Below are 144,179 nucleotides of genomic sequence, written 5' to 3'. Positions count from 1 at the left end.
CCCTGAGTTTGCGTCGGTTTCCTCCTACACTCCAAAGACATACAGATAAGGAATTTAGATTGTTACCCTACTTGGGACAGTGATGACGCTGCAGAATATGGCACATGGATGGCCTACGGATCTGCAATGCATATCTACAGGGACTCTGCGTGCAGCCATAAAAATGTGGGGAGTTTTTTCACACAAAACCTAGTTATTTCACAGTGTGTTCCGGGAATAACAGAGAGGGCCGAGCCAACCTTGCTTTCTAACTTGTTAACAAATGTTTGATGAAAGCTTACCAGATTTCTTTACATAATCCTTGTACAGTTGGGCCAGCCAAGGTTCTTGCACGTCCAGGCTTCCTTTGAGAAATACATACCAAACTAATTCAAGGTTGTGTTATAGGACCATATGTTTGCATTCCTTGAAGAATGAACAAGCCGCACTATTTATCCATATATTAACTGTAATCACTTACCTAATGTGTTTTTGCATGCTCTTAATTTTTTGGGAAATTGTTAACATGCAGAGTTTAGGGTAAGCCGGCCTGTTATGGATCGCGGCCCACAACAAATGTGAATGTTCAGCGCTCACCGAAATTTGCAGCTAATGAAGAACAATAGTGTTTAACCCTTATGTGCTTGCAGGGACTTTTTGTCTATAAAGAAAGATGGTTAGGATTTTTGCCAAGGTTGTAAACCCATGTGAGGTCAGGGGCCAGTGACATATATATTGCTCTGTTTTGGCATTCCGCCATGTGAAGTCGTTTGGCGGGAAAATGACGAGGTCTCGAGGCGTAGGTCTGTCTCAAATTCCTCTTTTGGCTGTGTGAACATCCCTTTATCTACTCGGGTACACAGGCAATATGGCAATATGATTCTGTATCCATCTAGGCGGATCATAGATATGTACTGCAAGCAAATGTTTGGGTTTGTGTGTGTGCCCGTGTGTATACCCCCTTGACTCAAAGGTCACATTTGGAGATAGAGTTGTCAGTATACCAGAATTTAGAGTTCAATACCAATCGTATAGGATTGATAGTCTCAAAAACAAATTAATGCTTTGGTATGGAACTGTACTGAGGGTTCTAGGTGTGAAACTCTGAACAGAGGAAATGAAAGCGGGCACAATAAAAGTAAGATAAATGTGGAATGAGGCCTCTGCTCTGTAGAAGTCCCTGCTCAGGTGTCAGGGAGTCCTTGCTCCGCCGGCAGCTGGGTGACGGGTTGGGGTAAGTCTCTGGTCTGTAGAAGTCCCTGCTCAGGTGTCAGGGAGTCCTTACTCCGCCAGCAGCTGGGTGACGGGTTGGGGTATGTCTCTGGTCTGTAGAAGTCCCTGCTCAGGTGTCAGGGAGTCCTTACTCCGCCAGCAGCTGGGTGACGGGTTGGGGTATGTCTCTGGTCTGTAGAAGTCCCGGCTCAGGTGTCAGGGAGTCCTTGCTCCGCCAGCAGCTGGGTGACGGGTTGGGGTTAGTCTCTGGTCTGTAGAAGTCCCTGCTCAGGTGTCAGGGAGTCCTTACTCCGCCAGCAGCTGGGTGACGGGTTGGGGTATGTCTCTGGTCTGTAGAAGTCCCTGCTCAGGTGTCAGGGAGTCCTTACTCCGCCAGCCACTGGGAGACGGGTTGGGGTTAGTCTCTGGTCTGTAGAAGTCCCGGCTCAGGTGTCAGGGAGTCCTTGCTCCGCCAGCAGCTGGGTGACGGGTTGGGGTATGTCTCTGGTCTGTAGAAGTCCCTGCTCAGGTGTCAGGGAGTCCTTACTCCGCCAGCAGCTGGGTGACGGGTTGGGGTATGTCTCTGGTCTGTAGAAGTCCCTGCTCAGGTGTCAGGGAGTCCTTACTCCGCCAGCCGCTGGGAGACGGGTTGGGGTTAGTCTCTGGTCTGTAGAAGTCCCGGCTCAGGTGTCAGGGAGTCCTTGCTCCGCCAGCAGCTGGGTGACGGGTTGGGGTATGTCTCTGGTCTGTAGAACTCCCGGCAATGCTGTAAGGAGTCTTGGCAGCTGGATGGGGTTGGGGCCTGCAATATCTAACCTGAGCAATAAGTTTAACCAATTGCCTCTTAAAAAGTATCAAAATAGAATCTAAAATTTGCTGCATCATGCAACCCCCAATATGAGGCCCCATGATAGGTCAAATAGACCATCACAAACAAAAATTTCTCACTTCTCCATGTAATTTTAAGTAACTATTACCAGGAACTGATCTTAGATCAAGTCTTATTACATTCATGTATATGGTGATATCTTATGCTACGGTGCTATACAGAGATGGTCATCCTTTACACTAGTCCCTGTCTCCCAAGTGAAATAAAATCATCATTATGTTTTTGGAGCATGAGGAGAAAAGGGGGTACACAGAGAAAACCAACACAAAAACTACAGACTCTAATACCTCCAGGCCAATGTTGCCCTTGGTTGGATCTCCAGTATGGCAAAGTCACAGTGACATCCCTTACAATGATCCAAGATTATTCTGGGAGGCTATAATAGTTCACTATATGGAGAATGATCTATAGACAGATTGGTGACATCAACATTAGTATAATTTTGATTGAATGCAGCTCTGGATGCCAATGAAGATGATTCAAGATGAAGACAAGAAGAAGAGCAAAGTAGTTTTAAAGACAGATGATGTTCAGAAGGTTAGATTTGCTTGAAAGTGATCTTCGATGCCCACTGGTTTCTATTTCAAGGGAGATGGGTGGAGGAGGAAACATACAGTTCCTACAAGTTTTCCTACTATTTCTTGGTCAAGGGTCCCGAAAAATGCTCCTAGAGCCTGTCGCACTCGATGGCCCTACAACTCCATATATGAAACTTCTCTGCGGCTTATACAACATGTCAGTTTTTCACACACGCGAAGTGTTAGTTAATGCAATAATACTCGGTAACATTCTCCCAGGCATTAGATAGAATACATCAACCACATGTCAAGCCAAATCCAGAGCTACTGGCAAACACAAAGAGCTTTACGAACTCTGCAAAAGGTAAAAATCTCAGTCGTAGGGTTTGACGATGTGTTAAGAGTGAATTATGACCCATCTTCAATCCAAAAACCATATCCCTGTGGCCTGGCCATAAACATCTTGAAAAGAAAACCACCTGTGTGCGCTCGACTCGGCTCCGCTGGAAACAGGTGGAACAGATTGTAAATGATTTCACCCCAGCGGGCCTATCAGCGTTTGTATGAATCATGCCTTAATAGTTTTCTGTATTATAGAATTTCCTCTTTGCATTAACAAGAGGAGATCCGAGTGTGTGATCCCTTAAGCACAGGATAGCAGTTACACAACATTTATTTGCCGAGACTGAGGAAGAATTGCTTACGGCTTAACTCCTTCACCGCCGCCGGACAGTAAAATAAAAGGCTAGAAAAACGTATAAGGCAAATGTGTTGTCACGTCAAACTATTTGTAACTGATGTTAATAATAGTATTAACTATTTGAAAAATAAAAACTTAGTCTAAAGTAGTATTTTTTTATATGTTCATAATCATCTTCAGAATCATGGATGTACTGAAGAGATGGTAGATAAACAGAATAGAGAGACGTTCGGCCACAGACTCAGAGGAAAAGAACAAGGGTATGGCACTTCTGCGATCTCTAATGTCCAGAAGATATGTGGCAACAAGTGCTCAATTTCCCTGCAATGCCCCCAGAGGTTAAATAAAGAATTGCATGGCACCTATTTAAACAAAAAGTTTTGTAGCTGTTCTCCATCCTCACGCCCCTCTACAAGGTCAGAATGCACCAATATGGTTTCTAAAAATGAGTTTCTGAAAACTTGACAAGCCTTTGAAAAAAAAAAAAAAACATGGGGGCAGACTTATCAAGACTGGTGCGAGGAGTTATTAAAGGGATCCTATCATTCAGAAGTAATTTTTTGTCCCTAACATGTCGGAATAGCCTTAAGAAAGGCTATTCGTCTCCCACCTTTCATTGTCTTCTCCACACCGCTGTTCGCCGGTATGCAAATGAGTTCTCTCGCAGCACTGGGGGCGTCCCCAATGCTGCCAGAGAACTCTCCAGCGCCACCTCCATCTTCTTCAGGAATATCCTCTTCCTGTGTCGGCTTTGAAACTTGTAGGCCTCAGGCCATCGGGCAGAGGTGACTGCGCATGCCCACGGCCACAAAAAAAATGGCTGCTTACATAGTAAGTAAGCGGCCATTTTCTTGTGGCCTGTGGGCATGCACAGTCGGCTCTGCCCCAGGCCTACAAATTTCAAACCCTGTGCCGGAAGAAGACACAGGAAGAGGATATTCCTGAAGAAGATGGAGGCGGCGCTGGAGAGTTCTCTGGCAGCATTGGGGATGTTGTTTGAGCGCTGGGGCCTGCCCCCAGTGATGTGAGAGCTCATTTGCATACCGGCAAAAACCAGGATTTCGGGCGAATGGCAATGCGGAAAAGACAACGAAAGGTAGAAGACGAATAGCCTTTCTTAAGGCTATTCCGACATGTTAGTGACAAAAAATGACTTCTGAATGAAAGGATCCCTTTAAGAGGCCCTGGTGCATTTTGGAAGGGGGCTTGTGAGCCTGAATTGAAATCTATACCAGTCAGGAGAGGATATAATTTTTTGGTATTAGTCACGCCACTTTTTTGGTACGAGATACAGTAAATGTGATGGGCCGAGGTATCTCTACCCCAGCCCGCCTAGATTTCCATCCATCTTAAAAAGTGTTGGGGCAAAAAAATAAATAAATAAAAATTTAAGGCACAAATCATAGGTACTTCACTGCTATCCATTTTTTAGGCTTGAGGCTTTTTGAATATTACACTAAAAACCATACAAGCTCTTCACTGTCAGAAAACTGAAGATGGACTTCTCTTGGGAATGGTTGGCAGACCCACAGTTTGTTAAGGGAGCTGTAGAAAGCCAAAAAGTTCTGATCAATCAAAAAGTGACACAGCCTTTACAATCAGTTGATGGTTGGGGGTGTTGAGTGTCAGGCCCCACCATTCTGACCTTGATGACCTCTAAGGACAGGCTACTCATTTTGGACTTACCTTTACATTTTTATAGTATGACTCCATAGCTTTATTTAAATGACTGGTATTTTATTTCTTACCCAATCTCATGTATTAAGCTTGCGGTGGTCTACACATAGATGTGAAATGCAGCAACCGTTATAAATGTTTAGCCAGACACTGACATGACTAGTAAATGCTGATTCATGACGACCGCTGCCAGGACTAAGCAGAGAAACAAACTTTTGTCTGATGGGGTCTGAATATATTGACGCAGAGCTGAAAAATATAAAAGGTTTTTATATAACCAAATGACTCTGAGTCATGAAAGGTTTTACAGTGCTCTGTGAGTATGGCAGGACGACAAAAGCTAAATAAAGGAAAGTAATTTACACATTGTCCCGTCTACAGACACTATATACACTGTAAGGGTCATTACAAAATGCCTTTCTTCGGAGGTTACGGGTCATTTTAATACGACACGACAAACACTAATTGGAATCTAAAAGACGTAATTTTAACCACAAAGCTGTAAAAACTGGACAAGCTAAATGAAAGGTATTAACAACTACGGCACGTCACTGCGCAGAGCAGAACATGGACGTGTGTGATTAGTAAGGGCCTACAGATAATATCTACCTGTTACATATCCCCATTATGTAGATGCTACACTGCAAACAAGTATCCAAGGGATGTTAGTAACCTGTTGTATTTGGTGAAGGTCTAGAATTTTTGGCAGATTTTTCTTGATCCTATCATTAAAATTGATTTTTTTCTTCCTACCACGTCGGAATAGCCTTAAGAAAGTCTATTCTTCTCCTACCTTTAGATGTCTTCTCCGTGCCGCCGTTCAGTATACAAACCGGTATTCGTCGGTTTGCAAATGAGTTCTCTCGCAGCACTGGGGGTAGGCCCCAGCGCTCAAACAGCACTGGGGGCAGGCCCCAGCGCTCAAACAGCACTGGGGGCGTCCCCAATGCTGCGAGAGAACTCTACAGCGCCGCCTCCATCTTCTTCAGGAACAAGTCTTCTTCGCATCTTCTTCCGGCAGTGGCTCCAAACGTCTAGGCCTCGGGCAGCCGACTGCGCATGCCTGCCGGCCACAAGTAAATGACCACTTGCATTACTGTGTAAGCGGCCATTTTCTTGTAGCCGACAGACATGCGCAGTCGGCTTTGCCCTAGGCCCAGAAGTTTGAAGCCACCGCCGGAAGAAGACCCGTTCCTGAAGAAGATGGAGGCGGCGCTGGAGAGTTCTCTCGCAGCATTGGGGATTCCCCCAGTGCTGTTTGAGTGCTGGGGACCGCCACCAGTGCTGCGAGAGAACTCATTTGCATACCAGCAAAAAATGGGATTTCTACAGAACGGCGGTGCAGAGAAGACAACGAAAGGTAGGAGAAGAATAGCCTTTCTTAAGGCTATTCCTACGTCATAGGCAGAAAAAATTGAGTTTAATTGATAGGATCCCTTTAAATCAAAATACGCGATGTTATGGTTACACGGGTTCATAAACTTTTATAGACTATGAGCCCTACTTATAAATAGGACATTTCCAGGACCTGACCCCATACAATCTAATCCACTAACATCAAACAGATCTACAAATTACATTTGCACATTCAACACCATTATGACAAATTCCTAATATTTCACAAGTTCACTACAAAATCAGCTGGAAACAAAACACACAATGATGATTCGTGGTCAACAGGAACTTACAGAGCCTTGATGTACAAGACCGTAGAGTGTGTGACAGGACAGTCTATTCCTTCCAGACATGAGTAAAGCCCTATCCTCAGATAACTTGAGTGATGCACACACATGCTCTGCGTTATTCTGAGCAGTCATGGCCACACTGATAATTACGCAGGATTCTGCCTGTCGGAACACATGCATTGCAACGCGATGTCTCCTCAGCTGTAGTGTGCAATTACTGAGGTATGTAAGGTCGCGCTTACCTACAATAGGGCCGTGTCATACCCTCACATTCACCTAGTAAGCCGGAATATTTGTTTCCTGCCACCAGCGCAATATGCTGCTGTACGTTAATAAAAATGCCAAAAATTTCATTTATATGCATTTTGCAATCCCTGTTGACAACTCTGTACATTGCTGTTTTTGCATTTTTCTCCTTTGGTTACATTTTTGATCAGTCTTCCATTGGCTTTAAAAAGGTTATCTGTATGCATAACCCCTTATCTATATGGATAACCCCTTTAAGGCCAATGGAAGACTGATCAAAAATACCCTATATTCAGCCAGGCTGAATTCCAAGTGGGGGAAAAAAAACCCTCAGTCCTCAAGCTCAGGGGAGGGACAGACAGACAACCAAAACACCCCCTCCCTTTCACTAGCACCCAGCAACTACTGCACCCAAAAATTCCGACCATTTTAATTTTTGAAATTTTCCAGTAGATGCTGCATTTCCCCCCCTCGGCTTATACTCGAGTCAATAAGTTTTCCCAGTTTTTTGTGGTAAAATTAGGGGCCTCGGCTTATATTCGGGTCGGCTTATACTCGAGTATATACACAAATTCATTTCAATGAGCTGAAGATAGCCCGAAGTACAATGCTTGGCTATCTCCAGAACTTTCTTAGAAATGAATGGAGCCATGTGCATCCACACTGAAGGAGGGACCGTGCTCTCCCCCATTCTCTTAATCTGACTGCGGAGACCCACACCAATGTGCAAATTCACTTCTTAAAATGGGAACACACTTTTTGCATATTCTTTCAATTCCGCCAGCCTACTGTGACCCCTATGGATCACCAAACCAATGAGGTCCCCTACTAAACCCATTGTGAAACCCAATGGTAATCAGTCATTGGCGAGTACAGGCCTTTAGATTATCTAACACATGTCATAGTGACGTGGCGACTCTCATATGAAGAATATAAGGTACTCACAGGCCTACCATGTAAATTACTGGTTTAGGCTAGAAAAATCTCATGCCAAGCTGAAAAATATGAACCTAGTGAAACCCTGCAATTACATAGAAATCCACATTCTAATTAATAGTCCGAAATGTTTCGTAATTACCCAGAAAATCACCATTATCAGCAAATTTCAAAGGGCAAAAAAAAAAAAACTAACATGTACCTCCAATTATATCTAAAGAGTACATGATGTAGGATTTACTGAAGGAAGGGACTGGTCATGTCTGTGCTGTATGCCGCTCATAACATGACACATGGGTTTTTCTTCTCGGCTCCAGCAGGCAGTACCGAGGTAAACATTACAGGGAGCTAAAGAGTGGGGGTCCATGCTGTCGGACCCTCACAGATTTAATATTGATGGCCTATCCTAAAGATAGAAAGTGGATGACACATTCAATAAGATAATCCTTTAATAGTCCCACCATGAGGAAATTCAGTCCATACACAATGTCACCTGCGCCTTTCAAACAGAGTTTATAAAATATTACAATAATAATAATAATAATAATAATAATAATAATAACAGAATTATAGTTCAACATCGACCACAGTCTAGTCAGTCTTAGTAAATCTGACCTGTTGTCTCTAGCAATATTTTCAAGAAATTACATTCCCAAAAGTCATTGCAATATGATGGTTTTACAATGACTGAGCAAAGTTCTCACAACACAATGGTGTCAGCCATCAATCTCACACTATAACTAGTTATCCATTTATATGATGAAGTGAATGCATTAGCAGAAGATGACTTAGGGCAGGTTCACACCTGCGCCCGGTCTCCGCTTTCAGCTTTCCGTCTTCTGCCCGAGAAATTGGACAGGAGACGGAAACCGGCAGCCAGTTTTCAAACTCTTTCATTTGATTGGGTTTGCAAAGTGTCCGCTCTTGAGCGCCTTCTGCCTCTCTGCGGCGAAACTGGATTTTTTAACCGGACACAGTCGGACATGCAGGACTTTGTGTCCAGTTAAAAAAAAAAAAAAGTTTCGCCGCGGAGACCAGAAGACGCTCACGGGCGGACGCTGACCGCCGGGTTTCTGTCTCCTGTCGGGAGAAGACGGAAACCCACAAAGCGGAGACCGGGCGCAGATGTGAACCCGCCCTTATTGGTTAAAGGTAACTTGAGTTCTCATGAAAAGTTGAAATAGGTGCATAAACCTTCTTACATGATGTCCTATAAGTTTTTTTGCTGCTAATAATCAGATTATGGCTGCATTTCTGTCCCAGGCTGTGGGGTGTACAATAAGGGGCAGTCTGTCTCCCCTCTGTTATACATTACTGATACGTTTCTGCCATGAATAACTGTAAAATAGTTATACAACTACCTGAGGAAAGTCCAAGTGACCATAATACCCAGGAAGGCCAAGTGACCGAAGGTCCAGGAACTCTAGACTGCAAATATAGGGCCACCAAGCACATAAAATACATAAAAAATAAATCTATGAGCAGAGTCTATGAAGATGCTTGCTGTCTGTAAAGAATACCTCACAAGCAGCCAGAAGTAGATACAAGTACATAGAAGACTTCTCTATATTGTAAACTGTGAGATGTGCAGAATCCTCAGCAATAGTTGGCAGACATGTCTGTGCAGGCTATGAGGAGAATCGGCCCCTCCCCTCTCCCTGCACTGTGTGACCAGAGAAAAGGACGACCCCTACACTCACTGAGATTATCAAAATGGCATGAATGTGTCTAGGGAAAGACTTGCTTAGAAACAAAGGAGTGAACAGCAGATTAGCTAGAAGTAGGACACCTAGTGGCAGGGACTTTATAGAGGTTTTCCAGGCAGAAAGCAGCCATAGATTTAATTAAACTTCATACTTTGGTCCAGAATCACATGCTCTAGGAAAACAGTAAGTTAGTTGAAAATTAGTGGTCATTTAAACCAATCTTTTTATGTTAAACATATTTAAGATTTTTTTTTCCATGTCACTATATATAAATAAATAAATAAATCCTACACTACAGTTTTCACACTGACCACTAAGCCTAAAAACAACATTTTTCCTATTGTGTAGGGGTTTTCTTTGCAGAAGCCGGGATTACAGCAGAAGATAACACCACTGATGCATCAAACAATAGATGTTACATCTTCTCCCCCTCACTGCACAGAATATGTCTAGAAACTTTCCCATAGACTGCAATAAGCCTAGACCATTGCTGCTTTTGGCCATGCCTATGATGTAAAGCATATCAGTAAATGCTGTTAAACAGAGTGGAGGAAAGCACAAGAAAGATGGCGCCCCCATAAACATGTACAGAAAATAGCATTAAAAAAAATAATAAAAATGACTATCTGGTTTTGCTAATAATGAAAAAATATATATATTGGCACATAGATCCAGAATCTGGTTGGGGTAAATGTCAGAAAGTAAATCCCATCTTAATTCTTTCTTCTGCTGCCTCATTTTATCAAATTTTATTAAATTCCACAAATGCAGCGGAGACATTTCTTCGGCATCAGAAAATAATAATAATAGGAAACAATAGTGACACGACCAGAACTTCAACCCAACTGTTAATCAGAAAATAATAAGAACGTAGACAATTATTAATGATTTCCCGGGGCCTTTCCTTTTTTACTCATTTCAAGTTTTTATTTTAAGAAGAACGGGAGAAGCAGCTGCCAAATAGACACTTAAATATACAATTTTTTCCCCTCTTTTTTAATGATCCGAACAAGAACATTTGTGCTGGCAGGGTCTGCCACGGCTCGGTTACAAGTTCACTATTTTATACTTCTTAAAACGAAAAGGAAACGTCTGAACAGTTTGAAGATTTCCAATGTTCCTAACAATCATTCCTACCCTTAGATGAGGATTAGTGACCCTGAAGCTTCATCTAGCAACCAAACTTTGAGGAAGTAAAGTCTGCCCTGACTCTCACTAGGGGCTGAAGACCCTCCAGTCATGTTCTTTACGTCAGCGAGTAGAGCACGAGAACTCCTAAGGGACACAGTCGTCTATGGAAGATCTGTGATATTTATCCGCTCTAAAAAAAAAAACTTGTATAGTCAGGAAATACCAAAGAATAAATGACTTTTGGAAACTTCCAGGTTTTTCATGGCAATAAGTATAGACCCTGGGATAGTATGCGGTCAGATTACAGAGGACAGTGAATGGAAGACTTACTATAGCTGCAGTAAGCCTTGTCACATCCATCTTACATTAGAGAAATGGGTTGATTTTCCTACATACTGACTGTATCACTACTAGATGATTTGCGGGCTTACATGTTCATGATAGCTTGTGTTGGATTTAGGTCAGACAATGGTAACTGCATACATATAGTTTAATACTTTTAAGTATTACCTACCTTTAGTGGAAATTTGGCACCTAGCAACCGAACTATACCACTAGTCTCATGGTTGCTTTACAACCCCCTCACCCCTTGTCCAGATGAGTACTATTTGAGTACATGTAGCAGAAAGCAAATTGACCAAGTGCGGCATCCAATGTGGGGCTGAGTTTTGCATTCATGTCCATGGCGGTTTTGGATACACTCCATTCCACTGCCACAGAGTAGGATAGGACCATATTACTGGAACAAAATGGACCCATTGAGTGAATGCACTTGGATGTCACCCCAAGGTCATCCAAGTGTATTCAACCCCACATCAGAAGCATACAGTACTTTGTTGTGTGCATGGGGTCTCAGTAACATTGAGGCAGTAACCAAAATACTCTTAGGTTATGGAAAAACTCCTTTGAGATTCCAATCATTAAAGGGGTTGCACCAAGTTATCACCTATTAACAGAATAGAGGAGAACTCCATGATCAGTGAGGGCTCGACTTGACTATTTCTGACACTCCCATAGATAATGAATGGAGTAGTAGGGCCTATGTTCAGCTAGCTACTCAATCAGGATGCCATCAGTCTGTTGGGCTCTCAGCAGTTGATCATGAAGATAAACCCTTTCCGATCAATATAGGATAACGTCATAACTTGTTACAACCCAACATCAGCAGTGTCTGTAGTTATTGACTGTTACAAGACTTTGGTAACGGACACTGGCTGTACCATCAGAAATCTTTAAAATTTCCATTCATTTCAATGGGATTTTATATTGCGTCTGTTTACACCCAATCCGTCACAAGTCCGTTCTTTTCCAAAGGACAAAAAAATCCTACATGCAGGACTTTTCTGTCTGTTAGAAAAAAAAACTGACGGCAAGTGTCTGTTATTTTTTAACATTGAAATCTACTTATAACGGACAGTAAGGGCGGGTTCACACCTGCGCCCGGTCTTCGCTTTGTGGGTTTCCGTCTTCTGCTCGAGAAAGTGGACAGGAGACGGAACCCGCCCTCACTGATAGCCATCAGTTACTGGCCATTACTTTGCGTCTGTTTTTTTTTCTGCACATGCTCAGAAAGCAGAAACAAAGACAGTATAAAAAAGCGGATACTAACTGATGCTAGTGTGTCCATTTTAATTGATCCGTTCATTGATCCATCATTCACCCTTACTTGCCTTGGCAGCAGCTGCCTGACACTTGTTGCTCAGTTAAGATAGCTGGACATTAATATCATAAGTCAATAAGTCATTTTTCTAGCCCCTACAGTAGTGAATATTTGTTTTACAATATACAGCCACTCCAAGTTACAGAGGCTTGTTTGGCCCTCTGTCACTTAGGCCACCTACACACATGTATATGTGCAGTGTACGGGACAGTACAAACACCATGTATGATGGATGAATTGATATCACTGTGTCATCTATGATTTTCACTAACCCATGCATTGAAATGAATGGACTGAGACGCAAATACGGACAGGTACAGGACCTGCTCCATTTTCTGCAGTTCTTTAGTACGGCCTAGATACACAGCTGCAAAAACTATAGCTATGTGTATGGGCCCATAGAAATGAATGTGTCCCTACTGTGCTACACAGCTGCGGATAAAAAGTATGAGGCCTTAAGTATGACACAATAACCATAGAAATCATACTTCTTTGGATATATAAATAAGAGCGACAAGGAGGAAATGAACAGCAAGGATAAATACAACACTAAACACAACAGGATCCATGAACGAATGATCAAGAGAGTATTCTGAGGCCATGACACCAATGACTTATCCTGGCTTGCCCCATGACCAGCTGTTTGCTGAAGCTGTAGGGTTCAGATGAAGGCTGAGGCCTCTTCACTGCAAAATGAGAACAGCGCTACACACTGTATAGTGGCTGTGCTTGGCATTGCAGCTCCATCCCATTTGTGTAAGCACTGTGGCCTCTTCAAATAGCAGGTCGGTGTGTGCACAGGTCGATGTCTCCCAATGACATGATGATATTCATTAGAAAGTCATAAATATCAAAGTTCAAAAAAAAAATCTATCACACCTCCTGACATGTCTTTTTGACAAATGCTTTCCATTTCCCATGAAATAACAATCCCGGAGCATCTTTTCTCATGACTTTGTGGTGTACCACTGCTCTACTATTCCTCCTTATTACATATGATTACCATACCCCCACACACACAGATGGTTGTGTCCCTAAACAATGACAAATGATTGGATAGTATCAGAGTGTGTAGGACACATTAATCAATTGTAATGAGGCACCCCTTTTCACACCGAGCTAACCCAATCAGTAAAGTGAGTGCCCCATTTACCCAAAGTACTTCCTACAAATTTTCGTCAGAATTAACACTCAAAATTGAGGTGTTGGGATCACCGGGTACTTTACTTGAGGTAGCTCAAGTTATTTTCAGTTCACCGGATGTTCACAGCAAAGTTACAATCGTAGTTGAGGGACCTCAACAACAGTCTCAGATTTGCAGAGTCCACAGATGCATTTTTACTATTGCCACGTGTCCCACTGCTAGCTTCCAACTGGGTTTTATAGCTCTGAAACCAACACAGCTCCAGCTTTCAATGGATTAACACCTAGACTCCCATATAGATGTGGGAATAGTGCTATCAATAGTGAGTGTTCTTGCCACAGTGTACTTAAGATGTGCCATGGTCAGTGGATAGAACACAGCCAGTAGCAAAGACTATAGGAGCAAAAACATTCCATCACTGCACCCCGTCCCTTCCAAAATATGCAAGAGTAAGAAGAGGCATGATGACTATATAGTGGCAATTAAAGTGATAGTAGCATAATACAATAATACAGTATGACTAGAGATGAGCGAACAGTGAAATATTCCATATTCGTTTCGAATTGCTCCTTAATAGTCGACTATTCGAACGAATATCAAACCCCATTATAGTCTATGGGGAAAAATGCTTTGTTTCAGGGGAAACCACTATTTGACTCAGGAGAGTCACCAAGTCCACTATGACACCTCAGCAAATGATGCCAACAACTCTGCAATGCAACTGGGACAGCAGGGGAAGCATGTCTGGGGGCATCTAACACGGCCAAGTCCCTGCATTACGCCACTAATAATGCGGGAGCTGACTTTTTCCCATAGGAATGCATTGACCAGCGTTGATTGGCCGAATGCCATATAGAGTGCAGCATTCGGCCAATCAACGCTGGTTCTGCCAGAGGCTCCTCTGTGAGGAGGCGGAGTCTAAGATTGTTCCACAGCAGTCTACACTGTGGTCCAATCTCAGGTATAGCAGAGTTGACACAGCTCTGATACACCTGAGATGTAGCAGAGCTGGCCGTGCGCTGGGCTCTGCTACACCTGAGATGCAGCAGTGCTGTGAGCTCAATGCAGCGCTGTGTCAACTCTGCTACATCTGAGATCAGACCACAATGGAGACTGCTGTGGACCGATCTTCACCTCCTCCGGCAGAACCAGCGTTGATTGGCCAAATGCTGTACATTGTATGGCATTCGGCCAATCAAAGCTGGTCAATGCATTCCTATGAGAAAAAGTCAGCTCGCACATAATGCAAGTTCACAGGGATCCTGACTAGCATATAATGGGCTGCCACGAGATAGAGCCCCAAGGAGCTGTTTGAGTAACATTCCCCCCTAAATAAAGGTAATCCCTAGCTATCCCTGCCAGTACATCTATCCCTGTCTAACAGTCACATAGTTCACAGTCTCATATGAACCAAATCTGAAATCGACCATTCGTATAAAGTGGAGGTCACCTGATTTAGCCAGCCAATTATTTTTTCCAATTTTTTTCTGATGCCTCCGTTGTCATAGTTTCTGTTCCACCTGCCCTGAACAGTTATTAGTGCAAAAAAAGCACCAAGGAAGGTGGGAGGGGAATCAAATTTTTAGTGAGTTTGCGGCGTGGTATTTGATTGGAATCGAATATCTCGAGCAGCCTGATATTCGATCGAATACCAATTCGCTTGAACGCCGTTCGCTCATCTCTGAGTATGACAATGCAAGTATAGTGAACTAATAATATGCACAACAGAACATCATTCTTACAATACAGAGAATAAACTATATGTCTGTCTAGCATGGCGACTCCTACTCTCCAACTACAAGTCCTCTACTTAATGCACACTTGTTGAAAGGGGACGTCTTCAACCACCTTACAAACTTATTCACAGATTTCCAGAAGGGGCACCAGAGTAACAGCGCAGCACAATGTTCTAGAATAGATGCTTCAAAATTGTTATTTCATGGTGAACGTAATTATAAAAAGAATGGTTATGTTATTAAACCAGAGAAAGCGATTGTTATAGCCGCATCTCATAGTCTCCTCCTGCTAAGGGTTTCAGTGTTAATGGATCCTTTTTAACCAACTCAATAAGGCGAAAAAGAACCAACAAATATTAATCATTGCAGCTATTACACATCCAACTATTGCTCTCCACAACATATTATAAGAATATACACAGAAAGCAAAAAACTCACATCATGCTCTGGAGTTCAGGGACAAAACTGGTCAGCTTTCCTGCTCCCTTCGCAGAAGATGTAGTGGACGACAAGGACATGGTGGTGGAAGATGCGGTGCTGAGGCTCATCTATAACAGATAAAAGAAATAGTGCCGCTGGATTATAAAACACCCTGCTATAAACATATATAAGACAAAGGGGCAACTTCACTGGCTCTGCCAGACACATGCCATAACTCTGCTGGCTCTAGAAGTTACCTGCTACAGTTCTGCTAGAACTTACCTAGTCCAACTCTCTTGGCTATACAAGTTACCTGGTGCAGCTCTCCAGCCTCACAAATGGCCAACCAAAAATAGTGTGAACCCTGCTGCAGAGTATTCCTCTGGACTCTCCCATACACATGAAAGCTCAGTTAGGTTAACCATGCATGTATGGAGAGACGAGCAGCGACTTATTTCCTATGGAATGAGACAATTTGGCATATTTAAACCCAACCAGCCTGATCCTTTACTCCCCCCCCCCCCAACATCCATTCAGGGAGAGCTGAGAAACCCAATCCTATACACATTAGATAGTCAATCAACCCAGCCAAAATCAGAGAGGTTGGTCAACTTTTCTGTAATGGCAATCGGAAAGTTTAATTTCCACAATTCCACTTTTATTTATGTTTTCACACAAGATAGAGGATAAGTATCTGATCACTGGGGGTCCAAGCGCTAAAACCCCCAGCAGTCAGGGGAAGAGGGTTATGCCCCTTACCAATGGAGAGCTGGGGAACATGCTTTCAGTTCTAAGGACCTTCCAGGATGGAAATCTTCTGCTGTCTGTACAAGTACATGGAGTGGTGGCCAAGGATATGCCCCAGTGCAACACCACTTCATTCCTGGAGATGAAGAGGTGGAACCTATTCTCATGGTCATTGGAGGTTTCAGTAGTAGGTTCCCCAAAATCTGATATGTTATTATAGGAAAATCTCTTAAAAAGATATTGAGATTTCCTGACTATGTTTCTTTCAGTTATATTTGTTCATCCCTATCCTGGGATTTGTTGTCATTTTTGTAAATGAATTTATATAAGGAAGACCTATTAGACCTATATAACTCCGCCATTGGGTGTTGATGCCGTACATTGAGGGTTCACACATGGGAAATTTGTTGCAGAAATTTCTTTACTTAAATGGAGGCTGATAACAATCCATGTCTGGTTGATGCTAGAATGGAGTAGTTTTTGTAGCTTTGTAGGTATTTGCTGTGCAGTCTGGCACCTGTCACAGCTAATAAATCCTCGCCTCAGGATTTGATGCTGAAGAGTGGTCCAAATCACAGTAACAAACTATGCCTCTCCTAAATATAACCCTATTACATGGTATGATGTAGACACTGGGGTTGGAGCCTACTACTAAGTTAAACATGGTAGGATTGACGCATACCAGAAACACAATGCTTGCTGTACAATGTATATCCGGCACTGACCACAGCTGTGTGCAGGGAACTTACTGCATCATAGGCCTGGTTCACACATCCATTCAGGATTCCATTCCACTTGGGGTACCCCCGAACGGAATACCGAACGCATTGACAACCGGTGAGCAATGAAAGCACATGGACCCCAGAGACTATAAGGGGGTCCGTGTGTGTTCCGCACGAGTCATTTGGAGAGGGAAGTAGTTCATGAAGTACTTTTCTCTCCGTATGTTCTGTGCAGACACAGCGAGGTAGACATACAGACCCCATTATAGTATATGGGGTCCGTGTTCTTTCATTGCTCACCACTTGTCAATGCGTTTGTTATTCCGTTCGGGGGTTCCCCATGCGGAATCACCGGACTAAATACCAAACGCAAATTTGAACCGGTCCTTAGTCAGTTATAAAGCAGTGAGGTCCAGAATGGCCCAATTTATAGCGTTATGTCAGTACACGAGGGGTCAGGTTGGTCGGGAACTCAATGCATTATAACTTCCATGCACACAGCCATGGTCAGTCCGAGAAATACAGCCTACACAAGGATCATGTATCCCAGATGGAATAGAGTTGAGTGACTGAAACCTTAAAGGTAGTCTGTCAGCAGAACTGAGCCCCAGAGACAGATAGGTTAGGGTCACTTGACTCAAACAGTGTTTTCTCTATGAGTCCGTGCCAAGATATGTTTTTGTCAATATGCAAATGAGCTCTATGGAGCATGAAGGGCTTTGCCAATCACCTGTTTGGATCAATGACAACGCCATCATTGCTCCAAAGATAATTTACATATTGCTAAAAACAGCGATAGCTCAGCAGTGGAGACTCCGGATACACAAGGAAATAGACTTCCTTGAGGGAAGTTTTCATGGATTTATTAACAGATAACTTATCAGTGTAGAGGTCATCAATTGAAGAGGAGTGGGAGGCCTAACTCCAGGAATCCCACAGATCAGCTGTCTAAAGTGGTAGCAAAGCAGTATAAGCACCGCCCCCTCTTCACAGGCCAAATTCATCAGTCACATGACCTGTTTGCAACATGACTTTAATTGGACTATTTGTGATACCAAGCGCTGACACTGTACCAATATATGGCTCTATGCTTGATATGTAGCGAAAAGACTGTAACGCTCATGCGAAGGATTAGTAGGGGTCCCAGCTGTTGGGCACTTGGCAATTTTCAATTGATGACCTATCCAAAGATCGATCATCAATTATTAAGAGGGGTCGTATGTTTCATGTTTTTCGAAAAAAATATTTAACACTACTGAAAGTAGGGCTATAAACATAAACCAGTAGTCACCCCTTCCCAGGAACCCACCACTAGCAGTGGCAGCTCAGAATGTGCGTGATAGGGGCAGCCAATCACAGGTCTCAAAAGTCACCCCTTTACAAATTAGGAAATTGCAGTAGTCACGCACCGTTTATGAAGAGGTCACTGCTGAGCCCTGCGACTGGCTGTAGCGGTCGCCTCACTAGTGACATCAGCCAAGGGACCTATATACAGATATACTAAACAGAGGTGTGGGGAGCAACCAGCCCCATTTATTATGTTTATGGCCCCACTGACTGCAGTAGTAAATAAGAAAAATAAAATTACACCAACAACCCACCTGCGGTTCTAGCATGATGTAGACATAACCCCACTGTACGATGAACAGTTTCAGTGGATGAAATTTCTGCAAAAATATGCCAAGTGTGAACTGATTTAAATAAAAGAACATCAATCCTAAACCTCTCATTCCAGGAGCTCTGGGAATATCTGCTCCATTACATTACTTCTGGCAATAGTATTATATCACTACCACCAAGTGCATGCACATAAACAGCTGCAGCTGTAGTAAAGCTGAGTTTGCCATGTTTCACAGCTCACTGCATCCCAGAGGACTGCACGTAAACTTTCTTTATACACAAAGACTGAGCACTAGAGCTCTGCTACATCTAAAGTCAGTCCCTGCACAGATAATAAGGGGATAGTGGAGTTTATTAGACAGTATACAGATCACATGTGACCGGCAGCTGTGCTGACATGAGGATGCAGACGCTCTGCATTCACTTACCGCCTCTATTTAGTTCCCTTATTAGACAGTGAGCCGGTTGTGCAGCAGCTCTACTGTATGGATGTGCTGCTCTCTGCCCATATGGACAGCCAGGTGCCCTCAACAAACATGGCCGGAAGTTTTTGTCCCCTAGCTAAGCATGGCCCCCGGGAACCTATCAGAATCGCCAAGAGTTCTAGCTTCCTCCGTTCAGTTACGGTGGGCGAGAAGGGTCAAACTTCTTGAGCGCAAATTAGTTATTTGTTGTGAGGACGCTGCGACTTGTATTGAGCGACCGGGAGAGAATGGAGCTTGTTCACATTGGTCTGCTGACACATATATTACTGACAACAATCACTACATACAGTGACACTAACCTGCTATGCTATATACAGCTGCAAAGGGGTCACACTTTCACGTTTTTTTCCTACTGTATTGGGGTGCTCGTATATATGAGAGGAATGTATTGTTGGGGGGTGCCTGTATATATGAGGGGGTCTGCATTGATGGGGGTGCCTGTATATATGAGGGGGGTCTGTATTGTTGGGGGGGTGCCTGTATATATGAGGGGGGTCTGTATATATGAGGGGGTCTGCATTGATGGGGGTGCCTGTATATATGAGTCGGTCTGTATTGTTGGGGGGTACCTGTATATATGAGGAGGGTCTGTATTGATGGGAGTGCCTGTATATAAGAGGGGACTGTATTAATGGGGAATGCCTGTATACATAAGTCGGTCTGTATTGTTGGGGGGTGCCCGTATATATGAGGGGGTCTGTATATAAGAGGCTGGTGCCCGTATATATGAGGGGGGTGCCCATATATATGAAGGGGCTTGCATTGATGTGGGGTGCCTGTATATATGAGTCGGTCTGTATTGTTGGGGGGTGCCCATATATATGAGGGGGCTTGTATTGATGTGGGGTGCCTGTATATATGAGGGGGGCTGTATTGATGTGGTGGTGCCTGTATATATGAGTCGGTCTGTATTGATGGGGGGGGTGCCTGTATATATGAGGGGGGCTGTATTGATGTGGTGGTGCCTGTATATATGAGTCGGTCTGTATTGTTGGGGGGTGCCCATATATATGAGAGGGCTTGTATTGATGTGGGGTGCCTGTATATATGAGGGGGTCTGTATTGATGGGGGTGCCTGTATATATGAGTCGGTCTGTATTGATGGGGGTGCCTGTATATATGAGGGGGGCTGTATTGATGGGGGGGGGGTGCCTGTATATATGAAGGGGCTTGTATTGATGTGGGGTGCCTGTATATATGAGTCGGTCTGTATTGTTGGGGGGTGCCCATATATATGAGAGGGCTTGTATTGATGTGGGGTGCCTGTATATATGAGTCGGTCTGTATTGTTGGGGGGTGCCCATATATATGAGAGGGCTTGTATTGATGTGGGGTGCCTGTATATATGAGGGGGTCTGTATTGATGGGGGTGCCTGTATATATGAGTCGGTCTGTATTGATGGGGGTGCCTGTATATATGAGGGGGGCTGTATTGATGGGGGGGGGGGTGCCTGTATATATGAAGGGGCTTGTATTGATGTGGTGGTGCCTGTATATATGAGTCGGTCTGTATTGTTGGGGGGTGCCCATATATATGAGAGGGCTTGTATTGATGTGGGGTGCCTGTATATATGAGGGGGTCTGTATTGATGGGGGTGCCTGTATATATGAGTCGGTCTGTATTGATGGGGGTGCCTGTATATATGAGGGGGGCTGTATTGATGGGGGGGGGGTGCCTGTATATATGAAGGGGCTTGTATTGATGTGGGGTGCCTGTATATATGAGTCGGTCTGTATTGATGGGGGGAGGGGGGTGCCTGTATATATGAAGGGGCTTGTATTGATGTGGGGTGCCTGTATATATGAGGGGGTCTGTATTGATGTGGGGTGCCTGTATATATGAGTCGGTCTGTATTGATGGGGGGGGGTGCCTGTATATATGAAGGGGCTTGTATTGATGTGGGGTGCCTGTATATATGAGGGGGTCTGTATTGATGGGGGTGCCTGTATATATGAGTCGGTCTGTATTGATGGGGGTGCCTGTATATATGAGGGGGGCTGTATTGATGGGGGTGTTTGTATATATGAGTCGGTCTGTATTGATGTGGGGTGCCTGTATATATGAGGGGGTCTGTATTGATGGGGGTGCCTGTATATATGAGTCGGTCTGTATTGATGTGGGGTGCCTGTATATATGAGGGGATCTGTAATAATGGTGGGATCTAGTCCTATAGGAGTCTGGTCTGCAGTGTGAGTATATAGTGAGGTCTCTTATGTGATCTGTATATAGGAGGTTCAGTGTGTGGACTCTCTTCATTCTGGTATGTGATGAAGGTGTTGCTATGTACAGTTTGTAATTCCAATGCCATACATTGAGGGCGTGTCCTGTATAACTGGGCCGGTTATAGGAAATTATAAATGTGTTCTGTTTTCAAAATATGTCTGCCGAAAAGTTGGCAAGCGTGGGAATTGTGATGACAACTGATGGCCGACTAAGGGCAAATCATCACTGGAAAACCCCTTTAGGCCAGGGCCCCACCTAGCGAGCTGTAGCCAAAAAACTCTTTGGACATGACCGTGGCGGAAATGCATTGTGTTTTTTTTTCCTCAGCGTTTTGCACACAGAGTTTTCCTCCTCGGACTTTCTGTAGAAAACACTAGCGTTTCCGCAGGTATAATTGACATGCTTTAATGTTTTATTTTTTTTTTATTTTTTTTTTTATAAAAGTGTTTTTGAAAACGCAGTTTTTCCGCTGCACATATTTCTCTGCAATGTGTGGATGGGATGAGCCAGAATCTCATACACTTTGCAGGTAATGTTTTTTGTCACAGCATTTCTGCAACGTGGGGCCCCAGTCAATAGGTAAAGGCTAGAGAGGAGCGAGTACTATTCAAAACTCCAGTTTCGAATAGCACGCACCCCTATGGATGAATGGACGTAGCCGGCACGCGGGGGGTTAAGCGGCCGGCCGCCAGCAAAGTCTGCGTGCCGGACGCTTCCATTCATTCCTATGGGTGCGTGCTATTCGAAACGGCCGTTTCCAATAGTTCTCGCTCATCTCTAATAAAGGCTAAAAGTTCTGTGATGAGTCTGACAAAAGAACAAAAGGGTGTTGTGCTCCAGACACAACGCGTTTCCAGAGGTATTCTATCCTGCTTTGTTTTTATTACGCTTAGTTTTATTTCTTGAAAATGAATAAATGTTCCTACAGAATTTACGATTTACTAGTGTATATATATATGAAATTAAAAAGTTTCACTGATGTAGGAATCAAAACAAAGGATTATTCCCATATAAAAAGTAAGAGGAATGTAAACGTATTTCCCAGCAATGAGTGTGCATGGAGCACGTATAACAGGGTGGCCTCATAATGACCAAGGACTGATTCAGCCCATTTTAGATTTGCATCCCGCAGCCCAACAAAAATGTTCCAGTAAAAGGATTGTGCTCTACAGCAAAGTGCGGGGAGTCAACGTAGTGAAAGAATTTTTCGTTTTCTTCCTACAGCCACAAGGGAAACCTCTAAACTATGTAATTAAAGTCTTAAGCCTGGCAGCACCAAACATATTTGTAGTGTAAATGGGCAGTCTAGGTGGGCCAGATGGCCCCTATCTAATGTCTGCCTCTGTGTCTCCAGTCGTGTACATTGAAAAAGACCTCTATTCCCTGCAAGATACATGATCCATTCATCAAACACGAGAACAATTTGCAGACAGTCTATCTTCATTTTATAAGAAAATGGAAAAAAAAAGTCACAATTCTATCCTTTGTTTGTTGACATTAAACTAGATTGGACAAAATTGGCCGGGAATTAAGATTGTGATGAACATTGTGAAGCTCTTTACATGTGTGATAATATACCTGCAGCTTGGATATTATAAAATAACCTATAACTGGAAGGATCACTGATGGGTCCTGTGCAAGAAATGTAATAAACTGGGTCCAGCATCAGCACAGGGTAAAGATGGCCGGAACATTTGGGGCACATTCTAGAAAAAACATGTTGAGCCCTGAACGATGAAGACAGAAGGTTGTCTGTGACTGTGTTGCCCAACGGCTCGCATACACATGGAGCCGGCCCTGACCACTAACTTATTGCCAAAGCTTTTACATGCCACAGTCTACAATAGTTTCATTGTAGGATCTCTGGGCTAAAGCGTGAAGTGTTTTCTTCAGTTGTTTCATCCAATATAATTTTATTATACCATCCATCAATATGTACTGTCATTGCACAGCTAAAACAATGTTTTGGTTTTTTTGGGGGGGTAATGTGTCAGATTGCCCTTTGGGCCTTCTTGTGACATTGGTCATTGTCAGTCATATTTTTGTTTACCAAATGTGGAGGACATGACATGACTATGAATTGGCTCCATGTAATAATACTACTATACATGTATCACTGTGGACATCATCTGAAGGGTTCCAGGTGAAGTTATATTAAAAAAGATTAAGTTAGGTTCCCATCTGTGCTGGGTTCGCCAAGGTTTGGGTCCTGGACGAAAACGCCGCGATTTGGCCGCAACATGCCGAAAAAAATTCGCTAGTGGTCTCCATAGACCACCATTGTATGGAGGCGGATTTTGAGGCAAATTCCGCCTCCTTGCCCCATGTGACCTAGCCCTTAATGTTGCAATTTAGGTTTGATTTGTTCATCTCAAAACTGTGAAAATTGCTCTGGCTACCGGAGGTGTAAAATTTCCAGAGACCCTTGGCAGTGAAAGGGTTACACCTAATCCCGATACCTTGGAGAGGGGATTCTACAATTTCCCCCATTGGACATGGAACCCCATAATTATGTATATAACCAATGAGGAGAAAAGTCCTTTACCTGGGAATCTCAAAATGAAGCCACAAAACCCAGACAAGCTAAAGGATGCAAACAAAGCAACATACAAGAGTGTGAAAAAGCTGCAACTCAGAATCTTGCACTTCTGGTCAATTTCTTCCTGCAATGGGGGCAATCGATCAGTGGTTAGCACTGCAGCCCTACAGCACTGGAGTCCTGGGTTCGAATCCCACCAGGAACAACATTTGCAAGAAGTTTGTATGTTCTCCCCGTGTTTGCATGGATTTCCTCCCATTCTACAAACACATATTGATAGGAAAGAAAAAAAAATTCTTGCTGCAATACAAAGGTTGACAGTGTCCTACTCACGTGGTTAAAACTCATTGCAAAAACCTGTAAAAACAATACATCTTAGGCTAAGGCCTAACGTAGAAGGCCGCAGCAAAAAAAGTGCCACAGAGTTTCTGCTTTCCTTATACCCATAGGGAAACTACCGGTGTTTCTGCAGGTATAAATGATATACTGCGGCAGTTTTGGAAATCGGAGCATGTCTGCTGCATGTGTTTTTCCACAAGGAGTGTATATAGGATTCACTAGAATCCCATCCACCTTGCACTAACTGTAAAACCGCGGCTTTTCACCACCTAGAGCCCCCGGCCTTACAGTCTCAGCAAAGTGAATGACATTTTATTTCATTTAAAAAATTTGCGGAAAACACATTTTTAAAAATGTACTGACATAAAATATGGACCAGCATAAGCAGGTGTGAATGTGGCCTAAATGAAGGCCTGTTTTCATTGCTAGTACAAAAACATGAACGCCTCCATTTACAGAAAGCAAGAGGATGAAAAAAGGATACAAAGAATATTAGAAAGTTGCCGTAAGTTTCATCGTGCACTGTTCATGCTGCTGGGGTTTTTGTTTTTTTTTGCATTTTTACTGTGGAAAATGCCATTAAGGCCTAGGCCCCATGTAGCACCCGCAGAAAAAAAAAAAGCATCGTGGTGACAACACATTGCGGTTTTTCCGCAGCACTTTGCACAGAAAGTTCATAGAGGTTTTCTCTGCGAATTTTCTGCTTCAATTATGTCTATCGGGAAAAAAACACACCACATCTGTAGGGCATCTCTTCTCACGGATACCTCATGGAGTCCATGAAGATTCTACGACGACAGACAAATATAAGACATATGCTATATTTTGACAGTCCGTTAAAACAGACCATTAAAAGAAACTGACATGTGAATAGCTCTATACCTGGGGTAGGCAACCTGCCAGCTGTTGTACAACTAGAACTCCCAGCATGCATGCTTGCTTTGCTGGTCTTGGAACAACCATGGAATTGAGTGGAGCATATTGGGAGTTGTAGTTTCACAGCAGCTGTAGTGCCAAAGGTTGTTGACCACTGCCCTATACACTCATAAGCCTCGTTCACATCAACGTTGGTATTCCGTTGGAATACCGAACGCAACTGGAAGCGTTGTGCAGTAAAGGCACACGGACCCCATAGACTATAATGGGGTCTGTGTGCTGGCAGTGCGCTGCCCTCACGAATCATGCGGATAGGAAAGTAGATTGCAAACTACTGTCCTGTCTGTATGATCCCTGTGGAGATCTGGCGGCAAGCACATGGACCCCATTAAAGTCTATGGGGTCCGTGTGCTTTTACTGCACACCGTTTCCATTTGTGTTCGGTATTCCGTTTCGGGGGGGGGGGGGGGTCCTCATGACAGAACTCAAACGCAGATGTGGACGAGGCCATATTGATATGAAAATGTAATGGCTGTTAAAAAAAAATAAAAGTCACCACATGGCCCTATAGAAAAAAAAAAGCAGTAAAATACTGCGTAAACGAAGCAAAAAGAAAAATGCCCCTACAGCATTCAATACTCGCAATTTTTTTTTAAGAAAAATAAGCAAATCTATGTGTGAAGGTAGCCCAAAACCTTATTTACAGAAAAACGAAACAGCCACTTAATATCAGATTTCAGATTCTTTCGTGCCTTGAATATTTTGGTACTGTAAGACCACCTGAGCCCTTTGCACATAGACCTGACATTATCCCCGTCCAGGAATCGAAGCTTTGTGAATATGCGCCCAGTCATTTGGAAACTTCTCCAAAACAACCGTATGTTTTCAAACAGGTTGAATTGCAAACAGGATTTTTTTTTTCTTTTTTAAATTGCGAACGTCATTTCAGAATAACATATTTGTAGAAATTCCTCGCCACTTGTTTTACACACACCTGGCAAAACTCAAATCGCTCCTAACCCAAAAGCAGGACAAGAGTATCCCCGACTATAGAAGACTTTAATTAACCAATATATATTTTCTCTCTAATCAAGGCCAAGTCAAAACATCTTTAAGTTATTTCATCCCAGACAAATTAAAGTAGCTGGGAGCAGACCGGCAGTCTGGTAAGAAGGAGGCGAAATATCCAATCCTATAACAGAGAACTTTCTGAAAACTGGAAGAAAACTGCACAACTATCTTATAAATGAGATCTTTCAGTGGCATTTTCAGCAGAATTAGAAACATGAAAATAAAAAGCACACAACTGTACTCACATCGCTTTGATCAACATTCGCGTCCAATCACATAATGTGCTCCGAGGAGGCTAAGGAGGTATTTTAGAGGGACACATGGATCTTAAAGGGTTTACACCGTGCCTTTTATAAGACAAAATTAAGAAGACCTCACACGTATTCTGAGACCACAGAGACAGTGCAGTGTAATACAGGGTCCGGCTGTCGGCAGAATCCGCACAGGGAAATTAATAAACAGGATGTTATTAGAATGATACCTCTGGCTGCTGTGGAAAGCTTAGGCATATGTATAGAACGTCTTGTATCTCCTGAGTTAGCTAAGACTACATTTAGGAATGCTCAGGTATAGTAGTTGTGGGTGGTCAAAATGGCTAGTCATCCCGAGCCCCCCAGTGTTGTGTAGGGCTGGGATACACTCGGCTAATCCATCAGCTATGCAGAAAGACTAAAGCTAGCTATGCTTATACATGTAGGTAAGATTTTGGCTGTGCCTGATGTCCGAATTCTCTCTCTCTTGATAGGAATAAAGGATTGGACATGTCAAATAACAACTGCTCGATCCTTTTGCTCTCAGGGAGATAAGCAGCCAACTGAGGTGTCAACAGGCAGCTTCCTCCATGTTCTCCATTTAAGATATATAAATATATATATAGATATATATCTAAAAGGGTGATAGACCCATCAGCAAGGGATTTACTTTTGGTATGTCTATGTTGAAGGGGTTGCAGTCAATAAAGCATGCTCAGCACAGCTTTTACATCTGCAATCCTACACCTGCAGTTTTAGGGGCACCCTAAGGTATTAGGGGGCGTTCACACTACTGTCAGTGTCCGACAGGTAGTGTCCGCTGCTAATGTCCGTTCAAAATCTTGCACAGACATTAGCATCGGACACTAGCTTTGGCCGTGATATTTTTCATTAATTTAAACGGAGATCGGGTGCGTTGTTTTGCACTCCGTGCCTGTCCTTAAGTGTCCGTTCCCAAAGATGTCCGACTTTTCAAGCGGACAGAAAAAACCTACATGTCGGGTTTTGCTGTCCGCTTGAAAAGTCGGACATCTTTAGGAACGGACACTTAAGGACAGGCACAGAGTGTAAAACAACGCACCCGATCTCCATTTAAATGAATGAAAAATGTCACAGACACAGCTAGTGTCCGATGCTAATGTCCGCACAAATTTTGAACGGATATTAGCAGCGGACACTACCTGTCAGACACTGACGGTAGTGTGAACGCTCCCTTAAAGAGAACCTTTCATGTCCTCAGACACATGCGGTTTTATATACCGCTAGAAAGCTGACAATGCGCTGAATTCAGTGCACTGTCGGATTTCCCGTTATGTGCCCCGGTGCAAGAGATATCAGTCAGTGGCCAGGGCCCCACGGGACGTAAGCGCCGCAATTTGCCCGCAGCAGACACACTGTGGGAAAAATTGCGGCGTTGTACAGTGCAAGGAAAGGGGATGGGATTCATGCGAATACCATGCCCACTTTGTGGAAAAAAACGCAGTGCGGACACTTAACCCATTGATTTCAACGTGTAGCGCGTGTGAAGTGAATGGGATCTGTTTTGAGCTCTCACACTCTGACATGTTGTATACGTGTCTGAATGCGCGGCACGTTACTCCATGGGAACGGAGCCTGACTGCATTGATTTTTGCAGGTGGAATCTGCCTGAAGGAAGCTTTTTTGGAAAAAAAAAAAAAGCTAGCAGAACCCATAGAACTCTATGGGGAGGCGTTTTTTTTCCATGTGGATTCTGACACGGATTCAGCACCAAAATCCTCGCCAAAAAACTCTGTGTGACTAGACCCTAAATATATTTTTTATATAATGATCCGTCACTCGGTGAATGCTAGGTGCTCAGAAAGGCATCTCACCGCCATAATCCAGAGAACAAGATATTTCTGGCACTCAAGATGGATGTTTTTTATGCGTTTATTGCAGGCATCCAAAGTTATACATATGACCCTCCATACTGGACCTTTTTCCACATATCTACCTCTGCTGCATCCATTATAACTGATGAAGGTCATTGGACCGAAACGTTTTATTATATATGTATAACTTTGGTTGCCTGCAATAAACGCATAAAAAACATCCATCTTGAGTGCCAGAAATATCTTGTTCTCTAGACCCTAAATATAGATAAAGCAGAAAATCTGCAGAGGAATCCTCTGTGTACTGTCTATGAAAATATTTTTTTCCCGCAACACTTTTGGCTCCGGCTCGCTACATGGGACCTTATCCTAAAACACAATGGTGACAATGAGTTCAGTACAATGTGTTTTCTTATAATATTAGATTACTTCATTTCTATAAATCTGAAGACTCTATAGGTTGCGAATCTAGAACACTATCTCTAGCCTTGGCGCCCTATATTATTCTGGGCAGTAGGTTTATGTACTAGTTTGGTATTTTTTTCTGATGAGATAGATAAATATACCTTAGATATTCCAGGTATGTTCACACAGAGCTTTTCACAGCAGATTTTAAGGCTTTTTCTTTTTGTTTTTTTTAATAAAAAATGCCTAAAATCTGACCCCTTTCGTGTCAGTGATATTTTTTTCAGCCAGAACATATGAGGGCTAGTTTACACATGTGCAAGGTGTCGAATTTAGACAGGAAAAAATCGTTTCCGGACATCGTCTGGTAGTTTTTGACGCGGTTTTTCCACCTGAAGAAACCGACGGGAGTCAATGTGAAGCAGAAAAACCGCCTCGCGATTTTGTTTGCGGATTTTGCCGATCCCGCCTCCAAAAACGGTGACACGGTTTTTCCGACTCCCATTGTTTTTTTTCAGGTGGAAGAAAGCTGATGTCGCTTCTTTTTTCCGCTAGCAGAAAGACACCGCTAGCGGAAATAAAGAACGCTGGCGGTTTACATAGGACTCTATTGTGAGGGGGCGGATATTGTGGTGGATTCTACGTCAAAATCTGCGCCATTTTGCTTCGTGTGAACGAGTCCTTAGTGTCCTGTCCATCTAAAACTTCCATTGAATTGAACTGAAGGCAGACCAAAACTCTGAAGCGTTTTTTTTTAGGCATTTTGGGGCAAAAAAAAAAATCAAACAAATGCTTTAGAAAACCTTAAAAAACACAGAGTTTGAGAGAAAAAAAAGCTTCAAAAACTTGAAGCAGCTTCTGTAGTTGAAAAAAAAAAATCTTCTACTGCCTCCCATTGACATGAATGGGATTGCAGATTTTGAGGCAGAAAACACCTCAAATTGTACTCCAAAAAGCTGTGTGAATATGCACCAAGCCCTGTCCTGAGCTATTGTATGCCAGGTCCTATAGAAAGAAAGGCAGGTAACATGGCAAATCCATGGCTATATATTCACCTATGTACATATGTTATAGAAGAGCTCTATCACTAGATGTCTAGAGATGACTATAACACACACATGTCCATGCTGTGTGTGATGTCATACCTTATCTCCCCTGTGACATCACTCCTAGTGACACCTCAGAGCTGTGCCCGCTCCTCTCCCTCACTAGCTGCACTGTCTCTCCTCTCCTCACGATGTTCCCGCCTTTTCCTCTACCCATTAGCACAGCAGTGACGTCACATGAGCAGGATTACCTCACAGCTTCTTCCCGCTGTTTCTGGGATTGGCTGCAGGTTCTCCTCATAGTAATGGCTGCTAATGTGAGGGAAGTGTAAAGGGAACGGCAGCACAAGCAGCAATGTGCCAAATGTGTATGTACTGTATGTCATCAGAAGCCAAGTCTATCTCTTTACCACTCTCTGTAGTTATCCTCAGTAGCTATCTATCTGTATCATATCTGTTTCATCTATCTGTAAGTCTGTCTGTGTATTTAATATCTATCATCTAGATGAGCTAAATATTTCTGTTTGTATCTATATCATATCTATCCATTTTTAGAATCTATTTCATTATCTATTTTCTATCTATCAAATACCCAATGTCTGTTATTGTATTATCATAGCTACTCATCCACTTCATTATCTATCTTCTCTGTTATCTATCTAGCTATCTATCTAGCTATCTGTCATATATCTATCTCCTATCTATCTCCTATCTATCTATCTATCTATCTATCTACAGTATCTCCTATCTATCTATCTATCTATCTATCTATCTATCTATCTATCTATCTCATGTCTATCTATCTCCTATCTATCTATCTATCTATCTATCTATCTATCTATCTATCTCCTATCTATCTAGCTATCTGTCATATATCTATCTCCTATCTATCTCCTATCTATCTATCTATCTATCTATCTATCTATCTATCTATCTATCTACAGTATCTCCTATCTATCTATCTATCTATCTATCTATCTATCTCCTATCTATCTATCTTCTATCTATCTATCTATCTATCTATCTATCTCCTATCTATCTATCTATCTATCTATCTATCTATCTATCTCCTATCTATCTATCTATCTCCTATCTATCTATCTATCATCTATCTATCTCCTATCTATCTATCTCCTATCTATCTATCTTCTCTGTTATCTATCTAGCTATCTGTCATATATCTATCTATCTATCTATCTATCTATCTCATGTCTATCTATCTCCTATCTATCTATCTATCTATCTATCTATCTATCTCATGTCTATCTATCTCCTATCTATCTATCTATCTATCTATCTATCTCCTATCTATCTATCTCCTATCTATCTATCTCCTATCTATCTATCTATCTATCTATCTATCTATCTATCTATCTCCTATCTATCTATCTATCTCCTATCTATCTATCTATCTATCTATCTATCTCCTATCTATCTATCTCCTATCTATCTATCTATCTATCTATCTCCTATCTATCTATCTCCTATCTATCTATCTTCTCTGTTATCTATCTAGCTATCTGTCATATATCTATCTATCTATCTATCTATCTATCTATCTATCTATCTATCTCCTATCTATCTTTCTATCTCCTATCTATCATCTATCTTCTCTGTTATCTATCTAGCTATCTGTCATATATCTATCTATCTCCTATCTATCTATCTATCTATCTATCTATCTATCTATCTCCTATCTATCTATCTCCTATCTATCTATCTTTCTATCTATCTCCTATCTATCTATCTCCTATCTATCTATCTATCTATCTATCTATCTATCTATCTATCTATCTATCTATCTCCTATCTATCTATCTATCTATCTATCTATCTATCTAACTAATATCTATCTATCTAGCTATCTGTCATATATCTATCTATCTCCTATCTATCTATCTATCTATCTATCTATCTATCTATCTATCACTCTATCTTTTCTATCTAGGTTCATGTTTATCTATCTCCTCTATCTATGGATCTGGTAAATGGATGATAATAATGTAATTACTATGCTATACAAAGTGGATGTGTCCATGTCCTGGACAGCTATAGGTTGGGCCCAGAAACCATCTTCTCTTGGTGCGGGCCAAAGGAGACCATAGATATATACTGTATATATATATATATATATATATATATATATATATATATATATATATATGTTTGCAGTGTGCTATAAATTTATAAATTCCTCTGTATACATGAATATAATTATCACTATATACCCGCAGTAAATGTATTTCTTTGCCTTCAGCCGCCGTCCCTGCAGTGTGTAATATTTGGGGGATATGTATGTATACAGGACTCACCTTCTAGAATTCAGTTTTTTATAACTTCAACTCTGAAATAGGTTTCTATGAAAAGATTATATGCGGAAAAAAAGCGAGCGTATAAATATATAAAAGCAGCATTGCCACCCAAAATGTATCAATATTTAAATACTCATTACAGATTTGGAAGTGGTTTGGAGTGGTATGTTTTCCTCCTCTAAAATAAACTCCTTACACTGTCTACTATATTCCCGCTATGCTATATTTATGTTTTTGCCAGATGAAAATATCAAGTCCTACTATTTATTTAAATAGCGCACTTTTTTCCCCTGTGGGTCTACAGTATACACCTTAAAGGGATAGGATGACAGTAAATAAATGTATATATTTATATGTATAGCTTCAGATTTCCTGCAGTCTTTATGGGATCCGTCCCTCAGGTTGCTGCATGGTCATTATAAGAATATATTTCCTAGAGCTCTGCGGTAAAGACGCTTCACATGTAAATTTTTAGTTTTTGTTACAGTCGTGCTCACTGCTTAGATCTGCAGGCATTCGATGTCCACGGATCATCTCCGTTTCGTATTGCATTTTTCATTGCATTTTTGCTGCGTTTATCTCTGCATTTTTATTTCCCTTGTTAAATCTATAGGGTAAATGCAAGTGATTCCACACATAATACTGACATGCTGCGTTTTTGAAAAATTATGCTTTTCCACAGTGTTTTTTTTCCCTCGAAATGTGTGGATGAGATTAGCCAGAATCTCATTCACTTTGCTGGTAATGTGAAAGGCAGCATTCTTATCTGCTGTGTTTTCGAACAGGGAACCTTAAGGGCTAGTTTACACGGGACTAGTGACCGTGTATTTTGGTCCTGATTTTGACGTGGGAAATGCGTCAGAATCAGGAATAAAATGCGCCTGCCGCGGCTAGCCGTGACTGTTGCGGCTTCCGACAGTGGCGGCTTACCGCTCTGGAGTAGGCCCAAATGAATGAATGAATGAATGGTCTTGACGCGGATGCGCAGTGGCGATTTACACAGCGGCATCTGCCTCAAAAAATGGTAGCTCGCTTCTTTTTTCACAAAGCGCTAGTGGAAAAAAGATCGCTATTGACTAGAGATGAGCGAACACTGTTCGGATCAGCCGATCCGAACAGCACGCACCCATAGAAATGAATGGAAACACCTGTGACGCTGACTTTACCGGCGGCTGGCCGGCATCACAGGTGCTTCCATTCATTTCTATGGGTGCGTGCTGTTCGGATCGGCTGATCCAAACAGTGTTCGCTCATCTCTACTATTGACCTCTATTGTGAGTGGGCGGATTTTGAGGTGGATTCCGTACCAAAATCCGTGAACTAGCGCTAAGAGGTTACAGTGAGGCTGGTTCAGCATCAACGGCTTGAATGTCACGTTGATCGGTTGCATGGCTAGTTTGCAGCTTAGTCCCTTTTTTAAGTGAATGGGTTTGACCTACAATACCGAGTACAACTGCTATAAAATGTACGGCACCGTGCCTGGTAGCCAATTTGTTTCTGGAACACCCCTTGAGGCTAAGACCCCACCTAGCGCGCTACAGCCATAAAGAGTTGTGGAAAAGCCCGCGACAGAAATGCATCTCGGTTTTTTCTGCAACAATTTTTACAAAAAGTCCACAGAGTTTTCCAGCAATGTGTGGATGGGATTAGCCAGAATGCCATCCACTTTGCAGGTGGTGTAAAATGCCGCAGCGAAATCCTGGCATTTATGCTGCTCGGGGCCCCGGCCTTAGGCTAAGACCACAAATTGTAAGTTCACAGTTATAATGTCCACAGTTTGCATCGTGCCCATGACAAAACCACTGAAAGCTAAAGCTCCACGTTATGGAAACACAGTTTTGTTTTGTTGCAGATTTTGCTACCGTTTTTTGAGCCAGGAGTGATTGAACAGAAGGGAGCAGTATAAGAACGTCCTATACATTTCTCATTCCTTTTGTAGCCGAAAAGTGGCATTTCGGCAACGTGGGACCTCAGCCAAAATCAGGTTTCACCAGCAGTTTCCCATACAGATGGCTTGGGTGAAATCCACAGCCGAACACACCGTGTTAATTGATAAATTGCGCAAGACACTTTGTACTATGGGATTTTTCCTTCAGTGTGTGGATGGGATTTGGTAAAAACCACTTAACTTGTACTGTACTTCACTTATCTTTAAAGGGGTATTCCATTTAGAATAGGCTACTCTCTATTTGCATCCCAATTCTGAACAGAGTGCCTGGTCGTACAGTGCGCACCACGCTATTAATTTGATTAGAAACTGCTGGAGATAGCCGAATACTTACTCCACTATCCAGTGGCGTAACTAGGAATGGCGGAGCCCCGTGGCGAACCTTTCACATGGCCCCCCCCCCCACGACCGACACTGACACCGAAGTCCTCGACCGACCCCCTCCTACGCATTCCTGCGCGCTCTATTATGCCCCATAGTGTCCCCTGCACACAGTATTATGTCCCACTGTGGACACCATTAAACAATTATTATACTCTGGGGTCTTTTCAGACCCCAGAGTATAATAATCGGAGACCCAGGGGGAGAAAACCATAAAAAAAACCTCTGTTACTCACCTATCTCCCATGTCCTACGCTGTCAGCCTCCGAAGTAGTCGATCTTCAATTACATCAGACGTCACATGACCCGGGACGCAGGCAAATCATACCATCATAACTCATGAGTAGTCACAATGTCACATGAGCCTTAGTCATCACAGTAGCAGCCACAATGGCTGGAAATTGTACCAAACAAGGAGAAAGTTGTGTGAGTTACAAAGTTACAAAGTTTGGTTGTAACTTGGGTTAGAAGGTACATAAGATCATGAAATATTTTCCATTTTGTGCATTTGCTACCTAGGAAAGTGGGGAGAATATAATCTGAGGATAAATAAGGCCCCACATATATAGGAGACATTTTAATATAGTTCGTTTCTGATCTTTGGCATTGTGGGGAATACATATGTACATACAGAAGATGAGTCATCTGAGACTCAGACAATGATGTGAAAGGTAGTGTCTAGTCTGACAATAAACCCATGCTGATGCTTCAAGGAGTCTTGGACAAGTTTTCTTTCTTAGCCAGACGTAAAGATAGAGGAACTTGTCTATTGCAAATGGACCACATTACTTTATACCATGGGAATAGGGGAAGAGGAAGCCACAGCTGGTCCCACTTCTTCACTTCTTCCTCACACAACAAAGAGATATCAGACAAAGCAACACAGTCCAGACCAATCTAGTCTAGCAGAAGTCATACATAAGAATGAATGAAGCAAAGGCCAATACATTTCCCTTTGCCTGTACCTAAGAAGGCCTTGAGAATCCCCTGTTTACCCTCACGTGGGCTTTAAACAATTTCTTGTGACCTAAAAAGGATGCAACTCCTATTCCTTGTCTCCTTTAGTCATTATAATGGAACATGTATTTTTGCAACTGGGATAGAGCCTTGTTTTCTATATGTGAAGAGGAGGTTGTTTGTCCATAGTTATACAAGCCAAGCAGTCCTCTAACCTGCTGCAAGCTCATGTTTAGTTAAATAGATCAGCAAATGTTAAAATTCTCATATTTTTGTACTGACTGGCGGTAAGGCTTCATGTACATGACTGCAGGTACACATTGTATGAAACCGTAATACAGCAACCTAATGCTTGGTTCACATCAGCGTGTGTATGCCGTCCAGGGGAGTCCACAAGGAGACCCCCCTGAATGGAATACTGAACGCAATTGAAAGCGGTGTGCCAGTGAGAGCGCATGGACCCCATAGACTATAATGGGGTCCGTGTGCTTGCCGCCAGATCTCTGTAGGGATCATGTGGACAGGAAAGTAGTTCACAATCTACTTTCCTAACCGCATGATCAGTGTGGGCAGCACACAGCAAGCACATGAGCCCCATTATAGTCTATAGGGACTCCCCCTGACGGAATACCGACGCAGATGTGAACCAAGCATTAGACATGTAAAGAATACCTAAACCATGGCTCCTTTGTGTGAAATCCTGTCCTGAAATCCACTTTCTGTCCTCTCTATATTCTTTCCTCTGTTTCCACTGCTTCTGGCTATGAGCACAGGGCAGTACAGGTGTAATATATAGAAGCTGAGGCGGGAGGGGTAGTCCCCTCAAACACCTTCAAATGGTCTCATGACTGTGATGTACTTCAACACTATGCATTGTAGTACAATGAACTGGGGATGCGAGATCCTAGGTTCAAGTAACCTTATAGAAAAGGCTAAACTATGTATGCTGTAAATCTTATGATGTTAGAAGTTTAAATGGTTTTTTTTTTTTTAAGGGGTTTTCTCATAAAAGACATTTATGGCATATCCACAGGATGTATCATAAATCTCTGCTAGATGTGGGTCGCAACTCTGGGACCTGCACCTACATTCACTTACATGGGAACAGCTTAGGCCCAGTTCACTTCTACATTCGAGTTTCCGTTTGGGGAGTCCACTTGAGAACGGAAAACTATCCACATAAAAAAGGGGGTTACCTAGGGGAACCCATGGACTCCATAGACTACAATGGGTTTCCGTATAAAAAAGCGGAGCGTAAAGTGCTGCTTGCAGGACTTTTCTCCCCACATATTTCATGCAGAAAGGGGAACGAAATGGCCCAAACGCAGATTTGAAATGTCTCAGAGCTACGTTGTTTCGGTACAGCCGAACCATAGCTGAACGTCTTCTCAGTGAGGTTATGGCCGGGTAAGTAGCAGGGTTACTAGATTATGGATTCATACAACGTAGGGCCACGTAGATCCATTACGTGGCTTTTTGTAGTAGCTACAGTATAGTTATGAGTATCAGACTTGACAATTGTTTTTATATGACATACGTTATTATGTAGCAGTTGTAGTTCTACATATGTATGGATTGAAACACAAGGCCCAAGTCCTTTCAAACTTAAGTTCTAAACCTCTTTCTGTAGAATTTCCTTGTGCTTTCTTGTTTACTTTTCATTTTCTGTGCTTCCTTTGAGTTTTCCATTGCTATAAACTACTCTAAGCTTTTGTTTTGTATGACTTCCTGAGCAGAGTTTATAAACACGTAGCAATTCCAGAACAGAATGTAGGACTCACAATTAGCCTGTTAATTAGGAACACGCAAACAATCATTAATTGTAATGAATTAGCATCAGGCACGTCTTCTACACAAGCTCTGCTTGGTAGGATTCCATGGTTGTATGATAAGATATTTAAAGGGGTTGTCCGATGGGTGAAAATTTTCTGTCAGAGACTCAGAATGGATTAAATAAGAAATGCAATACCTTACCAATCCCTCACTTCTCCCTTTGCAGCACTGTCTTGGTCGGTTTTCCACTGGTCTCTACCTCTTGTTCCTTCTCGACATATAGGAAATGCACAGTGTACTAAGTATGTGGATGCCTGGTCTCATTATTCACAGAAAAGTTTCTGTGTTTGCATTGTTGACCATATATATATTGATGGAGATAGGTCCACTTTCGGAGTGTGTATGGGTCAGTGATCCAGCAAATTAGAATAGCAACTTACAAGCAAGAATAACACATACCGTATATATACTTGTGTATAAGCCTAGTTTTTCAGCACAGCTTTTGTGTTGTAAAGGCCCCCCTTGGCTTGTACTCGAGTCAAGCAAAAAAAAATTATTATTATTTATTGTTTTGTTTTTTTTCTTGGGGGGGGGGGGGGGGATTATGACCAGGCGCAATATATAGAATCTCCCATAAAATAGTGAAAAAAAAAAAAAGCTTTAGAAAAATATGATGAAGAAATTAAATAAATAAAAAGTTCTAAATCCCTCCTTTCCCTAGAATACATATAAAAGTAGAAAATGACTGTGAAACACATACACATTAGGTATCCCTGTGTCTGACAGTGCCCGGTCTACTGAATATAGGGGATCTGCAGTGCTCCTGTTCCGGGAAGGGGTTAATAGGAGCACTGCAGATACCCTATATTCAGCCAGGCTGAATTTCAAGTCGGGGAAAAAAAACCCTCAGTCCTCAAGCTCAGGGAAGGGGCAGACAGACAACCAAAACACCCCCTCCCCTTCCCCAGCACCCAGCAACTACAGCCATTTTAATTTTTGAAATTTTCCAGTAGCTGCTGCATTCCCCCCCCCCCCCTCGGCTTATACTCGAGTGAATACGTTTTCACAGTTTTTTGTGGTAAAATTAGGGGCCTCGGCTTATATTCGGGTCGGCTTACACTCGAGTATATACGGTATATGTTTCAATCCTTAGGTATGTCTCTTAAGAGCGTCATTCAGTATCATTGGTGATACTGGAGTTTAGCAACATCCATTACAATAGAATACAGCCAGTAAATAGATCCAATAGATCCATTCCAGAAATAGATTGAAAAAAGAGGCGATGTTGAGGCTGTCTTTTATACTTTCTCTTCTTTTATGAGCTACAACTGATTCTGGCTTCAGATACTGAATGTGTAAATGGACAATAGGCTTACACAAAGAAATTTGGTGCAGAATTTGAGGCAAATTCCACCTACCTCAACATCAGCTCCACATTCTGAAACTGAAACCAACCTTCAATGATTTCAGTGGGAATAAAATGCTGAATTTTTCTCAGATTTTTTAAGCTCGTGGAAAAAATAAGCATCATGCTCAGTCTAAATGCGAACTCCTCCCAATAACTCCCATGAACGTAAATGGGAGGTAGAAAAATTCCTCCTGGCTGATGCAGAATTTGCAGATTTTGGTTAAGCAGAAAATTTCAGCTTCAAATTCCTAAGGGTCCATTCACAGGGAGATAAATGGTGAGGAATTGACTTCAATGGGTTCCTTTTTCTGCTAGCATTGAAGTGAATGAGAGGCTTTTTTTTCACACGAAATTCCTCACCATTTTCCTCCGAGTGAATGCACCCTCAAGCTGAAATTTTCAGCTAGGAAAAACTCCGCCATGTGAACATACCCTAGTCGCAGATCACCTTTGTAAAATGTTCTTCATGTTCTGTCCCACACTGAAGCTTTGATATTCCATCATTGCTTCCAAGGTGAATGGATGGGGAGTCTTCATGGTTGAATCGACCTCGGAATCCGTGGCAAGATCGAGCAGGATGCTTATTTTTTCAGCGTCCTGCTGTGATCTCTGCCTCCCATTGAAATCAATAGGAAGCAGGATCAGGATGAAATCTGCCACTTTCTGCCCCCAAATCAGTGGCAAATTCCGCCATATGAATGGAGCCTTACCTGACACCCATTCATATAAACACACAGCTATGCTATACATGGTTATGGCTCTTAGATCTGGCTCATTGAGGGATTTAGAATATAAAAAAAAACAAAAAACTTGATAGTCTTCAGTAGTTGATATCTTTTTAATGGCTAACTAATAATGATGACAGATTACAACATTTCGGAACTCTTGGCTCCTTTCTCAAGTAAATTTAAAAACCATTTCTGAAGGATGCATATTTATATACAAAAGGACACATAGGGATAGAATTCCAGGAGGAAGTGGGGGAGAGGGTTGTTAGTAATTGGTAGAAACAATGTAAACAATTCCAGGTTCTTATCAGTTCTCAGGTCAGTGATTTCTGTAAGATGCCATAAAACCATGTGACAGATTTAACCCCTTCTCCAGTGTTTGAAGCAGGGTCACAAGTTTATACTCATAAATCCGTCGCTCTTTCTTTGATTTAAAATTCCCTCTCAAAACCAAAATTCTCATGTGATCGGTGATATTATGATCCTCATTGCAGAAATGTTTTGATACGGGAAGGTCCAGTCTTCGTTCTCTAATTGTATGGCGATGTGAATTCATCCGCATTCTAAGCCGCTGTCCGGTCTCTCCAACATACAGATTTTCAGTGGAACATTTGGTGCACATTAGAGATGAGCGAACACTAAAATGTTCGAGGTTCGAAATTCGATTCGAACAGCCGCTCACTGTTCGAGTGTTCGAATGGGTTTCGAACCCCATTATAGTCTATGGGGAACATAAACTCGTTAAGGGGGAAACCCAAATTCGTGTCTGGAGGGTCACCAAGTCCACTATGACACCCCAGGAAATGATACCAACACCCTGGAATGACACTGGGACAGCAGGGGAAGCATGTCTGGGGGCATAAAAGTCACTTTATTTCATGGAAATCCCTGTCAGTTTGCGATTTTCGCAAGCTAACTTTTCCCCATAGAAATGCATTGGCCAGTGCTGATTGGCCAGAGTACGGAACTCGACCAATCAGCGCTGGCTCTGCTGGAGGAGGCGGAGTCTAAGATAGCTCCACACCAGTCTCCATTCAGGTCCGACCTTAGACTCCGCCTCCTCCGGCAGAGCCAGCGCTGATTGGCCGAAGGCTGGCCAATGCATTCCTATGCGAATGCAGACTTAGCAGTGCTGAGTCAGTTTTGCTCAACTACACATCTGATGCACACTCGGCACTGCTACATCAGATGTAGCAATCTGATGTAGCAGAGCCGAGGGTGCACTAGAACCCCTGTGCAAACTCAGTTCACGCTAATAGAATGCATTGGCCAGCGCTGATTGGCCAATGCATTCTATTAGCCCGATGAAGTAGAGCTGAATGTGTGTGCTAAGCACACACATTCAGCACTGCTTCATCAAGCCAATACAATGCATTAGCCAGTGCTGATTGGCCAGAGTACGGAATTCGGCCAATCAGCGCTGGCCAATGCATTCTATTAGCCCGATGAAGTAGAGCTGAATGTGTGTGCTAAGCACACACATTCAGCACTGCTTCATCAAGCCAATACAATGCATTAGCCAGTGCTGATTGGCCAGAGTACGGAATTCGGCCAATCAGCGCTGGCTCTGCTGGAGGAGGCGGAGTCTAAGGTCGCTCCACACCAGTCTCCATTCAGGTCCGACCTTAGACTCCGCCTCCTCCGGCAGAGCCAGCGCTGATTGGCCGAAGGCTGGCCAATGCATTCCTATGCGAATGCAGACTTAGCAGTGCTGAGTCAGTTTTGCTCAACTACACATCTGATGCACACTCGGCACTGCTACATCAGATGTAGCAATCTGATGTAGCAGAGCCGAGGGTGCACTAGAACCCCTGTGCAAACTCAGTTCACGCTAATAGAATGCATTGGCCAGCGCTGATTGGCCAATGCATTCTATTAGCCCGATGAAGTAGAGCTGAATGTGTGTGCTAAGCACACACATTCAGCACTGCTTCATCAAGCCAATACAATGCATTAGCCAGTGCTGATTGGCCAGAGTACGGAATTCGGCCAATCAGCGCTGGCCAATGCATTCTATTAGCCCGATGAAGTAGAGCTGAATGTGTGTGCTAAGCACACACATTCAGCACTGCTTCATCAAGCCAATACAATGCATTAGCCAGTGCTGATTGGCCAGAGTACGGAATTCGGCCAATCAGCGCTGGCTCTGCTGGAGGAGGCGGAGTCTAAGGTCGCTCCACACCAGTCTCCATTCAGGTCCGACCTTAGACTCCGCCTCCTCCGGCAGAGCCAGCGCTGATTGGCCGAAGGCTGGCCAATGCATTCCTATGCGAATGCAGACTTAGCAGTGCTGAGTCAGTTTTGCTCAACTACACATCTGATGCACACTCGGCACTGCTACATCAGATGTAGCAATCTGATGTAGCAGAGCCGAGGGTGCACTAGAACCCCTGTGCAAACTCAGTTCACGCTAATAGAATGCATTGGCCAGCGCTGATTGGCCAATGCATTCTATTAGCCCGATGAAGTAGAGCTGAATGTGTGTGCTAAGCACACACATTCAGCACTGCTTCATCAAGCCAATACAATGCATTAGCCAGTGCTGATTGGCCAGAGTACGGAATTCGGCCAATCAGCGCTGGCCAATGCATTCTATTAGCCCGATGAAGTAGAGCTGAATGTGTGTGCTAAGCACACACATTCAGCACTGCTTCATCAAGCCAATACAATGCATTAGCCAGTGCTGATTGGCCAGAGTACGGAATTCGGCCAATCAGCGCTGGCTCTGCTGGAGGAGGCGGAGTCTAAGGTCGCTCCACACCAGTCTCCATTCAGGTCCGACCTTAGACTCCGCCTCCTCCGGCAGAGCCAGCGCTGATTGGCCGAAGGCTGGCCAATGCATTCCTATGCGAATGCAGACTTAGCAGTGCTGAGTCAGTTTTGCTCAACTACACATCTGATGCACACTCGGCACTGCTACATCAGATGTAGCAATCTGATGTAGCAGAGCCGAGGGTGCACTAGAACCCCTGTGCAAACTCAGTTCACGCTAATAGAATGCATTGGCCAGCGCTGATTGGCCAATGCATTCTATTAGCCCGATGAAGTAGAGCTGAATGTGTGTGCTAAGCACACACATTCAGCACTGCTTCATCAAGCCAATACAATGCATTAGCCAGTGCTGATTGGCCAGAGTACGGAATTCGGCCAATCAGCGCTGGCCAATGCATTCTATTAGCCCGATGAAGTAGAGCTGAATGTGTGTGCTAAGCACACACATTCAGCTCTACTTCATCGGGCTAATAGAATGCATTGGCCAGCGCTGATTGGCCAGAGTACGGAACTCGACCAATCAGCGCTGGCTCTGCTGGAGGAGGCGGAGTCTAAGGTCGGACCTGAATGGAGACTGGTGTGGAGCGATCTTAGACTCCGCCTCCTCCAGCAGAGCCAGCGCTGATTGGCCGAATTCCGTACTCTGGCCAATCAGCACTGGCTAATGCATTGTATTGGCGTGATGAAGCAGTGCTGAATGTGTGTGCTTAGCACACACATTCAGCTCTACTTCATCGGGCTAATAGAATGCATTGGCCAGCGCTGATTGGCCGAATTCCGTACTCTGGCCAATCAGTGCTGGCCAATGCATTCTATTAGCTTGATGAAGCAGAGTGTGCACAAGGGTTCAAGCGCACCCTCGGCTCTGATGTAGGAGAGCCGAGGGTGCACTTGAACCCTTGTGCACCCTCAGCTCTGCTACATCAGAGCCGAGGGTGCGCTTGAACCCTTGTGCACACTCTGCTTCATCAAGCTAATAGAATGCATTGGCCAGCGCTGATTGGCCAATGTATTCTATTAGCCTGATGAAGTAGAGCTGAATGTGTGTGCTAAGCACACACATTCAGCTCTACTTCATCGGGCTAATAGAATGCATTGGCCAGCGCTGATTGGCCGAATTCCGTACTCTGGCCAATCAGTGCTGGCCAATGCATTCTATTAGCTTGATGAAGCAGAGTGTGCACAAGGGTTCAAGCGCACCCTCGGCTCTGATGTAGGAGAGCCGAGGGTGCACTTGAACCCTTGTGCACCCTCAGCTCTGCTACATCAGAGCCGAGGGTGCGCTTGAACCCTTGTGCACACTCTGCTTCATCAAGCTAATAGAATGCATTGGCCAGCGCTGATTGGCCAATGTATTCTATTAGCCTGATGAAGTAGAGCTGAATGTGTGTGCTAAGCACACACATTCAGCTCTACTTCATCGGGCTAATAGAATGCATTGGCCAGCGCTGATTGGCCAGAGTACGGAACTCGACCAATCAGCGCTGGCTCTGCTGGAGGAGGCGGAGTCTAAGATCGCTCCACACCAGTCTCCATTCAGGTCCGACCTTAGACTCCGCCTCCTCCGGCAGAGCCAGCGCTGATTGGCCGAATTCCGTACTCTGGCCAATCAGCACTGGCTAATGCATTGTATTGGCTTGATGAAGCAGTGCTGAATGTGTGTGCTTAGCACACACATTCAGCTCTACTTCATCGGGCTAATAGAATGCATTGGCCAATCAGCGCTGGCCAATGCATTCTATTAGCGTGAACTGAGTTTGCACAGGGGTTCTAGTGCACCCTCGGCTCTGCTACATCAGATTGCTACATCTGATGTAGCAGTGCCGAGTGTGCATCAGATGTGTAGTTGAGCAAAACTGACTCAGCACTGCTAAGTCTCTGCATTCGCATAGGAATGCATTGGCCAGCCTTCGGCCAATCAGCGCTGGCTCTGCCGGAGGAGGCGGAGTCTAAGGTCGGACCTGAATGGAGACTGGTGTGGAGCGATCTTAGACTCCGCCTCCTCCAGCAGAGCCAGCGCTGATTGGTCGAGTTCCGTACTCTGGCCAATCAGCGCTGGCCAATGCATTCTATTAGCCCGATGAAGTAGAGCTGAATGTGTGTGCTTAGCACACACATTCAGCTCTACTTCATCAGGCTAATAGAATACATTGGCCAATCAGCGCTGGCCAATGCATTCTATTAGCTTGATGAAGCAGAGTGTGCACAAGGGTTCAAGCGCACCCTCGGCTCTGATGTAGCAGAGCTGAGGGTGCACAAGGGTTCAAGTGCACCCTCGGCTCTCCTACATCAGAGCCGAGGGTGCGCTTGAACCCTTGTGCACACTCTGCTTCATCAAGCTAATAGAATGCATTGGCCAGCACTGATTGGCCAGAGTACGGAATTCGGCCAATCAGCGCTGGCCAATGCATCCCTATGGGAAAAAGTTTATCTCACAAAAATCACAATTACACACCCGATAGAGCCCCAAAAAGTTATTTTTAATAACATTCCCCCCTAAATAAAGGTTCTCCCTAGCTATCCCTGCCTGTACAGCTATCCCTGTCTCATAGTCACAAAGTTCACATTCTCATATGACCCGGATTTGAAATCCACTATTCGTCTAAAATGGAGGTCACCTGATTTCGGCAGCCAATGACTTTTTCCAATTTTTTTCAATGCCCCCAGTGTCGTAGTTCCTGTCCCACCTCCCCTGCGCTGTTATTGGTGCAAAAAAGGCGCCAGGGAAGGTGGGAGGGGAATCGAATTTTGGCGCACTTTACCACGTGGTGTTCGATTCGATTCGAACATGGCGAACACCCTGATATCCGATCGAACATGTGTTCGATAGAACACTGTTCGCTCATCTCTAGTGCACATTATTAAATCCACTACATTAGGTGTGTTACAGGTGAACGTACCTTGGATTTGATATTCTCTGTTAGAGTTTGGTATCTCTATCCTGTCAGTGGTTAATATGTGAGGGCAGGTTTTGCACCTGAGGGATTTAGAGCAGAGTCTGTGTACTATGACACCTATTATACCTAATAGATGGGGCTGGAGAGTGACCTCCTGTGGGGGAACAGTTCCTCTTTCAGATAATGGGACCCTCACCAATCAGACTAGTCAATAAACCTGATACAATATCCCCTTTAGAGTTGTAGTGGGGGGTCTGTCTGTACATCAGGGGTGCACAGCACACACCTTCCAGCAGAACTATCACTTTCATGTATCTGATCTTAAGTGGCTCCACCTGTCAGCAGATTATATAAATAATTACATACATCAATTTATGGGAGCGACGGCCTCCCACAGACATAATCTGCCTATTGTAAATCAGCTTACTTCATGTCTGCAGCAAGGACGTTTTGCTCTGTCTCACCGAGTATTGTCAAAGCAAGACGTAGTTTTCAAATATCACATGCACCGCAAATATATGTATCACCATGACGTATAGTACAGTGCAAGCACACAGAAGATTCCTGCAATGTCAAGCAAATATTGAAATAATTACAAGGTACTATTTGTTCTATAAAACTGCAGACATTACCTCTTCAGAACCAATTATGTTTTAGTTGGAAACCTGGGAGTAATACCATTTTTGAGAGCATAGCCCCTTCGCTATAGAAGTTTTGCATGTGGCTGTTTATTGGTTGGCAGCTCCTGTGCAACCATCACATTAGGATAGGTCATCAGTTAAAGATCATCAGGGGTCTGACTTGCGGGCACCCAGCCGATCAGCTGTTTGAAAAGGCTGCAGTGTGAGCTCTGTAGCCTCTTCATGACTTACCACACACAGCACCATACATTTGTTTTCTGGTTGTGCTTGGTACTGCATCTCATCCCATTCACCTGTTTGTGACTGAGCTGCGATCGAGCCACATAGCCAGTCCAATGAATGTGACGTCCTATGGTCGGAGAAATGGATGGGAAGGCCACTGCTGCTTTAAGCAGCTGATCTGTGGGGGACCCGAGTGTCAGCTCCCCACAGATCTTAAATTGATGACCTATCGTAAGTTAAACAGTCACAGAAAACCCCTTGAGACTGGGGTAACACAGTGGCTCAGTGGTTAGCACTGAAGCCTTACAGCGTTGGAGTCCTGGGCTCGAATCCTGCCAGGAACAACATCTGCAAGGCGTTTGTATGTTCTCCCTGTGTTTGCATGGATTTCCTCCCATTCTACAAAGACATACTTAAAAATTAGAGATGAGTGAACACTGTTCGAAATGGTGCTTTCCAATAGCATGGACCCATAGCAACGAATGGAGCCGGCTGGCAAGCAGACTGGGCCAGCGTCCTGCCGCTGTGCCGCCTGCGTCCATTCATCTCTATGGGTGCATGCCGTTTCGAATACTACTCACTCGTCTGTATTAAAAATGAAAAAAAAAGTATATTGTGATCTCTATATGGGGCTCACAATCTACAGTAAAAAAAGAAAAGAATACCCCTTGAGACTAAGCATAGCTTTTTCCTACGGCGCTTTTCACTGAAAATTCACAGAGGTTTCATCTGCCGACTTTCTACTTTCAATTTTATCTATAGAGAAACTGCCAGCATTTCCGTAGGTATAATTGACATGCTGTAATTTCCAAAAACACAATGGTTTTGGAAATCACAGCATTACAGCTGTGCATATTTTTCTGCAATGTGTGGATGGGATTCACTAGAAAACCTTGGTTTTTGCCACTGTGTATCTACCACGACCACACGGGGGTGTTCGCATCACTCGGGAGCCCAAGCCTTAAGTCAACTTGTGGTTGTTGAAATTGTGCAAGTTGTGAACCTGACAAGATGTCTAATCTGACATGCAACATTCCTCAGGAAAGATGCTTATGAGGTTCACATGTGAATTAGGTTTAGTTTTGCTTTGTTTACCTGTTTAGAAGCTCTCTTTATCCTCGGAAATAATGAAACGCGGAATGTACAGATAATAGGACTTTTCTGGGTTCAATTTGTTTAATTTGCTGGCAGGGAGATCAGACATGATAAAGGAATGTAGAATTTGTAGTCACAGCAATCCTTTTTCCTTTTTATCATTTTGAGGTGACTTGTTTCTTCAGGGAGAACACATCCAAGAGGGGATTAAGATCTTATGCAAAATACAAAAGCAGACATTAAGGAAGACAAGGGGTATGCAACATGGACAACATGTGCCGTAACCCTGGGCTATTTCTCTACACTCAGCTTGCTTATAGCACTAGAAGTTAAAGAGCAAGTGCAACATTTCGTGAAAATTCCCCAACCTGTTCAGATCCATATATTTGTCCAAGTGGGCAGTGGCGTAACTAGGAATGGCGGGGCCCCATGGCGAACTTTCGATATGGGCCCCCCACTTCCCGACCGACACCGACGACCTCAACTGACCCCCTCCTCCGCATTCCTGCGCGCTCTATTATGTCCCTTAGTGGCCCCTGTACACAGTATTATCCCCCATAGTGGCCCCTGCACACAGTATTATCCTCCATAGTGGCCCCTGCACACAGTATTATGCCCCATAGTGGCCCCTGCACACAGTATTATCCCCCATAGTGGCCCCTGCACACACTATGTCCTATAGTGGCCCCTGCACACAGTATTATGTCCCATAGTGGCCCCTGCACACAGTATTATCCTCCATAGTGGCCCCTGCACACAGTATTATGCCCCATAGTGGCCCCTGCACACAGTATTATGTCCTATAGTGGCCCATGCACACAGTATTATGTCCCATAGTGGCCCCTGCACACAGTATTATGTCCTATGGTGGCCCATGCACACAGTATTATGTCCTATAGTGGCCCCTGCACACAGTATTATGTCCCATAGTGGCCCCTGCACACAGTATTATGTCCTATAGTGGCCCATGCACACAGTATTATGTCCTATAGTGGCCCCTGCACACAGTATTATGTCCCATAGTGGCCCCTGCACACAGTATTATGTCCCATAGTAGCCCCTGCACACAGTATTAGCCCCCATAGTGGCCCCTGAACACAGTATTATGTCCCTTAGTGGCCCCTGCACACAATAACTATCTTTATATGGAGCAACCCCTATATTTAGAACAATTTACAGTTTTTTTTATGTTATATACATAAGAATAATACAAGCTACTGTATCCTTGTGTACATATCCTTTTTATAGACATTAGTTTTTATTGGTTGATCCCTTCTTGGAGGGGTTAAGGGGTTAAACATCTTTATTTTATCACAGTCCTCCTTATTTTTGGAATTGCAAATAGACATATATTCTTCAAACAAATATTCCAGGAGTTGCGGCATTGAAGCAGAGAGAGAAATAAGCCATCCCCCTCTTCCCTGGCCTATAGGAAGTTGTGATTTGTATATCGCCACGCTCTGTGCACAGCTCAGGAGAACAACTTTGCTTATATATCACTTTTTTCCTTGCAAAGCGAGCTAGAATTAATGAACGGAACTGTATCCGTAATATGTGCTGAAGGCAAATGTAACACTGAGCATCGCATGGATGCAATGCAAATGCTAAAAACAACAGAGACGGCCCCTTCCCTGTGCAATAAGGTGACTGCAGGCTGTTCTTAGCCCGTATACACCTGACAATTATGCTTAATACAATATCAACAAGGAGTGCCATAATAATAATTAGACGGGCCATTCCAATTACCTGCATTAAGCAATGGGAAAAATATTTGTGCAGTACAGCGATAGGTTAATAATGCCTGGAATGTTTTTGTACTACCCTACAGAAACACAAAACAGGGATTGTCATGTACAAAGAAAGGGTTATGTAGTCATGATCAGGTGATTGGGGAGGTAATAAGGATTTAAGATACTAAAGTATGGTCATATTCTGTTTGGATTATTTGTAACCCCTTCCCGCCGGTGACATTTTTCAATTTTCGTTTTTGACTCCCCGCCTTCCAAACCCCATAACCTTTTTTATTTTCATTCCATTCACAGAGCCATAGGATGGCTAAAAGTTTCTGGGACCAATTGTACTTCTTAATGGTACCATTTATTATTCTGCACAATGTATTGGGAAGCTGGAAAAAATTTCAGAATACGGTGGAATTGAAGAAAAAGTGCATTTGTGCGACTTTCTTACGGGCTTTGTTTTTATGGTGTGCATTCTACAGCCAAATTGACATGTCACCTGTATTCTGTGTTTCTGTACAATTCCAGGGATACCAAATTTACATGATTTCATTTACATTTTAACAACCAACAAATTTTTTATTTTTTTCTCAAAGTTGCCATATTCTGACACCCATTACTTTTTCATATTCCTATGTACAGAGTAGGGTTGAGCTGAGCTTGAGATTTCAGGATTGATTTTAAAATCCGATTTCCAATCATTTTCCAGCCGATCCCGATCGTGAAATTTGCTCAATCACTGATCGGGATCTGATCTTTCCCGATCACTCAACCCTATTAATGATATATACATGAATAGGGTTGAACCGATCTTGAGATAACCTCTGACCTCGATCCCGCTGGAAAAGATCGGGATCGGAACTTTGATCACAATAGTGAAATTTACTCGATCGCCGATCGGAATCCGATCTTTTCCGATCCCGATCCTCAATCCTAGTTCAGAGATGCGTAGGTCTTTATTTGTGGGGCCGGGTGTATTTTTTAGTTAGACTATTTTGGGGAATGCCTATTGCTTTGATCATTTTTTATTCAAATTTTTATCAGAGGCAAAACAGTAAAAGAAAAACGGCGGTTCCGCACTTTTGATTTTTTTCCCCGCTATGGCATTCATCGTAGGTTTGTAGACCAGGGCGTTTTCCGACACAGGGATACCTAATGTGTATGTGTTTCACAGTATTTAAGTACTTTTATATTTGTTCTAGGTAAAGGAGGGTGATTTGAATTTTTTTTTTTTTTACTTTTTAAAAAATTATTTTATTGCATTTATTCCCCCAGGGGGTCTGATCACTAATGCAATGCAAAATATTGGCATTTGTATGGCAGGCTGCATAACGCAGTTTTCCTTACTTATGTACGACAGACAAGCCTGGGAGCCTCCAATAGGCTAAATGGCGTAAAAATGGAGCCTCGGTCAGCTATGATCGAGGTGCCATAAGGCCGACGGTCAATGCCCATATACGGCCACTCAGCTCCTGAGCAGACGCCATATTTTAATACTCGACATCTGTTGTACTTTTATGGTGGATGTTGGGAAAGGGTTAAGGACGAGCAGCAATTTTCAAAATTCAACCTCTTTGTATATTTGTTCATTAAGGCTGAAGCCCCACATTGCGAAAATGCTGCATTTTACAGTATATGCAAAGTGGATTGTGGCTAATCCCATCCACACCTTACATACAAAACATTGCAGCAATTATCCCTGCAGAAACACTTGAGTTTTCCATATGGGTATAATCGGGGCAGAAAGTCCGCAGAGGAAAAATTTATGAAAATGCAATGAAAAACGCAATTCATTTCTGCCGTGGTCTTTTCCGCAGCATTTTTTCGCTGCTGCTTGCTACGTGGGCCCTTAGCCTAAGGATGAGGCCCCACGTTCTGGAAACTCAGTTTTTTTTGTTGCCTTTTTTTTTTGAGCCAAAGCCAAGAAAGGGTACAAAAGGAATAGGTAATATATAGGACATCCTTAGGGTGCATTGACACGGAGGAAGTTGGCGCTGATTCTGGCGCGGACCCCTGAAAAAAAAAGCCTCCCAATGACTTCAATGGGTTCCATTTACCGCACGGAACCCATTGAAATCAATGGGAAAAAAGCCTCCCAATAGAACTTTCACACAACACTATCCCTTCTAGGAAACATGGTAAGGTTGGTGCTGCGGGAAAAATTGCGGCGTTGTACAGTGCAGGCAAAGTGGATGGGATTCAAGCGAATCCCATCCCCACTTTGCGGAAAAGATTGCAGCGCGGACACGCGATTTGTAAAGCCGTGATGGCTTTGCAAATCATAGCATGTCAATTATATCTACGGAAACGCCGACGGCTTTCCCGTAGATATAATGTTAAGAGAAAGTCCGCAGAGGAAAACTCTGTGAACTTTCTCTTAAAAGCGCTGTGGAAAGAACCGCAATGCATTCACGCAGTGGTTCTTCCTGCAGCGCTTTAGTGCTGCAGATATGGACCATGGGGCCCTAGCCTAAGCCACATTTTTCATACCACAAATGTGTAAATGGAACTCACTGTATCATACAGCCGTGTCTTCTATAGGGGTGTTCTACGAAAGTTTGGGAGCTCACCGTATCATATCTCACTATGATACAGGGCGTGCCATTCACATGGCCGTAGTCAGCCTGGGAAATCACAGATTGTAGGTGCAAAAATTCTTGCCTATTTTCTAGTTAATCCATAGGACTACATCATTCTTACAATGGACAACTGATAAAAAGCTAATGTAAGCTTAAAAATATTATCATAATAGTGTACAAGAAATACGATTTATTATCATAACAAAAATGTAAGAAAGATTTTTAATATATACGTATTCCTTATCCTCATAATGTAACAAAAAGTCATTAAAACATAACGTAACATAGAAAGTACTGCTCATCCTGCAAAAAACAAGCTGAATGCAAGAATTAAAACGCAACGTATTGGAATGAGAGGAAATAGAAAGAAAACAAGATGGCTCATTCTTTAAGGAGTTAATAAACAACAATATATGAGTCTATATAGAACTGTCAATAGAATCCACTATGTAAACTGTAGAAGCCATATCTCACGGCTCATCTCATGGTGGTCTCCAGACACAGTATTGCTTTTTTTTCCTATTTTTTTAAGACCATGTTGGACTATGGTGAATCCCCTGCAGTGGCCGGCTTCCTGTGTCTCCATTATTCACACGCTCTGCTCTGATGTAAGCAGTGGGGGCAGACAGAGAAGGAATGGACGCGACATTGCTGTAAACAGGAGCCCCACCTGCACAGTCTGGGACCACATCACACAGTCTTATAGATTACCAGACATAGACTGACCTGACATGTCACCATTGCCTAAATAAGTGCCTAGTGAATAGAGATACATGAAGAAAAGGGCCATGAAAATTGGATGTTCGTAAAAGCCTTTTTCACCTTTGTTTGTGTTAGTCTATAGAGATGAGCGAGTACTATTTGAAACTCCCATTTCGAATAGCACGCACCCATAGGAATGAATGGACGCAGGCGGCACGCATGGGGTTAAACAGCCGGCAGCTGGCAAAGTCTGCGTGCTTGCCGCTTCCATTCATTTCTATGGGTGCGTGCTATTCGAAATGAATGGGAGGCGAAAACCGTGCGTTTTTTTGCAAAACAAGCGACCCTTTTTTTTTGCAAACAACCGCGTGGAAAAAAACGCGACGCGTTTTTTTCAGCCCATTCACTTTACAGGAGGGGAAAACAGCCTGGCTTTTTTTTTTTTTAAAGCTGTTTTTACAACAAAAAAAAGCTCCAAAAATAGCCTGGCAAGGTCCAAAAAAAGCGTCCTAATTAGGAAGCTTTTTTTTTCCGATGCCAAAATAAGCCACACCTTATTTATGTGTGAACTAACCCTTAAACTGGTCTAAGACTTTGATCACACATGTGTTACAACAGATACAATGCTTAGAACATAAATCACACTGCAGTGGCCAGTCTGTAGTATGGCGGATATCACCTTCACCCTTGTTAGGGTAAGTTCACACAGGGTTTTTTGGTCAGGATTTTGAGGCCGTATTCGCCTCAAAATCCTGACCAAAAAGACGGCTCCCATTGAAATCAGTGGGAGCCGCTCCAGTCTTTTAACCGGGAGCCGTTTGTTCCGGCTCCTGGAAAAAAGAACGGACATGCCCTTTCTTCAGGCCGATTCGCCTCGTAATTCCCTCCTCCCGACTAATCCCATTCATTGGGCCTAATCAGGAGCGGAGTGCGCAATTGGATGCCGGCGCATTGCAGCCACCCGTTTTTTGGTCCGGAGCCGCCTCAGGTTCCGGACCAAAAAACCCCATGTGAACCCGGTCTTAGTGTTCATCCTTTCTCTAAAGGTCCCATAGCTACAGCATTGTCGGCCTGTATGATACTATATGTATTCCCCCGTTCCTGCAGGAACTATGTGGCGGTATAAATCTTTGTAATTGCAATAATTACCATACTAGAAAATATTATTATTAATGTTAATAATAGTAAAATAAATACTAGCGCATGGATTAGAGCCCTGAAATCTAATAAGCCTTATTCTTGGCACCGGCGGCACATTATTAGCTCATTGTTTTATTACTATCAATATGTTTTCTTTACAAAAGATAGAATGCAATGAATAAACAGAGAGGTAATAGCCGTATGGGGACGCAGAATGGGAACATGACATGAGAAGCCGATGCTGATGAATGCGGATCCGTCACATTGTGTAACACTTCACCCTTCACGTCCCGGCTCGGGGACACTGTGTAGCATGAGCGGTGTGCAGACAGGAGAACACAGGCCGTCTCAGTGCTGGACTCATTCATTCCAGTTGCCTGAGTTGGGCGAGAGCTCTCCCCTGTGACGGAAAAGTTAATTTTTGTAAAACTTTATTCTAACAGCGGATGGAGATTAGGCCGGCGGGAAGATGACGGCTCTGATTCTGGATTAACCCCTTATTAACACAACATTGTGATCCAAAGCTCCAGAAACGTTTCTCTTACCACAAACAACCCTTAGCTACGTTATTCTCCATGGGCACAGAAACAAAGAGAGGAAAGAATCCAAAATCCACAATTTTTCATATCACTCTAAACATACTAAAGATGATGTATAGCTTATACCAGCTGTACATATATAACATATACCAGATGCAAGATACAGAAGATACCCAGATCTGTATATAACCATCTGCTAACTGGTATATTTTATATATATATATATATGTAGCTGATATAAGTTATACATCTTCTTGTATATAGCGGTATGGACCATGCTGGTATAACCTGGGGCTCTCCTGTATATAATTATATATATACACCTGGTATAAGTTATACATCTTCGTGTATATAGTGGTATGGCCCATGCTGGTATAACCTGGGTATCTCCTGTATATATATATATATATATATATATATATATATATATATATATATATATATATATATATATATATATATATATATATACAGCTGGTATAAGTCACACATTTTCCTGTATATAGCAACCATCCTGTTATAAACTCAGCATCTTCTATATATGACTGTATGTACAGCCGGTATAAGCTCAGTATATTATATATATATATATATATATATATATATATATATATATATATATATATATACTGTATATAACTATGTATACAGCTGGTGTCAGTTATACATCTAATATACAGGTGATCTTTTTGGCCTTTGTTTTAAGAGCAGATGGAGAAAAACCTAATGTTATGTATGGGATTGTAATAGGATATATGAATATAAATCTGAATACACAAGCAGGGGATGTAGAGCATTAGGTTCTCCCCCAATCTTCTGCAGTTCATCATCTGGATTGGGTTCTCCAGGATTACAATAACCTACCTACTGTGCTCTAGAAACAGCGCCACACTTGTTTATGGGTTGTGTCTAGTATTGCAGCTTAACTCTATTTTAATGTATAGGGTTGGAATACCACACATAACCTTTAGACAGGTGTGTTGCTGTGGAAGAAAGCAGCCATGTCGGACTAATCCTGGTCAACCCCTTTAAGTGAACTCTGCAGTGCAATCTGTCTTATCCTTCCAGCCTCAACTAGTCAATACTGCTAAAATATAGATAGAAAAGGGGGCCACACGTGGCTCAGTGGTTAGCCCTGCAGCACTCGAGTCCTGGTGTTCAAATCCTGCCATGGGCGAAAAAAAAACAAAACATCTGCAAGGAGTTTGTATGTTCTTCCCGTGTTTGCATGGATTTCCATCCCATATTTCAAAAAAGACATAGTGATAGGGAAAAATGTACATTGTGGGGCTCACAATCTACATTAAAAAAAAAAAAAAGTCAATTTATTTTCAGAAAGATGTAAATTGTATGAAAGCTACGACTGGAAATGACATGGCCTGTCTGCTAGCAGGAGGATTTGCACGTTATCGACTGTTAGCACTGGCCGCTATGCTGTCATGTCTGACATTAGGTGACTAGGGATACGTTTCCTATAACCACAGTATTATCATTGGCATGTTTGCCATGTTTGATTTCCATTTTGTCCAGGACATTTTGGATGCCACCCATTCTGTCCAGAAAATCCTGTCTCCTTGTGGACGGGTTCAAGGGACAGTCCAGCGAATATTAGGGCTCCTATTGGATGAAAATCTGCCAATGTCTATTGGTTCCCATTATAGACGATAACAACACGTGTGTGAACATAGACTTACCGAAAGTGTATATACTGAGCAAACAATTATATTGATAAAAGACAATCCAAAATCATAGGAGCCAATACCAATTTAATGGTAGGGGTTAGTGTTGAGCGAGTAGTGTTCGATCGAATATCTCGCTGGCATAGAAATGCGTGTAAACGGCTGAACACCAAGGGGTTAAACGCATCGAAGATTGATGCGTTTAACCTCTTGGTGTTCGGCGAATTATACGCATTCCTATGCCGGCAAGGTAGTCGATCAAATACCACTCGCTCAACACTAGTAGGGGTGCAATATGTACAAAACCCCTTTGGTCCCCATATATGAAGGACCCAATGGGTATCTGGCATTGGCATATGTTACATAGGGGCTCAGTAGCTTCTTCCATTGTATTGTCCATAGGTATATTAGGACTTACTAAGGTAAATGTGCCAAAATTTTGACTTAATAAGCACCAAATATGCCACCTGTGCACCGCATTTAGGCCAGGGCCCCATGTTGCAGGCTGTATCCAAAAAGTGATGCGGGAAAAACCGCAGAAACATCAAATCACAGTTTTTCCCACACAAAGTCCGCAGAGTTTTCCTTTGCAGACTTTCCATTATACTTATAGGAAAACCGCAGACGTTTCTGTAGGTAGAATTGACATTAGTAAATCTGCCTTATTATTACTGCTATTTGTATTTATTTTTTATTTGTACTTACTCGAAATTAATATTTATAACTTTAAAATTGCTCAATGAATTCTAACCTGCAAGCTCCAGCTACCTCCAGCATGCTGACGTGCTCCCCTAGTGGTGGTACCACAGCATAGCACCTGGATCACCTGAGAGCTCAAACTTGTCTCTATTAAAGTTCCTTAACAAAGGATCAATAACCTCTTCAGACATATCTGTTTTAGTAAATACTTGTATTCCCTATAAGAGAACAATTCTGGGACCTCTTCTCCTATAATTATGGGTTACAAAGCCTCCCATTGATTTCAATGTGTAGCGTGCGTATGCCGGCACCTATTGAAATCAATGGGATCTCTTTTGAAGCGCCGCGCTCTGACACGTGTATACGTGTCTAAATGAGCGGCGCGTTACTCCGTGAGAACGGAGCCTAAGACTATGTATAGTCTTGCTAGTTGAGACTGTCCAATCAGTACTGACAACATCTGTGTAGGGACACACCCCTTTGTCAAAGAGATTAGTAGTGCCCTGTGAATTTATTCCTAAATATTTTTTTAAGAGCACCTTTCACCACCTCTTTGCATAATGCCATAGGCTACGTGCCACTGATTTCAGAGCAGCTGGAATTTTTTTCTCTAGCCCCCACCATTCCTGAGCAATTGTTGCAGTTAGTTTCAGTACCCAATATACTAATTAGTCTACTGTCAGGTGGGAAGTTATGAGCTGGAGCAGATAGTCTGGGACCGCCCACCTGACAGTAGACATATTTGGCGCTGAAACTAACAAGATCCATGGCTCAGGAATGGTGAGGGCTAGAGAAAAACTTTCAACTGTGCTGGAATCAGTGGTGGGGCGTATGTTGGGGTTGGGATTGGTGAAAGGTCCTGTGTAAGAGGGCTCATTGTATAAACTTTTCTATGGGACTGATGGAGACAGCTACCGCTTTATTCAGATGACACCTCACTGCAGCCATACTAGTACTGAGTACCGGAGGTGGGGTCCAGTACTAGAACGTCACCTGACTGTGCCATACGCTATATGATCCTTTATAATGCAATTTATTAAACCCAAATCAAACCTATCCTGGTCCTAATGGTTGGTAAGGGGTCCATGACCTTGTCTGGCCACAGATCACTGTCACTACGGCCACTCCGTCCCTGGATACAGCACCTTACACACAGTCTATATAGGACCACTAATCACTTCTATCACACTGCAGCCTTCTTATTACATATCCAGTGTATCCATCATATATAACCCTTACATCACCACAACTACATATACAGAAATGGGTCACTTCCCAAACAGGCAGCAAAGGACCTCCAGGCACACAAAGGGTTACAGACAGTCTGTAATAACATGCAGGATTCCGTATACTCTTAGTATATCACATTACCTCTGTATACTGACTGCACTGTCCAATAGAGCACCGGGTGACGACACTATATACCTCCACAGAATAGCAATGTGTCTGTATATATATATTTGCATGAGTTTTGTTTTTTTATGATTACTGACAGCAGCCTGTGACCTCTGCTAGTTGTGGAACTACAACTCCCAGCATGCCAGCAAAGCTGCACACAGTCAGCCCTACGCTCGGGTTTGTAATTCCACAACCCGTGATCCCATTTTGTTATAAAACCTGACACCCTACTTGTATAATGACATCATCCTCCTCCTCTATACAAACTATGACATCATCATGTTTCGTTGACCCCTGCAGCGCTGGCCAACTCTTTCCTATTCCTCTGTATAACCTCAATATTTTTGGTTATACGAAATAACAGTGACCCCTGCTGTCGCCACAGACCGGGTATGTTGGGAGTTGTAGTTTTAGCGCGGGCTTCCATCACGGCGTCCCATCCAATTAACCCCTACAGTGCCAGCTAGTCAATGAAGTGCAAGAGGGGGTGGGAGTTTTAACAAGTTTCCATCATAGCATCCCATGGTAAGTAATGCAATAAGATTAGAGATGCTGGGAGTTGTAGTCTCCTCACAGCTAGGGGGAGATCCCAAACAATGACCCCGACTGTCATGGCGTCCCTTCCAATTAACCCCTGCCATGCCAGCTAGTCATTAAAAATCTAAGGTAATGTCGCAGGCACAAGGATGGGGGCCGCTGGGAGTTGTAGTCTTAGTTAACCCTAGCAGTGCCAGCTAGTCAATGAAGGATAATACGATTGGAGATGCTGGGTGTTATCTGGAGAGCCATGAAGGCATCTAGTCGTCATTAACCCCTGCAGCGCCTTGTAGTCAATGAAACGCAGTAGGTGCGGAGATGCTAGGCATTGTAGTTCCAGGACAGCTAGAGGATGACAAGTCTGTACAGTGACCTCATCGGCTTCGTGGCACCCCATCCAAGTAACCCCTGCAGTGCCAGCTCGCCAATGTTATAAGATTAGAGATGTTGGGAGTAGTGATGCCATCCGGACAACCCCATCAGATTAACCCCTGCAGTGGCAGCTACTTATTCAGTAATGTAATGCTGCCGGCACAGAGTTTGGAGATGATGGGAGTTGTAGTTGCACAGTAGCTAAAGGGTCACAGGTTATACGATGTACTATTAACTCCTTCAGCGCTGGTCAGATTATCACCTAACATTATATATTATAGACCATGCATACTATATATGAGGTATACCCCCCCCAAAAAAAAATAAACTGGAGCACGAGCCATAGCCCCCCTCCCTGCTCCAGACTTCAGCTAAGTACAGCACAGGGCACAGTAGATTTCCCCCAAATCTCCCAGCAGCTTTTCATAGGCCCTTTATCTTCAGTGGGAGGGCAGCCCCACTACTATTGGGTACAGAAAAGACTTCTTTTTATAAGATCTGCCCTTTTTTTTTGGTAACATAGAGACAAACAAGCAGAGGCGTCCTGTGAGCCCGGGCAGCTGCTTGTGTGTTTGCTTGTAGCTGGTGCTGAGCTCAGGGCATGGGGGCAGCAGTTTGGGCAGCCCTCCTGTGTCAGGACACCACGTGTCTGCTGTGTGGCTCCTACACTGCTGTGTCTGCACAGGGACTCACTATATAAACCGCAAACCCCTAATCATTTACAAAGCCAGCCTCCTGCAGAAAAAAGAGCAGCTACTCCGGCACCGCGGCGGCTTCTGCTGCTCCTCCTGCGCTTTTTTTTTTTTTTTTTTTACTCTCCTCTTGCTGCCTTCATGAAGAAATCCTGACAGATCTTCAGAAGACAAGAAGTTCTTATCATTATTATAGAGAAGATCGGAGGAGACTGCACTGACCCTGGAGACAGCAGATAAGACAGGGGGGCTGTGAGGACATTGCACTGGCTACTGACACATCCCTGTACATGGGGGGGCTCTAGACACAAGCTTCCTGTAGGGGGGGCTCATTCCTATTAATCACCAGACATAACCCATGTGCAGATAGGTGAAGGGGCTGCTGCTGCCATATGACACTTACTCTAGTACATAAGGACTATCGCAGCGGGGCTGTACACACCTACCGGACCTGGGCTCCTGACACGCGACTTCTCAAGCAGCAAAACCGATGAAGCAGAAGGGGATCCATTAATGCAAGAACTGATCTCCAGACAAGGGATCCATTAATGCAAGAACTGATCTCCAGACAAGGGATCCACCAATATAAGAACTGATCTGCAGCCAAGGAATCCATTAATGCAAGAACTGATCTCCAGACAAGGGATCCACCAATATAAGAACTGATCTCCAGACAAGGGATCACCCATACAAGAAGTGAGCCCCAAGCCAAGGGATCCACCAATGCAAGATATACTCTCCAGCCAAGGGATCCGCTAATACAAAAACTGATCTCCAGCCAAGGGATCCGCTAATACAAAAACTGATCTCCAGCCAAGGGATCCCCCTCCATCAGCTGATTCAAGAGGGATTTCCATCCATCGCCCGATCCTGTCATCCATAGACTGCTCTCCATCAGCAGTTAATAGTGACCCGACCTCCCCGACTACATCGCTTCATCCATCCCGACTCGGACTCCAGTAGCAGCCGCTCCTCCTCTGCAGCCAGTGCACACAGGGACCCCCCTCCATCCTGAGCCACCTTGTGTCCCTAGCCCCTGAGCTCACCACCAGCTATCATGTATTAGTAATGCAGTGACCTGTGACCTGTTAACCCCCTCACTGCTCTGACCTATTGGGGTACCACTGTGCCCCCCGCTTCTCTTCCTTCCCCCCTCATCACCCTGACAATAACCCCCGGCTGTTGTGATGCGTATTCCCGTAGATCCCAGCACCAGCCGGAGGTTCAGCCCGCCCTCCAGCAGCCTGCAGCCCGGCAAGATGAGCGACGTCAGCCCGGTGCCCGGCGGCCCGCAACAGCCCCAGCCACAGAGCCAGCAACAGCAGGAAGCCGCGCTCCCGGTGCCCAGGCTGCGGCCGCACGACAACCGAACCATGGTGGAGATCATCGCCGACCACCCGGCCGAGCTGGTGCGGACTGACAGCCCCAACTTCCTGTGCTCAGTGCTGCCCTCTCACTGGCGCTGCAACAAGACCCTGCCGGTCGCCTTCAAGGTGGGTGCTGCATGTGTGTGCATGGGAGTAGTAATGTGTGTGGTGCCGAAGAGCTAGCACTCCAAATCCAGAGAGTTATGGATGACTAATGTAGGCTAGTATTAGTATTACTAGTCAGCTGTCTGCTTCTACTACTGCTTACTGTCAGGCCAATGGGGTCAGAGTAACAGCTGGAGCCCACAGGATAGCATACAGCTCAATGCAGTCATACAGACCTCAAGGGAACTAGTAACAGTGTAACTACGGGATGTATACAGCCTAATAATAATATACACCAACACTCTGCTATCTGTATATGTGATACACACCTGTCTGATACATAGTAATACACAATTACATGGATTACGCACTAACAATATGCCTGCTATCTGTCTATATACACTATCTAACTGTTGCATATCTATCTGTAGTATTTACCTGTCTCCTATCTATCTATCTATCTATCTATCTATCCCATATCTATCTATCTATCTATCTATCTATCTATCTATCTATCCCATATCTATCTATCTATCTATCTATCGATCGATCGATCTCCTATCTATCTCCTATCTATCTATCTATCTATCTATCTATCTATCTATCTATCTATCTCCTATCTATTTATCTATCTATCTCCTATCTATCTATCTATCTATCTATCTCCTATCTATCTATCTATCTATCTATCTATCTATCTATCTCCTATCTATCTATCTATCTATCTATCTATCTATCCCATATCTATCTATCTATCTATCTATCTATCTATCTATCTATCTATCTATCTATCCCATATCTATCTATCTATCTATCGATCTCCTATCGATCTCCTATCTATCTATCTATCTATCTATCTATCTATCTATCTATCTATCCCATATCTATCTATCTATCTATCTAATATCTATCTATCTATCTATCTATCTATCTATCTATCTATCTATCTATCTATCTTTCATATCTATCTATTTATCCATCTATCTCATATCTATATAAAGTGTCTGTCTCATATTAATCTATCGCTCAGTAACAGCCTGATATATAATACACATTAACATCCCAATATGTACAGTATATATAACACACTGTATTACAATGTTATTATAGAACTTTCCACTTGTAGTATCAGTGCAGAGGAAAAGTGCTAACCCCAGAAGGGTCTGTTTGGTTATGTAGTATCAGAACTATGTTCACTATCTGTCTGTCCATTTCATGTTCCTCTTTTTTTTCTCTGTCATCTGTCAGATGTCTAGTCTATTTTTCATCTATCTTATATCATATATTTCTCTCTTTATCTGTCTTATCTATGTCTGCTACCTATCTATCTATCTATCTATCTATCTATCTATCTATCTATCTATCTATCTATCTATCTCCTATCTATCTATCTATCTATCTATCTATCTATCTATCTATCTATCTATCTATCTATCCTTTTTTCTATCATCTATCCTTTTGCTTTGGCAGTGGACTAGTTAATCCTGCTTGTCTATGTCTTCCTGCTTTATGATTGGAGCCAAGTATTTTAATTTACAGTAAATATCCCCAGAGGGGTTTCTGCATTGACTCAGTGATGCAGCAGAATGTTTCTCCAGGGGGCACATGTATAACACTACATTTATTTCTGCAGCATACTAGCAGGATGGAAATTTCTATGGGGGAAACCTATAGGCATTAGGTTCAGTTCTGTGCTTTCTATGTACATAGCGCAGGATTAATTCACCTTCATATCTGCCTTATCTTATATCTGCATAAGACATTTCACATTCAATTATTGGTGCCAGGGTGTTGGACAAATAGCCAGATAGAAAAGCTAGAAGCTTTATCAGTAATAGGGGTGACAGTATACCGGTAATTTCCTTAGCTCCAAAACCATAAGTTAGTATTTTTTTCATAGAAAAACTTTTTACTTTTTAAGGCAGTATTTCACTCAGTTCCTCATTTTATTTGTGTGTCCACAAAATTAAGAAAAATCAAGGGAAACCTGTATATTCCATATTATATTATTACCTATTATTTTTATTACTATTGATAATATTTCTTCTTTGTAATTGTGTTTACAATGTAAATTAAAGTATTCATTAAAGTGACTTTATATGTCATAAAAATCTAGGATAATTGTAGAGTCCTTACTAAACTATATAAAACTATAGTATTATATATATATATATATATATATATATATATATATATACAGTATATATATATATATATATATATATATATATATATATATATATACCTGTATATATATAGTATTTTGGAAAAAAAAACGTGCAAATTACCAATGTACATGTCATTTAGTTATAATTGTGCTTTGCAAAAATATTAGTAATTTCCATAATAATATAAATAGTAACTATAATACAAATTGTAATAGTAAATATGATAAAAATTATAATATTGTATAATATTATAGGCATTCTCTTGGCATTAAACCCATCTATCTAATCCATACCCTGTAGGTTCTATTACAATCCTTAACATAAACATTAAATTAATTAGAATAAAAAAACAAAAAAAAGCACAACCAATTTCAAAGCAGATTTTTTTGTTTATGCTAAATAATTGGGCAGAGCGGGTGTTTGTGGGCAGCGGTTACTGGAGAACTATTTATTAAGGCCTGGCTACTGTAGCAGTGGCAAAACTACTGGTCTGTAAAACAATGAATCCCTTCTACGCAGCCTCAGTGAGTTCTAAGAATTTATATGAGTCACACGTGAAAATTTACAGAACAGAAAAAGTCGACAAAAGTCGTTTTTGAAATTTTGTCCCTGACCTACTTTTTTTTTTTTTTTTTCCTTTTCAATTTTTTGAAAAATTTCACATCTTAATTTAAACCAGAATTTCCAGACTTTTGTAGATGCACCAAAGTCATTCAGGTCGATACTTGTTATTTCTAATGACCTTTAATACGTGAACGAATTTTGGAAAAACTGTGAATAAATACAGAAAAAATATACCTGGTCACATTTGTCATAACCATGTCCTTTTAGCTTTTGTCAGCATTTATAGAATTGCTTTTTAATATAATGACACAGATTTATTCTCCAAAAAAGACTCAAATGTCACTTTTTTTATTCTCTATTTTGTCTTATAATATTTCTAGAGTTTTCCCCTTACCTGCTCTGAAAATAAAATAAAAAATCACAGTTCCTATTTATTCATTTACTTATTGTTTTATTACAATTTATTTTAGCCTGTTTATATGTTTTTCCATATTTTAATGTGTATTTTTTTGCTCTGTTGACCTTAGCGCAGGTGCGATATTTTATTGCTTCCTTTTCGGTTTATTCTCCTCTTACCTTACGAACGCCCTATAAAGCTAAACCAATTCAGACACACATCCATCCAGTTTTTGATGTGTTTTTTTGTTTGTTTGTGTATATATCAGGACTGAATGATAAAGGATCATCCTGTTCTGCCTATGGCTAAAAATAAAACACAACAAAAACTGTAGGTGTGAATCCAGCCTAATAGTAGTAGTGTATGGGATTGTTTATTCTCTCTTTATGCTTATTAGACTTTATGACGTTTTTAGGCTGTTATACACATCTGTAAGCCAGAACTGGGTTCAGATCCGTCATCTCGCTATTGATGATGCTATGGCTAAGTGATAACCTGATCATGAAATGGTTAAAATACACGTCAAATTTTTTTCATGATCGGTTTTGTAGACCATTTTTAGTATTGTATTTTGATTGTTTATTGAGTCGCGGTGCACGCGGGGATATTGGCGTTTCATTTGCCTACCCTATTATAATATTCATGGAAAATTGACATTGTTATTATTATGAAACTTCATATTGACATTTTATATTATGACTTTTGTATATTTTTACATAATTTCATATTAAGTATTACATATAGAAACAGGCAATCTACTTAGATTAAAAAAAATATATAAAAAATAATAATATATTATTTTTTTTTTAATAATAATAATAATAATAATAAATAATCATAATAATAATATATTAAATAATATATACGGTATATATTTATTGGTCCATATCCTTTTCAGGGAATCCAAAAGTATGAGATTATTTATTGTACACCCATCTGTAGACTGACCCTATAGACACACATTATACATAGCCATGTTAAACATGGTGACCACCTTTCCAAATTTGAGGACCGTATATAAGATGATGGATCTTAAAAAATAAGACATATCCATGTTCCTTTGTGGAGCTGGAGGTGCTTGCAGGTTATTGCATTACAGTATATACTGCTTGCTTGTTCATGTTAGGGTGTGATTTATGGACATACATTATTTATTGTGGTTTTCATTCATTTTTATTACGTTTATACATCTTTGACCTGTCTGTGATTTTAGTCTAAATTGCCCAGAACAAAAAGTTGATAGCCCCGGGGCAATATATTGTATATAAAGAACCACACTCCTCTATATACAGCACAGTCCTTGAAATTCCAATTTGGGAATTGAATTGCATTAGAGAGTTTCAACCTTCTGCAAAAATTTACTACTTACCTTTGAACCCTACAAATTGTACAGCGCTGCGGAATATGTTGGCGCTATATAAATACAATTTATTATTAGTATTATTATGTAGATAATAGAGCTTAGTGTCCTGAGCTTCCTCTTAGAAAGCTTTGTACCATGTTGCATTCCATTATTCCACTCCAGGAGCCCCAGCAATGACACGTTACATATCAATAAAAAACAATACTCAAAAAGTTAGAGGCCGGCGGCAAGTTTTTAGAAGAATTGGCCTCCCTGGCTACTGGAATTTGGACCATTCTAATATGGATAAGGAAAAATCCTGATGCGACCTGGATTTTACTGTAGTTCTAGTAATAAGATTGTAGAGATTGTTTGAGAATCTCAGATCAGCTCCTTGTTAATCACAGTTTGCTTAGTATTGTGGGCAGGTGGGTACGTAGGTGTGCGGAGGGGAGGATGTAGGGTTAATCTGTAGATGTTCCCTGTGTGATATCTTATCTACTCTGCTTTTTACTGATCAGTGTTTGGTTGTGGCTGCGGTTGGGTGTTGGCATTCAGCTGGTTGGATGCCTACACCTTGACTAGAGCAAATCTGTATATATTTGATTTATGAAGGCCAAATTTCCCATTATGGAGCCATATTTCTAGCAAATGCAACAATGGCAGCTGAAAGATTCCTACTTCAGCATCCGTTGGGGGAAATACGCCTGCCAGAGAGACGCCAATGATGCAAATTTTTATTAAGCTTGATTTAAGGGCAATATAAATACATTATATATACAGAAAAATGGAGTATAATATTGTAGTATATAAATGGACCTCAGGCCTTGTCTTCGTTAGAGGTTTTGCGTTTATGAAACAGAAATAAAATCTACGGATCCCATTAATTTGTTTGCTATTTGTATAACCCAGATTTGTCAGACTTGACTTTTTACAAAATGAAATCCAAAATTTTAAATTTTAATTTTTTTTTGTTTATTGCCTTATTTATACAGGGAAATAGAATACAGGATCGATAAACACAGATCCACAATTGTCCATTTCATTTGAGGTTTTTTTTAAAAAAAAAGCATATGGAAATGACCACCCAAAAATCTTCTGGAGGGGTGGTCCTCTCAATGAGCCAATATACATAGGATATAAGGAAACGTAGGAAATATTTGGTCTTGATCAGGGGTGGTCAGCTCTAAGAGATAGGTTTGCATTTTTTTTTAGTTTAAAGGGACCCTGTCAGTTTTATATGTGGTGATCTTATGGCCCCATTTTTTGGGGGTAGCGTTACTCCTTGTAGAGATCTAGATGGTGAAGGGAATTACAGGCAATGCTCCTTGGGAAAATACATACAAATTATCCCTCCTCTTGAAGAAATAAGGAGGCATTTGATAAATATCTCCTTATAATATCTCCTTCACCACCTGATTTCTGTAAGTTGGTGTACAAGGCCTGATAATTCTGCCCCACTGTCTCTCAGATGCCTCCTACGGAGTCTTAGCCTATAGGTGGCAGCAGAGAGATGGTTTTCCATGCATTAATGCTTTGTAATATATAGTTACATAGTAGATGAGGTTGGATAAAGACATTAGTCCATCATATAGTGTAGTGTATGCCTGTGTTGCCCTCAATGTTAGGATGTTGGTTCTACTGTTGGTTATACTGAGGTGCCATGCATGTTAACACATTTAGTGCCAGTTTGTTTTTATAGAGTATCCTATTTAAAATGTACAAAGACCCTTTAAGACACATAGGAAGTAGGTGAGGATATACTATTAGGTGACAGCGATGGTAAACCAGTGATATTACCTTCTACCTGTCTCATTTAGACAGTGTGTGTATAAACATTCATGGCTCCCCTGTATATCCATAATCCCGTAGAGAGAGAGAGAGAGAGAGATAGATAGATAGATAGATAGATAGATAGATAGATAGATAGATATGAAATAGATAGATATGGGATAGACAGATAGTTAGATATTAGATAAATAGATAGATGATAGACGGATACATAATGGGTAGATAAATATGGGATGGATGGATGGATAGATAGATAGATAGATAGATAGATAGATAGATAGGAGATAGATAGATAGATAGATAGATAAGATAAATAGATAGATGAGATAGATAGATGATAGATAGGAGATAGATAGATAGATAGATAGATAGATAGATAGATAGATAGAGATGCTTCGTATACTAGCTGCTTGTAGCCACTGTTTACATTGGATGCTTCACCTAGCAGTCAGATCCAGGTCTGTGCCAGTACAGAAATCTTTGCAATGCCCAAACTTCAGCCTCCTCTGATGGAACAGCTGGCACTAAAACTTACTGATCTCACTGAACTTTCTGATAAATGACTGATTTAAAGGGGTATTCCCACTTCCTATAGGTATGATATATCCATAGGATAGCATGTGATCCTAAATGTCTGAAGTGGAGGTTATACTTCTGGGATCTGGATATTTTTGTTGCAGATTTTGTTGCAGTTTTTTCTGGATATAATAGAAGAGGAACGTTAAAGAACATCCTTTACGTTTCCCATTCCTTTTCAAGCCACTTCTGACTTTGTCTCAAATAAAAAACGCAGCAAAATTTTGCAACAAAGAAGTCTGAGTTTTCACAGTGTGGGGCTGGGAATAGCTATGTCTATACTGTTGAGGGATTCAGTGAGAGCTAGGGGTAAAGGTGGGCTGCAGTAAAACCTTCACATAGCCAATGTACAGGGGTAGCAGAGCAAACCCACCACTGCAATGGGTTAAACTGCTGCAGTTTCATATCTCTTCATAGGAGACAACAAAAAACAATGAAAAGTCGTTGGAAAAATGTTTTTCAGTGACTTTTCATGGTTTTTGTATTCTTCTGTGATAAGATATAGCGCTGCAGCAGTTTAACCCATTGCAGAAGTTTGGGTACTCACTGCTACATATGTCATATAAGTTCACATGTTATAATATAATAGGTTTGTGAGCGATGACTGTGTCTCTTTTCTACTTATCTGACAATGCAAAGAACATTTCTACAAATATCTGTATATATGGAACAACAATTCATTAAAAGAAAAAAAACTACCGCACTTCAAAAATGTATAAAAAATGGTGATTCTTCTTTATTGACTCATCAGGTGTGCGGCTATTAGTCACCAAAGAAGAATTTCATTTATCTATGAATTTTTGGAGTGCTGCATTTTAGTCTTTTATTGAATTAAATCTGGACCAAGTCCTTTGATAGATAGATAGTTAGATAGATATGAGATAGATAGATAGATAGGAGATAGATAGATAGATAGTTAAATAGATATGAGATAGATAGATAGATAGATAGATAGATAGATACTAGGATAGATAGATAGATAGTTAAATAGATATGAGATAGATAGATTGATAGATACTTGGATAGATAGATAGATAGATAGATAGATAGATAGATAGGAGATAGATAGATAGACAGACAGACAGACGGATAGATAGTTAAATAGATATCAGATAGATAGATAGATAGATAGATAGATAGTTAAATAGATATGAGATAGATAGATAGATAGATAGATAGATAGATAGATAGATACTAGGATAGATAGATAGATAGATAGATAGATAGATAGATAGTATAGATAGATAGTTAAATAGATATGAGATGGACAGATTATTCTATAGATAGATAGGAGATAGATAGATAGGAGATAGATAGGAAATAGATAGATAGATAGATAGATAGATAGATAGGAGATAGATAGATAGATAGATAGGAGATAGATAGATAGGAGATAGATAGATAGATAGATAGATAGATAGATAGATAGATAGATAGGAGATAGATAGATAGATAGGAGATAGATAGATAGATAGATAGATAGATAGATAGATAGATAGATAGATAGATAGTGCCTACTTGTTACAGCGCCACCTGCTGTTCTTTTGCTTCCCTCCCAGTATGTTCACCTTATGTGTTAGTACTGGTGGTCACACAAGGTCAGTAGCTCCGTCCCATCTGCTGGAACGTCTTGTACGTGGGCGATTGATTCCTATTATTTTACAGACAAACTAATAAGAAGCAGCTTCTTGTCACCAAAATATTGAGAGGAAGTCCGCAGAACCACAAGGGGATGCAATAACAAAGACGTGATAGCAATATCTAGACACAGAGACGAAATTAATATTACATCTAACTGAATATGGAATAAAATAGGTCATTTCTAAAAGGGGGGGGGGGGGGATCATCTCCTTGACTTTCAATTCTCTCTTAATAAAAACATATGGGAAGTATTTCAGGATTGCCCTCAGTGGTCAATAATTTTGTTATTTTTTTTTATTGTAAATGCTGCAAACAACTATGTTTTTTTTGTTGTTCCCGCATCCACATTGCCAATGTGTACGTCATATTTACTCCTCTCCAGATGACTGCCTTGCAAAAAACAGACATAAATAAACATGATGGATTCTGACTATTTTAATGGTGGTCCTCTTTAAAAATACAGATAATTTGTTGGAGTTCCCCTTTAAGGTTGAGGCCCCACATTGCGAGCTGCTCTTTTTGTTGTAGATTTGTTGCAATTTTTTGAGCCAAAGTCAGGAGTGACATGTAAAGGAATGGAAAATATAAAGAAAGCTCTTAGAAGTTTCCCTTCTGTTAAGCCCACTCCTGATTTGGGCTAAAAAAAAAACCGCAAAAAAATCTGCAATAATAAAAGGATGGGATGGGGATGTTTTTGAAAGTCACAACATGTCGATGATACCTACAGAAACGCTGGTGTTTTCCGTATAGATATACTAGAGGCAGAAACTCCCCAGTGGAAAACTCCGCCGTGGCCTTTTCCGCAACACTTATTGGCTACGACTCACTACGTAGGGTCTTAGACTTAGGGAGTTTTCCAGGACTTGCCTATCAATAGCACTCAACCTATTTTCCATTCAAGTAAATGGAGTTGAGCTGCAATACCAAGCATAGCCACTATGCAATGTACAGGACTGTGCTTTGTAATTGGCGAAGAGGCTGCAACGCTCTTTCCTCATACAGCTGGTTGGTGGGTGTCCCGGGTGTTGGACCACCACTAATGTCATACTGATGACCTTTCCTAAGGATAGGTCATTATTATATAAGCCAGGTAAAACTTTTTAAATTCATCCTTATGTGTTGATTGAGCAAATTCTAGTCATTGTTGTCTTGTATTAGCTTCTGTATCTGATCATTCAGTGCTCGAGCCTTCCTGGAAAATAACATGCACATTTTTATCATGATTCTCAGAATAGATGCCTTTTACTGCTGCTCATGCGATATTACACCAGGCTTGTTTTACTCATTCTAGATTTGTCAATCATTTTTTTTATATCGCATCTATATCAGGGTTGTTAAATGACTGACATTGAGGTCGCTACTGTGTTGGTCAGGGTCCAAATGGTGACGGTCTGATCACTATTTCACAGCTTTGGCACATGATCAGACTATGATAGTCATTGACCATTTTTTCCCCTTTAATAATTTTGCACTGAATTCATTTGTATGTGACCCTCTCATACTTGTATTAGCATAAAGGTCAAACATAGTAAATAATCTAAACATAACAATCCTGATCCTACAGTGTATATTTATGGTATATGTCCACATTGGGATACTATTTTAAAGATTAGAATCCATGTAAAATGAGAATCCCAGTAAATACTGTATATTACATTACTTATCCTGTACTGATCCTGAGTTACATCCTGTATTATACTCCAGAGCTGCGCTCACTATTCTGCTGGTACAGTCACTGTGTACATACATTACATTACTTATCCTGTACTAATCCTGAGTTACATCCTGTATTATACTCCAGAGCTGCACTCACTATTCTGCTGGTGCAGTCACTGTGTACATACATTACATTACTTATCCTGTACTGATCCTGAGTTACATCCTGTATTATACTCCAGAGCTGCGCTCACTATTCTGCTGGTACAGTCACTGTGTACATACATTACATTACTTATCCTGTACTGATCCTGAGTTACATCCTGTATTATACTCCAGAGCTGCGCTCACTATTCTGCTGGTACAGTCACTGTGTACATACATTACATTACTTATCCTGTACTAATCCTGAGTTACATCCTGTATTATACTCCAGAGCTGCACTCACTATTCTGCTGGTGCAGTCACTGTGTACATACATTACATTACTTATCCTGTACTGATCCTGAGTTACATCCTGTATTATACTCCAAAGCTGCATTTACAATTCTGCAGGGCTGCAAGAGTCTTTTAATGAAGAATAGCAGAATGAGGCTCTGAAGTATACAAATTGTAATTTAGGGGATTTATAAAAAAGAAATAATGCAACAACCCCCCACCCAAAAAAAAACAAACAAAAAAAACAAAACAAAAACGAAAAAACAAAACATACCCCAGTGGACTCTAACTAACTAACTAACTAACTAACTAAGTAAGTAACTAATGTTTAGTATAATAATATCCCCACCTGAATACAATATACCTATAGAACATGGCAAATTCTTCAGCATTGGCATTTGCATTCTACACAGATACAATTTGTAGTTCCAACATGATTCATGATTTGTACCTAAGTTCTCCCATCAAACCTTCATCTACACCATATTGTTAGGACATTTACTGCCAGGCCTTACAGATAGGCAAAGAAAGGTAAATAAGTGGAGGTTCTACATAGAAAGCAGGAGCTACACATTCCTCAGAGTAGTGGCTATGCTATCCTTGAAAGGCTGGGTGACTCTACAATAGAGTGATAGCTTCCTAACTATTAAAATGGCTGCTTTCACTTGGAGACGGACGTTGTTAGAAAATAGGACCTTGGAATTTTGGATATGTGAGCCTAGAATATGACGTTTGTTGTTGGCGTCACATTGTAGCTTTCGATACATTTTAAAGGGAGTTTGTCACCAGAACCCAACCTATTAATAGGTGAATCATGAGTCAAACAGTATTATCCTCTTGTGAATTTTAGTCTCCGTTGGCGTGATATCAAAATTTTGCCAATGTGCACATTCAAGCAACAAGGGTGTGGCCATTTATTTATTTGGAGCAATAACAACGCCCTTGTGGCCCCAAAGAATTCAGTTGACCAAAAACATTGGCAACACAACAACGCAGGCATCGAGTCACACGGGGGAAACTCTGTTTGATTCATCTTTCCCTAAGCTATCTATCTCCGAGGTTGGTTTGATATTGTGCAGTCTAGTGATAGACTCCCTTTAAGTAGTGGAAATGATATGCTTAGGCCTGTCCCATCTACAGCTCTGGGACTATAAGGGCCCGTGCACACGATGTAACGCGGCGTTGATTCTGACACGTAAACTCGTGTCAGAATCAGCGCTTCAAAACAGAATCCCATTGACTTCAACGGGTTCCGTTTAACGCGCGTAACACATTGAAATCAATGGGTTAAAAAGCATCCCATTGATTTCAATGTGTAGCGTGCGTAAGTCGGAACCCATTGAAGTCAATGGGATTCTGTTTTGAAGCGCTGATTTGGACACGAGTTTACGTGTCAGAATTAACGTCGCGTTACATCGTGTGCACGGGCCCTTACAGTATTTTTCCCCCCCATTTTATGAAAGAAAGTTATAAAAAGATCTCACAAAAAAGTTTCAAAAACATTTATCTAGCAGAAAAATAAGATTAATTCTCTATATTTTTCCACTCTTTGGCAGGTGTAATGTTTTCTATAGGTTACTATATTTTATTAGATGGCGATGGCAGTATAACTCCCATCCTTCATTTCCTACGTCCTCCATTACCGAATTTCATTAATTGTCCGCAATGGTATTTACACAGGTGGTTGCACTAGGAGAGGTGCCGGATGGCTCTGTGGTCACCGTCATGGCGGGAAACGATGAAAACTATTCTGCTGAACTCAGGAATGCTTCTGCCGTCATGAAAAATCAAGTGGCGAGGTTTAATGACCTGAGATTTGTGGGCAGGAGCGGAAGAGGTAGGTTCACGGCTTGGATCGCCTTGCGGCTAAACCCTTTTTCATCTTTTATTTTGTTGCTGTCCGTCTTTATAGATACTGATACGTTTTACCCGTTCCTCATTGATGAAAGCTTATTCCGCTTTTTGTATCTCTGATCTGGTTGTAGCCACGTCCTAGTAACAACATAACATATGGTAAATGCTTACGTCTGTCTTCATCATCTAAATATTACACTTCTAAGACAGACCCGCCAAACGTGAGTTAACACAAAGGTGCATCAGAGAACATCCAAAACGTGAAAACCGCTTTCTCATATCTTCCTTCTAAGCCAAGATATGATCACTTAAAGTTACAGGCCCAAAGCCTGACGAGAGATCTGATGACAACATGTCCCTTCCTGTCACATTCATTGTTGTCATGGAGATTTTTTGACAAAATGCAACACATCCTTCCTGAAGTGAATAGTGACGAGTTAAATGTGACATTTTATCATGCAGGGATATTTTTATACCAATTTTTGACTTTTTTTCAACTACTTCCGGACCGGCCATAGACTATAAACGTCCGGCAAGTGGTTGCCTTGTTCTGACAGGACGTACCGGTACGTCCAGTCAGAACACAGTAGTGGCACGGAGATCGTGCAGCTACTGAAGCTGGGAGCCAGCTGTAACTTCAGCCGGAGCTCCCAGAGAGATGGCAGGGAAGGTTTATTCCCTTCCCTGCCATCTCGATCACTGTGTATATGGTGCTCAATGAGCGCTGTATACACGGCTATGGGCGCCGCCATGACGCGGCCGCCCTCTGACCCGGTGGTCACGTGATCCGTCGGGAGCAGCGTCTTGCATGAGCTGCTGGGTCCTACAGGACCCCAGATCAGCTCTGTATACTGTGTATACTGCGTATATATATTCCTCCTGCAACTGAGGCTAAATGTAGCAGCCCCAGTTATAGGAGAAATCAGCCTCCAGTACAAAAAAAAAGTGATCAGATGTCCCCAAAGGTCTCTTATCACCTTATGGGGACACAATCTGAAAATAAAATAAAATAAAAATATAATAATAAAGTTAAAAAAAATGTAAATAAAATAATAATAAAAAATAAATAATATTGTAAATAAAATAATAATAAAAAATAAATAATAATACGCTAATAAAACGCCGTTATTAAAGGTTATAGCCCCACCCCCGACAACACCATACAAAATAAAAATTACCGTAACGGAGAGGAAAAACTATTTTATAAAGTTTTTTTAGTGACAAAAATAAATAAATAAATTGAAAACCGGACACAATTTCCCTCCTATTATGTTTATATTTTCCCCGATTTAAAAAAAATTAAAACACATTCGAAAATAAAAACAACATAAAAATAAAGCCCTATGTGTCCCCGAAAAAAGACGCAAAAATTAGTTGACTGAGACATACGGGAAAAATGTTACAGCCCTCAAAACCGCACATACAAAATAACCCGAAAATGTGTCTGGTCCTGGACCACAAATTGGCCCGGTATTGAAGTGGTTAATGTTTTGAGCAACAAATTTCAGACACTGGTTCATAAATTTGTTTTTAATTCTGTAGGGGAGGGGGCGCCAGAGGTCACTAAGCATTTTCGGTACATTTTAAAAGTCGAGTTGGAAGTGGAGTGTGTTTGCCCAAAAATTTGTATAGTATATAGTAGATAAACCAACGAGTCCAATTAAGCCTATACTGTGCCATGTAACGCATTCCCATAGGGCAAGACAATTTTGGGAGAAGGCGCCTTAGATGCAGAACCCTATCAAAATGCAAGACCGTAATTTGGCGCAGTGGACAGAAAGTTGCAAAAACCACGAAAACACACTACAATTCTGGTGCAAAAGGAATAATGAATCGGCTCCATTGTGTATTTAGATCCAGATTTGGTCTCCATGCTAATTCTGCAAGTGACAGAAATCTAAAGAGGATATGTTGTCATCAGAATCTCTCAGTAGTGCAGCCTCGGGCTTTAGGCCTGTAACTGTAAGTGATCATATCTCAGCCTAGAAGTAAGCTATTAAAAACAGTTTTTACCTTTTTATTCCTCCTTTAGGCTAAGTTCACCCTGAGTTTTTTGGTCAGGATTTTGAGGCCGTATCTGCCTCAAAATCCTGACCAAAAAGACAGCTCCCATTGAAATCAATGGGAGACGGTCAGTTCTTTTTTACGGGACCCGCTTTGTTCCGGCTCCTGGAAAAAGAAGCGACGTGCTCATTCTTCAGGCTGAGTCGCCTCGTGATTTGGCCTGAAGACTCTCCCTTCTAGGCCCATTCATTGGGCCTAATCCGGAGCAGAGTGCGCAACTGGATGCCGTTGCACTACATTGGCTTTCTGTCGGGGCTACCAGAAAGACCCCGTGTGAACTCAATTTAATCTCAAAGTAGGTGCTGTATTGGAATTTTACAAATTTGGTATGCCGGTCTAGATAATCCCTGTACTGCCTGTGCGCTTCATCATAAATCAGGAGCATGCTCTGTCTAGAAAGACTGTGCGGCTGCACCAAAATCCACACTAGCACACAACAGGTATTATATCTAATCATACATCTGAGGAGGGGTGGCCCAAGTAAAAAAAGAAATAGCGCTTTGTTTTCACAAAACCCTGATTTGCACAAAAAGTTGCAATTTTTTATGCCTTGTACACAAGCAAACTGGTGTACAACGCATGATAAATTTTCGCCAATGGCTCCAGTTGATGCACCGGGCATCTCGAGGCCTGGCACTCACCAAAGCATTGCTGCTCTGTCTTTAGTTGGCAGGATTAGCGCTGAGTGAACGCCAATCTCCTTATCCTGTCTGCTTGGACCGTGACTATATTTATTAATCTTCAGTAGTTGATACCTTTTTTAATGGCTAACTAATAGAGATGAGTGAGCAGTACTCGATCGAGTAGATATTCGATTGAATACTATGGTATTCGAAATACTCGTACACGATCGAGTACCACTCGGTATTCGAATGTAAAAGTTTGATGCAGAACCAGCATTGATTGGCCGAATGCTATACAGTCGGCCAATCAACGCTGGTTCTTCTCCTACCTTTAGAAGTCTTCTCCGTGCAGCTTCCCCGCGGCGTCTTCCGGCTCTTCATTCACTCTGCCAGGCATCGGGCCTGGGCAGAGCCGACTGCGCATGTCCGCTTGTAGTGCGGGCATGCGCAGTCGGCTCTGCCCAGGCCCGATGCCTAGCAGAGTGAATTCAGAGCCGGAAGACGCCGCGGGGACGCTGCACGGAGAAGACTTCTCGGAGGATCCAGCCCGACCCTCGCTCGTGGACTTGGTAAGTGTAATTTGATCGAATGTTGCCTACCCCTGAAACGAGCATTTTCCCCCCATAGACTATAATAGGGTTCAATATTCAATTTGAGTAGTCGAATATTGAGGGGCTACTCGAAACGAATATCGAACCTCGAACATTTTACTGTTCGCTCATCTCTACTAACTAATTATGATGACAGATTACAACAAGCTTTTGAAGCTCTTGGCTTCTTCCTCAGGTAAGCTTCGAAAGCTTGTAATCTGTCATCATTATTAGTTAGCCATTAAAAAAAGTATCAACTACGAAGACTCTCAAGTTTTTTGTTTTTTTATATTTCACACAGTGCAAAAACAAACATTTTCCTTATACATTTAATAATGTGAAGGGAACATTTGAAGATTGGTAAAACATTTGGAGAATGTAGTCTTGTAGGATTCTCACAGGGGGTATCGCTCATGGTAGACCTAGATACGTCATATCAGCACACATGATAGTATTACATACAGCAGTTCATCAAATAGTATCACAGATTACATATGATAAGTTTAGATACACTGGCTTTGCAGACAGTATCGCATATAGCGACAGCGACTGTATCATATATAGTAGACTTAGATATACAGCTCAATGGTTAGTTTAACACACGCAAGGCTTAGCTACATAGATAGACAAGCTTAGCAGATTTATATCTTATCTTATAGTCCTGGATACACCGGCTAGACAAACAGCGCTATCATGATAGGCTTAGATACACCAGCTCAGCATACAGTATCACACTTACTAGGCTTAGATATACCCCACTATACCCGGATTAGATACACCAGCTCAGCATACAGTATCACACTTACTAGGCTTAGATATACCCCACTATACCCGGATTAGATACACCAGCTCAGCATACAGTATCACACTTACTAGGCTTAGATATACCCCACTATACCCGGATTAGATACACCAGCTCAGCATACAGTATCACACTTACTAGGCTTAGATATACCCCACTATACCCGGATTAGATACACCAGCTCAGCATACAGTATCACACTTACTAGGCTTAGATATACCCCACTATACCCGGATTAGATACACCAGCTCAGCATACAGTATCACACTTACTAGGCTTAGATATACCCCACTATTCCCAGATTAGATACACCAGCTCAGCATACAATATCACACTTACTAGGCTTAGATATACCCCACTATACCCGGATTAGATACACCAGCTCAGCATACAGTATCACACTTACTAGGCTTAGATATACCCCGCTATACCCGGATTAGATACACCAGCTCAGCATACAGTATCACACTTACTAGGCTTAGATATACCCCACTATACCCGGATTAGATACACCAGCTCAGCATACAGTATCACACTTACTAGGCTTAGATATACCCCACTATACCCGGATTAGATACACCAGCTCAGCATACAGTATCACACTTACTAGGCTTAGATATACCCCGCTATACCCGGATTAGATACACCAGCTCAGCATACAGTATCACACTTAGATATACGCCACTATGTGACATAGTGTGTCATGTACTGTGCTGTTCTCTAGAAACGTATCGCACATTATAAACTTGGATACACCAGCTCAGCAGACAGTATAGACAGACAGGCAGACAGATAATATGCTTAGATACACCACACTAGATGGTTTTACAATGAAATGTATTAACATTACTCGATGTCCTATGTGACGCTGTTCGGTTCTCTAAGGGTGTATCGCACATGATGAGCTTAGATACATTATTTTAGCATCAGAAAACAATTGGATACAGATGCTTCAGCTGTTAGATCCGTGGCTAGAGCCGTCATACTGTGGATCTACTGAAGTAGCTCTTACAAGACTGACATTTCCTCATCCCATTATGACGCCGCTGTGACCTATGACCTATGGAAGTTATAACGCGCAGGAAAACTGCGTTCTCTGCCAGAACGTATGAGGCCAATTTATCCCGGTGACTTAAAAGAAAAACAAAGGATGTTCTCCTTGTTACCATATAGACCCAGGGCTTTGGCCCCGTCCCAAGTCGTCATTTTAATATTTAAGGAGGAGGGAAAAGGGGCAGACGTAGCTGCTAGCGGGGTTTTCACGCATGGGAGATGAAGAAAGACGCTTTTGATGGGGAGTAATTATGTCCAAACAGAAGTGACCCCCTCCCCTCCTCAACTCCTATGATCTTCATGGAGAGAAAACAGGGCTTTCTTAGCTGTGCCTTTGAAGCAGGCAGGAGTTTGCGGAAGATTGGAGATTCCTCTTGTGTCTGAGGATGGAGATATGGGCCCGTACTTGTCCTCTTATACTTCACTGCACTTCTTACATGACAAGGGGCCCCAGGAACTTATCTCAGATCCTCTTGTCTTCTGTCATTGATCATGTCATAGAAGACGTGGCTTGTTCGGGATTTACAGAATATACAAGAACTTCTGTGATGGCGACATGAGTTTTACTTTTTTAATGAGTACCAAATTAGCAGAGTTTTTGGATTATTGGATGGTTATAGAAAAGTCAGCATAATACAATATATATAAGTGTACAGAACTCACTGCCTTCAAAATCTATCTATCTATCTATCTATCTATCTATCTATCTATCTATCTATCTATCTATCTATCTCTCTATCTCTCTCTCCTATCTATCTATCTATCTATCTATCTATCTATCTATCTATCTATCTCCTATCTATCTATCTATCTATCTATCTATCTCCTATCTATCTATCTATCTATCTATCTATCTATCTATCATCTATCTATCTATTTATCTACCTATTTCCTATCTATCTATCTATCTATCTATCTATCTATCTATCTATCTATCATCTATCTATCTATCTATCTATCTATCTATCTATCTATCTATCTTTCCTTACTGATAGCGATACAGAATTCTTAGCCAAAGTCCTAAAGGTGCATGCTCATGTAATGGTATCCACAGGCAGTCGAAATCCAACCTGCGCGCGCCGCCAATGAACCAGACTGAGTATATACTGTATAATCATGCGTTCCTTAATAGATACATGCATGGTTCACATAGGTGCGTGTATATTGTACATGTCTGTCTGAGTCAAGCTATCGAAAAATAGAGGAGTAGGTGGTTCGGCCTATCGACTCCACATATCTGTTTTGTTTCTCAGTGTCCTCCAGATGTATACATGTGGTGGTTACCCCCATACAGTCATACAGTGGGAAAGAGGTGGAACTTGAAGCTCCGGGACCCCAATGCAAAATATGTAATAGGGACCCACTTACTATGTGCGATTGCTACCACTACATCCCCTATAGCTAAGCCTCTGCAGTGGCATCTGTTATACATAGGCTCCCATGTAAAAAAACAAAAAAAACTAACAAACAAACAAAAAAAAAATATATGTACTGTGCAATATATGTTTTTTTTTACTGCATGCCTCTGTATTCTATACAGCTTAAGACTCTACGCCCAATGTATGCCATCCTGATAGAGGCCAATAGGATACTCGGCAGGTGCATATGTCAACCAGACAGAAAGTAGTCTAAGCTACAGTGTATGTACAAGTGTAACATTTGATACTTTAGTTACAAATCGATAGGCTTGTAACTCTGTTACACTGTAGCATAAGGCTATCCGCACAGACTGTTGAAGCCCAAAATGCGTGGTTGTCATGTCTTAAAATAGCCCTTGTAGTATCTGGACACTGACAGTAGACGCAGCAGGAGCAGAAGCCTCTCCGTAGATGTGCGAGGAGCTCATGACGGTTTGTTGAGTCACTGCTTCCCGCCCACATCTTCCTCTCTTATAACAGTTTGCAGAAGTCTCTCTCACAGGAAAAACCGTCATCTATTTAACAGCTTACAACCGTCAGGCCTTCTGGCAGGCAGTCCCTTACTGACATGTAGCCAAATGCTTGCTATTATGAGGCTGAGGCATCCCAGCTTCATATCACACTGGATTTCCCATCAAGCCAGCAAATGGACAATGAATGAGTGCAGGGACAGCTACTCGGTGTCAGAAAATTTACTGACCGTAGAAATGTGTAATGATATTCTAAACCTTCAGGTGGAAAGAGAACGTCATTCATTCATTCATTCAATCATTCATTCATTCAATAATTCCTTTACTGTCTTAAAGCAAAGGCCCTGTAAGCACAGCAGAAAAAAAAATCTGGGGCGTTTTACAGTACTAGAAAAGGGAATGAGATTTTGTTTAATCCCATCTACACGCAGCGGGAAAAATGAGCTGCAGAAAATCTGCTTTTTGCAAAACGTAGCATGATCATTTTAGCTGTAGGGATGGAAACAAGCAGAGAAAAATGCAGCAAAAACTCAACGCACTGCATTTCTGTGACATGGGGCTTCAGCCTAAATCCTTCACTGAGACTGTAAAGCATTTCTGCAGCAGCCAAAATCTCTGCGTTTCCGCCTCAGCCTAATGGTGTTGAGAAAACTCACCCCTCATTCACATCTGCGTTGGTATTCTGTTCAGGGAAGTCCGCATGGAGACCCCTGAATGGAATACCAAACGCACTGGCAAGCGGTGTGCAGTACAAGCACACGGACCCCATAGACTATAATCGGGTCCGTGTGCTTGACGCCAGATCTCCGCAGGGAACATGCGCAGAGGAAAGTAGTTCACAATCTACTTTCCTCTCCGCATTTCAGTGCAGAGATCGCGCGGCAAGCACACGGACCCCATTATAGTCTATGGGGTCCTTGTGCTTTCACTGCATAGCACTTGCAATTGTGTTTGGTAGTCTGTTGGGGGGTCTCCATGCGGACTCCTCAAACCTGCACCTGTGTGGGCAGCTCGCCACTATATCTCTGTAGTATGATAGTGTAATATATACAGTTATATTGGAATATGTCATATTAAGATCAGAAGCCGTATAATAGCATCATCTCTATTCTCCATTCCAGGAAAGAGCTTCACATTGACCATTACAGTCTTTACCAATCCACCTCAAGTCGCCACCTACCACCGAGCCATAAAAGTGACAGTGGACGGGCCCAGGGAACCAAGACGTAAGTCGCATATTAAAATCCTGCTATCTCAATATACACTTTACCCATGTGATTGTAGTGAGTGCAACAGTGACTCACCATTTTCAATGTATCTGCTTGCTGTCAGTGAATGGAACCTTTCTCATTCAGTCCTAACCAAGATCTCTGCACACGGCTTAGGGTTTGTTACCATATCTGTAGGGCAGGCAATGTCTTGTGAGTGAAATATGGCAGTGCTGTAAATCATTGTCTTCCATTTCCTGACAGCAATCGCAGATCTTGGAACCGATGAGGAAATACAAAGTATATGCGACTCTGCATTACACAATGATTAAAGGAGCGGAACAGAAATAAGTCTGGCTGAAAACGTTAGATAGATATTGGCCACATAGGTCGTTCAGCGGACAGCAATGGCTCACCATACACATGCACACTCAGCTTATCCTCTGCCGATCACCTCTGTCCCTCCAGACACCTATGGCAGGGGATTACCTCCACAAGAATTGGCAGTGGAAACCCAAGCTACATCTTTATCTTCCCCAATGTCTGTTAGAAGGGTACCTTAATAATAAGCAGATCACAGACGATCATTTGTGATCTATGGAGAACCTGTTGAGTTTCCCTGCAGTGCCACCCCAGGCCAATTGAAGCATTACATGATACCCATTAAAAAATGTGATCTTTGGAAGGCCAAGCTGGTTTCTTGTAGTTAACAAATGACGGGGTATTAAATGGAGTCAGTCACAAGAACCCAGACTATCCACCAGCTCTGCAGAGGTTAGGGGTACTTGAATTAAGCAGTGTTTCCTCCTTATGATTTTGTGCCTCTGTTACCGAGATATTGCCAATGTGTCAATATGCAAGTGAGTATTTTAGAGCCATGAAGGTGATATCACCTATCCCGGTGATAAGTTGCAACCCCTTTAATAACCTTAACCCCTCTGGCGCTGCTAAGAATATATGATACTGAGACGGACTTTGGTATTAACCCTCATCACAATTGCATCTTTAATGTGATAAATTCCAATACTCCGCACTACTCAGTAGATTTGTAGACCACTGACATTGTACATTGTGTCAACACGCAGACTTCTTAAAAACGCCACATTCACAGTAATTGTCTGATAGCGGAAATAATTGTCTCCTATGCAACATTAGGAGCGATTAGCGCGGTTGGATGCAGCTAAGTGAACCTGGTTTCCTCACCGTCGTCTGGTGATGTCAAATATTTCACTGAAAACTCTGCTAATCCTGGACTGACACAATGCAGCCTCTGTGTGCACAGCAGATAACAGATTACAGGGTGTCAGAGTGACTCTTTAAGGTCGAATGCCCAGATTCAGGGAGAAATATTTATATTCTACAGATAAGACCGGAGAATGTTATGAAACAAAATGATTTATGCCAGACAGATAATTGGAAGAAGAAGGAATCGTTCTTAGTGTTTGCCAATAGCTAGAGTAATGGAGATGCGGATGTGAGACGTTCAGGACAGTGGATAGTACAAGAGATGTAAGACTTTATGTACAGTGGTTATCGCGGAAGATGTAAGACGTTCAGGCCAGTGGTTAGCACAGTAGACATAAGACGTTCAAGACAGTGGATAGCATGATAGATGTAAGACGTTCAAGACAGTAGTTAGTACAGTAGATGTAAGACTTTATGTACAGTGGTTATCACGGAAGATGTAAGACATTCAGGTCATGATTAGTACGGTAGATGTAAGACGTTCAATATTGTAGTTAGCACAGTTAATCTAAGACGTTCAGGCCAGTGGTTAGCACAGTAGAAGTAAGACGTTCTGGCCAGTGGTTAGTACAGTAGATATAAGACGTTCAGGTCATGATTAGCACAGTAGATGTAAGACGTTCAAGACAGTGGATAGCATGATAGATGTAAGACGTTCAATCTTGTAGTTAGCACAGTAAATCTAAGACGTTCAGGCTGTTACTTAGTACAGAAGATGTAAGATTTTATGTACAGTGGTTATCAAGGAAGATGTAAGACGGTCAGGCCAGTGGTTAGCACAGTAGATGTAGTATGTTCAAGACAGTGGTTAGCATAATAGATGTAAGACATTCAGGCCGTTGGTTAGTACAGTAGATGTAAGACATTCAGGTCAGTGTTTAGTATAGTAGATGTAAGACGTTCATGAAAGTGGTTAGTAGATTAGATGTAAGACATTCAGGTCATGATTAGTACAGGTGATGTAAGACGTTCAGGCTAGAGGTTAGTAAATTAGATGGAAGGCATTCAGGAGAGTGGTTAGTACAGTAGATATAAGACTTTCAGCCCAGAGGTTAACATGGTGTATGTAAGACGTTCAGGCCAGTGGTTAGTACAGTAGATGTAAGACGTTCAATATTGACGTTCAGGTCATGATTAGTACATTAGATGTAAGGCATTCAGGCCAGTGGTTAGTACAGTAGATATAAGACGTTCAATCTTGTAGTTAGCACAGTAGATGTAAGACATTCACAGCAGTGGTTAGTACAGTAGATGTAAGACATTCATGGCAGTGGTTAGTAGATAAGATGTAAGACGCCCTGGACAGTGGTTAGCACACATATTCGGAGAGCCTGCTGCATTATAGAACTGCTAGTGCCGGAATGCCTTCAGTAGTACGACAGATTTGTAGTAATAAATGACACATTTGATTGACAGATTTCGAAGTGAATATCAATTACAGTCTTCTGACTGTTAGTATCGTAAAAGTATTGTGGCTGCTTTGGAGTCATCTAAGGGTAAGCTTAAATGTTTTACCTCCCTCTAACGAAAATGGTCATTGAAACTCTACATTACATATACTGCAAGGCTAGCAAACTCGAAAGGAGGGAACTAACTTAATAGAGAAGTTTGTCTTTCCCAAATGTTGGTCACAATAGGTCAAAGAGTCTGTAATTATCCCTTACAGAGGAGCGTTCACCACTTCCACACAGTACAACTCTTTGCATCCTCCAGTAGGCGGCGCTCCATTGATTCCATTGCAGTTGTTGCTGTTAATTTCATCATCTAGTACTCGGCTTTCTACTGTCAAATGGGCAGTTCTGGACTGGAGCAGATCATCTGGGACCGCCCACCGGACAGTAGAGAGCCTGATCAGTATATTGTGTGCTGAAACTGACTGTACTGGTTCCTCAGGAATGGTGGGGGCTGGAGAAAAAATCAAACTGTGCTGGAATTAGTGGAGAGGAAACTATTGAAGGATGCAAAGAATTGGAGTTGGTGGAGGTAATGAAAGATCCTCTTTCGGCTAAGGCCCCAAGGGCCAGAAACGCCGTGCTAAAGAGTTATGGGAACAACCACGGCGTGAACGCATCACGATTCTTCCGATAGCACTTTGAACAGGAAGTTCACAGAGTTTTCCTCTGCGGACTTTCTGTTACAATTAGGGCTAGTTCACACGGGCATAGAGGGGGCGGATTATGGCGCGTAATCCACGTCATAATCTGCCCCCTCACAATGGTGGTCTATGGAGATCGCCAGGCTACTTTTTTCCGTGAAGTAGGCTTCCCTTTCTTTAGGCGGATTCCGTGGCTTGTTGAGCCACGGTATCCGCCTTGCGGCAGCAACCTCCGGGGTCGGCCCATTCATTTGAGCCTGCTCCGGAGGGGGAAGCCGTGACTGTCGGAAGCTGCAACATTCGTGGCAGGCGGGTTTTGACCCGAGAGTGACACGGCATCAAAATCCACCTATACACCCCCCATGTGAACTAAGCCTTATATCTACGGGAAAGCCACCGACGTTTCTGTAGATATAATTGACATACTGCGATTTCCAAACTCATTCCTTCACTGATACATTGTAACAAACTCGGGACTTTTCTCTCTGCTGATTTCTGTCGGTTTCTGAGACTCTGGCGCAGATGTGAACTTAACCTCTGAATGTAAATCCAGATGATTATATTCACCGATAGTGCTGAGAACTTGGAACACAGCGTATATTACACAATGTCCAGACTTTTCAATATACAGTGACTAAGTTTGAATAATATAAGCATGGAAAATCCCTTAAAGGCAGTAAATCCAAAGATCTCCGTCGTCCACCTTCAGGACAGGAACCTTGTACTCAGCCACTACGTGCTAAACTATTTTTATCTTGACGTAGATAGAAACAGAAAAAAAAAATCTCTAACTCCCTGGACATATACATCTCAGATGAGAACGAGGAGAGACCGGATTTCAGATTGCTTCCCAATGACATAAAAACAAGGGGAGAGGCCGGGGGGAGACTGTGGGATGTTTCACACACAAAATTACCAAAAGTGCCAGGAGTCATAAATACAGATGTTAGAAATTCACTTCCTGTGTAGTGGAGAAGTCCAAGCATTAGACATGGAGCCCCGGGGCACTATGATGACTGGAGACTGCAATAACTGGCTGTAGGGGAAGACCCCTTTAATAATGACTAGCCGTTTGTTAATACATTTAAAGGGGTTGCCCATTTATTGTAATCCTGCAATCCCGTTAAGTTGGTAAGTTTGTTATTGCATCTTACCATAGCCTCTGGGGACACTATTGAGTATGTGTCTGCGCAGTGCAATGGTGGACGTCCAGTGGTGGAATGTGGTATTGCAAGAGAGAAGGGAATTGATACAGTATATTCGAGGGGGCGGAGCATACCTCAGGGCTACTCTCATTGGTGTTCACTGAATCGTTATGACATGCCCTGCCCCTGCAGATCCTGCACTGAAGCGTTTTTCTGCATTTTACAGTCCTCTTTTTGTATATAGGGTCAGATAAAAATAACCAAATGACTGGGTGTCCTGCCACTGGGATCGCAGGTATCAGCTGTATCTGTGGGCATGGAATATATGGTGTAATAAAGTGACTGCTTGTGTAATATATGGACATGTCAGTTCTCTAGACTGTGAGGAGTTCAGGGGGTCTCTCTGACACATAAGGCACCAGTATTAGAATTGACACGTGATATGCGGGTGAGGACCCCTTTAAGGATTTTGCACTGGGCCCAGAAGCTGTATAGAATAATTATAGTGCCCATGACATTGTCCTCCCAGTACCCGCTGCGGTCTCGCTCAGTGTACTATTTCAGTCCTCTCGTCATTCAGTCTGTTATTTTTTCAGTTTGACTGTCAGGGGCTCGGCTGTTGTCCAAGCAGGAAATGACACATCAAGAGGCATTTTTATTGAGCAACCTTCTGAGGAAACTGATGCAAGGATACACAGGCTGTTTACACATTCCAGGGCTGCAGGCGGCATCGTGGTGCTATCATATGTATGTGACCCCCAAGTCCTGCCTATTACCCCCACTGCCACATATAACACATGTAAATAATGTAAGTGATGTCCATATAGAAAATAGTAATAACGTCCTATATCCTAAGTGTCATTATCCTGTACCCCAAGTGTCACCGTGTCATTATCCTGTACCCCAAGTGTCACCGTGTCATTATCCTGTACCCCAAGTGTCAGCGTGTCATTATCCTGTACCCCAAGTGTCAGCGTGTCATTGTCCTGTACCCCAAGTGTCAGTGTGTCATTGTCCTGTACCCCAAGTGTCAGCGTGTCATTATCCTGTACCCCAAGTGTCAGCGTGTCATTGTCCTGTACCCCAAGTGTCAGCCTGTCATTATCCTGTACCCCAAGTGTCAGCGTATCATTGTCCTGTAACCCAAGTGTCAGTGTGTCATTGTCCTGTACCCCAAGTGTCAGTGTGTCATTATCCTGTCCCCCAAGTGTCACCGTGTCATTATCCTGTACCCCGAGTGTCAGTGTGTCATTATCCTGTACCCCAAGTGTCACTGTGTCATTATCCTGTCCCCCAAGTGTCACCGTGTCATTGTTCTGTACCCCAAGTGTCAGCGTATCATTGCTCTGTACCCCAAGTGTCAGCGTGTCATTATCCTGTACCTTGAGTGTCAGCGTGCCATTGACCTGTACTCTCCATGTGTCAGCTTCTACACCTTTAGTACGCGCCTCATTGAGGCTTCTTACCATGCTACTACCTGCTCTTGCACCAGTAATCACTTTGTAGAGCTCACGCTTAGCAGTTATTACACTCTCGGCTCCTTCCTGAAAGTCACCACTGTAGCAAATAAATCACATGAAGATTTTAGAGGCTCGGTTTTATAACTCTGGGTAACAATACACCCTGTGTACCCCCACTATGCATGGAAGGAAATCATGCTGAGCGTGCCCTCCAGAGTGGTAATAGGAAGCATGTTTATTCACTGATAACAACCCTACCTGGACTGTGCCCCTGGCAGCTGAGAGCAGGTACATAAAGCCATGTCTGTGCTGCAGGATCAGGGTCCGCTTATGGATTGTATCCTCTTTGGTGATATTTATTTTTCTACATTAGATTTAATTTTTAATTCCTGAGCAGCTTCATAAAAAGGGGACTGAAGGGGAAAAGCAGGAAGCGAAGAGGACGGGAAACAGCTGCTCCGGGAGGAATGTTCTGGTCCGGGCAGTGAGTAATACCAGAGGGAAGGCAATGCTGGGGGTAGTTGTTGTACAGAACATGCCCGTTACTGTCACTTGCATTGAATTCTGTTTCTAGTTATCTATCTATCTATCTATCTATCTACATCCTATCCATCCATCCACCTATCTATCTCCTATCTATCTATCTATCTATCTATCTATCTATCTATCTATTTCCTATCTATCTATCTATCTTATCTAGTATCTATCTATCTATCTATCTATCTCATATCTATCTATCTATCTATCTATCTATCTATCTATCTATCTATCTATCTATCTATCTATCTATCTATCTATCTATCCATCCATCCATCCATCCATCCATCCATCCATCCATCCATCCATCCATCTATCTATCTATCTATCTATCTATCTATCTATCTATCTATCTATCTATCCATCCACCTATCTATCTATCTATCTATCTATCTATCTATCTATCTATCTATCTATCTATCTTCCTGAATATAAAGGACACAACATTGTTTCAGATGACATATGCCAAGGAAAGTACCACCTACCATAATGGTGGCAATAGAAAATCATGTAACATGGGATTACGTATAAAGACCCTGCAATAATCCAATATCATTCCACCAAATATGTCAGACTATCCAGCGCCCATGTGTGGTGCAGACTGGACCTACAGTACTATAGTATATTTTATAGGATACATAAGATCTGGTGTTATTTATTGTCTAGATATAATGCTAAGGAGTATGGCTGAATATTATTTTTGTTTCTTTACTAATTCTGTCTGACCAAGGTTGCCCGCCATCTATAAAGCAGTTGGGTCAGAGTAAAAAGTCGAGTAGTTAAAGTTGGTGGTTTGGCCTACTGACGACACAAGACTTGAGTGACATACCCCTTTAAATGGGTTGCTCATACTAGACCTTCCCAATAATATGGGAGCTGCATGAGATTCTGCATACAGGATGTCCACGCATCTCTTGAACATAGAAAGGTGTCCTTGATGGTTGTCACCCCATCTATAACGTCTCTGCCCCAATACGATGTATGGTCTGAGGCTGAAGCTTTTAACGAGTGGAAAACTCATTTGCTTACTGTGTGAGGTGGTCCTAGAGCTGATTTTCTGCCAGACCCCATAATGACATGTAATCATGATCAGTTTTTCTCAGAACGTCTTGCCGCCATCCATTCATCATCGAGAACCTGAATCTACGCCACGTTTCAGTAGGCCAATGCCAGGCTCAAAAAGGATTAGCACTATGAGCAACCGTGCCAGCTCTTCTCTACCCTGACATTTCCCCTTTAATAACAGGGTATAAATATAACTTCTTGGAAAAGAAAGAAAAAAAAAAACAAGCTGCCGACTCAAATGTTCCAAACGTCCATAACAAATCATCCAAGTTCTGACCCTCAGTCCTAGCGCTCTGTATCAGCCCGAGCTCCGTCGCAGGAAATAATCCACCAGGACGTCCTGCTTTATAGACCTCTACAACGTGCACTGTCTGCACTGGAAATTATTTTGCAAATGATTTTTGGCAGATAAGTCCTGTTGAGTTTGGCACACGTAGACTCCGGGGACGAAACGAATGAATAACTGGGGAAGATGTGTGAGCCCAGAGGTGGGCTGGAAATTCCTTGCGTCACCAAGTAGCAATTTAAAATAGATATCTGATTTCAGAGAAAATGACTATTTTGATAATATGGTTTAAAGCGAATGTCAAAAATCATAATTGTTGTGAAGGAACAGCAGTGAGGAAATCGGCACCACACATAAATCTTCACGTTGTGCAAGATGCCGTCCCAATTGTAATTTAGTGTGGTCTTGGCTCCCGGCGCTGCTCTAGATATGGGAGCGAGTCTGTGGTTGGACTGTGAATGGTACTTGACCATTAACACCACTGGATACTGGGAAGCTGCAACCACTCAGCTGCAAATTGTCATATTACAGCCTACTCTTTATTTCTGCAAAGTGAGATTTATAGTTTTCTTCAAAATAATATCGAAAATACCAATTCCTCCTTGGACAGCTAGAAAGCACATTTTCTCTCTCCATTCCTGCTGAGTGTGATGTAACATTTCGAATGTTTCGAACCAATCATATATCTTCCTCCCGGCTGCTCTCTCTCCCCTCCCACAGCATGAAAGCTCAGAGACACGAGAGAGAAACTGCAGCTGCATCTCCCTCCTTCCTGTCTTCCATTTACTGTATTGCTAAAGATGGATTTTTGGAGGGCTGAGGAATTTTCTAATAATGTACAGAGTGTGTGAAGACAGGAAGCTGGGAACTACTGTAAGGTGACAACTTTGGTGACACATCTTCAGCCTTAGGAGCTTCTGAGTAATAGTGACTCAGACCCCTTCCCCAATGCTGATAGCCATGGTCAGATCCTCTCGTTCATTAAAAAGACAGCCATTGATTCTTCTGAAAGTAAATTTGTAACAAACTATACATCTAATTATTATACACGGTGACATCGTCTCCAAAAGACCACCTCTCTGAGGAGACCACCTCCTTACTCCACTTTTTTGCGACTGGTTTCCATACTAGCCAACATCTGTGAGAAGACCACTACTTTTTTCATGCAAATTTTTGTTCGTCTAAAAGAGTCATTGTATAAAATAACTAAAAATAATCATTTTATTTTGAAGTTGGAGTCTGCAACTTTCTAACTGTAACCAAAATTTGTCCACACTCCACCTCTGACTCCACAGCTTTGACAGTGACTGCAGGGTGGTAAGTTCAGAAGGGGTTTTTTGGTCCAGAATTTGACATGGAGGCACTAGTCTGTATCTAGACATATTGTGTCATGGTAGGGATTGTATGGTGATGTGAACATCCTTCTCGGTGGCTTTATGATGGTGCTCAGTGGAGTTATGATGGTGCTATTGGTTGTTTCTTAGGATTGTACACACTGGTCATTGAAATGGTTTATTTATTATTGGAGATTTCCTTGTTAGGTATGAGTGTTCTTTGGTTATCGATCCCTATTATTGGATGTTATCATTGCAGATTCCTTTGTTGGGTGTGAGTGTTCTTTGGTTATCGATCCCTATTATTGGTTGTTATCATTGGAGATTTCTTTGTTGGGTGTGAGTGTTCTTTGGTTATCGATCTCTATTATCGTTTGTTATTATTGGAGATTTCTTTGTTGGGTGTGAGTGTTCTTTGGTTATCAATCCCTATTATTGTTTGTTATTATTGGAGATTTCTTTGTTGGGTATGAGTGTTCTTTGGTTATCGATCCCTATTATTGTTTGTTATTATTGGAGATTTCTTTGTTGGGTATGAGTGTTCTTTGGTTATCGATCCCTATTATTGGTTGTTATCATTGGAGATTTCTTTGTTGGGTATGAGTGTTCTTTGGTTATCGATCCCTATTATTGTTTGTTATTATTGGAGATTTCTTTGTTGGGTATGAGTGTTCTTTGGTTATCGATCCCTATTATTGTTTGTTATTATTGGAGATTTCTTTGTTGGGTATGAGTGTTCTTTGGTTATCGATCCCTATTATTGGTTGTTATCATTGGAGATTTCTTTGTTAGGTATGAGTGTTCTTTGGTTATCGATCCCTCTCGTGAGCTCATATAGGAAGCTGTTCATCAACATCTTAACCACAGGTTAAGATTGTTCATAGAGTGTTAGTCAGCTGTTAACCTATCGTATGTTCATTATAATCACCTATAATCGTAATTTACATTAGTATCATTGATATACCAAGTTATTTATGGGATCCACGCGGCATTTTCCGACCCGATGTTTGCTTGTTTTGACCCTTAGGAGGGAAACAGTTAACCTAAATCTCTGTACACGCGGGAAATCAGACGTGTTCTGGAGCACAGTTTGTCAATTAAACCACGTCGCACAGTTTCTTAGTACTGAAAACCTCAAAACCACCATGGAGAATTCGCCCAGAATCCATCACTGACGTTAGTGTCACAGCGGGCCAAAAAGTAAGATGAGGCGGCCAGGAGAGGGCACATAATTAAGGAAGTTGATCTGGGGGTTAGCGGAACTGGAGACTTTTCATAGGAGGGCACGTCGCCCTCAGTGGGCAGACCGCTGTGAAATCTCTTCTTGGCCAGGATATATATGATTGATAAAGCCAAGGAGCTGGAGAGTCATGAGATATTGTGGGTTAATATTATTTATTTTTGAAAGCAAAGACTTTTAATATCTTCCTTTAAAAAACTGGTCCAATTTTATTTCTTTATGAAAATATGAAATTGGCCCCTGAAATAAAAGACGCCTAGGGAATGTACATCAGATGACTGGTTAGTCATGTATGATAGAAGTGAAAGATACGGAATAGATGGGTAGATAGACAGACTGATAGACATACTGTTCCATATAGACACGTAGATACATTACGTAAATATGACCGTGCGGGCTGTCATGTAGTTGCTGTGATGATGGTGGGAAATACTGTTTTTCGTTTTGTTTGTTTTTTCTACTGTAATAAATTTTCTGTTTATTTCACAAATCTAATTCCAAGTCAAAATCCACCCCCTCTTGCCCCTTGTGAAGGAGCCCTTAAGTTGTCCGGGGTCAAGCTTTTTGTGCTCAGGATAGGTCATAAATACCTGACGTGGTGGTGGTGGTGGTGGTGGGGGGTTAGCTGGTCCTCGGACTGATCACCTGAATGGAGATCCTTCTAATGTTTGTCCTACACACTGAGTTTAGCTCTCTCCCACTTGGCTCCTCCTCTACAATCCCCTTTCCATAAGCTTCTATGGATACATTTAATCTGATACTTCAGTGGGCTCACAGTCTGTCTTGGGAGACCAGGACAGATTCAGCGGTGATTTCAAAGTGATTGAGTTTAGCAAGGAAATGGGAGGTGAAAGGAGCCTTATACGTAGAGAAAGATGCATTTTTCTCTGATAAAATATATTAAACATTTCTTATATTTGCTTGTGCTGTTGATTTTTAGAAAGTTTTTGAAAGGTTGGTGATCATTTCAAGAAAAATCCCAAGATTAAAGTGAATTGAAAAAAAAAGAAGACTCCTATCTATCTATCTATCTATCTATCTATCTATCTATCTATCTATTTATCTCCTATCTATCTATCTATCTATCTACTATCTATCTCCTATCTATCTATCTATCTATCTATCTATCTATCTATCTATCTATCTATTTATCTCCTATCTATCTATCTATCTATCTATCTATCTATCTATCTATCTACTATCTATCTCCTATCTATCTATCTATCTATCTCCTATCTATCTATCTATCTATCTATCTATCTATCTATCTATCTATCTATTTATCTCCTATCTATCTATCTATCTATCTACTATCTATCTCCTATCTATCTATCTATCTATCTATCTATCTATCTATCTATCTATTTATCTCCTATCTATCTATCTATCTATCTATCTATCTATCTATCTACTATCTATCTCCTATCTATCTATCTATCTATCTATCTATCTATCTATCTATCTCCTATCTATCTATCTATCTATCTATCTATCTATTTATCTCCTATCTATCAATCTAACTATCTATCTATCTATCTATCTATCTATCTATCTATCTATCTATCTCCTATCTATCTATCTGTCTATCTATCTATCTATCTATCTCCTATCTATCTGTCTATCTATCTATCTATCTCCTATCTATCTATCTATCTATCTATCTATCTATCTATCTATCTATCTCCTATCTATCTATCTATCATCTATCTATCTATCTATCTATCTATCTATCTCCTATCTATCTATCTATCTATCTATCTATCTATTGGGCTCACAATTTAAATTCCCTCTCAATGTGTTTTTGGAGTGTGGCAGATTGCCCACACAAACACATACAAACTCCATGCTGATGGAGTCCTTGGTTGGGTTGGAACCAGGACTCCACTGCAAGACAACGGTGCTAACCACTGAGCGACCAGACTGTATGTATTTTAGCTATGTAAAATATCATTATTAGATATGATTTTATCTTTGGTCCTTGTGAAGGCATTGGTGGTTGGATGGAAGGGACAGCTCTAGATTTACACCAAAACCTTAACCATTCAAAGAGGACCAAGACACTTGACAATGCAGACTGTTCACATATTGACCCTCAAAATCACATTCTTGAGTATACGTCACGAATATGGACAATTGGTCTCATCTCGTAAACCGTGTGGACCATTTATTGACCACAAGTGGTGCAGAATTTCTAAGTTGCAGGCTCCTTTATTGAAACATTTTCTATGTTCTTCTGGTGGGAGGTCGAGATCCTTCTTGCCTTGGGCTTCTAGGAAGGGGGTCCCGGCCATAACATTTTATTATCCCTTAGAAACTCCTTGTCTTCCAGCAGTCTCGGGAGCAGCCTGTAAAAGCTGCTGAGACATCGCCCCGGCCTAACCTAAAGCTTGTTCCTTGCGAAGCTCAGCGTGATTATGTGAGTGTTCCAGGCGATGGCATATTTAATGTGACAGGTGCTAATCTCACAGAGCATTCATCTTCATCCCGACCCGCACATTAATTACACACGTACAGGAATATTATTTTGTGTTTCCCCGAGGTGCAGGAGAAATACATGTGGACCACACAGGTTAAGCTCTGTTGAAAGCAATCAGGTCACATTGTCTGCACAATTATTTTAGTTGGACCGAAATTCTGCAGTTGAATTACTTTTGTGAAATCTCATTTGTGTGGTAAGAACATGGAAGCGGGCCTTCGCTGGGTTTTAAAAACAATTGCTAGCGTTAGGAACCCGGCCAGCTTACACATGTTCCTCAGGCTGCTGTTAGCAGCATTGTAGGTGACCATTCATCGTTCTGGTGGACTGCTGACATTAGCATATGTTTTAGCTGGATCAGACTCGCTGCTGGGCTGGTACGGTTGTTATTATAAAGCACGGGTCTTTTTTTGGCTACTGTGGAATTATAGGCTACAGCTCGAAGGTTGGCAGTTCGTGCTCGGATTAGTAACTTCATAATAACTTTTCATTTATGGGTTTGCTTGGGTTACAGTTACTAATGTTGGATGACTAATTCTTATGGAAAGCTATAAATGTCTTACCATAGCTATGTCATTATGGATGACCATAGACAACTCACCGAAAAAGAACCATGGAAGTACCATGGAAGATCCATGGATGACCATAGACAACTCACCAAAAAACAACCATGGAAGTACCATGGAAGACCATAAACTTCTTCATTGGAAATACCAGATCACCAGTAGCTCTGGTGGCTTCTACAGGTTTTTGGTGGTGTATTCGCGCTCGCTATGGATGGACATTCTCAAGCTGAAGTCCTCGTATAAGGACAATATTGACAGCCTAGTAACCAGGATCGCCTTTTTCCTGTGAACTGTATATTTCAGAAGTGCCTTGGTGATAAAGATCCGGTGTTGAGGAAGTGCACGATACGCCTTTTGTTATTTTTGTTCTTCTGGAGAACTATATCTTACTTAGATATGTTTTTTTTTGAACATTGGATGTAATTTTGCACTCAGTTCTTCTTTATTTAGTGGGATCTATTTAGGAGCCTTGTCATATTTTCTTCATATACATTATGTATGGGCATAACTTGCACTCGAGTAACAAAGTTTTTGGCCTGTATAGTCACAGAGTGTTGCTGGATAGGTCAACAAAACCCAACAGTTAAGTCCCACCCTGGACTGTCACAACCTGGATAAGGTCACATACTTCTGGGCAATTTTTTTGCAAGCCACCCCTGCTTCTGAGCTGGCACATTTGGGACAGTTGACAATTGTGGATAAGGCTCCCAACACAATTGATAGAAGGTTGTCTGCATAAGACAACCTCTGTAAATATAGTGCATATACGTAGATGTAATAGAGTGGTGGTCCCGAATCGCTACGTCACATGACTTGATATAACATCCACTTAGACCAGAGGTTTCCAAACTTTTTTTTCTCGTAGACCACTTTCAAAATTTTACTGGTTTTGGTGGACCCCCTGCTGCTACATTTCTACCATATTCCCAAAACTTGTCAAAAAATGTGAAGATTAGATCTACCGATGGAAATTTGCGTTGCGGGTGAGGCCCCTGGGGGTCCACCTGGACCACTTTGGGAATCACTGACTTAGACTTTTGTATGTAACATCCATCGGGCAATGCTGTTATCGACTACTATAGGTATGTGTCTTCCCAATGGAATTGAGATCATTACCCAGAGGACCGGACTTGATACTCCAAAGTGTTTTTAACTTTCAGACCCTAAATATACTGAACATATTTGTTCCTTATGTCTAAAAGAGTCCTCTGAAATCCACCAAAACCAACAGATTGATAATCAGGAAAAACTGGGAACCAGACTGTTTTAGCCCACATTTTTCACACGTTATGGCCACTGAATAAGTATTTATAGGGAACAGTAGATTGGATTCAGATGCATAGTGATAGGAAATAAAATAAAATTTAGGGCCCGTCCATCATTGTCTCCATCAGTATCGTAGTATCTCTCCATGGCATATTGTAGAAGAATACACCGCTCTTGGGGGCTGTGATATTTGTTTGGCCTGTAAGTCTTTAGTGTTTTTATTGCTTGTGCTGAGACCCTGCTTGATCTTTGTTTTGCACATTTCCTGTTTCCAAACCACAAGAGACCCTGCTGTCTCTTTATGACATTTCGGAGCCCCTCCTTGCTGTATGGCTTGCACCAGTGTGTGAGAAGGACCTATCACTCACACGCAGATGTTTATTGCAGAACAGCTTTATCTAACTTCCACCTCAAATATTGTGAGAAACACAGATGTAGCCGTCCACTGCCGCTCACAACGCCAGGAGCAACCGCAGCGTCTTATCTGTTTTTGCAAACGACATCGGTAATAAACATGGCTGATGTCTGAGTGACAGACTCCCTGATATTTTTTCTATTTTTTTTTTTCGAGAAAGTTTACGTGCAGATGGCAAAAGCGTAATACAAGAAAACATAAGATGCCTTAGAATGGTGAGACTTTGCTGCTTCACAATCCACAGAAGATTTTGAACCTAGAGCTTTTCCTGGGCACCCTCCATGGTGGGGTTCTTGAAGTTTTAGCTGGATGGAACGTCTCCAGAACTCAGTGTATCATCCCATCTCTAGAGACAGGTTAGGGTCACCTAAATCAAACGGTGTTTTCCTCTTGTGAATCGCTGCTTCCATTGCCAAGATATCGCTATTTTTACCAATATGCACATGAGCTCTTTGGAGCAACAAGAGTATTGTCGTTGCTCCAAAGAGGTAAGTGACAATGCTCCTGTTGCTCCATAGCACTCAATAACGTATTGACAAAAAAATCCAATATCTTGGCACTAGAAGCAGGATTCACAAGGAGAAAACACTGTAAGGCTAAGGTCCCATGATGCGGAAACGCAGCTTTTTTTGTTGCACATTTTATTGCGTTTTTTTTGAGCCAAAGTCAAGAGTGGATTGAGAAGAAGATAGAAGTGTAAGAGCTTCTTATATATTTCCCATTCCTTTTGTGGTCACTTCTGGCTTTGGCTCCAAAAAATGCAGCAAAATCTGCAACAAAAGAAGCTGCGTTTCTGCAACGTGGAGCCTCAGCCTAAGGGTAAATTCACACGGGATTTTTGGTCAGGATTTTGCGGTCGTATCCGCCTCAAAATTCTGACCAAAAAGACAGCTCCCATTGATATCAATGGGAGCCAGTCAGTTCTTTTTTCCTGGAGCCGTTTGTTCCGGCTCCCGGGAAAAGAAACGAGGTGCTCATTCTTCAGGCCATTTCGCCTCGCGATTCGGCCTGAAGACACTCCCTCCTCCCGACTAGGCCGAATCCGGAGCAGAGCGTGTGACCAGATGCCGGTGCACTGCTTCGGCATTCAGTCACGGCTGCCCGTTTTTTGGACCGGAACCTGAGGAAACTATCTCCATCAGTTCCTTATTATCAGTAGAAGGAACGGCCGTGGACTCCACTGATCAGCGCACAGTACTGAATCCATTCATTCGGTTGTATCTAGTACACCATCTCCTACTACAGATCATGGGAGTCTTTGGGGTAGGACCCAAGCTGATCTAATATCTGTGTCTAAGGAGAGACCATTCCTGCAAACACCCTTTAAATGGAGTCTGTCACCAGAACCCAGGATATCAGCTCCACAGATACATAGGTTAGGGATATCTGAATCAAACCGTGCTTTCCCTTGTGAATCCGTACATCCATTGCTGAAATATTGCTGTTTTTGTCAATAGGCAAATTAGTTTTTTGGAGCATTGAGGGCGTTGCTCCAAAAGTAAGCTGCAAATGGGGTCTTTAGAGCAGCGAGGGCTTTGCTCCAAAGGTAAGCAGCAACATCTCTGCACCTGACCTTGGAAGTAAAAGCAATGCCCTCATTGCTCCAAAGAACTACTTTGCAAATTGACAAAAACAGCAATATTTCAGAAATGGAGCCACTGACCCACGAGAGGAGAACACCATTTGATTTAGGAGACCCTAACCTATCTATCAGGGTGGCGCTCTGGTGATAGACTCCTTTTAATCTCTAAAGAGAATAACGACTGAGCTAATTGCAGTGAACGGTCAAATATTTATAGAATTTTTTTAATGGGGTTTAGTTGATGGACTCTTGGACATCCTTCCTCATGTGGTCCACTGTGAATTGGTCACAAGCACCAGGAGCCCAATCCTTTACCCATCACTTTTTGACCTGTTTATAATCTGATCCTGTGCCCAGCTATACACCTTACCGCTAAACACCCAATAAAAATACCCAAATAGTCTCAGACTGGGGCATACAAGTCACACCAGTATATCCAGTTACCTGGCGCTCCATGGAATTAAAAATAGCACAACAGTACAAGATGTAACCTCGCTATTTATTTTGGAAAGCTCAATGGAAGACTTGATACTATTGTCCTGTCTTCTTCCTCTAGGACTCAGGTGGTAATGTGGGTTGGGAACATGGCGTGATATTCTTTACTTGGCCGAGCCGGCTTTGAAATCTTTTCACAATAACAATGCCATCGTATATGTTTGGCTTTCCCCTGGCACACAAACACTTCGACTCTTATATTCTTTTATTAGTTTCACGGAGGAGTTTAGCAAGTGCCTATAGCCTGGGGACATAATGCAAAGATTTTTTTGTGTTCCACTTGGCCCAGTCACCTATGTTATGATAAACTACAAATCAGACATGTTACTGCTCCTATTCTTTAAAAAAAAACTAGAAGGGGGCATCCATGAGTAGTTAAATATCGGTTCCTAATGCTGGAACCCCCCAGTGATCAGCTTTAATCTGTGGTTGAACCTGGTAGTAAGTGTTCCATTTCTCAACACTGCCTCCGCAGGAAAAATGCAGCATTGCACAGTGTCCATTAAAATCAATGAACTTTGTAGGTAAAGCATGGACGTTCTGGGTCCTCCAGAGAGAGATATGATGTTTTAACCTATGACAATATATAATAATTTTTTCCCCCCATTCAATTTTTTTTTATTGATTCATTTGATTGGTATCTTTATAGATTGATCTATTTTTTTTATTTATTCTAACTGAATTCCGTAGAAATATTTTATTTCGTTAAAGCCCTTTATCTTTCATTATATGTTTTGAAGAATTGCTCGGTAACCCTGGCGCTTAGCCGCAACATCTTAAAAAGATTCCATCCCTGTCCTTGAAGAAAGCGAGAACAGACTCTTTTCACTCATGTAGACCTACTGGCCTGGGGCTTTTTCCTAAATCCATTATTAGAAGAACAGTACATGATGTATTACCTGGAAATTATTTATTACCGTATATACTCGAGTATAAGCCGAACCGAATATAAGCCGAGGCCCCTAATTTTACCACAAAAAACTGGGAAAACTTATTGACTCGAGTATAAGCCTAGGAGGGAAATGCAGCAGCTACTGGAAAATTTCAAAAACTAAAATGGTCGAAGTTTTTGGGTGCAGTAGTTGCTGGGGAAGGGGAGGGGGTGTTTTAGTTGTCTGTCTGCCCCTTCCCTGAGCTTGAGGACTGTTTTTTCTTCCCCCACTTGGAATTCAGTCTGGCTGAATATAGAGTATCTGCAGTGCCCCTATTAACCCCTTCCCCACGGAACAGGAGCACTGCAGCTCCCCTATATTCAGTAGACCGGGCACTGTCAGACACAGGGATACCTAATGTGTATGCGTTTCACAGTCATTTTCTACTTTTATATGTATTCTAGGGAAAGCAGGGATTTAGAACTTTTATTTATTTATTAAATCATCTTTTTTTTTTTTCTTTTTTTTTTTTGCACTATTTTATGGGAGGTTCTATACATTAATATTGTGGCTGGTCATAGACCCCCCCTCCTTAAAAAAATAAAAAAAATAAAAAATACATTTTCTTTTTGCTGACTTGAGTATAAGCCAAGGGGGGCTTTTTCTACACAAAAACTGGGTTGAAAAATTCGGCTTATACTCGAGTATATACGGTATATTTGTATTGGATAATTTGTAATATGGAGGTAACTTTAGGCTGTACATGTATTGAAGTAGAATGTAGTTTTTTTGGGGGGGCATCTAAAAAAAAAAAATTCCCAGGAATTTTTTATTTTTTGTATTTTTCCCAGCCAGGTGTTAACTATTTTATGTGGAAGGTTTGTTGCCGGCTATAGTAATAATAATTCTATTTCTATGATTTGCTGTTTCTAGGGCACAGACAGAAGCTTGATGACTCTAAGCCTAGTTTGTTCTCTGAGCGCCTCAGTGATTTAGGGCGCATTCCTCATCCCAGTATGAGAGTGGGTGTCCCAACTCAGAGTCCACGGCCCTCCCTGACCTCTGCATCGAGTCCTTTTAATCCACAAGGACAGAGTCAGATTGCAGGTAAGGGGCAGACATACTTTTTTGGTCATTTTATAGAGGTTACCATTGAGAATATAGAAAGATTTCTCAATGTTTACATACCGTTTATTGGTCTCGTCACTGGCCTTCGTTGTTATGTTGGTAGTCGTAGTGTTATAGGCGATCTTTGGGGGTTTTATAGTCCTTTCCTAACTATTCTTTCCATTCGACTCTGATATTTGTCCTTGTGTGGAAGGTATTTTAGGTAGACCACATTAGCAGTGATGCAATGGGGGGCTACATTACAAAATCCCATTGGCCACCATATTCTGGTGGCCAACTAAAGTGGTAGGCCTTAACAGAAGACGTGGTAGGCCTTAACAGTCTTCTGTCCTATGGAAAGGCTCCTGCTCCAGCCAGTTATCTTGCGGCCTGTTACAGTTATTAGGAGGAGGGGGACATGGCGGAGCAGCTGGGACACATAGAGAAGATTTTTTTGTAGATTTCTGTTTTAATTGAAATATGAGACAAAATAGGACCAGAAAATTGTGCGAGAATTTTTTAATATTTTTGTGATTTTCTGTGTTTAGTATACCTTTACCATCTTGGATAAGAGCTTGTAAGAGGTTAAGTTTATGGACAACCCCTCCATATTGTCATTATTTTAATTTACTAAACTGGATTGTGAAAAATATCACTTTTTTTTCTAATCTGTTATTATTTTATTTTATTATTTTATTTATTATTTTATTGTATGTTTTGTATTCTATTTTCTTTACATTATGATGGCGGCCATCTTAGCGGAGCGTCACCACTGCTCTATTAACAGCATTTAATCCTATGCTTTACAACAGTCTCAGCAACAGACTGGAACTGACCCATTGAGGTCTATAACAAAATTTTTATACATGGGGAAGGAGATTTGCTGTGACATCATCTATTACCAGTCGAGGTGTTATCTTCTATTGTAATATTATGTGTCTGCTCTGTTAGTGTACATGGTGTCACTGCTGCAAAGAAAAATCCTACAGATTTCACAAGCCTCTTTTACTAGGCTTAGTAGCTGGAGTGAAAATTGCAGGATTTAGTACTAAATATAGTTACATGGAAAATAAAAAAAAAATTTAAAAAATTTAAAATGTATGTTTATTATACAAACTTGGTTTAAAAAAATGGGTGATTTTCTGGAGACACATTCCCTATAAACAACTTCTCAACAGTCCATCGCTATTGTTTAGAATGGGAATTTGGCCCTGATCGTCAAGCCCCACATGGGAGTGCGAAAGGATGTCGCTAAAATAAAGAGGAAGCTCCTTAATGTGTACAAACACGAGTATAATATTAGAGTTGATTCCAATAGTATTCGAAACATAGTTTCGAATACCTCGCTCCCATAGGAATGAATGGAAGCGGCCGGACACCAAGGGGTTAAGCGCCGGCCACTTCCATTCAATCCTATGGAGCGAGGTATACGAAACTATAATTTCGAATACTATTCGCCCATCTCTATATTTACCATAGATTTTGACAGTAATTGAAAAGACGTCAGAAACATAAAACTCCTTCTAGAGGTAATAGTCATAAATGTGTCTCGGCGTAGGCGGCCATCGTACAGCGACTGATGGTGTTTTGTCTATTTTTAGCGGTGGTTTATGAGGTGTACAGTGGGAAAGTGGTTTGAGGTTATTTCTTTTTTGTTGCAGCCTTGTCAATACATATATGGCACTAATGCAGAGATGGACACATAACATGAAGTTTTTGTTATTTTTGTTATTTTGTGGTGTATATCATCTATCAATATTAGGGGGTTTTGTAATTTATTTTTTATTTTATGCTATATTTAATTTTTGTGTATAGATGTGTCTTGTGTGTACAATGATAAGAACAATGATATTAATACAATGATGTGAAGATATTCTATCTAGATGGGTTTGGACTCCAGAATCATTTTCTGTGATGGGTCCAGTGGCTCCTAGTCCTACACTGCCTGCAGAGCTGGGGTATTTTGGTCAGGATTTTGAGGCCGTATCCGCCGTTTGTTCCCGCTCCCGGAAAAAAAGAACGGACATGCTCATTCTTCAGGCGGAGTCGCCTTGTGAATCCACCTGAAGACACTCCCTCCTCCCGACTAGGCCCATTCATTGGGCCTAATCTGGAGCGGAGTGTGCGACTGGATGCCGGTATACTGCATTGGCATCCAGTTGCAGCTACCCGTATTTTGGTCTGGAACCTGAGGTGGCGTCCGCCTCTGGTTCCGGACCAAAAAACCCTGCCTAAGTCAATGTTCTCTCCATGTCATAGACAGATACAGAGGCTACCTAAGGCTAAAGCCCCACGGTGCGGAAACGCAGCTTTTTTTTGTTGCAGATTTTATTGCGGTTTTTTGAGCCAAAGCCAGGAGTGGATTAAGTATAAGGAAGACATGTAAGAGCGTCCTATATATCCTCCATTCCTTTTGTAGCCATTCTTGGCTTGGATTCAAAAAGCCGCAACAAAATCTGCAACAAAAAAAACGCCTTTCCGCACGGTGGGGCCTTAGCCTAAAGCGGTATGGCATCAAACAACACCTCCTATCTCAGCCTTTTGGACCCATGGGAGTTTGCCATGAGTTTCGATTGGATATAGGGATAAACTGCAGAGACACTTATAATATTAGAATATCCAATTTTGCATGGGACGTATTCCTAGAACAATGGCTATACAACGGGGTTGTGATATCGGGAAACTTGCTGCATTTTATACTGTACATCTTGGCTCAGTAGTTTGGTAAATTCGCTAGCTGTGTGGGGTTATGGCCGCCTTGGCTATTGGATTGGATTGCATGACCATTTTGTGACATGTCCCTACCACCAGAACATATGGGCACCGCTGGCAGCTGATGAGTTAATTTTTTTTTTTGCTAGCTCAAATTGTCAGCAGCAAAGATAAAAAGAACCTCAGATCGCTAGCATATGCAGCACACAAGCACGGGGCACTGAGCTTCAAAGTCACAAGTCAACTTATTTGGAACGAGATAACTTGCAGAGTTGATGTTTGAAGCTCCGTGAAACCCATTTGAGCTGCACACACAGGAAGGAGCCGTTTGCAGGCTCACCCAGGCCTCACTTGTGCAAGCGCCATGTACAGGAAGCTGAGATATACATGTGTCGCACAACTACAATGTAGGACGGTCACACAATGCACCTGCACAACAGCCATCATATTACCGGAATGTAAGCCGCCTTACTGACACTGAGCTCTCATTGTCATAGAGAAATAAAGAGTAGATTTACACCAAAACTATATACTATATATCAGGATCTGCACTGTACAATGCAGGCGATCAGCGTCAGTGTGCTAAAATAGGAATGGAGCAAAGAAAACTCTTATCTGCTACTCATATATATACTGTATATATCTAAGCTATCTCATATCTATTGTATTATACTTCTACTATCTATCTACAATGAAGAAATCAAAGACCGCACAAGTGATAATGTGAGCGCCAAACCTCAGGGTATAGGAATAAAGACAAATCAGATAAATCCACATTCCATTCTTGTCTATCTATCTATCTATCTATCTATCTATCTATCTATCTATCTATCTCCTATCTATCTATCTATCTATCTATCTATCTCCTATCTATCTCTTATCTATCTATCTATCTATCTATCTATCTATCATCTATCTATCTATCTATCTATCTATCTATCTATCTCTTATCTATCTATCTAACTATCTATCTATCTTCTATCTATCTATCTATCATCTATCTATCTATCTATCTATCTATCTATCTATCTATCTCCTATCTATCTATCTCCTATCTATCTCTTATCTATCTATCTATCTATCTATCTATCTATCTATCTATCTATCTATCTAACTATCTATCTATCTATCTATCTATCTATCTATCTATCTATCTATCTATCATCTATCTATCTATCTATCTATCTATCTATCTCCTATCTATCTCTTATCTATCTATCTATCTATCTATCTATCTATCATCTATCTATCTATCTATCTATCTATCTATCTCCTATCTATCTATCTATCTATCTATCTATCTATCTATCTATCTATCATCTAAATCAATTCCCATGCAATTTTGTTTCCCATTTATATTATATTTTAACATCAATAATACTAATTAAAGAAACATGCATTGAAATTCATTTAATCTAGCATCCAATAATTCATAATCTCTGATAATCCGCCACTTCTTTCCACTTGCAATATTGTATGGTACTTCATATCATCAAGAGCAGCCTGTTTGCCTGCTGGTTATTGCTGATCTCTTGCACAACCAGGGTTCTGGGTTGAGATTTTCGCCTCGGGCAGCATGTGCATGGAGCCTGGATGTTCTCCCTGTGTTTGTGTGGGTTTTCATCAGTTTCTCCAGTTTCCTCCCACACTCGAAAACCATCCTGACATTAGTTATAGAATTGAGAATATGAGATTGAGATAAAGATTTTAGACTAATGTGATGATGTATCCGTTCAGTACTAAAGTTCTCCCTTTACAAGCCATTTTTATGTCATATTCTATATTCCAAAATGTTTCAGAATTTGGCCCTTCCCAGGTTTATTTGCTGTGGGATACAAGGAATCCTCCTGTAATTTGTATCTTCACACCACCTTAAGGGGGACCTGCATGTTTTGGATCCAACATTGAAAGATTATCTTTTCTGAATGAGTGGCTGTCTAATTCATCCAAGACTTTTCCATGAGATTCTTGAAGTCCATACAGATTAATATTATTATTATGCAACTTGCCTTATTGTTTGTGCCAGTCCATCCCACTATTGCTGAATACAAGTTTCCTATGGTCCTGCTATTTCAGGGCAAGGAGGGCGAGGCCCGGCTGTACGCTTGGCAGTGACAACGTCTATGTAGTTTCCATAAGTCACATTGTTTGTTTTATTTTATTTTTATTTCTTCCAATTTTTTAACCAGAGGAAATCCAAACGACACAGTCGACTGCTCGGCCAATTTATGTAAAAGCTCCCTAAACCCGTCCAGCTCTTTATAGGACAGACTAATGAGGTCTGGTATAGTAATTGATCTAATAGCAGTTCCCCAAACAGCTACTGGACACACATAAAATCCAGGGAGGTCGGAGGATGGCCCAGGATGGCGTCCAACCTGTTTCCTATTTCTTGGACACTTGTTAATAGGATTAAGGGTAGTCTTCCTCTTGGAACAAGTTTTCCTTTGCTCCGAGTGCTTCTGGTTCATGTTGAAATTGGATAATGAAGCTTTCTGGCAGATCTTACGAGGCAGGCGTACCAATATTAGCTCCTAGTTCTATCAGCTTTTTCATGTGGTTTATCGAAAAACCAGACGATGTCAAGTCAATCGCCAAATCCTTTCTGAAAGTGAAATATTACGAGACGCCAACTCCCCCCGAGAGTATAAGGAATGATTGGTGTCCATGAGCACACGTCTCAAGAGGAAAATAACCCAAAAGTTGGTTCACCTGTACCACCAGGCTTGTTGTGGTTGCTGTAAACTCTCAGATTATCGTGACCTCAGCGTTAATCTCTAGGAATTGACGCTATTAAACGTCTCTGTGGTAACATTGAGGTCTCATGAAGGAAACCACAATTTTACCATGACTGTTACTTGAATAAAAAGTGACCTGTAGGCAAAGATGGATTAAGGTTTGCTCAGGAACCCCACTTAATCCCCCATTGCAGGTGGCCAGACATCTGCGTGGCCTTCTTATGGTGAACCAAGCCAGTGACTCCCTTAGACTTCTCTGTGGAGAACTTGACCCGACCATGGTTTGCTCCACAGCCCATTGAGAATAGTGTAATACTACATTTTTCCTGCGGAGGCACTGCAGAAAAATATAACACTTACAAACAGATTCTTGAACCTGTTGGTTGTCATCCGCTTGCTCTTTTGGACCTAATGTACAGATGTCGCCTTCTTCAACTTGAATCTTATAACTTGCTGCACCGTGATATCTCACAACAAAAGTCATTGAAAGCGATGGAAAAAAAAAAGTTGAGTTAAAGTGATTAGTAATGCATTAACAGTCATGTTATACTTGGCTGCATCTTTAGCTTGATACTTCTGGACATATCTATGTACTCCTATATACAAACAAGTACGATCTTTGAGTATAATAGAGGGATTCCCATTACGTGTTGTAAGTGGGTGTTATACATAATATGATGACTATTTCGGGAATAACATATCCATTTTTTTTGTCTTTTTAGACCCCAGGCAAGCACAGTCATCCCCTCCATGGTCCTACGACCAGTCCTATCCATCGTATCTGAGCCAGATGACCTCTCCATCCATTCATTCCACCACCCCGTTGTCCTCCAGCCGAGGTACAGGGCTTCCAGCTATCACCGATGTGCCTAGAAGGCTCTCAGGTATTGCTCGCTTTGTACATTGTATCCCTGTATTTATTTGGTTCAGTTTATCCTTCTAGAACTCATAGATGCCCAATATACAAACATTGCACAATGTTTTATGAACTTACTACGTTTTATAAGTCCAACAAATCTGTCTTGACACGTTGCTTTCCTTTCTATGCCACTGGGATGAGCTTGTGCCAATTTTTGTGACTTGTCCCATCTATCAGTTGCCAACCATGCCCATTTTCCATCCAATTTTAAAGAGTAGACTGAGCGGCATAAGAAAAATGTAACAAGTTGCAAAATTTGTGTACAAATAAGCCCAAAAAGTTATTTTCCCACTTTTTGACACCGGAATACTGGAGCGTAGAGCTTGATAAATTTCCCCACTCTTGAAACTTCCATTTGCCCCTATAGGCCATGTGGACATAAAGGCAGGGTGTTTAAGAAATATCTATGGGGAGTAAACAGAAAGTAATCCTAGTTGTGTTGGAGTGATAGGGATTACAATGGCACCACTTATCTTACGCTATGAAAATATTGGACACCGTTCACACGTTAAAGAGGCACATTGTTCAGTTATTACTTGACATCACTAATTGTTGTACATTGTTACACTGTTGCGTGGGTATTTGTCACACCCAAATCCTGCCCGCGTTCACAGGGATAATTGCAAATTGCTTTGGATCTAAAATCCTCAATGCAGGTCACTTTGCACTGGTTTTTGGCATTTTCTGGGAATCTCATTCACCTTGAAGCAACTGCACATTTTTTACCCACAATGAACAAACCCTACAGATTTTTTTTTATGGGTGAAAATCCGTACTATTCATCAGAATGGCGTTGTTTTGGCATCAAGCAGATGAATCATCATTCAGATGAAGGGGACATTTTTGCAATAAATTTATAGAAACACTCCATCAATGCAAACATTGTAAAGAAGTCAGCCCCTGTGTTATACAGAATGCAGCCCTGACGGTGCAACATGATGGCTTAGTGGTTAGCACTGCAGCCTTGCAGCGCGGGAGTCCTGAGTTTGAATCCCGCCAGTTTGTAAGTTTTCCCAGTGTTGGTGTGGATTTCCTCCCATTCTACAAAGACATACTGATAGGGAAAAAAAAAATTACATTGTGATCCCTATATGGGGTGCACAATCTACATTTAGAAAAAAATTAAAGAATGCTACCCCTGTACGTTCCATACAGCAGTTATGTGACCTCATCACGTCCCTACTTATATCCAAGAAACTTTAAAACCTCATAACCAGCCATATAACTTTAACTCTTCACATTCTATTACTTGCAAGGGCCTCCTCCATATCACCGCAACATCTCGTGAACTGAGCCCTAAGTTGCAATCCTCCAAAATTACAATTAAACCGATTATCAATCAATTCCGGGCCAACATGTCGTGTGGTCTCTCGTGACCCGAACCTCTCCACGTGTTGCTTCATGCCGATGAAACAGATTAAGTACACTTGCCTTGTCTGCTCGAGGAGTCTGCACCGTGACAGCCTTAAATCCCTCCCTTGATCCTCAGTAACAAATGCTGCCTCTCAGCGCCCCCAGCAGACCATAAATCACACGGACCTGACACTATAGCATTTTAAACTCGTCTTATCAAAAACCAGATTAAACACGCGGCTCCCCCCACAGCTTATTTTCTTGGAGATTAACTTTTCAGTATTCGATCAGAATTATAAATGACGCTCACGAAGTCTGATTCAGCGCACATGTTGTAGGAGCCGCCGCCTTTGTAGCAGGATTCCTCTACGTTATCCGATCGGACCGTGAGTGACAAGTGTTCGCCGATTACCCACTTGACCATCAGTCGCTTTTTTTGATACATTGTTACCTTCTTTCATAAGCAGAATTTTTGCTTTCAAAAGGCAGAGACAGCGAGGGGAGTCTTGTCGTCTGTCCTTGTTTTAAGGGTCTTATCTCAGGCTCTTAACCACATCTGAAGCTTCTTGCTCATTATGAATTTCATGGCAGCGGATTTACTGAAAGTGTTTCCATATGTTGCTTCCTAATATATCTCGTCCTTTTTTTTTTTTCCCTCTCTTTCTCCGAGCGGAATAGGAACGCACGCACGCTGGCTGGAAATGACTGCAGGATGTGACAGAGCAGTCACATGGCTACATTGGCACTGTGTGTGGGCTCGCTCCGAGCCGCCAGCTGCCCCAGGACTAGCTTTTGTAGTATAGTGGATCTAGTTTCAAAGTCAAAAATCCTCTCTCCCCCCCCCCTTCACTTTTTTTGCTTTGCCCAAGTTTTCATAGTTCGTAATCAATCTGTCAGGGAGCCCCGCTGATTTCCGCTTAATAAGCGTTGTCTTGTGTGGAGAAGAGACTGTCGTGAAGCAACAAGCTAAAAAAAAGAGATATTTTATGTGCTGGATTTATGTTGCATCCATGTTAATATTCTTGGTGTCATGTGTTACGACAGCATCCTCTACATCATCGAATACCCCCTCCATAAAAAGAGCAGCTGTGCAATATAAAGAGCGTCTCAATCCAAAATCTTACACTCCGCTACAGCAAAGGGAACGGTTGCACCCTTTAAAGGCGGCCTGCCACCTCCCAAATCACTTTTAAATAGCTTACAAGGTGTTGCAGGCAGCACCGCACCTCCCATGAGGCGACCTGAAGCGACCGCTTCAGGCGGCACTATGCCAGGGCTCCCAGGGGGGTGGGGGAGGCGGCATATTTGCTTACCTAAGCCAGTCTAGGACAAGCTGCCCTGGACTGGCTTAGTGTCACTGTCTCGGCAGCCCGGCACAGGAAGCGAGCGGTGGGTTGGGCTCAGGCAGAGAGCAGGTCCTCTCCCTGCCTGCTCTCTGCTTGCTAACACAGATCCGCCACGCCCCTTCGCTCTGCCCCCTCCTCCTGGGGGGGGGGGCGTGACTTTCTGTTGTCCGCCTCAGGCGGCAAAAAAGGTAGGTTCAATCCATGAAATGCATTACAAACAAACTTATACATGATTTCTAGCTGTATCTAAGAATGGTGAGGCTGGTACTTAGTAACAGAAGGCAAAGCTTGTGAGTGACAACATTGTATCACCACGCATTTGTTTCAGACTGCAAAGTGACTGTCAATGTATTCATGTTTAGTGCCCACAAGGACGTGTCCTCACTAGCTGGGGCACCAATTGTCCGGGTGGTCTCCTTCCTTTGCCACCCATCTCTGATTGAAAACTCAATCCTGAGCCAAGTCTCTAAACCAAATCTTGCGCCTGCGCCCATAGTGTGGGGCCTGGCGCATGCCGAGGATGCTGCCTAGAGAAGTCTTTACTGCGCATGTGCCAAGCTTAGCGCTTTGGCTTGGTTTACAAAGCCATGACATAGACTCAGAAGGGAGTTGTCAATCTGACCGGAAGCAGAGCTGGACTGCGAGGGCAGGGCCCAACCACTTGGACACACCTCTCGTGCACCAAACAGCTAATTTGCTTAAAATGAATAAAACATGAAAATTTGGACTGGCACTGTGAGACAACAAAGATATGTTTGTTATGTTAGTAATGGACCCTACAGCACCTTGTAAGTAGCTTAAAAGTGATTAGGGATGTGGTTAATTAATAAGGAGTCATTTGCCCTAATAAATTTTTTACTTGTATGATTGATTGCTAAGCAGCAGCTGATGAATTCTGAGGCTGATACTTAGTATCAGTTGGCAAAGCTTGTGACAACACTGTATCACTGTATAAGTATAGGTGCTAGTATGTATATACACAACACCAACATGGCATTTTCAGCCATGGTTGGAAGTTGTTGGGGACTAATAGCTGGGTTGTGGCTTGTGTATTGCTTTTAATGGTTGGAACTTTTTTGGGTAGAATGTTTTTGGTTTGTCTAGTAACTTAAAAGAGCCCCAATAATCAAATAAGAGCCATTATAGGCGGTGCAGAAGTAGCAGCTTCACCTACGTAGAGGTCACTGGGGGGAAAGTCCACCTATATGTGGTTCACGGAGGCCAGGAATCCATGTTCCGTCTTCCGATAGAAGGTTGGACGCTTGTCTCTTTGTGAGAACCTCATCTTGTGACTATGTGCAGTTGAAGTCATTTCATTAAACAAATATTTGATCAGAGAATGTCTGCAACTCTGTTCTTTCAACAATCTGGGGCTCCGATGTCACCGTGGGCTGCGTTTATCAACACACTATAAGCAAATAAAGCTTTATTAACCCTGGGCAAAACCATAAATATTATTCTGCGGCTGGGTAGAGCAAATAGTTTGAGAGGCTTCGCTTCCCTGTGTACAGATCGGGCTGACCTTTACAACAGCCATGTAATGTTTATCACAGAGAGGAGGAGATGTTCTTCCTTAGCTCGTGTCATGGAGGCTTGGATGAAATGGTCTTGTTACTCCAGAAAAGAGTTTGTTTATGGTGTTTGTAAATAACCATCATCTCCTATTTCCTGCTGGAAGATTGTAAACCTCCTTATCTGATTTCGTTTTCGGAGGGGAGGCCCGGTCGGTCGTCTGGTTTGCTAACAGCAGTATTGTCTGAGAATTCCATAGTTTTCACCAGTCAGGGTGGGTAAATATTTGACCCCATAAAAGGTGGCACAGACCTGGGCACCTACCCATGTAGGGATGGTAAATATTGGGTTTGATCCAATCTCAGAAAAATCACATTTTTGCAATATACGAGAGAGCCACATTAGTGATATTCACCTCGCCAATCCCCCACCATTCCTGTTCGGATGTTTTCCCTCTTGACACACAAAAAATGACTTCTTACACTACGCTCATGCCTGTGGACAATCCTCTTAAATAGCGGATTAAAAATCTATGATGGGGTTCGCTGGATTTCCACCCAAAAAATGACCATGGAGGACTTTTCTCTCCACATTGGGATGGGGGAATCCTCGAACAGAAAGGGAGTACTGCTGTGAATCCAACCTTAGCAAATTATGGCCTGAGATGGGTCAACACTTGGGCCAGTGATCGGCTGAGTGGTCATTTCCTGTGTCTCGAGATGGTCCGGGAAGGACGTAGAGGATGGCAGGAACCTGGGAAGAGTAGGAAGATATGGACTGGGGCAAATCAATGAAGGGGGCATCACTTCTTTTGTGCTTATGCCATTCTGACACCTGTTTAAAAAAATGCCCTGTATTTTGGGCAAATTTTATAGAACGGGTTCCCTGGTAAATAGCTGATCTCACTGTTGGATCCTTGGTTGATCAAGTGTTATCAATGTGGCAATTGCTCCAAAAAATTGCTTTTCCTACATGCATTATTACACTATTCCCACGGATGGGCATCCATATATTGTACAGGTACTTGCAGTCACTCATAGTGGGAGCTACCCTTTTCGAAAAGTAGTCTAGGAGCCTAAAGGCTTGTCCAGTTGACACAACCCAATATTCAATAGATGAACAAATGACACATTAAACAGGTTACTTGCACATACTGAATAGTGTAATTAAGCCTTCGTTCACATCTGCATTGGTATTCCGTTCGCATGAGGACCCCTCGAATGGACTACCGAACACAACTGCAAGTAGTGTGCCAGTGAAAGCACACGGATCCCCATAGACTATAATGGCATCCGTGTGCTTGCTGCCAGATCTCCGCAGGGATCATGCGGACAGGAAAGTAGTTCACCATCTACTTTCCCGTCCGCATGATTCATGTGGGCGGCACAGGGAAAGCGCACGGACTCCATTATAGTCTATGGGATCCGTGTTCTTTTACTGCAATTAGATTTGGTACTCCGTTCGGGGGTCCCCCAGATGAATATACTAATGCTGATGTGAACGAGGGGTAAAACTAAAAGTCTGATTAATGTGGTAGTAAAAGACATATATATGGTTCAGGTATTGCAAGTCTACTTGCCCCTTTCCATCCCTTAAAACCAGTCGTTTGGTTGAAGAGGCCGATGCCTGCCTGGTACTAGTCACATTCTGCCCCTTGGAATCACAGCCTGCCTTATTAATCAGATTTTTCTTCATTTCGGTTGAGAATTTTTAGCTTTGACCTACCTTAATATTTTGTTCCGAATCCCATAGTTGCAATACTATAATATAACGCAAGCCTACCCGAAAACGACTGCGTAATAAGCCGGCGAATTAATATTAAGGATCATTATATAATTATGTTGACAAGCTGACGTAACGTTTGCTTTACTTCAGCCATTGTAATTGAGAATGAAAGACCAAAGCTGCGCGAACCAGGGACACATTTGTTCTCCATCACTTCCCGAAAACCACATGATTTGGCTAGTAATTATTACATGAATGGCAAGTGACATTACCTGGCATAAGTGAACGTGTGTGGAGAACGGTCATGACATGGTTGTTAGGCCTCCGAATTCTGCAGACGACAACAGGTAAAAGGGTAACGGAGAAGAATTAGCTATTGAGAAGCAGACAGACCGAGCTGGAGCCGAGCCAAACCTGAGCCTTTAATGAGACTCCTGCAACAAACTAACTGGAAACACATGCCGTTTAATTGTTCCTCGTTTCTGACCGGCGCAATATATTTCGTAGTAAAGGGAAGGTGTTGTAGCTGCAGCTTGAATACTTCAGCGTTTAATTTACTTATTTATTGCCCTTTCAATTGACTTTTTGGGTTACAAGTGAGCGTGGAAAACACAAATATGTGCCATTTACATTTACTGGCTGCGCAGTTGTTCCGCGACTCCCTTATTATACGGGGCTGCGGTCTCCATGGCTTTAACACATTAATCCTACCTGACCCACCTGAGCCCCTTCTGAAGCGGTATGTAAAACCTAGCCTGTATACAGTCACCTCTTATAAAGCAATTACCGGCCCTAGCAACCCTTCAAAATATTTTTATAGACCATTTTATGAAAATAAAAATGACTGACCACTGGCACTTTATCCGACAGGTTATTGACTTATTATATTTTTACGGTGCGACTTCTCAACCACTGCTGTGGTAAATGTATAGGTGTAGCGAGGAAATGCTGCATCACGGTGCGAATACTGAATGGAACCAAATGCAAAGACGGAAAACGGGAGAAGCGGAAAAAACCCTGGCCAAATCATTGGTTTTATCCAAATATCAGCACCATTATACTGTCTGTTGTCAGGTTGGCGGTCCTTGTCTATCTGCTCTAGTCCAGGACTGCCCAACTAAGGGTCAGGTCACAGTTTTTGGTGAGGATTTTGATGCGGAATCCGCCTCAAAATCAGCCTTTAAAAAAGCCTTCCAATAGAACTCTAGACCCTAAGGTCTCCGCCTCAAGTTCCGATCCAAAAGCTGGGTGGCCGCGACTGAAAGCCGGTGCAATGCATCGGCATCCAGCCGCGCGCTCCGCTCCAAATTAGGCCCAATGAATGGGCGTAGTCCGGAGGAGGGAGTTTCTTCAGACCAAATCGCCTGAAGAATGAGCATCTCGCTTCTTTGTTCCGGGAGCCGTTTCTTCCTCCTGAGTGGCTCCCATTGATTTCAATGGGAGCCGTCTTTTTGGTCGGGGTTTTGAGGCGATTACAGCTTCAAAACCTTGACCAAAATACCCCATGTGAACTTACCCTAACAGTAGACTGTCTCAATAACCTATTGGGTGTGGAAATTAACAACATGAATTATTCAGGAAGGGTAGGGGCTAGAGAAGGAATTACAACTGCCTCGGAATCAGTGGTGTGGCCACCTATTGAAGGTGGTTGCAAAGAGTCGGTGAAGGTGGTGTAGGGTCCTCTTTAATTTTTCTCTGGCAAGTTGCTAAAATACAAAATTATTTGGGGTTATAAGGCAGTGAGTCCCCAGGATCCAGTCTTTGAGAGAACTGACTGGAGACTATAGGGAAATAAGACTTAACACTACCCTCATTTTTGTATTGCCATCTTAACTGAGTTGACGCAATTTTGTTTTCCAGGTGAAACTCATAATTTTGTGTATTATCAAGTTTTTCCCTCCTTCATATTGACCACATCCAAATAACGCGTCATTGTTTTTGTTTTTTTTCCTTAGGTGCCTCAGAGTTGGGTCCATTCTCTGATCCCAGGCAGTTTACAAGTATATCTTCACTAACGGAGAGTCGGTTCTCAAACCCACGAATGCACTATCCAGCCACATTTACATACACTCCTCCAGTCACCTCAGGGATGTCTTTGGGTATGTCAGCAACCACTCACTATCATACATATCTACCACCTCCGTATCCTGGCTCCTCCCAGAACCAAAGTGGACCCTTCCAAACCAGCAGCACTCCCTATCTTTACTATGGTACATCGTCTGGATCCTACCAGTTCCCCATGGTTCCGGGAGGTGATCGTTCTCCATCTAGAATGCTTCCTCCTTGTACTACAGCCAACGGCAACACGTTGCTCAACCCAAACTTGGGGAGCCAGAATGATGGCGTAGATGCTGACGGCAGTCATAGCAGTTCCCCAACTGTTTTAAATTCCAGCGGTCGAATGGATGAATCGGTATGGCGGCCATATTGATCCCACCTCCGCTCCAGTGGCCTTGTAATTTCTTAGACTAAACAAATACATATGGAAGTGCCTTAAACATTCAAGACAATGCTTTTTTTTTAAGTCGTCAATATCCTGTTTGAGACTCCAAGACTTTGTTGCAATAGAACTTTTTTGATCAATAATTACCGCTATCGTTTTTATAAAAAACAAAGATGGCTACAAGCACACTTTGCCTTAAATGATTTTTCTCTTATAATATTTATATTGAACAAAAAAAACATTCCAAAGAGAAAAGTTTTTTAAAAAAACTCATATATTGTATCTCAAAGGGGAAGAAAGAAGAAGAATATGTAGGAATCTTAAGGAGACTTATTCATTCCAATACCAAAAATGTCATAAAAAAAATAATTGTGCCTTATTTACAGGAAAAAAAAGGGAAAACCTCAAATGCATCAAGAAGCTGCACAAAAGAGATCTACACGATGATCAAATGTTTCCGCAATTTTACAATGGTACAGACTCGGAACAATGCAAAATGCACTTCTCTCGAAAATTATAATTTCGCGTTTTACAATTTTAACCAAAGGAAAAAAAAAAAACATTAAAAAAAACAAAAAAAAAAATGTACAAGCCAAAAAATATGTTTTCTATGCAACAGCAAATGTAACAATATTAGCTCAAATGGTATGAATTTTTATTGTTCTTTATTTTTAATTTATCGGTATGTGTAAACTTTTTGTTTTCTTTTGTTTACTGTTAATTTGGAGTCATCTTGCTGTTTTTGTTCTTTTTTTTTTTTAATTTATAATTATTTAATAATATTTGGACCCTCAAGTGTTTCTTTATAGTTCTAGACAGGTCCCTAAACTTATATATTTTTTGTTTAATTTTTTTTTTAAATTTCACATAGATATAAATTCCTCCAAAATGATCAATGATACGTCCACGTAGAAATTGAAAAAAATAAATAAATAAACTGTGGAAGTTGACATTCGATGGGTTGAGCTGAAGTGGAGATCAAAAATTTGGAGACCCGAAGTTGATTGGTTGTTTCCTTAGGCTAGGGACATAGGGCTGCTTGGTCTACACATCTGGATACAATGTTGACAAATATAGATATAGCAAAGTTTAATTTGACGCCGATAACAACAGCGTGATATCTTATAACGGAACACGACAAAGTTAAAGTTCTGTGTATTTAATGTGTTGTTTTAAGTTGAACTTTGCCACCACTTTAGTAAGGTGTCGGTAATCCATTCGGGGTAGTCGGCATTTGAACCCCCCCAACGGACTTCCAAACACATTTGCAAGTGGTGTGCAGTGAAAGCACATGGACCGTATAGACTATAATGGGGTCCGCGTACTTGCCGTGAAGGGAACATGCAGACAGGAAAGTAGTTCACAATCTACTTTCCTCTCCGCATGACTCATGCAGAGATCTTGCGGCAACCACATGGACCCCATTATAGTCTATGGGGTCCGTGTGCTTTCACTGCACACCACTTGCAAATGCATTCAGGGGGTCTCCCCGAATGGATTACCAAACACAGATGTGAACCAAGGGTAACTTTATGTTGAGTCCAGTGACTTGGATACATCTGTGAACTGGAGTCCATGTCCCATTGCTCAAAATTTTGCTTAGAACAATTGGTAAATTGTTCCGCACTGTGCCAACATTGTTTCCTGCCATTGGCTAGGCAGGACAAGGACTAGGACCGGTCACCCTAGTCTCACGGTTCTGCCCATTGAATGCCCACTTCCACACTAGGTAGACAACAGATATTTATGTATACCATTTCTTTTTTCAAGGAATTTGGTTGTGCCTTGTTCTATTTGTGCCTCTTTTTATTGAGCCTATGGAGTTCTGTCTCGTAATAGACCAAGGGTATCCTTACAATGTGCTGGAAAGGGTCATAAAATGACAAAGTACATTAAAAATAATTTTAGCTACAGGCATATACTAAAAAGGATGATGTAGTGATGAGCAAACCAATGAGCTAAAAGGGCTTTAAAGCCGCGGGCACTATATTTTGTATCTAAATTATATCATGTTCATGTAAAGAAAAAAATGCACTGCGACCTTTGCTATGACTTCTATCTTGCACTTCTCAGTTCCAATTTTTTTTTTATTTTTGTTTTTGTTAAAAGTTAAGATGATCGGGCAGGTCTGTGTAAAAGGTGCATGCACTTAATGTTATTTCACTTACAAGCACTGATGCCTGAGTGTTAGGTCAATAGAACTAAAGTCTCAGTTATAAAAGATAGAAAGTGTCATAAAAAATGGAGGGCATGAGCATAGGTGTGCCCTCATGGGAATGCCCAATGTTGACTTGACTTTATACTCTTTTCCCAATGTCTGAAGTAGGCAGCTGCCAGTGGCACCTCTCCTAATGGGGTCTCCGGTCTGAGCCAAGATCTGATAATTGTGTAATTGTCAACATGAAACAACTATCATACCATGCTATGTGGACCTCAGCGACGCCAACGTCTTGTTTCAGGTGGTGTCTCACCTGTGGTAGAGCTGGCTCTGCCTAATTTTTGTTATTTTCTCGCATTTGGCCCAGAAATATTACAGCCATAACTATCCCCAGATACCAATCGCAGTAATCTTGTTTGGTTTTCTCCATCCATCAATGGATATCACGATGCAAACAGACTTCAGGTCTTATTTAGGGTAAAATTTTTCAATTTTTTTGCCATTGGTGTCCTCTTCTCCAGATTAGAACACGTATAGTTAGAGATGATTCGAATACTAGATTGAAATAGTTTAGAATACCTCCACTCCCATAGGAATGCTTGGGAGCGGCCGTACCGCAAGGGGTTAAGCACCAGCCGGTGGCGCCGGCCGCTAACATGCATTCCTATGGAGCGAGGTATTCGAATCATCTCTACCTATAGTATATTTCTTAGCTATGTTGTGCTCCAGTGTGAATCTTCCTGGTGATTTTGAGTTGTTCTAACCATAGAGTTGTCCAAATCCTTCAATGACGTTTCGGAAAATTGTCCAAATTTTAGTTTAATTTTTAGATTTGAATTGCCTACATTTTTTAATGTTTAGAGATTTTTTGAGGCAATGACCTTGTTGATTCACAGAAGGGCTTGTCGGTACTTTGTTCATGGAGAGGTTATAACATTGAACTAAAAAGTTGAACCATGCCTAGTCAACTTTCTAGACCAAAGATATTCTTTTTTTTGATTCATAGTTGGCATAGTACTGATTAACAACAATAAAGTAAAATAGTGATTGGAAATGTTGAATTTTAATCTGTCCGATACCAAAGATTTCCCTGAGATAAATGGGAGCAGCATCTTATGGACGCCAATTACTTTCCACACCTATATTAAAACATCACCAAAAGGGAATGATGGAACTGGGGAGGTTGGTGTTGGTCAATGGCTGGTTCATCAGCTACTATCCATATCCACTGGTGCCCTTCAGTAGCTCTGACATCTACTGCCCCATGTGTTTTCCCTGGGGAGAGGCGAGTAACCTGCGGGGCCAGATACCTCTGGTGGTGGCGTATATCATGGAATAACAAAGGACTGTCAACGGTAAAATTCAGCATGCCCACTCCAACCTTCTCCCTCCAGATTTGGTAGACGTTTCTAGGGCTATTATAGTAGGTCTTGTTGCCAGCTTAAATCTTGTGTACGTTGTCTAATAGCATCTACCTTACATACCCCGCTAGAAATAAGATTAAATCCGCCATGTGGGCATTTATAGGCCATAGTACCATTCATTTTATGTATGTTTGAATTCAGTAGCACTTATTAAAGCACAGTCGCACCCTATCAATGTAAATTAGGGCCAACCTATATCTACCTGAATCTTCTCAAAAATCACCAGCTGATCATGACCGTCCTATGTTACTACCTTCTTTTAAAGAAAAGCCCCACCTGCTTTTGTGTCGAACTTTTTGGATATCTGGTGTGTGGAGAGTAAGCAATGGGGCATTTATTTGTGTTATAACCAGTGGCCACCCCTTTAGAAGGTCACATCCAGTGACCGTTCCCTCTATAGACCCACTGCCATTACAATTTATTTTTACAGTTTTTAATATTATTACTGGAATTTATTTGACAAAACCTTATCCTAACATAAAACAGTGATTTTAAGTTTTTTTCATGTTCGGTCATTTTTTTTTTATTTTCGTCATTACGGTTTACCTATTATAATGATATGATATTTAGGAGATGAGGCCAATAAGGAGCAGTAAAGCTGGCCGTGAACATCAATTAACTGAACAATGGATGTCCTATTGATATTGATGTCCAGAGGTAAGGAGGGGATCCAAACCAAGCTATGCAATGGGAACTGACTGGGAACAATCCGGTTCAGACAGTCAATTCCCACCTTCCCCCAGAAGTTACTCGAGGTTGTCTGACAACCACCATGGTCTTGGACAGAGTAGAGAGTGGTTACAAGAAGTGTCTCTCTTTGTGGAGGACTTGGGAGGACAAAAATCAAAAAATACCAAAGAGAAAAAAACATTTGCCAAGCCTAGCCCTCCTATTAATATTGATGTCCAGAGGTAAGGAGGGGGTCCAAACCAAGCTATGCAATGGGAACTGACTGGGAACAATCCGGTTCAGACAGTCAATTCCCACCTTCCCCCAGAAGTTACTGGAGGTTGTCTGACAACCACCATGGTCTTGGCCAGAGTAGACAGTGGTTACAAGAAGTGTCTCTCTTTGTGGAGGACTTGGGAGGACAAAAATCAAAAAATACCAAAGAGAAAAAAACATTTGCCGAGCTTAGCCCTCTTAGAGCCTTCACCATGCCTGATACAAAGTATCCGTTTCACATTTTATAGCAATTTTTATATTCAATTTTTATTCTTGATATTGATCTCAACTCTTTGTAGTCTAAATCATCTTAAAATCTGAAAGGTCACATCTGTTTGTAGTAGTGATCATTTTGCTGTGTATGTTCTCAGGAAGCCAAAAATACTCATGTCTAAGTGTACGTCCAAGTGTCAATTTTACATTCCAAAAAAAGTTACCAAAATCCAGGAAACTCCTGCACCGAGCGATCACCCCGATGCCTATTGTTGATGTTGTGTTTTATCTAGTGCACGGTACAATTGGTACAAGTTTTATCTATGCTGAAGTTTGAAATATATGAATATTTCATGTTTACAAAGGTCTGTATTTTTATTTTTTTGTACTTTAGAAGATAGCACATATCAGCCAAAAATATGACTTAATTTTTTTGAACAATTTATTTTTTATGAAATTCAATGACGGTAACATTCAATGTTATTTTTTTTTTCCAATTTTCCAGAAACTAGAATACTTGCATTGTCTTGTACATAGAAGCTTCTGTTCCATTCGGCAAGTTATATTTGCTTTACCTGCACATGTTTTATGTTGTAGTTTTCATGTCTCTGCTTTGCGTCTGTGGAAACGTTTACTATCATATGAAAAGGGACTTTTTTTTTCTTTAATAATATTATTTTTTGGGCGTCTGTAAATGATTTTTTTTGTTGCTCTGCACCTGATTATTATTATTGTTATTATTATAAGTGGATGTTTGAAGTTTATTTCCAATAAATTTCTTTTTGATAAAATTTGCATGTGTCGGTTTTGAATATGGAAACTTTGCGAATGATATTCTGTCTGAAATTCAGTTTTAGATGAAAAATATATGAAAAATAAGATAGATAGATAGATTGATGATAGATATGAGAGAGAGAGAGATAGATAGGAGATAGATAGATAGATAGATAGATAGATAGATAGATAATAGATAGATAGATATGAGAGAGAGATTTATTAGAGTGGTTGTAGTTAAAAAGAAAGACTAGATAGATAGATGGATAGATAGATAGATAGATAGATAGATAGATAGATAGGAGATAGATAGATAGATAGATAGATATGAGATAGATAGGAGATAGATAGATAGATAGATAGATAGGAGATAGATAGATAGATAGATAGATAGATAGATAGATAGATAGATAGGAGATAGAGAGATAGGAGATAGATAGATAGATAGATAGATAGATAGATAGATAGATATGAGTTAGATAGACAGGGGTCTGCGGTTTTCTGTGTGTAATTGCTTTTTTAAGTGGATTAGGTTTCCATTTGGGGGGTCCCCAAGCAGACCCCCAAATGGACACACAACAGCAGGTGTGAACCTAGCATAACATAGATACAGTACAGACCAAAAGTTTGGACACATCTTCTCATTCAAAGAGTTTTCTGTATTTTCATGACTATGGCAATTGTAGATTCACACTGAAGGCATCAAAAGTATGAAGTAACACATGTGGAATTATATACTTAACAAAAAAGTGTGAAGCAACTGAAAATCTGTTTTATATTCTAAGTTCTTCAAAGTAGCCACCTTCTGCTTTGATTCCTGCTTTGCACACTCTTGGCATTCTCATGATGAGCTTCAAGAGGTAGTCACCTGAAATGCTTTCCAACAGTCTTGAAGGAGCTCCCAGAGATGCTTAGCACTTGTTGGCCCTTTTGTCTTCACTCTGCGGTCCAGCTCACCCCAAACCATCTGGATTGGGTTCAGGTCTGGTGACTGTGGAGGCCAGGTCATCTGGCGTAGCACCCATCACTCTCCTTCTTGGTCAAATAGCCCTTACACAGCCTGGAGATGTTTGGGGTCATTGTCCTGTTGAAAAATAAATTATAGTTCAATGAAACGCAAACCGGATGGAATAGCATGCTGCTGCAAGATGCTATGGTAGCCATGCTGGTTCAGTATGCCTTCAATTTTAAATAAATCCCCAACAGTGTCACCAGCTTGGCACCCCCACACCATCACACCTCCTCCTCCATGCTTCACGGTGGGAACCAGGCATGTAGACTCCATCCGTTCACCTTTTCTGTGTCGCACAAAGACACGGTGGTTGGAACCAAAGATCTCAAATTTGGACTCATCAGACCAAAGCACAGATTTCCACTGGTCTAATATCAATTCCTTGAGTTCTTTAGCCCAAACAAGTTTCTTCTGCTTGTTGCCTTTCCTTAGCAGTGGTTTTCTGGCAGCTATTATACCATGAAGGCCTGCTGCACAAAGTCTCCTCTTAACAGTTGTTGTAGAGATGTGTCTGCTGCTAGAACTCTGTGTGGCATTGACCTGGTCTCTAATCTGAGCTGCTGTTAACCTGCGAGGCTGGTGACTCGGATGAGCTTATCCTCCGCAGCAGAGGTGACTCTTGGTCTTCCTTTCCTGGAGCGGTCCTCATGTGAGCCAGTTTCTTTGTAGCGCTTGATGGTTTTTGCAACTGCACTTGGGGACACTTTGTAAGTTTTCCCAATTTTTCGGACTGACTGACCTTAATTTCTTAAAGTAATGATGGACACTCGTTTTTCTTTACTTAGCTGCTTTTTTCTTGCCATAATACAAATTCTAACAGTCTATTCAGTAGGACTATCAGCTGTGTATCCCCCTGACTTCTGCACAACACAACTGATGGTCCCAACCCCATTTATAAGGCAAGAAATCCCATTTCAGGTGACTACCCCTTGAAGCTCATCAAGAGAATGCCAAGAGTGTGCAAAGCAGGAATCAAAGCAAAAGGTGGCTACTTTGAAGAACCGGGAATATAAGACAGATTTTCAGTTGTTTCACACTTTTTTGTTAAGTATATAATTCCACATGTGTTACTTCATATATTTGATGCCTTCCGTGTGATTCTACAATTTTCATAGTCATGAAAATACAGAAAACTCTTTGAATGAGAAGGTGTGTCCAAACTTTTGTTCTGTACTGTAGATATGAGTTAGATAGATAGATAGATAGATAAGAGATAGATAGATAGATAGATAGATAGATAGATAGATAGGAGATAGATAGATAGATAGATAGATAGATAGATAGATAGGAGATAGATAGATAGGAGATAGATAGATAGATAGATAGATAGATAGATAGATAGATAGGAGATAGATAGATAGATAGATAGATAGATAGATAGGAGATAGATAGATAGATAGATAGATAGATAGATAGATAGATAGATAGATAGGAGATAGATAGATGATAGATAATGATAGATAAATAGATAGAAGATAGATAGATAGATAGATAGATAGATAGATAGATAGATGAGATATGTAGATTCAATCCAGCATACGTTAATCCAGAAATTTTAGTAATCCAATACTTTTTTCCAACCAGAGATACAAGATGCTCTATAATTTCTTGAAGACTAGAACCAGAATCTCGCTACTCCCTTCTTTCTTTCTTTCTTTCTTTCTTTCTTTCTTTCTTTCTTTCTTTCTTTCTTTCTTTCTTTCTTTCTTTCTTTCTTTCTTTCTTTCTTTCTTTCTTTTTCTTCTCCCATACAACAATATAAATTCTAAAATTGCAAAATGTCACTTACAATAAAATAACCCCATCCAGGGACCATGCTGTCACTTGTAGTCCATCAGCAGCTGCAAAGGTTGCTGACTCCTTCCATAGTACTTGCCGTGCGGAGAGTGACATTTGGCCTTTAATGAAGGCAGATTGTATTCTAGGTTGAATATTTTCTAAACATTGATACATTGGAGATTTCTTTCCAGACAGAACACGTCTCCATTTCCTATGTTATCCGCTACAGAGGGATTTAACACATTTACCCATGAATAGTGAATGGGCTTTGTAGAATAACACAGCTGGCCATAGACTTCTCCTATTTATTATGATTATCCTTCCTAATTTCATGTTTTTCCATAATTATACTCGCCCTCACCCCGAAGGAGTGCCCTCATGTAAGAGTATTTACTATTAAAGAGTATTAGTAAAGGAAGTTCCACCCTTCAGTCAGATCGAATATTTCAGCCTTCTTTCTATGGTAACTTTCCATCATGTTTGTATGATCATTTTTTACATAGGTGGTGGTGGAGTTGCTCTTTTCTGGCCATGTAATATAAGTTTTTCTTAATTTTAGGTTTCTCAATTCCAGATAAGTTTTTATTTTTTGGTATATACACTGGGAATTTTTATAAGGACCCCTTGTATCTTATTGATGCCAAGCCGTATAAAAATAAACTCATCCTGCAAAAAAACAAGCCTTCATAGGACAAATAAGAAAAAAATGGAAACTGTGGCACTTGAAAGAGATGACCCATACATATACATATATAGATAGAGGGAAAATCCGTCTGGTATTACAATATTTGTATCAGCACATAGAATTTTATGTATCTCATAGTGGTAACTGCAACTTGTCCTGCAAAAAACAAAACCTTAATCGATGGAAAACTCAAAAAAGTTATGGCTACTGTTATGCAACAATGAAAAAGATCAAACATTTGCTGGCTTCTTAAGGCCCAAGTAGGCCAGTCCTTATGGAGTTAGTATGTATGATCCTTATTTCACCTGAAAGATAAGCTTACCCCCTTTTCTTAGGGGACTCTCTCTAGTTAGTGGTGCAGGTGGATGAGACATCAAGGATACTGGTTAGGTGCGGAGACAACATCCTGACATGGGTTCACATTTGCGCTGTTGTCTCCGCACCTAACCAGTTTCCAGACCAGAGTGGGTCATTGATTTCAATGGGTTTTTAAAGCCATCTGCTGATGAGTGTTTGGAGCATTTCCGCCATTTATCCGCTCTTTTGGATGGAGACAACAGTCAGACTTTCAGTACTTTTGCTCCCTCCAAAAAATAAGGATATACGATGGACAATAAGACGAGACGGACATTGAGATCTATGGAAGGTGGACACAAACGGATCACCAATGGATAGTAATCCAACTTGTTTCCCCTCCTTATTCCTTTCTGCACATGCTCAGAATGAAGATGGGGGGGTATGCATCCACCAAAAATAGATGTGAACCTGGCACAGATGTGAACATAGAATAAGGCTCCAAAATGTGCGCCTTGTAACTGCGCTTTTAATGGCTAGCCCATTCACTCATTACGATCTATGGCCCCATACACTTGCTTGTGTATTTTCACGAGAATATTTAGGGGGCTGTGGGCCTAGGACAAAACTCAGGATAGGTCTTTGACTGTCCATTTTATGGCCCGACGATCATGATAGACAACAAATGACTCTGTGTAGGTCATGGATGGTACATGGATATCATGTGCAATCTCACAGACCCTACAATGCAAACTTGCGCGCATGTTCACTTTAGCGAGCTGCTTTATCTCACCTATTAAAAGTTTTCTGTTGTGTCACAACTTCTCTGGTTGTTATTGATAAGGTCAAAGCCGTGTTTATGACTAATTCACCAATAATCTTGGGTAATTGTCATTGTCCTAATTGATATGAGCTAAGGGCTACTGACAAGGTATTGATACCAGACACAAAATGTTGGCATTAACTCCTCTCTTAGCAGTGAAGAGAGTGTGCACTGACGCATTTTATTAAAACAACATGGGGTTAAATAGTAAAAGAGAAAGGAAGTGATATAACAACAATGTACATTTTCATATTCATTCGTGATTGGTATGGGACATCTCAATCAAACAGAAAAAGTTTAAGCAGTGCCATATATAGCCAGCTACTCCCGGTCCTGTGTGGTGACCTTAGGGAGCTGTCTTCTAGCAGCAAGCCAAGCATTTGTTTTTCTTGCACCCATCCTGGATACAGGCACCATCTTATCATATAACATTATACCAGTTTCAAGAATAAGCAACTATATATAGCATTCAGCTTTTAAGGATAACAATGTTTTTCATACATTACATGATTATAACCTTCATATTACGGGCCCAAACTGAGCAGATCTTGTTGGCATATGTCATTTTATAGACAATTTTGTGTAGTGATAGGGGACAAAACTCCCGAAGCAGTCTACATTTGGGTTCTGGTTTGACAGACCTCCCTAGTCATGTTCCAAGGATCTTATATGGTCAAACAATAACTAATTGGGTGATGGGAATTATTGGGAGATGGGCCTTTTTCCCCTCTTATAAACTAGCAGTTTGAACAATATCAAACTTAAAGGGGTTTTCAAGAACTTGGCATATATATGGCCTATCATCTTTAGTGTAGGTCATCAATATATGACTGGTGGGGGTCTAACACCTGGGACCACTGTTGATTAGTTGTTTGAAGAGGCTGAGGTGCTCATGAAGAGAGATGAGCGAACACTATTCGAAACAGTGTTTCGAATAGCACACTCCCATAGAAATTAATGGACATAGCTGACACGTGGGGGTTGAGTGGCCGGCTACCGGCAAAATCTGCCACTTCCATTCATGGTACAGCAGCAACACAGTCCCATTCAAGTGATGGTATTCAATGAAGAAGCAGCTGATCTGTCAGGGTCCCAGGTGTCGGACCCTCACCAATCATATACATGATGACCTATCCTAAATCTCTCAAAGCCCCTTTAAGGCCAAGAACTTAGCATACACTTTTGGTAACCTGCTGGAAATGAGCTAAAAACTTGGTTTGCAGATATTCAGAGAACATTAGTCACCTAAACGAAAAGCTAGAGTCAAATATGAAGGACGTCTCAATGCATCGTAACGTCCTACTGTATATAATTACTCCCAGCCCTGTAAACAATAGCAACACATCTAAAACATCACGAGCAGGGTTCTTAGTTGCCAGCGTCGCTATTCTTCAATTTTTTGGGCCCAACAAAAACAATGCGTTCCACCCTCCTTCTTCCTCTCTCACAAGGCCTTTTGATGTGTGCGACTTTCTGAGAATGCAAAAAGTCAAAGTTGAGTGTGGTCACAACCATCATCATCCTGCGGAGACACCACAACACAGCCTGGCATGTAGAACACAGGGCGTCGGTGGATTCTTACATGTCCCTGTTGGTGTGCTGGGCAGCACTGGATGGTAATGTAACCTACATTTATAAATCATCTTTTGTTCTCAGTGTCTAAAATTGTAAATGACAGGCCAAACCATGAGAATGGAAAATTCATTGTTTATAGGTATTATGCCAGACACAGACATTATGTTAGAAAAATGATACCCTTGTACATCACATCACCCACAGTACCACCTAGAGATGGACGAACCCCTCAAAATTAATTTCGGGTTCCCGGAGCTCGTGTCCCTGATTCGTTTTGGGCCGAACAAGTTCGGAACGGACCACACCTTAAATTGGCTTAAAACATAGTGTAGAAGGCTGTCAGAGCTCCTAGGAACCTATCTATAAAACATAGTGTATAATACTCTTTGAACTCCTAGGAATCTATCTATAAAACATAGTGTATAACACTGTCAGGGCTCCTAGGAACCTATCTATAAAACATAGTGTAGAATACTCTTAGGGCTCCTAGGAGCCTATCTATAATACATAGTGTAGAATACTGTCAGGGCTCCTAGGAACCTATCTATAAGACATAGTGTAGAATACTCTTAGGGCTCCTAGGAACCTATGTATAAAACATAGTGTAGAATACTGTCAGGGCTCCTAGGAACCTATCTATAAAACATAGTGTAGAACACTGTCAGGGCCCCTAGGAACCTATCTATAAAACATACTGTAGAATACTTTTAGGGCTCCTAGGAACCTATCTATAAAACATAGTGTAGAATACTGTCAGGGCTCCTAGGAACCTATCTATAAAACATAGTGTAGAATACTGTCAGGGCTCCTAGGAACCTATCTATAAAACATAGTGTAGAACATTGTCAGGGCTCCTAGGAACCTATCTATAAAACATAGTGTAGAATACTGTCAGGGCTCCTAGGAACCTATCTATAATACATAGTGTAGAATACTGTCAGGGCTCCTAGGAACCTATCTATAAAACATAGTGTAGAACATTGTCAGGGCTCCTAGGAACCTATCTATAAAACATAGTGTAGAATACTCTTAGGGCTCCTAGGAACCTATCTATAAAACATAGTGTAGAACACTCTTAGGGCTCCTAGGAACCTATCTATAAAACATAGTGTAGAACACTCTTAGGGCTCCTAGGAACCTATCTATAAAACATAGTGTAGAGTACTCTTAGTCTTAGAGCTCCTAGGAATACCTTTCTGAGGCATGTTATTGGGCCACTGGCAGTCACATGGGCACGCTGAAAGAGGTAATTGTCAGGATACGGAGTCGCCGCGGTCTCCTTGCTGCGCGGCGTCTCCCTGGGAGACGTGATCGGAGTTCTATTGGGTGTGCTTAGGTCATTAAGGGTTAATCTTTTCCTTGCCTTCAGTCTCCATGTCATTAGCCATCAGGTGTGTTTTTCTGCTGCTATTTAATCCCCACCCAGGCATGGATCCTTGCCAGCCATTCACTTTGTGTTTCCTGGTCCCCCTGCTCAGTCTGATTCCCTGTCTGTTTGTATTCCATATGTTTCTTGGTTTTTAGACCCGGCTTGTATTTTTGACTATCCCTTGTCTTTTGATTCTGTACCTTTATTATATCTCCTGGCTCGACCTCTTGCTCGTCTGACCTCGCCTTCTCTTCTGTGTCTTGCTGGGACTTGTGGTCCTCCCTGGTTCCATGCTGTTTAGTCTTTTGTTTTGCATTGCAGTTACACTGTGCTTTCTGTTTAGGTGTGACCCCCGTGATTCCAGTCCCTAGGACTTTCAGGGCCTCCTCTCCCCTTATCCTAGCTGTCGGATAGAAGTATCAGGAGCCTTGGTAGGCGCACTTCAATTAGGAAGTGCATTGGTCTGCCTCATCTCAGATACTACAGCATAGTCATAGCCGCAGGGCCTACGACCCCTTTTGTCATTAGTTGCACAGTGTTGCTTTCCCAGCTGTTTCACTTTGCACTGCCTGACCCTGACTCCAATCCTTACAGTAATGCTTTACATGTCCATACCTCCATTGAGGTCTGGGCCAAATACATTGTAAAAGAGCGCCCAGACAGACACCCCAGAAAATAATGCGGGTGCCATTTTTGTTTGCCCCAGACAAATCTCCATTTGTTTGGTTTCATAAAAACACAATCAAATGCAGCTTGATACGAACTGATTTTCCCATCTCTAGTACACAGTAACATACACCAAAGCTTAGTAAACATAATATCTCACATGCCTGTTTGCTGCCATTTTTATCCACCTATCCTTTAATTTCTTCTTGGTGGTTGTGGAAAAGTATGGAAATCTTGCACTAGCGCCACCTCTGGGAAGAAAGCTCCTTATAGGTCAATGCTTGGTTGTTGGAGAAGGCTGCTGACATTGACTGGGATTCAAAAAGAAGGGGTACTATCTACTATTAGGGAAGTGGTTTAGGGTCTAATTTAGGTAGGGCATTTCTACTGGGCATGTAGCCAAATAACAGCTACTTGGATGTTTAAAGGAGCTCCTAAACTTGACTGCTATTGTTTTGGCTACTGCCCACCAGTTAGTGGCTACAAGTCTTAACTAGCAGGTCTAAGTATATACACAGTGGATTCCCACGTCTTATAGTCTCACACATTTGCCTGAAACATTTTTTTAAGGCATAACCCTAAATATAGCTGGTAATATATCTGGCCACTTTTTTATCAAACACATGAAAAGATAAGTTTTTTTTGTTTTTTTTTCTTTTTTCTCCTTTTCTGTACCTTAGAAGGTGTACTATATTTCCGTAGGGAGATGTTGCTCTTGCAAACCATGTTGCCATGTGTACAGTCTTACAGACCAGGTAGACTCCGCTAAGAATTCATGTAGCAAGTAAGTTCTTAATGGAAAAATAAAAACTTGGGAAAGGCAGACCTGAAAAGGCAGTTTCCCTAGGAGACACAGTACCCCTTCTGACCTACATCTATGACCTCTCACCTAACCAAACCAGTCAATGTCACACGGTTTCCTTAAAAAAGAGGTATTGATTTATAGGGAGCTATCATCTAAAAGGTGGCACTAGAGCAAGTTTTCCTTATTCCAGGAAGAACATATTAGCTTATAAATTTTCCATATTGTCCAGTACAGTGGCCACTATAACAGAGCTGCAACATTATTTTACCAACTTTCATCTCCTTGACCTCCCGATGCTTGAAGTCAAGTGACTGTTGGCTTAGTTGAAGAAAGTGATAAAATGTGCTAAAAACATAAAATTAAATTAGTGTCTTCATAAGAAAAGAAACATTTATTGTAACCTCTTAGGAAATTCTAAGGGCATTTCTACTGTCCGGGAGTAGTTACATAGAGTGTCTTTGACTGGGGAGGACTTGTCCTCTTCTGCCTTTTAGGACAAGAGGTCCTAAAACTACGGCCCACATGTGGCCTGCTGAGACGTAAGTCATCGCACCTGCAGTCTGAAAGAGGAGAACGCCCGATGGGTAGGGTTGAGCGATCGTGTTCGGAAAAGATCAGATTCTGATCGTCGATCGAGAAAATTTCATGATCGCGATTGGAATTCCAAACACGATCTTTTTAGGTGGGATCGAGATCGGTGATTATTTGCCACAATGCTTTGCTACTGGCCAAGCATTGTGGGAAAAGCTAACAATGTTAGCCTTCACACTGAGTATACTCATTCTGAGCGGAGTGTATACTCAGTGTGAAGGCTCCGCTGCGGTTCCATAGGAATGAATGGAAGCAGCCGGCACACAGCCTTAACCCCCTGTGCACCTGCTGTGTCCATTCATTCTAATGGGAGACTAGCTAACATCTCTAGTAGCTACTTACCTGCAGAGATGGCTGGTCCAGTGCCCGTTGTTCTCGTTCTTCTTCGCCTTGCTGCCCCCACCTCCAAGGTTAGTGTTAAAGAGCTAGGAAGAAGGCGGGGCTTGTGGCTTAGGAGAGTGTGGGTGGGTACAGGGAGGGGAGATGTGACGTCTCCCCTCCCAGTATCCGCCCACACTCTCCTAATCCGCCCACAATCTCCAAACCTGGGAGGCAGGGGGCAGTGAGGCGAAGAAGAACAAGAACACCGGGCACCGGACCAGCCATCTCTGCAGGTAAGTGGACACCAGGGGGGACTAAGTAGCCAGAGGATTAAAAAATAATCCTCTGACTACTTATTGATTAAAAAAAATCACTACACAGCGTGGATTCTAACAATTAAAGCGTCCAATTATTAGATTCCATGCTGTATAGTGAATAGGATTATTTTTAAAATCCGATCTCCGATTAGTAAAAAATCCCATTGACTTGCATTGGGATCGGAATTGGGATAGAGATCGGGTTCGAATGAAAAAATATTGGAAATCGGATTTCAAAATCGATCCTGAAAAGTCAAGATCGTCTCAACCCTACCGACGGGTCTTCATGGGTAAGCGTAAGTGTGTAAGTGTAAGCGTGTGTGTGTGTAGGTGTGTACTGAAGAGTATATAATACTGTGTTTGTGTGTGTGTGTGTGTGTGTGTGTGGGGGCGTACTGAGGAGGATATAATACAGTGGGAGCGTGTACTGAAGAATGCACTCAGACAGTGTGCCATCCAAGTGATTCCATGATGTACTTACCTCTATGGGGGCTTCCAATGCCTTCTGTTCAGATGACAGGGAGCAGGATAGCACCTACTCTATTTTCATCAGACCAGATAGACCATTAGACAGCTCCTTGGAGACGTATCAGATGGCCCACTCAGTCACATGCATGGAGCCTAATGGACAGCCATAATCACTATTACATTATTTTCTAGCAGATGGGATTCACATATGGCAGATTTTGCCCCCAACCCTATTCAAATGAACAGAATTGTTTTTCACCTGCAGAAAAGTTTCCGGATGTGAGTCCACTCTTTGGAGATCCCCATTTGGAGGTGACTTTAGATTCCGTCACTTACCTCTACGGTCTATTATTGATATTCTGTCTCTTATATAACTAATAACAACAAAGATTACAACTGAAGGATTGGAGTCGGGAAGGAATGTTTTCCCCTGAAATGGGGCAATTGGTATGAGCCTCATGGGGTTGTTTGCCTTCCTCTGGATCACCACTGTAGGGATTGTAGGGTTATAGGTTGGACTTGATGGACTGATGTCTCCATCCAACTTCATCTACTATGTAACTATGAAATAAAAGTCAATGGGTGCATGGTCAGTTTAGAAAGAGGGTGATCCCGGACATCAGCCCTTCTGGTGGGTTCAAGGATCTTAGTCTGACCCTGGGCTGGTCTCTGTACTGAAGTTGTGGAAGGAGCATGTCTGTGTAACCTACGGCTAGCCTATGTGTACATTTGTGACTGTTATCGTCTTATCCGCAGCATCGTTCAGGAGTTATTCTTGGCTTTGTGTACGTTTATTGCTTTGACTGCTTATGTTGTTCCATTTCCCACAGTTATTAACCTATTGCAACACTTTATGGGCACTTAATGTCCTTGTGTCTCATGGTGGAGTTGTTGTAACATCAAGGAGCGGCGCAGACAGGAGCCTCATAGATAAATAACGGAAAGAAAACAAAGTCATAAACACAAGATCATTGCGTCACTATTCAGTCACACTTATTCCTTAGAATTCATTATCTGTCATGGAAAATTCTGCATAGTGCACTTGGTGATCACATCATGGCCACGTGACAGTCATATGTTATTTTAAAGGGGTTATCCTTTGGATAGGCCATTAATATTAGATTTGCAAGGGGCCGACACCCAGGACCCTTGCAGATCAGCAGCAGTATAGTGTATACATCCTCAGAGCTGTCCTGCTCACTCACTGCACAAACTGTAGTAGTAGCTTTAATTCAGCAATGTTTCACTAAAAGATTACTGTCCCCAAAAAGCTAATCTATGGAAGTTTCCAGATGTTGGACCTTCACAGATCCAACACTGATGTATTATCCTAATGGCAACAGAGTAGCTCAGTGGTTATCATCTTCAATAATCCAAGTCAGAAAGATTCCTAAAAATGCATTTCTATGGAGAGCCTTCTTAAAGGGGTTGTCCGATAACCAAAAGTGTTCCCGAGTTCAGAATCCTTATCTAGAAAGGGGAGTGGATAGGAAGTGTGTCTCTCAATCTGGAGGACTTGGCTAGTCAATGTGTTGAAGGATAGCCTGCTGACTAAAATGACAACTTCTCCATGGTCATTGGTCATGGTCTGCTGCAGGAAAATTGGTGCCAGATTACTGGATGTCCTACAGTAACATTAGGACCCTATAATCAGCTTGTCCTTTTAGAATCCCAACCCATTGCCAAAATGGGATTGGCCTTAGGTTTGTTGATAAGCTACGTAGTACCATCTACGGATGCCCCTTTAAGGTGTCCATAAAGTGCCCAAATGCAATGCTACATTGCCCAAATAGCATTGCTATAAGGTCCCCATGCAATAAACTAGGCTTGGACAACTAGTGTAGGATCAGGAATCCATATTTCAGATCTCTAGGTCATCATTGGTACGTCCTACAGTAGTGACAAGCAATGTACCCTGTGGTACCTCAGAGGATGTCCACTCCAATGATGGGCCCTGGTCATAAATGGAGAGCTGTTTGGGAAGGATTGTAATAGGGGTGAATAAAGTGGATCATTGACTTACACGTTCCAGAACATTTGGCACCCCCTGACATCCATAGGTGATCATTAAATGTACCTGTCCATTAGAGAGCACCAACATAGAAAACATTTTGAGGACAATATCTGCCCTACAATGGCTACTAGCAGGGCCTGATCAAAACCATTATTATAGGGTTTTTGACATCGTAGGTAACATTATTACATTAAATCTGAAGGAATCTTTGAAGGAACCTCCAATGCAGATGTGACCAAAGCCTCAGCCATGTGAGAAGACTCCTTGCCCTTAGACCTCTCATCTTTAGGATAGAAAAGGATTGCATTATAGCAAAGTGAATTTTCAAAAATGTTGAGGTCTCAAGAACTTCTGCTCTTCATGCACAGCCACATTCAACAGGGGGCAGCAATGAGTTCCCGACATCTCAACTCACTGGGTAAAAAGAATTGGCAAGCTATGGCCTATGCAGAGGCCTGATGGGGGTGACATGGGAAATATATGAAACGTCTTTTACTGTTTAATGAAGGAACGTTCCATGAAGGATTGATGTTAATATTAGTAGTGACTGGAGAGGCTCTTTAATGTGTCAGATTCTTTATGCACAGTAGTTCTATCACACAGCAGTGCCCTTGGTATTTCATTATATAATGAGTGTTTTGCGTAGAGCCATCATCTGCGGCAGCCCCAGTCAAGGGTTACACGTCAGTTCTCTTTCAACGGTGGCATTGATCAAACTCCACATACGTTCCAGATCTAACACACTTGCTATTTTCACAAGACATTTCATCTAATATCCATTTAATACACAAGAAGTCTGGATCCCTACAGAAGATTTCTCCTTCAATAGTCATAGGAGAGTTTAAGGTTTCACTAAATCAACAATTGTTAGTGCAGCTGAGTCGGTGGCTGGTTTTATAAGGAACATCAGACGGATGTGTGCCCTATCATTGGGCATCTGCAATGCAAACACCGAACATACGGCTCAGCATATGGTAACCTTAGAGAATCAAAACAGCATGATCAGGTTACCACAAAGTATGGAAAACTTTGCCCATACACGCTCTGTTTCCATCCTCGTCCATAGAGCCCATTAAGCTAATGATAGCAATGGATTCCATATCCTTGAGTTTTTGAGAGAGGGATGCCGATGTAGAGTCAAAATAGAGACTGTGGTGAGCTTGACAAAGACGTTGGCTTCATCCAGCACCGCCCGCATTAGTGAATAATAAGACCCGATGATGAATGTTGGCAGATCATGAAATAAAACGACCAAATCCTAAGAGAGAATTCGGAATAAAATCAGACTATGCCGATCAATTGTAGAAAGTCGTATGTAGAGTAGAAGAGCGTTGAGCACCCTCTATGGATGGAACAATGAAGGCTCCAAAGACGGCTCAGATGGTTAGATTGGCTACCACGAGACAAAACCCAAATGAAAGACGTATCAAGTGTCTTGTTTAGAAGAAGCCCCGTAATTATGTTGTCTAACAATGGACAATTTTGGCTTCTGATTATGTGTTTTTGGAAAGTTTTGCATTCTGTAAACAAGACAACTCATCTTTCAGTGGTAGAGAAGTTCTTAAGAGAACTTATGTAGGCCAAGGACTTTATGGAAAATGTATACAATTTCAAGTGGAATTACAGATCTGTCCACCCTTAACGTAGCTCGAATTGCCAACTTGTTCACTTCAATAAGATCTTGCAACACGCTACCAAAAGTGATCCAATATAATAGACACCACAGCTTGCCTAATAGACAATGACTGCTCGGAGGGTCCAGCCTAATCTCTGTCTGCTATTGAGTGTGTCTACATTGGACAAATGAGCATAAGAAATGGAGCAATGGAAGAAGCTGTTGAATTACTTTTCTCCTATGTCACGTAGATGGACATCGTTGAGTGTATTGGTTACCTGAAGAAATGACGACACCAGGATGCGCTATGGGAAGAAGGCATCTACATACTGCACCACCTACCTAACTTTCTACAGACTAGAATAATGTGTCCTATAAAAGAAGTCCTATCCATGGTGTTTCCACCCCACAATGTACTGGACTTGAAGGATCTGCCAAAATCTTGTCACTACATACTACATTATACCTTCAGGGATCTTTAGGTGGTCAGAACTGTTGCCTTCCTGCACATGGGTCTTGGGTTTGACCCTGATCAAAAGCAACATCTACATGAAATTCACACATTCTCCTTTCATATGCCAAAAATATGCTGATAGGTAAGTTGTCTCTCTGTATAGCAACTGACCCTTGGGAATGAGCTCCTGTATGGCAGCACCAACTCCCCTACTATACAATCCTGGGCTTTGAGTCCATTGGTGACCAAAGAACATTACAAAAGTTTATTACTGTCATTCTGGAGTTCCTGCTATGAAGAGTTAGAACTGGTTTGGGCAGGTGTTTCTAGTATTATGATGGATCAGTGTACACAGACACTATAACTCAATCCTTGGCTTAGTTTTATGTCACAAATGATGGTCCTACTGATTCAACTATGGTGCACCAACAATTATATATCCTTTTTCTATGGAGAAATGCAAATGTAAATGAGCCCTGGAACCAGGCCAAGAAACAGTTCGTGAGTTGATCCAGTAGAGATGGTCCCTGCACAGCTATTGTACGAAAGAGGGCACTTTGTAAGAACAGACTCGAGAGCCTTAGTCTCTTTACCAATGGAGAATACTTTGTATACAGCCCAATGGGTTCCAATAGAGGGTTTGTAAGACAGAAAATAATGGTGTTCATCCAGTAGACTATGTTCATGGTGGGTGGCTGGTCCAATGACAGAGCAGCCAGCATGTTACCTACGGCCGTTACCCAGGTAGCTGAGACACTGAGACACTTTATAAGTGGAAGAAAAGTTTACAAAATGGTGATTTTCCTTTCTTTTAACTTGCCTGAGCCATGAAGGTAGGAGTCTTAGGGAAATAATTTATGTAATTTCCAATGGTCCAATGGTGGTGGCCTAATAACCTTCACGGTCAATAAATATGAAGAAAGATGTTTACCAAAGTCTCCTAATGGACAGAATCCCAACTTATGAGCCAATTTCCACTGTGGGCACAAATTGGAGGATTCTATGGAAGTACTGGAGGATCCCTGGTGCTAGAGAGGGGTGAACCTTTGAAAATTCATTTTGTTTTAGATTTGTTTAGTTCGGCCCAAATATCTGTTTTGGGTTGCATACGTTCTTCACCAACTGGAAGAGTCCTCCGAGTATAATAATTTCACATTCAGTAAGTTTTCCACAAACGTTTGGAAAATTTGGGTCAAATCTGGTTTGATATTAACGGGTCCGCTCATCTGTAACTCGCACATAAATCAGACACGATCTCCCCATGTTTAGACCTCGTGAAGTCTACCCAATATTTGACCTAACACTTCTTACTAATGAAACAAGGAGCAGCCTATGAAATACCAGTGGGGGGCAGCGTTACCCATAGACTTGTATTGTATCTCATAAAGCCCCCACAAACACATGAATGGCACCCCAGAGACTTGCAAGTTTGCCGACTCCTGAAGTATAGACGTTTCCTCACCTCATAAAGTTTATTGTCGTTGCGCTGCTTTTTGTAGCCACTTTTTGTGAGCCTAGACTAAAATATGTGAGGTTTAATCACAACCAAATATAGATTTTTCTCTAACAGCTAAAATATAGCTATTTTTTTTCTTTTTTTTTACCTTCTCATAACGTTCTTCAAGGCTTAAAGCGAAGTGAATTTATAGATTTCTGAATAGTTTTTTCATTATAATTCTTAAAACCAAATACAAATTATTTTTTCAAATTTTTATTTCTCCATGGTCATTTTTTAAAAAAAGTTTATTATTATCTTTACATGATCAGTGAGATGTTTCCCTTCCGTGTTAGCACGAGTTCAGAGATTTGTTTTACCCAAGACACAAGGACCCTAGGAAACTGCAATCTGGAGATGACTCAATGGGTCTTCATAAATCTTCTCCATTGACTTCTATGTAAGTGTGTAATGGGCATGCTCTGTGACCGGTTCAGAAAGTAGGAGGAGAGGAGCTCTGGTCATCACCTTTAGTCAAAAGTGTTATCTCATTCTCTCTACATGTAATCCTGCTTTGAGAAAAATAAGGGTCTTCTTGCAGAAAAAGAAACCCATTGAATTCAATAGGATTCAATGGGCTTCACTAGTAACCATTGTTTTAGCCCCGCGCCTAAAGAGGGATTGTGGTTTTCGTTTTGATATGTACTCTCCGGTGTCTCAGCTCTGTCTTGTCCATCTGTGTTGTAAGCAATGAACATTTCTATTCAACGAAGTCAAGCAATGATCAGGATTGCTAAAGGGGTTATACCTAAATTTGTTTATCCTCTATCCATAGGATTCGTAAGGATCTGACTGTCTAGACCCCCCCGTCCCTGAGAACAGAGGTGTTTTACCCCCTTTCATGCCCCCACTACATGGATATCCTCTATATGTACTGTATATTTTTCTTGGTATAACGCCCTTTAACACACAATATATTATAAACTTGCATACACACAATAAAAAAAATGGAAAATTAGCAATTTCTTGTTCGGTAGTATCAGGTTCAGCCACCATTTGTTCATGACATTGGCCTCATATTAGTTTGACCTGTGCGGGTCTGTCTGATAAAGCCTACACCAATCCCTAGGATAAGCCAGAGCAGCCCATTAATGGAGAAGAGGTCACATCTGAGACTGACAGGGTGTGTGCTAGGAAGTACAGGCAGCAAAGAAGCAAACTGCCCCCGCAGGGTATGTAGATAGTGCTGGGACAGTATACTGATGCTTTGCCCCGGGTGATGTAAAGCCTAAATACAGATCTGCTCACAACCATTCCTTATTCCAGTACAAGGCGAGGATCAGTGTGACAGCAGACTAGTACACATAGAGCCAGTGCAGCAGAGGGCAGTACTGGACCACACTGCAGGGTGACGACTACAGGGACAGTGGCCGCTGCCAGGAAGCTCCACACTGCAGATACATGAGAGAGGGCTGGAGTATTATATATATATATATATATATATATATATATATATATATATATATATATATATATATATATATTATAGTAAGTCATAGGAACAAGACCTCAAGGAACACAGGAAACATAGCCAAGTATAAAGGAAACGTCATAAGGGTCGTGCAACTGGGGGCATGTACATAAAAATGAGACAGATACATAGATTATAATATAATAGATACGAGACAGATAACTGTGTCATCTATCTATCTATCTATCTATCTATCTCCTATCTATCTATCTATCTATCTCCTATCTATTTATCTATCTATCTATCTCCTATCTATCTATCTATCTATCTATCTATCTATCTATCTATCATCTATCTATCTATCTATCTATCTATCTCCTATCTATCTATCTATCTATCTATCTATCTCCTATCTATCTATCTATCTATCTATCTATCTATCTATCTCCTATCTATCTATCTATCTATCTATCTATCTGTCATCTATCTATCTATCTATCTATCTATCTATCTATCTCCTATCTATCTATCTATCTATCTATCTCCTATCTATCTATCTATCTATCTCCTATCTATCTATCTATCTATCTATCTCCTATCTATCTATCTATCTATCTATCTATCTATCTACTATCTATCTATCTATCATCTATCTATCTATCTATCTATCTACTATCTATCTATCTATCTATCTATCGATCGATCTATCTATCTATCTATCTATCTATCTCCTATCTAGCTATCTAGCTATCTATCTCCTATCTATCTATCTATCTATCTATCTATCTATCTATCTATCTCCTATCTATCTATCTATCTACTATCTATCTATCTATCTATCATCTATCTATCTATCTATCTATCTACTATCTATCTATCTATCTATCTATCTATCTATCTCCTATCTATCTATCTATCTATCTATCTCCTATCTATCTATCTATCTATCTATCTATCTATCTATCTATCTATCCATCTCCTATCTATCTATCTATCTATCTATCTATCTATCTACTGTATCTATCTATCTATCTCTTATCTATCTATCTATCCATCTATCTATCTATCTCCTATCTATCTATCCATCTCCTATCTATCTATCTATCTATCTATCTATCTATCTATCTATCTGTCTCCTATCTATCTATCTATCTATCTATCTATCTATCTATCTAATCTATCTATCTATCTATCTATCTATCTATCTATCTATCTATCTCCTATCTATCTATCTATCATCTATCTATCTATCTATCTATCTATCTATCTATCTATCTATCTATCTATCTATCTCACATCTGCCTATCTACGTTTCATGCCTATATGGCTCCCTTCTCTCTTTCTTTCTTTCTTTCTTTCTTTCTTTCTTTCTTTCTTTCTTTCTTTCTTTCTTTCTTTCTTTCTCTCCTATCTGCTTATCTTTCTATTTACACACAAACATTTCAGATATATCCTATTAATATTATAAATGTGAAATGTTTGTGAGTTTGTGGGTTTGTGACTTTGGATGTTCGGATGTTTGGCAGTCAATCACGCAAAAACCGCTCCACCGATTTGGCTGAAATTTTCCACAAACATAGTCACTACACTCGATTGCGCAATAGGCTAATTTTCGTCACAATAGCGCACATACGTTTTTCCCAGGACCCCCACAAAACCCAAACTCACATCACTATTTCTGCAATCTCACACACTTTGGACCATAGCAAGCCACAAAATTCATATTACCCTCTACAGCAGAGGTCAGCATGCCAAGAGTGGCACTCCTGCCATATTTCACTGGCATGCCAGCAGCACAGGACCTGCAAGAGTTAAATGAAGTCCGTACTCTGCTAGAGCCGAGGCATAAGGACACTCCCCTTTGAGAGGGGTGCAGGAAACCCAGGGGGTGGAGCTTAATCACTCAAGTCTCTGCCTGCTATAGTGATAGCTCCTGCCATCTGCACCCTGCAAACATTCCCCGAGGAGGACAGGAAGCTGCTAGCAAACTGAAAGTAAGAAACACACAGGTACCTTCCTTTACTTACTATTCTCATTAAAGGGGTACTCCCACGTCGCATACTCACCCGTCTTCGTTTCTTTGAAATCTTCTGTCTTCCGGCTTTGTTTCGTCATTGGTGGGCGGGGTCACATATGCAAAGCCAAGCGGCGAGATGCCGCTGGCCCTGCGTGCGCACTCATAGACCAGTCTAGCCTTCACAATGCGAATACAGACCCGACAGGGTGCCGGGTCTGTATTCGCATTGTGAAGGCTAGACTGGTGTATGAGCGTGCACGCAGGGCCAGCGGCATCTCGCCGCTTGGCTTTGCATATGTGACCCCGGAGCGGAACAGCATCGCTTCTGCCGCTGCTTGCTTCATACAGGGCAGAAGCATAGCGATGTTGCTGGCTTCACCTGTGCCGGCGTCTAACCCTGTGCCGGCATCTAACCCTGCATTGGCGGCCCCTTCCCCCAAAGGGTAAACTACCCCCCCCCCTCCAGGCTCGCTCCCTGCACTTAGCCCCTCCTCCCTCCCCCCTGAGAGCAGGCTGATACATCACTTGACTCAAGAGCAGCTAGGTCAGGGCTGTGGCCACAAAAAAATGAATAAAGTGATATAGTGGACAAACAAAGCAGTTTTGCTGAAGCAGTGTATTTAGGAAAAGTCTTACATCCACATTAACAAGCAGTATAGATAGGATCCTTGTGATGGGACAACCCCTTTAATGTCAGGCATTTGGGGTTATTAGTTTAGTCTTAGTAACTCCATGTGCCTCACATTAATAGGAATAAACCCCATCATGTCCCTCACATTAACCCCTGTGTGCCCCATATAAAGGTTACTAATATGTGAGACATATGGAGGTACTAATAAAAGACCTCAATAATGAAGATACTTAATTATTACCTCCAAGTCTCTCACATATCAGTAACTAGAGATGAGCGAGTACTTTTCGGATCAGCCGATCCAAACAGCACGCTCCATAGAAATGAATGGATGCACCTGGTACTTCCGCTTGGACGTAGCCGGCGCGCTTAACCCCCCGCGTGCCGGCTACGTCCATTCATTTTACACAGTACGAAAACCTTACCCGCGCCTGTATATACCCACTTCTACAATCACCGCAGACGAAGTCGCGGGTACCAGCTAGTCACTTATATAATGCAGTTATACAATTTTCCAATACGTTTTCTGTATCAATTCCTTAGAGGTAACCTGTCACATTTTACATCATTCCTATCTTCCAGTCAGGTGTTTTAGAACAGGAATAGCTGAGCAGACTGAGATACTTTTATGGAGAAAGATTCAGTAAAACCTGTCATTTATTGATGGAAATCTCTCCTCTTTCTGACTTGGAGAGTCACATGGGCGGTCCTACTCATCACAGCCAATGAGTAGGACCTCCCACTGAACTCCTAAAGTCAGAAATTTAGATCAATAAATGGCATATTATATTGAATCTTTCACCACAATCTACACCCATTGGTAAATTAATAGCGCACACAGATTGAAATGTTGGATTGTTGAAAAACTCCTCCTACAGTTATGTACATGATCACATGTGTGGTCTGATGAGTTGGGTCTTGCCACAAGAAGGTGTAAGCGCGCTTCTACTGCTGCCCTATAAAAAGACTCTCAGAAGCTACTTTTGGGTAGTGTACCTCTTGGTGAGAGATTCTTGATGGCTAGACATACCTCTATGGCACGCTTGAAGATATTTTGTCCAGTTAACAGACTTTGAGACTTTTGAGACTTTGAGGGACACATAATTGGGCTGATTTAGAGATTGGTCATTGCTACAAACTGTTCACCATTTAGGCTGTTCTGATCTAGTTATTAGGAAGTGTTGGGAGCGATTGTTACATGGACAATTACACATAGAGAACAGGAATGAAGAGAATTGTTTTGACCACTGACAAGTATGAACAGCTCCCATAGGCTCCCACCATCCAGATACAGATGGCACCTTCATTACACACCCTTGTCCATGCCTGGACCATTTTTAGATGCTTATCAGGAGGAGATGGTGCCACAGTGTCCATTATGTGTTCTGTTATTGTCAGCCCTATCTCTTTTTGTTTGCACTGGTGTCGAGAATCATAATCTGGGACAGCAGTGAACTGGAACCATCTCATCATTGACAATGAATTCATAGTACGAGCTTCAGTCCTGCCTTTGCGGTCTAGTGACACACTGTCCCAACTGTTGGTGCAATGATCTGGGAAGCCATTGCCTACAACAGTCAGTCACCCCTAGTAGTGATACAAGGGACCCTAACAGCTCATCGGTATATCAGGTGGCCACATGTGTTGTCTCTCATGGCAGGGCTTCCAATTGGCAATGTTCAGCCACCCACAGGGTTTCTCAGGAAAGAAAGGGCCGGAGCATAAATATAGCAAAAGGCCCGGCATGACAGGGATTTCTATAGTCATGAACAGAGGTAGTAGCTTGTCAAGGGTTAATTTTATGGCGGGGATTTGGGGTTTTGTTTAGGGTTAGTCCTGGGCCAAGGGGTGGGTTTGTTTACAATACGGGGGTCTATTTAATAATCCCTTTCTCTGCCCCCTCTGTTATTCCTCACCTTGGACCTTTCCCGCCCGCCCTCCCTCTTTTCCATTTCTCCCCTTTATACATTTGCTTTGTGGTTTTGCGTTCTTGCTGTTTCTGTTTTCTTTTTCAGGTTTCCCGTCATTTCTGTCACGACAGCCGGCGGTGGAAGGTCTGGCAGGGCACGCTGTAAGCCGAAGTTCCAGCGAAATACAGGGGACCCATGGTGAAGGGTACCTCTGTGAGTGTTTTGTGTATCACTATAATAAAGTTATGAACATGTAAAGGGAGTTAAGGCAGTACCAGGATTTTTGTCCTCTCCCGTGTCGGCGCGTTGCGGCTGGGAGATTTGCTCGTGGGCTGACTATCACTATGCTGGCCCTGCTCGACCTTCCAATAACAAAATGTTGTTGTTGTTATTATGTTTTCAATAAATTGGCTGTTGTGGCCCTCTTATCCCATCGTATATTGGTGTGTGACTGTTTTATTTCCATTGGGTGGGTGAGAGTGTGGGTTACACATGTTAGTTAATGTTCATTACATCAATGACATGGGAATATCCCAGTCATGTCTCGGCCAGAGTGGAACACTTCCTTGGCCTGCTTGGTTGGCAGATTAATCACCAATTGAGCCGAGACTCCAGCTTTGGCAACCTACGACTATGGAGGGCCAGTGTTCATCTTTGCCCAACCATATCTCACCTTATATATAGACTGGAGACAACTCAACAGGGTACGAGAGCCTAGAATTTTCCCCAATATACTTATCCTTTCCCTCTAATATTGAACAGAGTGAAGAGACATATGCGATGCAGACTACTGTAACCACCAAGCTCACCCAGCGTCCACAGTAAGACCTGTACCTCCACCATCGTGGAAGCTGTCGGCTGCTCTTTTGTATCATTATCCAGTAAAGTTGTGTGTACTGTTTCCTTGCGACCAGGCGTCTTCTGAATCATTTACCAGCACCATCATCATGGGCACTCCAACTCCCATCTGGCTCAGGAGGCCTGAATACCATTAAGATTTACAAATTGATCACTATACCTGGTGACCCACAGACCTCCATTATGTAGACAGCGAGGCCTTCAATGAACATGGTTAACGTAGAGGGGTAATGAGGTATCAAAAGCCAAAAAGATATACACTGAATAGCCACTTTTTTAGAGATACTTCCCCTTCATAATTGGTGCTTTCCTGTATGAAAACTAGACACTTGACCGAACTGAACTTCGCAACTTGAATTGTAGCATTGTCCTTGGTGCTAACCAGGCCAGTATAAAGGAGACCAAAGGTGACCAAAATAATTGTATACTCTTCAAGGTCTGAACTTGATGCTTAGTATGGTCATAGTAGAG

At 41.7% G+C, this 144,179-nt stretch overlaps 2 protein-coding genes across 3 annotated transcripts in view; one reads left to right on the top strand and one right to left on the bottom strand.

Annotated features, from left to right (window-relative positions):
* SUPT3H (SPT3 homolog, SAGA and STAGA complex component) overlaps positions 1-19,246 on the bottom strand; it is a 366,507-nt gene extending 347,261 nt beyond the window's left edge. The window contains exons 1-2 of the mRNA XM_075269245.1: positions 19,157-19,246; positions 15,658-15,767 (exon numbers count right to left, since the gene is read on the bottom strand). Coding sequence (XP_075125346.1) covers positions 15,658-15,767 — 110 coding nt within the window. The 5' untranslated portion in view covers positions 19,157-19,246. The remainder of the gene's footprint in view (positions 1-15,657; positions 15,768-19,156) is intronic.
* Positions 19,247-59,948: 40,702 nt separating this feature from the next.
* On the top strand, positions 59,949-115,124 carry RUNX2 (RUNX family transcription factor 2). Of its 2 annotated transcripts, XM_075269239.1 has the most exons (6): positions 59,949-60,516; positions 72,749-72,905; positions 81,064-81,168; positions 100,163-100,336; positions 106,509-106,670; positions 114,597-115,124. In XM_075269239.1, exons 1-6 carry the CDS (start codon positions 60,211-60,213, stop codon positions 115,070-115,072), a joined length of 1,380 nt encoding a protein of 459 aa, XP_075125340.1. In that variant the 5' UTR covers positions 59,949-60,210; the 3' UTR covers positions 115,073-115,124. The 2 variants fall into 2 exon arrangements, with proteins under 2 accessions (XP_075125340.1, XP_075125341.1); XM_075269240.1 differs by lacking the exon at positions 100,163-100,336.
* Positions 115,125-144,179: the final 29,055 nt, after the last annotated feature.

Source organism: Leptodactylus fuscus, chromosome 3, assembly GCF_031893055.1.
Source record: "Leptodactylus fuscus isolate aLepFus1 chromosome 3, aLepFus1.hap2, whole genome shotgun sequence".
Taxonomy (NCBI): domain Eukaryota; kingdom Metazoa; phylum Chordata; class Amphibia; order Anura; family Leptodactylidae; genus Leptodactylus; species Leptodactylus fuscus.
This window is presented reverse-complemented; position numbering and strand designations above follow the sequence as displayed.

Coding starts and splice junctions, on each gene's coding strand:
- RUNX2 (XM_075269239.1), top strand. CDS start 60,211: ATGCGTATTCCCGTAGATCCCAGCACCAGCCGGAGGTTCAGCCCGCCC. Junction 72,906..81,063: donor TGTGGGCAGGAGCGGAAGAG/GTAGGTTCACGG, acceptor TCTCCATTCCAG/GAAAGAGCTTCACATTGACC. Junction 106,671..114,596: donor TGTGCCTAGAAGGCTCTCAG/GTATTGCTCGCT, acceptor TTTTTTCCTTAG/GTGCCTCAGAGTTGGGTCCA.